General features: G+C 40.6%; 4 protein-coding genes and 5 non-coding genes across 22 annotated transcripts; 2 read left to right on the top strand and 7 right to left on the bottom strand.

Annotated features, from left to right (window-relative positions):
* Positions 1 to 841: 841 nt before the first annotated feature.
* Positions 842 to 25577, bottom strand: dennd3a (DENN/MADD domain containing 3a). Of its 4 annotated transcripts, none has more exons than XM_041053064.1 (30): positions 25419 to 25577; positions 21891 to 21989; positions 21388 to 21534; positions 21006 to 21141; positions 19813 to 19928; positions 19575 to 19705; positions 19347 to 19458; positions 19119 to 19238; positions 18453 to 18551; positions 18178 to 18297; positions 17453 to 17568; positions 16790 to 16945; positions 16552 to 16648; positions 16355 to 16458; positions 15678 to 15871; positions 15433 to 15592; positions 14778 to 14934; positions 14224 to 14446; positions 12531 to 12610; positions 11814 to 11993; positions 11437 to 11607; positions 10569 to 10698; positions 10261 to 10368; positions 8132 to 8229; positions 5783 to 5937; positions 5519 to 5585; positions 5164 to 5236; positions 4961 to 5079; positions 4690 to 4827; positions 842 to 4544 (listed from the first exon to the last, which is right to left on the bottom strand). In XM_041053064.1, exons 2-30 carry the CDS (start codon positions 21984 to 21986, stop codon positions 4350 to 4352), a joined length of 3798 nt encoding a protein of 1265 aa, XP_040908998.1. In that variant the 5' UTR covers positions 21987 to 21989; positions 25419 to 25577; the 3' UTR covers positions 842 to 4349. The 4 variants fall into 4 exon arrangements, with proteins under 4 accessions (XP_040908998.1, XP_040908996.1, XP_040908997.1 ...); XM_041053062.1 differs by having other exon boundaries at positions 21388 to 21537; XM_041053063.1 differs by having other exon boundaries at positions 21891 to 21992.
* Positions 25578 to 26456: 879 nt separating this feature from the next.
* trnah-gug lies at positions 26457 to 26528 on the top strand. Its single transcript has one exon. It is a non-coding gene; the product is annotated as a tRNA-His (tRNA).
* An 825-nt stretch (positions 26529 to 27353) lies between these two features.
* Positions 27354 to 83809, top strand: ptk2aa (protein tyrosine kinase 2aa). Of its 11 annotated transcripts, XM_041052543.1 has the most exons (36): positions 27354 to 27535; positions 42621 to 42647; positions 47458 to 47702; positions 49359 to 49528; positions 50823 to 50910; positions 51148 to 51227; positions 51720 to 51782; positions 53484 to 53538; positions 57790 to 57930; positions 58171 to 58248; positions 58461 to 58568; positions 59035 to 59152; positions 59551 to 59581; positions 61142 to 61206; positions 61584 to 61670; positions 63484 to 63501; positions 66315 to 66371; positions 67370 to 67390; positions 69134 to 69231; positions 69436 to 69520; positions 69641 to 69741; positions 70065 to 70180; positions 70680 to 70780; positions 71288 to 71377; positions 71536 to 71740; positions 72007 to 72118; positions 72252 to 72326; positions 74167 to 74274; positions 74710 to 74814; positions 78811 to 78873; positions 79552 to 79591; positions 79683 to 79786; positions 81143 to 81298; positions 81493 to 81573; positions 81763 to 81848; positions 81947 to 83809. In XM_041052543.1, exons 3-36 carry the CDS (start codon positions 47502 to 47504, stop codon positions 82071 to 82073), a joined length of 3234 nt encoding a protein of 1077 aa, XP_040908477.1. In that variant the 5' UTR covers positions 27354 to 27535; positions 42621 to 42647; positions 47458 to 47501; the 3' UTR covers positions 82074 to 83809. The 11 variants fall into 11 exon arrangements, with proteins under 11 accessions (XP_040908477.1, XP_040908478.1, XP_040908471.1 ...); XM_041052537.1 differs by lacking the exons at positions 27354 to 27535; positions 42621 to 42647 and adding an exon at positions 45866 to 46269; XM_041052538.1 differs by lacking the exons at positions 27354 to 27535; positions 42621 to 42647; positions 67370 to 67390 and adding an exon at positions 45867 to 46269.
* A 975-nt stretch (positions 83810 to 84784) lies between these two features.
* trnav-cac lies at positions 84785 to 84857 on the bottom strand. The gene has a single exon. It is a non-coding gene; the product is annotated as a tRNA-Val (tRNA).
* Positions 84858 to 86026: 1169 nt separating this feature from the next.
* Positions 86027 to 88456, bottom strand: rplp1 (ribosomal protein, large, P1). Its single transcript, XM_041052579.1, has 4 exons — positions 88242 to 88456; positions 86994 to 87068; positions 86304 to 86415; positions 86027 to 86154 (listed from the first exon to the last, which is right to left on the bottom strand). Exons 1-4 carry the CDS (start codon positions 88311 to 88313, stop codon positions 86072 to 86074), a joined length of 342 nt encoding a protein of 113 aa, XP_040908513.1. The 5' UTR covers positions 88314 to 88456; the 3' UTR covers positions 86027 to 86071.
* A 304-nt stretch (positions 88457 to 88760) lies between these two features.
* clptm1l (CLPTM1 like) lies at positions 88761 to 97024 on the bottom strand. Its single transcript, XM_041053875.1, has 18 exons — positions 96758 to 97024; positions 95391 to 95611; positions 95143 to 95237; positions 94828 to 95017; positions 94526 to 94725; positions 94207 to 94285; positions 93816 to 93933; positions 93615 to 93709; positions 93350 to 93434; positions 92583 to 92686; positions 92065 to 92130; positions 91895 to 91945; positions 91694 to 91776; positions 91515 to 91549; positions 91352 to 91407; positions 91039 to 91083; positions 90832 to 90947; positions 88761 to 90730 (listed from the first exon to the last, which is right to left on the bottom strand). The coding sequence occupies exons 2-18, from the start codon at positions 95553 to 95555 to the stop codon at positions 90649 to 90651; spliced, it is 1665 nt and encodes a 554-aa protein (XP_040909809.1). The 5' UTR covers positions 95556 to 95611; positions 96758 to 97024; the 3' UTR covers positions 88761 to 90648.
* A 423-nt stretch (positions 97025 to 97447) lies between these two features.
* Positions 97448 to 97519, bottom strand: trnah-gug. The gene has a single exon. It is a non-coding gene; the product is annotated as a tRNA-His (tRNA).
* A 305-nt stretch (positions 97520 to 97824) lies between these two features.
* trnah-gug lies at positions 97825 to 97896 on the bottom strand. Its single transcript has one exon. It is a non-coding gene; the product is annotated as a tRNA-His (tRNA).
* A 305-nt stretch (positions 97897 to 98201) lies between these two features.
* trnah-gug lies at positions 98202 to 98273 on the bottom strand. Its single transcript has one exon. It is a non-coding gene; the product is annotated as a tRNA-His (tRNA).
* Positions 98274 to 144179: the final 45906 nt, after the last annotated feature.

A 144179-nucleotide genomic window follows, 5' to 3' on the forward strand; every position in this document is an offset into this window, starting at 1 on the left:
TGTCTTGTCATTGAAGATGGTTCTTTATGACTCTGGCTGCATGTTTGTCCTCATGCTGCAGAATGAATTTAGGACCAATCAGACGCCTTGCTGATGGTGTTATGAGATGGATAAGAGTCAAAATATCTGAAGCGCTAAAAACTTTTGCACTGTGATGCAATTATGTGAATGCATATTCTCTGTAACCACCAACCAAGTGACTCCAAAAGGCATGACTTCTAATGCTGTTATTAGGAAAGTCACTTGCTGGTCCCTTCATTTTTTTCAGTAAAATGTTTAAAACTGTAGTTTCAGCTTGCCATTAATTTCAGACAATTCTGTTAATGTAGACGATGACAGCAAAAGATGTGATTGTGTACATGCCTATGTTGTATGTTGCATGACTGGTTTAGCTGGTGTTCTGAAGAAACTCGAGTCCAGTCCTGGCCTGTGCAATAAATCAGATTCAGTGCTGAAACAAACCTGTACTTAAAGCTCTGACATATGTCTGTAGGGTGCATAACTCTAAAGGTCCTGTTCCCTGCCTCTGGGAGTAAAACCACACCTGACTTGATATCTCTGAGTGAGTTTCTCTACAGGCCAGGTCTTGGAGAAGATATAGCAGCTATGGTTTGCTCATGCAATGACACGTGACCCTCAAATTTATCAAGAAAAACAGCACACATCACACAGCTCACAAATATGGCAAAGCCGCTTTTAAAGATTTAACATCTGAGGGGGTGACAGCTTCTCTCCTGCCTCTCCCTCTTCATGAACATCCAGGCCGATTACACGGTTTGGCTTTTGAGGCCTCATCTGAGGAGAAACTGATACCAAAACACAGACGGAAAAAGAGTCAGAAGAAATAGGTGAAGTGAGGAGTGACAGAGAAAGGAGTGTTTCCTGACCCATTAAAAATGACTCCTTTTGTATGTTCAACGTTAGTCAAATGCAAACACAGCTTGTTCCATGGTGCTAGGTGAAAGATGGTGACATTTCTGGGGGCCCACAGGCAGATCTTTAAAAAGCAGGGGTGACAGAGCAGTGCAGTCATCTAGGAAGGTGTGGAATCACTCACAATAACCTGGACACAGCTGTTTTTCTGAACTTAACCTTTTCTGAATGTTCATGTTGAAGCTGCAAACCTGTTGAAGAAATGGCATTTAAAAGGTAAGTCTGGTGATATTCTTCATTTTCCCAGTGGTCTAGTTTGAGTCTGAGATCCTGAGTCTGTTCTTCAGTTGTTTTTAGACACTCAAACACTGCACAGCCTTTAATAGTATTACAAAACATGATTTTACAAATCTGGAATGTTAATCAAGGGGGCAATTATTTTATGTTTTGTCGCATCAATCAAGAGGCAAACAGCAGAAATACGGCATTCACATTACACAGTGATCCACCAGTAATTCATGCTCTTGGTCAACCGTAATCCTGCATACACCATCCTACTGCTATAAATACTCACTGATGTGTTTTACTCAGTTTGTGTTTACAAACTGAGTACTGTGCCCTGCTGTTTTTTGAATCCACAAGGTGTTTTTAAAAAAAATTTAAACTATATATTTGTGAGCTGTTTACAAAGATTTATGTCTTTACGGTGTCACAGGGCAGGTAGGGAAGTCAAAAAGTATCAAGAAGAAGCAAATTGTTGGTGTTGATTGCTTCATGGGATTTGTTGACAGTTACATAAATGGGGAAAAAAGGCAGGCTTATCCTTTAATGACACAGATGTTATCTATCAATATGTAACTTATGTCATGTCGAAAGCTGCTCCCTCCTCTGAAAACCAAAAGTCACACAGTCATCTTTTGCCTTTTATTCTTTTTTCAGCCACCACAAAGAGTCAGAAATAGAACTAAAACATAAAAGCCTGCACTAGTTGCTAAAGTGCTAAGTTCAGAGGAACCTCTATGAGTTTTCCTTATTGCAGAGTAATGTGCCTTCTTTAACTAGAGCTACTGTGCTGACACTGCTGTGTTTTTCCAAGCCTGGGTTTAAGTTGCAGCACAAACAGCAATTGTGTTTTTTCCCTTAAATCTAGCACTGGCTTCCTGTAAGTAAAAGTTTGTGGATTAAACTGGAGGAGGAGGAAACTGATTAAGAGCGGTGGGGGAGACAAAAAACAACTTATCTTCCACTGCAGCCAAGGCAGGAGCGGACCTGCACAGTGTGAGATTAACAGCTGCTTATGGCTTTATGTAAAAAAACAAAACAACCAATGTCCAGCACACAGACCCATTCACACGTTTGAACGAATAAAACTGCACACAAGTTCACATCCATACACACAATATTTGAAGCACAATTTGTGTTTGGTGTAAAAGCACCTTGACTAGCTTCCCAGGGAGGTCAGAGGTCATTCACAGAGCAGCACCCCAGCAGGGATTGACTATTTTCTGAGATTATAATTAGCAGATTATTTGATAATGAAAATAATCATTAGTTGCAGTATTGATATTATGGATTGTGATTAGTGAAACTTCATCAGCTCTTGTGTCCAGCTTGCTCCCACTTTAACTTGTCTTGACATCAAACAGTGCCCTCTTTTGGTGAACTCAAAGAAGTGCAGTACAATGGAACAATGGGCACAGCAAAAAAAACCAAAAAAAAAAAAAAAACACTAGCATAAAAAGTAAACTTGAAACTTGCCTTGGTTGAAAATAAAGACAAACTCAAGACTTCCTTTAAAAAGTGTATTGAATTTGTTCACTGTAGGTTAAAAAAAATGTAGTTAACGATCTAAGAGATAATATATTTTGCAGTTTCATTTGAAATCTTACAAAAAGTGAAAAAAAGTTATATAAATACACTGGCTGAGCTGTTGCATTGACACCAGTTTAGTTTACAAAAGAAATATCATAGTCATGTTCACCAGTTATATACACTGTATAAATACATTGATAAAAGATGTGTTTAACCTTTGATTGACCCTTAGGTGACATTGTCTCCTAAATGTGGCCTAAATGTAGTTTTGTTGTTCAGATTCCACTGATAATACTTTGTTAAAAATGGGAAAAAAATAGAAAGTTGGCTTTTTGGAGACTAAATGTTGTCAAAGACTGGAAAAATAAAGGTTAAAGAAATTTAAAGTTCTCCATGTTGACGAGACAATAACATCAGTCTGTCCTGTTTCACCTCATTAATCCAAATAACACTATTGTAAACGTAGCCTTATAAAATTTACAGAACACAAATGCCTAAAGTTAATAAATAGCCTTTTAACATATGAGGGGCATTTTATGGCTCTGGGTTTTGCCTCAAAATTATAAATAACTAAATGTTTACTATGTATAAGGCTTTTTATAGCGATGAACATGAATTTGCTTGTGGGCTGATTTTCTTTACTAGGACCTTCATATCATCTGTCAGTTTGTGTTAAAAAACAAAAACCCTCCTTATTAAAACCAGCTGGTAGGTAACACAGATAAAACTGCACTTGTAGGGAAATAAATACAGAAGAATATAGAAATTTGGTCTAACAATGAGGTAAGAATCTGGCTTTTAAGCACTGTGGGGTAAGTCCTTATTTTGTGTTTTTAAAAGCTGAAAAGTTCCAGTTGTTGAAGGACTCTGTTGACTCGCTCTGAAACACACCTCACTGTACATCACATGTCAGTGGTATGTCACGAGTTTGAGTCCAGCTCCCAAAATTGTATCCTCTTTCACCATATGTCCCATCAGTCTCTGCTGTACGCTGCACATCAAAGCTTAACTTTCCATCAGTATGAACTTTCAGCAGGGCTTTCCCACAGCGATGCTGAACTCTCCAGTAACAGGAGTTTTGTTTTCAGGGTAGTTTGAGCCGTAGAGATTTGCCTTAAATGCACAGTCAGAGGCAAGGCTCAGTCACATGATGTTCCCACATAACACTAGTGCGATTAAACTTAAAATAAACAGGGTACAGCATTACATAAAGCATGGTATGACTATACTATAAATACTAAAAATGTATAGCCCTTCAGTAAAGTGAAGCACTTTGGAATTTAAAAAAATATCCAGCAGGACATACACCCAGGTTATTTTTTTCAGTCTTCCTCTTTGTCCTTCATATTCCCAAAAAATAAAGTGTGAGTACTGTCAATATTTTGAACTGCAAATCACCACAAGTGGGAGACGCTGCTCAGTTGGTGAGACTTTATGTAAACGTGTTGCTTCACATGACTGACATGTGATTCCTTCATATCTCTGTGACGCCGCAGCAGGTTGAGGTCGTGAATTTGATTCCCCTCCCTTCACTCTGCGTTCCAAACACAGATCTTCACTCTTTTTCCTGGAGATTTTAATCCGGGGGTCCTTTAACAAGTCACAGGACATCCTGAACTAGTTTCAACAGAGTTACTTTGTCCATTTCCAGTCAGTAAACACCTCTACTCCACCTTCCAAATGGCGATCTTTCCGTCGTGTTTGCCAGCGCCGCTGAGGACATATCGATCCTCAGCAGAGCAGAGGGCCGTCACCTTGTCGTTGTGGCCCTGAAGCTCCTTCAGGACCTGGTGGCGCTCTGTGTCCAGGATGTAAATCTTCCCTTTGGTAGAACTACGGCCCACACCGCCAACCCACACCTGGAGAGAAAAAAGGAGGATTCAAAAAGGCACAGATAGTGTGGTTTTATTCCTTTTCACTGTGAATATTATACTGCATTTGTTTATATGATTGCATATTTAATCATGTGTATTATGCATTTGTGCTTGAGCACTGTATATTAACCTGATTTTTGACTTTAATCATGCAGTAACATCCGGTGCAGTCCGGTAGCACCACGCGTTGGAACGGTTCAGCAGGGTCCTTAATATACCAAATACACACCTCTCCTGAGTCTACACACACACTCCACAGCTCCTCCCTCTGACACACACAACCAAAAACATACCCAAGAAAAGAAAATGGTCACACTCGCATATAAGACACAGGCTTAAATAAAAGAAAAATAAAAGAGCACACCAATAGAGAAACAGAGTGTGTAGTGTGTGTGTGGTACCTCAGGTAACAGCAGTATAGAGCTGAATGTAGATGTGGATGCTCTCTGTTGCTCTGGTAGGTTCAGACGCTGTTTCAATGAACCATTCCTCCACACCTCCATTATACTGTCCCTGGAGCCTGGAAAGAGAGAGATTATTTGATTATTCTACTCTGAACTCTCATCGTCCCAGTTTAATACTTCTGTAAATATGTGAAACTTACAGCACCACAGCATGCTGTTCGAGCTGTAGACAGACTGCAGACGATCACAGGAGAGGCGAAAGTGCCTCTTCACCTGAGTGGTTTAAAACAGAAATGACACTTTATGAGAAATAAATCTGCAAATTTTGATGTGACTGTGAGAAGAAAGGGACAAACAGGAGTCAGTAAGGAGCAGCTCTGACCGGTGTGTTCATCTGGCAAAGTCGAATTTAAAAGTTTGCGTAACTAGATCACTTCTAAAGCTGTTAACTATTAATTAATAGATTATTTTATAGCATTTCAACCTTTTATAATAGAACATAGAATGCTGCTTTGTATCATTCCCAGTCTAACAAATGTCTGGTTTAAAACTGACCTGTAGTGTTGACACGTCCCACACCATCACGCTTCCCTCTGCGCTGCAAGAGTACGCCACCCTCTGGCTGAAGAACAAAGTACACTAGTGAGATTTATTTCATGTACATTTGAACACCAGAACATCAAGAACTGATTCACACATACATCTGTTGCAGAGACCGAAGATACCTCTCAGCTCAGCTCAGTCAAATCCAATTTAATTTAATGGCATGAAAGTTCAGAAACAAAATTACTTAAGTGTTGCGTTACAGTGCAGCAATACCTGTATTTGTCCGTGTCAAGCGCCAGTCCGGTGACCTCCGCCCTGTGTTCAGTCAGCTGTCTGTTACACACCATGGCCACCATGCTGATGATGTAGATAACTGAGTCCTCAGAGCCCATCCAGACCTGGTCCTTGTCAACTCCCAGCATACAGTTCTGGAACCAGAGAAACAGAAAGACACCGTACTGATCAGGACTCATTCCCAGAGAATCTGCCGATGTGAGAAAATAAGAGGTTTCAACACCAAGTACAGAAATATTAAAGGGCAGTTTTTGGACGAATAACACATTATTTTAAAATGGAGACCACAAAGAGGACAGGAGACAACATAAGGGGTTTTCATGTGGCATTTTCAGCTGCATAAAATTTGCATTTAAAATTTAAAAAGTACAACTGAAACGTTTGCTCGAATCAATAATTAGTCCATCAAAATCTTTTTTTTTTTGCAACTATTCTGATAATCAGTTAATTGCTTGAGTTATTTTTCAGGCAAACATTGGTTGGTTCTAGCTTCTAAACTTAGGAGAGTTTCTGCTTTTCTTTGTTTTTTATGATAATGTGTTTGTTACTTTTGGGTGACCCAAGATTTTCGAGTGGGAGGAAATTTATTGCGCAATATCTAATTTCTCCACTAGGTGGTAACATTTATCCAATAAGCTGCAGGGACAAAACACACTCCTCTCAACACCATTACATCTCATATCAAAGTCTGCACTGACATTCAACTTTGTACAACAACACAAAACTATGTAAAAATGCAGATGGCAGATGTTGCTCATCCATAATTTAAAAAGAAAATCAAACAGAAAAGAAAAAAGAAATTTTTTATTAGCTTGTTTCAAAAATGTCATTGTTATTTTCTAATCAGTAGGCACTTTAATCAGCCCTCATACTTAAAGTAACTACTGTAGAAGTAAGAGCATGGTCCAGATGTTTGATATGTGACGTGGTAGCGAAGTGTGTGCAAATATTAGAGTTTAGAGAAAGCACACACTCGATCTCCCTCACACACAGATAGGTTAACGTATTTCATGTGACTGTGACCTGCATGCTCGGAGTTCAGGTCAGCGATTAGCACAGTCATAAGAAATGCCTAAAAACTTTACACTCATCCCTAATCTCATTTAACCAGACCCTTCTCCTCAAGAAGCTTTAAGGCACTCCTGCAAACCTTCACCTTGTTTATGTTTTCTTAGGAGAGTTTGCACAGAAAATGTTGTGCTCAAAAGAGAATGAAAGGTATTCAAAACACACCGTCTACTCCCAAAAACATGTGATTACAAGTCTAGATAAAACTGAGACTGTTTGAAGTGAAGCAACAGGAGCAAAAAATGAACCTGAGGAAAACTGTTTTATGTGGATCTAATGTCAGTGGTATGCGTGTGCTGTTTAACTGCTGATTCTGTCCAGTGATGTGAAGCGGTCTACGGCTGGCCGAGTGTTTTTATTTAACGATGGCGAGCTAACATGAATACACTGTGTTCCCTACAACAGTGTGAGTTAGAACAGCTTTAACTAGCATTACTTCTTCTGCCACCTTACTGTGAAGAATATAAGCGTGTTTCATTTAAACAACTGAGTCAAAGTTCTCCAATGCATCAGTGTTTGTACAGTAACTTTGTTTATATCAAATACAGTCGAAACATTGGGAACAAAAGTGATACAAATTTAAATAACTGAGGAGAAACTAATTTTACCTTAACCAATTCAACTCTTGCTGCAGGAAGTGTGGATCAGCACTGGTGAATCATGCCCACATAATTTGGTATTGAAATGCTGGCTTCTGGTAATCCCTCTGGTTTGGACCTCATAGAAACTGTCTATACTCTATGCAAATGAGATGACTTACACTCTACAGTAAAACACGACCTCTTTAATAAACACACAGTGAGTTGAGGTTGGTGTAGTAATTGTTCCACTGGTAATACAAAAATAATGATTATAGCAGCTTTAATGCTCTTTCTCAAATTCTTCTTAATTTCTCTTTTTTGTTTTCAATACTGTGATGCATCTGTTTGTTTCCCTGTGTACTTGTCTTACACTCCTGCTGGTTTTGTCTTGTTTTCTTTTAATAAAAGAGAGAAGTTAAAAAAAACAGTCAGGAAATAGTTAATGAAAAAGTAAAGAAGACAAAAAAAATCTTAAGTATTTAGCGCCAACTTTTAGTACTTGACAATTTTCGATACTTTGTGCTATGGACACATTTTATAAATTTCAATAACCAGCCCAACCTGCAAACAACTCCATGGCTGCCATCTTCTTTGTCTTTTTGTGTCTCTTGCATCTCTGTGTTTTTGCACTGTATTTGTGTGTGTGCAGCTGTATGCCTGGATGTGTGTGTTTTCTTACCAGTCTTGCATTCCCAACATGACAGGTGTGTGTGAGGGACCAGCTGGATGCATCAAACACCATCACCTTCCCTCCGCTTACGGACACCCACAACTGACCTGAAACAAACACACACGCACGCATGCACACAAACACCACACATACACCCTGTATTTATCAGTTACTTCTCAACACCTTATCGCAAACTTGTGACCTCCAGGTGCCAGTGTTTACTCTCCTAGGAAGCAAAGAAGAATATCAGCGCTAACAGAAACTTTGCTAATGAATTACTATTAAATCAGTTTCTATACAATCTACAAAGACCTGAGAATCTGAGAATATCACTGTCTACATGATAGCAGTAAGAACAACTTCATGACTTGTGCTTTTGAAATATCAGGAACTACTCAGGGGTGTTCCAAGGGCGACGATCCAGCAGTTTGAATGGAAACACTTCATGTTCAAAACTACTTTTCCACAGCCTGACCCCACCCAGGCTTCACCTAACGGTCAGATTTCCTCTAACGTATTCATTGCTATTTAAAAGCACCACTGGCGGAAACAAAGAATGATGCATCCTGTATTTCATGCAAGGAGAAACAGAGAGCGTCGGTGGGACGAAAGAGAAAAGAGAGACCTCGAGGGAACGCTTGAAGTAGAAAGTGAGAGAAATAGAGAGGGAGAAGGGAAGGGGGGGGGGGGGGGGGGGGGGGGGGGGGTGTGAGATGGCCATGTGCCAGGAATTCAATTCAGTGACCTATATTCAAACTAGGGAGAGAGAGAGAGAGAGAGAGAGAGAGAGAGAGAGAGAGAGAGAGAGAGAGAGAGAGAGAGAGAGCAAGATGGGGGGAGGATCTGAATAGTCAGATTTGTTCTTTTCACCAACAGAAATGCCAAAGAGTTGACTGCTATAGAACTGAGCACTGTCTGTATACGTGCGGATCACCAAGTAAGAGTGTGCATGAGTGTGTTAGCACTGGGGGTCAGTCTGCAGCCAGCCGGGCATCTAAGTGGCCCCAGATGGTCTGTCCACCAAAGGACATGACTTTGTAGTTCTTTTTAAGCTGTTTCTTATCAGTCTTCCTGCCACATAATGCACCAGTCTGCCTGTCCCCCCATAATAAAAATCAAAGTACTGGATACAAAGGCGGAAAAACAGAAGCAACAAGGATTCTAATGATGGTGAAGGAGCTGTCAATAGGCTGACTCAAATCTTCCATAGGTGTCCAATCCGGTAACTGTGAAAGCCAAAGCGTATGATTCACATCATTTACATACAGTACTCGTCAAACCCTTCAGTGGCCCCTCATGACGTGAATGGAGGGTTTTTCTCTAGTTCAGGCATTTTTCTCTTCTCATTTATTTGGTATTTATTAGTAGAGCTGTATGGTTTACAGTTTATATCTAACAACAAACTCACACACTTAGTGCTCTTTGACTCTCAGGGTAACATTTTTCATTTGCTTTCTCCCATATGACTTTTAACATTTTACTGCTGATCAAACTATTAAAAAAAATTAACTTGAGCACAGTTTGACAAAGACGCTCTGCTTTTATAGGCTCTGCATTAACACAATTAAGAATTGTAGAGACAACAGCAGCTAGGTTTGCCACTCCAAAAGAGGACTCCATAAAAGTGGCTTCACAGTCTTTAAGGATTTAATTTTATGAAACCATTAAATTAATTAACCTAAATTAAATGAACAAAGGAGAGGCCAAAATAAATATTTCTGACTCATCTTACAGTAACCTTGAGGAAAGGTTCCCCTCATGGTATATTTCTAAATTTCTAGCAGACTTCCTTTTGTAGTTTTCCTATAAACAAAAAGTGTTGAAAGAAACTTTATGTGTAGCTTTATGACAGTCTGTTGTTTATGTTAGACTGGAACAGAATGAGTTAGTGAGGGAGAGGCGATGGCAAAGCAAAGGTCATTTGTGCGTATTAGTCAGTCGGTGTGTATATATCAGTGACCGTGTGTTGGTGTCACAGTTTAAACTGCAAGCTGCTTCAAACAGCCAATCAGATTCAGACAGACTCTCACACTGAGCAACCAGAAAGAAAGGAGAACCTGACACTTGTCATCACAGGGAGATATTGCCTAGTTACAGGATATACTCAGGAGAAAATGTGTGTGTTTGTGTGTTCGTACCTGGTGTGTATAAAAGTACATCCACAGGCTGAGGTGCAGCAAGCTCCAGCGAAGGGTTAATTTTGTGCTTTAGCGTCTCTGCAGTTGTCTTGGGAACCATCATCGGGACTGCAGACACACGAAAGATAAGTCACGGCACTTTATCAGGTGCTGAATACACAAACGTGTGCTAAGAGCTCCAAACAGCAATAAAAATCTCTACACAACCTTTGATGAGTCATTGCGGGGCACACAAAGTTTCCAAATGATCTCAAACCAGCATTTCAGTGGGGGAATAGCATCAAATAGTGTGTGAGTAGCTCCTCTACCTTCCATCTTGATGCGGTCAAAGTGAGCCAGCTTAGAAGCAGCGTAAATGGCTTTGCTGCTTTGAAGGCTGCCCACTACTGCATCCATTAACAAGGCATTGGTCAGAGCCTGCTGCATGTACTGGGGGTCCTGGAGAGAAATGTCCATTTACAGTTACAATAAATTTGACGTTTAAAAAAAGTATACAAAAGTGCATTTCGGAAGATTAATACTGACACAGACTTTATTTTAAAACTAACAAGGCCTTAGGTGATTTATTTTAAAGAGGTACAATTAGCGCTGCCAAACTTAGCTTCAGAAAATACTGATGTTTATCTACCAAGTTGAATATAAATGTACATTCATAATATACTGGCTGTCTATACAGATTGCAAGTAAGGGAAACTGAGACACTACAGACAGTGTAATTTTTTTGTGTGTGTAAATGATAGAAACGAGACTAACAGTGAGAGAGAAAAGGGGCAGAAGTGAGAGACATTATTACAGAGATTATTACAGCTACATCATCTGGTTTCACAAAGGAAACCCCGTCTTTGTTTCAAGAGTCTTTATTTATGGTTTATTTATGCCTCATGGAATTTACTACACCCACAAAGGTTTACACACACACACACACACACACACACACACACACACACACACACACACACACACACACACACACACGCTCACATAGACTTACACAGTAACTGATACCTAGATAAAGGCATAGTTTGAGTAATAAATGCAAACTATAATGAACCAAAATATTTCCTTTCTGAAGCATTTATTCCTCTTGAAAAAAGGGTTCTCAGTTTTTCCACACACGTTTACACCCTCATCGGGGAAATACACACACTCACACACACCCTTCAGTTGCAGCTTTACCTTGTGTTGGTCTGCCAGGTTGCGTCCGGCCCACATCTCTTTGACCATCAGGTTCCAGAGTTCAGTCTCTGTTTTCAGATTGGCCTCAAACGCCTCCTTCCTGCCCCGAACGCGCAGCTTCAAGCTGGGGATTCGCAGGAGCAAGAAGGGAGCCGAGGACACCTTCACCTCCTAGAGGAAAAGAGATAAAGAGAAACTCTAGATCATTATTACAGGATCAATACACTTAAGACTCATCCTGGTTCTGATAAAAGCACTTTTCTTTCACTTACTTTAATCGTATTTGTAAATACCCAGAAGCCTACTCAAAAAGATAATCATCCCACTGAAAGGCCACTCTGCTGGCCACTCCATCTTCACAGTTCCCTCTGCCTCACCTCTAAATCTCGATACTGCGCCACCTCCACGTATCCTGGTCGTCCATCGGTCAGCAGGAAGAGCCGTCGTTGAGTCATGGCGATCTTCCCAACGCCACGGCTCGTCTTCACCGAGGAGGACAGCTTAAAGACGCACTCGCTGGGTTCAATGTGCTCCAACACAGACGCAGGCAAGCACACCTGAAAATCCCATAAATACAAGTCAGCGGTGTAAAAGCTTTACTTTCCACTGATTCCTCCTCTGCCATGGTTTGGAACCATGTGACATATTGATCAGTGCAAGAGCAGCTTTTTATTTAGGGTTATTATTGGCCTTGATGAATGTGAAAATAATAACTTTACAAAGCCAGGTTTGGAATTTTCTGCTCAGTCCACAATGCACCGAAGTCCTACGGCAGCTCCCACAGGTGGTGGGCCTATGGGAGGTGGTGCTGCCCAGAGTGGGGCTCAAACGCAAGAGCTAACTGGGCGGGCATTTAACAACATTTATTATTACATTTGTATTGATTAAAAAAAATTTTTTTCAGTTTAATTCCGTCAGTACTGGCTTTTCAATTATGACAGCTGAAAATATGGAGATATTCCATCTATGTGTGAAACACTTCTATTACATTATGAAAACATGACTTGCAATTTTTATGACTAGTACTTGTTAGATAGTATATAGTAGATTGGTGCCATTACACTCTATGTTAGAAGCAAAACATATATACAGACCTCCTGTGCCTCTGCCTCAGTCTCCTTCCAGATGGTGTAAAACACTCTGAACAGCTCTGGACCAACCTGCTTCTGATGACCTGCATCAAACACACACAAACCTTCAAAATTAGTATAATTCGTGGGTATCCTGTATTCCACTGTGCCAGCAGAGCCAGTAGATTTATAAAACAGAGATTTAAAAGTTTATTTCGATCTTCATTTAACCAGACATAGCTGTCTGAGCAGCCTTTATATAAATGCACTGCTTCACTCTCTCTTTCTCACACAAATAAACATCTGGTAGTTGAGTGGGCCAATTTTTTCTCATTCCAAGAAATCCAATCTACCAACATGCCTGCAGAGTGAGTGGTTGGGGGTTGACATCCGTACTGTATTTCAACAATGACTACATACAGTGCACTCATCTACACCCAACTAACATCCCATACACACACTGAGCAGCAGTAAAGTCATAAAAAAAACATATACAGTATTTTTACTTTGTGGAAAACAGTATATAAACTGAGTTTCTCAATATATACTATTCTCATAGACCAGAAGTAGATATACATAGAAATTCCAGGAAATATGGACATTTTTTAATTGACCAGTCCATCCTATTTTGAAGGACCCATCGTCACTGCAAACAACCTGTCTGAACAGGAAACAATAATGATGACAAACTACAGAATCAAAGGGCACTCAAAATGCTGTTTCATTATGGCTTTAAGTAAACAGAAGTTAAATGACTTCAGCAAACACTCTGTTAACCCCTGACTTAGTCTTTACCTCTCCAAACAAATACTGAATAATATTCCACAAGTCAGCTTCTCTCTGTCTCTTTCTCCAGTGTTGGTCAAAAGAGTAAAGGAACCTTGCTCATTATATCCAACAGGATGTAAAAGGCTTTTTCCAATATCAAACTGTGGAGCCTAAGATAAGCAGTCACTCAGTTTTATCCTGCTTTCCAGCACTAGCATTTTGGCTAAATTCTCAGCAGAAGCAGAGTATCTCTGCTTCCCTTTTCCTGACTTCCTTCCTCTCCTAAGTTCTTATCTTACATTTTCAAAAAAATATCCCTCATTACTCATTCCAGCTTTGACAGTTCTAATATTTTCTGTCTTTCCCTTGCTAAAATTATTAATCTGTGTTCACAGGAATTTCATCACTGCAGCTCTCACGGTAGATGACACTACTTGCAACTGACTGCTCGTGATGTTTATAACCTCTGAACGGAGGCTCATTTGACAGGGATGTTTAACACTGCTCAGAGTGAGATCATGTTTAAAATGCAAATCAAAATAATTCAAACAGTGAAAGCACAGGCACCTGACATGGAATGTCCAAAAGGGTAATGTATGTAGGTATTTTCATCAAGATATGTAACTTCCACTAGTCACCAGCTAAGTGTTAGTAAATCACCACTGGAGCCCTGGTTACACCTACAGCACCAAACAGGCCTGCATGACAAAGTCTCTTTCTTCAAGGAGCAGTCAGGTAATGATTAACCCGGGGAATAAATGTTTGCCTGGAAAAAGGAAGAAGGAGGGGTATAGCTGAATAGCTCTGCGCACGAGTGTGTGTGTGTATGCTGAGACCGTGAATGTTTGCGAGAAAAGCTCTTCAAGTGAACTTGCGTTCCATAATTTCATGGACTGTAGAATAGGTACAGTACATAAAATGACAAAGTGCGGGATACTACAGTACTTACCAACAGTTAGAGCATCAAAGAGTCTGTGTATGGTTCCTTGGTCTTTTACAATCCCAGACTCCTGAACACATTTCACAAACTCCTCCAGCTGCATGTATTTTTTCGGCAGTTGGAAGCGCTTCACTGCACCTTCCTCGTGCCCGTTGCCGTGGCTCGCACGTTCCCGCTCCTGGTCCCTTTTAACCCGACAGATGAGCCGTTTGAGCTCTGGACGTCTGTCAGCCTGTGGAGAGATTTTAACAATTATTATTACTATTATTAAAAAAGCTGTAACCAGTGATTATTTTCATAACAGAATCAATCTGAGATTAATAATTTATTTTCAGTTTACTCTACAAAACGTTATCTATAGACTGCTTGTTTTGTCTAATGAACACTTCCTTAAGACATTGCATTTAAAGTGATAGAAAACAGAACAAAACTCAGAAAATTGTCAAATTTGAGATACTGGATCCAGGGTATGCTATTTTTGTTTTATAAATAACTTGAATTCTAATAAATTATCACAACTGCTGTGCCACACAGTGTCCACATTTACGATGGCCTGGACTGACCTGTAAACGTTCACCTTCTGGCAGTGAGTCAACCAATGACTTAACCATCTGAGAGGGGAAGATATCTGAGTCTGTCTTATAGAGTGTCTGGAAGTCCTCCAATGCATCCAGACGCCTGTTGGACACAGTGTTTACCAAACCACGCAGGTAGTGGTACCTGGGAAAAAAAGAGACAGATGGATCTTTTCTTTAGGTGTCTGACAAGGTAAAAGGTTCTATTTTTGTGTGGAAGTCAGTTGGTTTACTTTATTTATTTTGAATTACATTTTTTGCTTAGCCCTACTGTCAAACTAACTTACAAAATAATTCACACATAGAAAAACGGATAAAATCATGTTAGTAAGAACGTTTTTAAACAACTCATGAGCAATAAACAGTTTTTATAGTTTCACAACAATGACAGAGCAGGACATGTGACAGAAAAGCTGAAAAAAAAAATACTATTTTCTACACTGTTGTCTCAGATTTGCAGTCATTTGCAGTAACAGATTTGTAACTCAAACAGAAACTAAAACAAACAAGAGCGCACAGCAACTAGCAAATCCTGCACTGGACTTTGTTTGCACCATTTTCTTTTACTTAGTTTTAACATTTATAGTGAAGATTCTGTTAGTGTTGAAAGATTTTAGCTTTCTTTTTCTTCTCTTCACAGTACCTGGCCAGCAGAGCAGACTCATCAGGTGGTGTGGTGTTAATGGCCTTCCCCAGTGAAACCACCATGTCAGAATAATAGTTCTGTACATAATGATAGGCCAAAGGAGGGGGGAACTCTGGGAGACGGAAAACCTTCATTGCTTTCTGAGGAGACTTCAACCCTGGAATGAGACAAATGAAATTATGAAATTAATTGACTCTTAAATTAACTCTCTGCCCATCCCCTTTTCCTCCACTGGTACTGACCAATATCAGGAGTCATCTTTCTGAGGGAGGCCGGCCTGCTGCAGCTGATGGCAGTCATTGTGTCATTGGCAGGTTGCTCCAGATTAGGCAGGCTGGCACCCAGCCTCTTGCTCAGTCTGGTGTAGCTGCTGTAGCCAGTCCTGGACAGTTCAGACATGGGAGGACGGCGAGGAGACTCTATCATTGTACGGTTCCTGCAGAAAGAGGATGTGAAGACAGATGTTGAGGTTAAGGCTGCTGCTGACAATGCAGGAGGGATCAGTTACAGTAGGTCTAAGGTTAAAATTGGTTAAATTAGGTTTTCTATCCTGATATGAAGGCAGTGCAATTTTAATCTATGAGGAGCACTACGTGCAGTAAACTCAGATGACAAATTTTTATTGCATTCATAGCTGTGAGGACATCGCCAAGGCAAACAGAACTAAAGGAAAGGAAATACTGATTCCATGTTAACTACTACCTTTACTAAATATTTAATCATGTTTTCCCGTCACGTGTGTCGAATCAGAATTCTCACATTCTCACGTGTAACCTGGGAATTCATTAACATTTATGTTACAACATATGTTTTAACTGTGCAACAAATGGCTATTATTTCATGTAACAAGCACCTTTATTCCCTCAGCGTTACCTGATTATCTGTGTCCCTCATTTATGACATAATACCAGCATCATACCTGTGTGCATTGTTACGTGTGTTCTGTTCCATGCGGCTGAAGGTGTCCCGTTTCCTGTTAAGCCTGTCTCGCAGGAATGAGTGGAAGATATGAGTTTCTAACACCTGGGGGACAGCAACAAAGAGAAAAATGCAGCACAGACAGTCAGGATTTGTTAGAATGCGTGTGTGTGTGTATGTGTAAAGGTGTTTGTGTACCTTCTTGTAAAAGGACTGGTCTGCTGGCTCCCTGGTTCTCAGAAACTCCTCACTGTTGAAAACTCTGTGCTCATGGTTTAGAAAGTCCTGGACACCTCTGACAGAGTGACGAACAAGGACAGAGAGACATTTAGACAGACAGACAGAATAATAGGCATTAAAACTATTTTATTCTGACTCACTGAATATCTTACAAATCTATTAACCTAGAGACCACAGGACAGTAGCCACACCCTACCTAAAAATGTTGACCACTAGTTCCAAGGCGATGTTTTGTATCTGTGTGTTCAGTCGTTTCTGCCAGCCTCTGCGTTGCCACCGCAGGGCATTGGCATCTGTGCCCACTCCGAGGTGACACAGCTCCAAGTCATAGTGAAGCTGTAGACACTCTGCCCTGGACACACACACACACAAGCATGTAAGAATTATGTAGTCTGATATGGCCTTAAATTACTTTCATTTGTGTTCAGTATTCTCCCCGTAATTTGACTGTGTAGGTATTTGAGGGGTAGATTCAATCTTAGTTCCAAATCTGTTTCAGGTTTGATCCAAGCTGAGGTCCCATGGCGGGTTCAAGTGCCAAAATGATTTCCATTAAACATAAATTCTGCAGATTGTTTTTACATGATTAAAAACGTAGACTGTTTCTGCGCGTTAGATTATTTAAGTGGGTTATTTGAACATATCACTCAACAAAAAAGAAACTGAAATTGGTTTGGTTTGGTTCTGTCATAAATCAACTCCCACACATACACTCATCCAAACATTCACAAGAACAAAAAAACAAAAAAAAAAAGAAACACAAAATGGAAAACACAAAACACAGCATGGCAATAACAATGGACATTACAGCCAGAAGCTTTTACAGCGAAGGGTGTGCACTTGTGTTTGTGTATACTACCTCGACATAAAGGTCTCAGCTGCACCCAGAGGGATAGCTGGTAGGTCAACGGTTTCAGACCATGATGACTGAATGAAGCCATCATCAATATTCACCAGGATTAGGTCTTCTGTCTCCTATACACAAAAACAAAACACACACATTCACAATTATTGTAGGTACAATGGGAACAATTCATTTCTACACTGTGTCCTGCTCTGTTACACTGACAGACAGCTACTGTTAAATATGTGAAATGAGTTTCTGTAAGACACTGAATAAAGATGAATGCAGTGGAGAATAAAGAGTTACTGTTAAATATGTCATGTCAGCTTGAATCTGAATTACACACTACCCATACAACAAATAATTGTTTGCTCTCTCTGAAATGGCCAAGACATTATAGGGCAGAGTAAAAGAAATATATTTTTGTCTTCTGATTCCACTGGTTCTATTGTTGTATGTGCAAAACAATAATCTGTTAAATACACAGCACAAAATCCAAATATTATCACTATATTTTCTCCTGAGTAGAGGAAGGAACACCAGTTTAGATTTAACTTGAAATCAACTTGAGCCAAAATCCCAAAATATCCAACATTGCTCCCCTTATCGTGAGCAAGAAAAATCTGATTTACCAGTATGATTTCAACCAAAGCAACAAAAGCCAATACAATGATCCCTGATGATGTTAAAAAAAACAAAGCCTGAAGTCTGAACATAGACAATGACGCTTATGTACTCACAGCAGCAACCTCCTCAAAGTGACTGATGTGACAGCCCATCAGGAAGGCAGTCGGAGCCATCAGGAAGTCCAACATTCCTCTCGCCAAGACAGGAACATAGGGCTGCTGCCAGGACAGAGGCTGAGAGAAATGTCATAGCAACAGAAGACAGATGAAAAGATGGATGAGGGAACACCAGAGTAAGTTTTATAATACTTCTTCAAAGTTAAAATCAATTTACTGCCCATTGTCAAAATGTCTGTATTTAAAAGACATGATGTTCCTCTCACACTGACCTGCAGGTACAACAGCAGACTCTCTGCAACCAGAGTGAGTCTAGCCCAGTCAGATGAGAAGAAGACCAGCCTCTGCTCTTGAAGAAGGCAGGACAGCACCTGGAAAGGGGAAATCCTCAGAATATTAACGATACCAGGGATTTTTTTTCTTCTTTAATAATTTCACTGTAATTTATGTTGTGTGCTGCATTACTTCCCATGACAGGCAGAAGGCAGACAGAAAGAAGGAAGACAGAAAGAAATCTATAGGCATAGCAATAGAACAGCCTATTGATTTACAGTACAGTCAGGAGTTTGGTTGCAACTAATGATGATCTATAACTGATCCATAATCGATAAATCTGTTGATTACTTCAGTAATTCAATGAATCATTTAGCCCATAAAATGTCAGAAAATAGTGAAAAATGCTCATCACAACTCCCAAGAGTCTAGGTTGACAAAATTAGTTGTTTTGTCCAGGCATTAGTCAATTTCCAGAGGATATTCAATTTCTTGGCAACTGACTTAAACTATTGATCCACTATCAAAATTACCGTCAATTAGGAGCCACCTTTTGATTCATGCCTTTCTTCACCTTTCACCTTTGTACCACTAACTGAATCACTTCATGACTTCTTCTTGCCATGAAAAATACATGCTGTACCAGGCTCTGTGTTTCGAATTACCTGGAGGAGAGTTGTGTGCGTGAAACAGAGGAAAGGTAGATGCAGGTCGATGTCGATAACTGGGCTGTCCTGGTCATCCCTGGATGGAAGAACCACCTGAAGAGGACGAAGGCTGAAGGACTAACACACAGAAACACACACACGCACATACATACACATTAGGAAAGACAAAGACAGAGTGAATAGGCTTGACAGAGGAAGAAGAAAAGCAAGAAGAACGCTTCTGACCACATGTAGCTGTCCAGGAGGTGGTAAAGGGACCAGTGACAGCTTGGCTGAAAACTCCTTGATTGTCTCCTCTAAGTCGGCTTGTCTTGCAGGCCGCAACTGGACCAGGAGACTGAGATGGTGGAGGTAGGACACAAAGTGGGAGACACAGAGCAGAGGTTACATTTGTCTCTATTACTGAACACTAATCCAAAGTCAGGCTATCCATCATTTAATAGAAAGAGTTACCATGACAAGCAGTCTCTCAGAGCATTGTAGTAGGGGAACTTGGAGATGATGCACACAGCAAAGGGTGCATAGATACGGGTCTTTGATGAATTCCACCTGTGGCCATTCTGGATAACACCTTCCTGACAGTACTGACAGAGCAATGAGACACAACTGCCTTCAGTCATTTGATTCAGCATGTTTTTCTTTAGTATCATAAAACTATCACATTTTAGTCACGGTGTGGGCACGTTTGTACCTGTACTGCTCTGTAGTACTGCACAACAACTCCATGGGTTCGGTTTCCAAACAAGTCAGTAAAGACCAGGAAGTGATAACTGTCTTCCCTCTGCTCAGTGGCTAACTGAAGACCACCTATGAAAATCAAGAAGAAGATATGCCACTGGACAGAGCAGAGATGTATGCCGCATTCATGTAATGTGGGAATTACCGTAATTAACAGTTTCTGAATTACAAATAGTGTTAAGATTCAAACGTAAATTAACAACTGGGATTTTGTGGAAGTTCTGATATATCTCACTTGGCAAATGCCAGACAAGACAAACAAAACATATGGATACCTCACATTAGCTAAAGCCCATCATTCAAAGTAATTAAATTCAAATGTAATGGATTTAGTGCTATGTTGTCAATACACAGTACCTTTAACCCTCATAAGACCAACTCGTCTGGTGATGAAAACCCTAACAAGTTGTTTACATGGGAATCTTTGCCATGTTTACCAACCATATGAGCTGAAAGTGGCATCGCTCAGTTCAGTGTAATTGTCAGTTCTTCAACCAGTGCGGTGAAGGACAGAGCCAACATGAAACTGTCTTAATGCTAAAATACTACTCTATTCTTAGAAAGAATGAGAGGAGAGGGAGTGGAGCTGACACTCTGTCCAGTCATGCTAGATGCACTAGAAATGTAATCAAGGCTGTGATGCTTAACTGATCCAGGCTTCCAGGTACAATGAGAGGCGTTGGTTGAAACAGAGGTTTTACAGAGTTTTTTTACATGGAAATGGAAAGGTTGCAAAACAGCTAGGATGTCATTATAACACAAGACATATGGTTACAGGGTAAGATGGCAAGGCAGGTCTGCATACCAGTGGGAGCTTTTACTACATAATTTATATTGTGGCTTTTTAGCAAGATAATGATCCATGATGGTAACCATAGCGCAAGATAGGAGTCCATTATAAAGTGGCATTATCTAGCTACATCAGCCAGGACATGCTAATGAAATGAGCAAAGGATACCAGGTCAAAGTAAAACCAGGTTACTAGAGATGCACTTACTACGTGGAACAATGTTGGTTTTCTCAATGTAACAGACTGGTGTATTTACAGAGCAAACAGATATGGGCTTTTTGCCTCAGCAGTATCACCATATTATTTAATGTAAAACACGTTAATGTTGATGCAATGTCTGATGAAACACACTATACCAGGGAAACAAAGCTGTGGCAAGGCAATGAGGTCCAGATCCTTTGGAACACTGATGTCCTCTGTCGCCGACGACACTTCAACACGACTGGCTGCGTCTCCATTAGATAATGGCTGTGCAGCATGATCTCGCCTCTTCTACAAAAACAAAGAAAAAAGACCCCAACAAATATGTATTTTTTTTCTGAATCAGACTATACACAGACACTTAATGTACCCAAACCTGTATCCACATGTAAAGTGATGGGATGACCAATCACAGAAGAGACAGAAAATTATTTTCCAATAACTAGAACTCTCCAAAAACTGCCCCAAATTCTCCATTCATGCAAGAGTTTATATTAAGAGTTTCAAATAAAACCCCCAAAAATTAGCATACTGTACCTTCTTGATGAAGCTCCTCCTCCTCTGGACACGGCTGAAAGCTGGACCAATTGCTTGGCTGGAGTTGGTCTCCTTGGAAACAAAGGGGGGTGCATGGACCTGCAGTACCTCTGCTTCCAGCACAGGGTGTTGTTCGTTTAATGTACTCTGCTGATGAAGCGACGACACAGTTTGGAAATATTCCACGTTTTTTTTGGTAGTGTAATTGTGACTGTACATATTTATACCCTACACAACATCTAATGTAATGTCTTAATAACGTCTATTTTTAACTGTACTATCAACTTATCAAATGTAGTGTATGAGAATATGAAGGATTGCATAAGTGGTAGAAAATGTAGTTTCGTATATTTGAGCCATATATGCAGACAATGTTGCTATTTAACTTAATGTGGAGATTAACGGCCCAGGATCTGATGGCAGTAGTCTCCAATGTTGTAAACATATAAAATCGCCAGTGTGCACATGATTTAGCTTCAGTCTTTGTATATATGAACACAGACCTGGCATATGTCTCGAAGCTTATCACCGGGTGCCCCAACCACTACACATGCCTCCAGCAGTCCAGACGGGAGCTCTGCCATCACATCCAAGCACATAGACTGCTATAAACACACACACAATATGTATTTAGATGACATATTATTCCAAGTTTGAGCAATACAACTACATATCATAACACAATAGAAATTTGTCAACAATCCTTGAAATTCATACCAAGGGAGCGTTTCCCTTTAGTGTCTCTGCCAGCACGGCTGCTTTATTGGATAAAGTTAGACATTAATGATTTTTGTACCAATGTGAACATGTTGATTCAGGCATTTCCCTCTGTGGATTAGCCAAAAGCACACATTTCTATCCAGTTATTTTATCTAGACCGTTTTCTCAGATTTGATGAATATCACGGTCAGTATTGCGACATAAAATTAAACATGCCGTGATCACTCACCCTTGCTATAGCTGTAAAATAACAGAAATGACAATAAATAGCAGAAGGGGCTGTGTTGAAGTTTAGAATATTGCTTATTTTAACCATGACTCACAACAGATTCCCAAACCAGATGCTGATCTCATCTGAGTTCAAATTACCGAATGACAAAACCAGCTTGAACAATCTTATTGTAAAATACAGAGCCCAACCAACGTATCGGTCAGCTGGTTTTATCAGCCGATATTGCCCTATCACAGATATATTGGTCTCAGCGGAGACCTATAGGTTGTCCAATATAGGCAAATATTTACACCTTTTTTTAAGCACCTAGACACAAATCTCACAGCTTTTTTGATAAATCTCAGCTGCTTTGTGTGGAAGAGTCATATCAGTACTCCCTTGCCATCGCAAGGTTGGATTTTCTCTCCGCAGGCACACCCCCCCTTTGCTCTTAAGTCAATTGACCGCAGGGCAGCTGACACAGATTTGAACGAGCTTCTAACTTTCTACAACAGATCATTTCATAAGTAAATATAGCTGAAAACTCAGCACAGCCATGGTCTTGTGTGTATAATGATTTTGTCAGACAACATCACGGTTATAAAATTAGGATTTTAGCAGAGCAGAACAGCAGATTGGAAATGGCTTGGAAGTGACTGCTGGTTAACATGTAGTCTTAATTGGCCACATTTCAGTCACTGTTTCATATTTGTTCCGTTGTCTGACAACACAAACAGAAAAACATGAGGAGAACAGCTCAATTGGGAATTCAGCTGTATTGAAATACTTTTCAAGACTTTTTTCCTCTAAAATTGGTATCAGCCCCAAAAATCCAGTATCGGTCAGGCTCTAGAAAAACATAGCACTGACGAAATAAAAACCGGCAGAATCTTGGTCCTTACTTACTGTAAGGCATTACACACAACGCACACACACCAACACAGACAAATGTCTCTTCCCGCAACTTCCTCCAGATGCGTGTCAACACATGTACACAAGCTATCACAGTCATGAGGGCACATTCAGAGAGACAGACACACAGCAGATGTTAGGGTTTGGTTACTGGTGCAGTGAACTAGTTTTATCAACTGTATCAACAGTGCCTGAAAGTGAACATGAAAAAATATGTTTAAGAAGCTGGAATAATTAAATGTTTGGCATTTTTGATAAATAAAAAAAACTTTAACAATGAATCACTTACAAAATTGATAAACTAATCAGTTAATTGATACAGATGTGGTCAAGTTAGCATTCGTACAATTGAGCTAAGCCACAGAAAGCCACAGTCTATGGATCTCCTGATAACTGCATCCCCTGCATTACACATACCCTGATTTAGATATCATCAACACTGATCACTGCTTTAAGTCCTTATTAACCTACCTTCCTACCCACCTATCTTCCTATGGGTCTATCTGGGCGAAGCAGATCCAAAAAGAAACATCTGACTTGCATTAGTTGCAGCTACAGGTTAAACCCAAGAAACAGCACTCTTTGGTCATCTTCTTTTGCTCAAGCTTTCTCTTAAACATCTTTTAATGTTCCTTCTATCTTCTCTCGGTCCCTCTCTCATCATATCTTCCTGCCTTTCCCCTTTTTTATACTTTTGACCTCCTTTTTTTTCCTTTTTTCTCTCTTTTTGCCCCTTTGTTTGTTTGGCCATTTTCTCTTCTTTCTTCACCTTCGACACGCTTGCTTGCTTTCTTTCTCTCAGTCTTCGGGCCATTCCGGCCTCTGACTAACTACCCTGCTGTGTCACGGAAACACACACACACACTTAAGTCATCTATTCCCTGAAAACCCCTAATTTTGAAAACCCTGTGTGTGTTGGGGTGTGTGCGTTTAAGCTGCTCATAAACATAAAAAGTCCCACGTTATAGCAATTTTAGAGCAAACCGACAGGACAGTCTCTTGCACACAGACAATTAGAATTTGTCCTTCATTCCACACCATTTTACAAAGATTTTTTTTTTTAAAAGAAAAACAGAAGGAAAACCGCACTGAGTGGAATAACTAAGCATCACTATACCTAATAAAAATAAAGTTGAGACTTGAGAAGGGAGAGTAGCTTTGAGGAGGCAACCCCATGCTGTGAAACGCATACATCCAGAGGCTGTGCAGGTACTTTAAAAAAAACAAGTTCGCCTGCATAGCTCGGAGAGGAAGGTGCTTTAATGTAGTCGACAACAATTTCACACAGCAGTTGCTGGCATGCATGTATGTCATAGAGCTGAAAATAAATATCAAAGAAGGCTACTTCCAGAATGGAAGTGGTGAGTAGAAGTAATACTCTTGATTGACACCAAAACCACAACACACAGCGACCATATTTTGCATGATGAAGCTCTAATAAATCAGGTGCATTTTTCATAATAAATAGCTTCTATTTATAATGAAAAGCCTCTCCTTGTTAAACCCCAGAGAAATCACAAACTATAGGGAAGGGCAGTTCATGTTTGGAGTTTTCACTGAGATGTTCTGGGACACAGGAAGAAGGTGAACTCTTAAAACGGGTGGCATATGCCCCTTTAATAGGCAACACAACATTTACTGGGTTCAATCACACATGATCTGTACCAGCTGACAAAATAAGGGAAGGCACGCAATCAGAAAATGGATGTGGCAGTGACAGTCTTTAAAATATTACTTTTGTCTTTCCTCAGTTTGTGAAACTGTGCATTTACATTAATGCTGACACAACCTCTAATCTCGGTGACTTTTATTATCGCTTCGTTATTCTGGAAGTGAAGCAGTAAAAATGAGCAACACGAGGTTAATGAGACAAGACACTTCCCTCAGATCCATGATGTGCACAGCCTAAACACACAGATTTTTCCATGAGTAAATACTGGAACAGTGAAAACTGAGTCAGCATCTTCTTGTTTGTTTGTTTGTTTTTTAAAGCAAATAAGTTGTCTATTTCTCGATTTGCCACAGTGGACGTCATTGTAATTCCAGATGTGAGCACAAACGGCTGACTGTCACCAAAGCAGATAAAGTTGAAATGTTTTTAAATGCAACTGACAACTGACATCAACGTAAACTTAATCAACAGTCGAGCAAGAATGTTGACACAGCGAAGTTAAAACTCAAGACTGACCTTAAATCCACTCGATCATTTCCACCAGCGGACGGTTAAGGCTCGCCGACATGAATGTGCTGAACTTTCTGAGCGATACAGTAAAGAGTTCAACGACAGCGCTAACTTTTACAGTATGCTGTGATTCAACGGTTACTGATACACACACACATACACACACACGGGGTTAACAGCTCCCCTCTGACAGACTCGGCGAGGCGCCACGTTCAGTTGGACTTCCTGTGTGCCAAATTTCAAAATAAAACAGATTTCTCTTGTCATTCAGGAAGCTGCGTCAAGAGTTCCAATGGCGCCATCTACAGTAGGTTAAGCGCTTATACAGTCTATGGTTAAGCGTAGCCCACTGCCCTGTGGAAAGACCTAAAAAATAAAAACATGACAAACACGATTTCCAGTTTGTGTTGACTTATTTGGAAGATGCACAAAGACGTAGCTGGCTGTAAACACTGTGAGACGTTAGCCAGAGAGAACCTGGGAGAAGAGAAAACGTTACTCTATTGGAAGAGATGCCAAATGTTTGACATGACAGACAAACAAACAAACAAACAAACAAAAGTCTAAAAAAACATTAAAGATTGAACTATCAAAACAAATGATTGCTGCAGCCCCTTTGATAATTGCATTCACAGTCAACAGACCCTTCGCTCGCGGTGCTGGGTCGGAGCGCTCCCACCTCTAAGCATTGGTTTTGCAAAATATTTTTTTAAAATTAATTAATTAATTTTTTTTAATGATACAGAAATCACTTTGTTACTGGCTGTCAATGAGGAAATCTGGTCAGAAGAACGAGCTCGGTCTTGTTGTTGACATGCTGTGGGGCATGCTGGGAGATGGAACGGCTCGCACATTTTCCCAACCCAGTCACCCCCCTGAGTCAGGGTGCCACTTGTTTGTTGTTACCACCCATTCAAAGTTTTCACGGTTAGAATTACGTGATGGGGAGCATCCGTTCATCCGTGTTTCATGGAACTGGATCCGTCTCATAGACAGTATATATAGTAGAAAGGCCTCAACATACTCACAGGACTTTGGTAGGCAGCCGTGATCGTATAGTGGTTAGTACTCTGCGTTGTGGCCGCAGCAACCCCGGTTCGAATCCGGGTCACGGCAGTCTGTTTTGAAGGGGAGATGAGAGCTGTTAATAATAAGGTAACGGAGGTGGCTGCGTACGTATGTCTACCAGATTTCTCGCCACTAAGAGACCCCAGGACCGACAACAAAAGACGTGAACCTTTTGGAAATATTGGTCTGATGCAAGCTTGAGGAACCAGAAAAATAAGGCAAGCCTGGAAGTTTTAGATAAATATATGAAAATCCATACCCTTGGGCTACCGAAACATACTGTGATTACTAGTAGTAACCACCAGATGTCGCCTTTCAACCTGTGTACAGATTGGAGAAGCACACACTGGCCCATGTGAACATTATTTCCTTGAAGGAGAATGCTTGGTTGTGACATTAATAAATGCAAGCTTCTAAATGCAGGCTAAAGATGAGGAACTTAATTTATAATTCATTGGCCTTTGACATGAGAATCTTTACCACTCAGAGGATGTTGCTGTACACCCACCCGCCCAGGCCCCCTGGGTCGTGGTTTCATTTAAACATTTAGACACGCCTACACACAGGTGTCTGCACACCATACACCTACCCAGCCGAGACTTTTACTCGTGATACTTAAAAATCCAACCACAAGTGTGTGTTTAATCAGAAACAAAGAATAGGATGAATGGTACAACTTCTCAAACTATAGTATAATTAGCTAATAATAACTTCTGAAGTATCTACACATCCATTCATTCATGGATTGCCTGCAGCGAGGATTTCCTCACAGTTTGGTCTCTCTCTCTCTCTCTCTCTCTCTCTCTCTCTCTCTCTCCCTCTCTCTCCCCTTTTCCCTTCAGCAGCCATATTGGAATGCTGGATGTGAAGAGGGGAAGCAGGAACAGGCGACGAGAGAGAGGGAGAGGGGGGAGATAGACGGGAGCGAAAAAACACTAACTATAAGTACTCCCAGCTCTGCGACTGAAATAACGGATTATTTACCGACTGTTCACAGCTTCTCCTGCCGCTAAAGTCAGCACAAACCTCTCGGACGTCCCCTGGAACAAGTCAACGTGAGTGATGTTGTGTTTTTTTGGGATTATTTCAAGGGCTAAAACAAATTATGGGATGCGGTTGGTTCAACGTTCGTCCTGCCTGGCGTTAGCTGTTTCCTCCCTTAAACGTTTGAACTGATTTGACATTTATTTCACTTCACGTTAATCAGGAGATGGCTGATAAGTTAGCTTAGCTTTACAGCAGCGCAACCAGGTCGCAGTTTTCCTTTTAGTAACTTGGAACAGTTGGGGAAAAAGAAGAGTGACCTACTGCCACCAAACTCGTCGCCACAGTCACATGGAGTGAATGTGGAGTAACGTTAACTGTAACCTACGGTGAACGAGTGTACCGGATTAACCTACATTGTTCTCCTAAATCTCTGTCTGAAGTGTTTTTCGTTTGTTCCCTGACACACACACACACACACACACACACACACACGCTCAAGACTGAGTGGCTACCTTGATTTGAACTTAGTCAACTCTTACTTTCCATCTTATCGGAGCAGTTATGCTCCATTGTCTCATTTAAATTTGACTTCGTAACTAATGAAACTAATTTATATGAGTTATGCAGGGTTATACATGACTGTGCTAATTAGTTTGGCGTATGATATGATGCCTGCACTTCTTCTAATAGGCTAGTATGGGTGATCAAGTGCATATTACTACTACAGAGGTGAAGATCCACACATTTAATTTTGCAAATTAGACCTGAAACAGTTCAAATAATCGATTAGCCAATCCGTGGAAAATTGATCAGCAACTTATTTGATCTATTATTTATTATTCAGGTGTTTAATCGCGCTAAAGTGAAAAATAGTTGCTTGTTCCAGCTTTTTGAATGTCAGGATTTGTTTCTGTATTAACTGAATAACAAGACCTCTGAAGACAACACACCGAGCTCCCAGAACTTTGTACTTGAGTAAACGATTTGATTCATTGAATCCATGGAAAATACTCCCTCCTCCTTATGATAACATAAACAACCAGAAATTGTTGATGAAGTTCAGACATATTTTCCTGCATGTTGGAGTGTCTCCAAGTCTTGTCAAAAAGGTTTTGCCTTAATCTCTTATTGTAAACAAAATGGACATATCAGGATAAGTAGACACTCAAAGGTTCAATGTGTTTGTCAAATACAAGTGAGTCCTCACCGAAACAGGGCGCTCTGTGTTCTGCAGTTTCCCAACTGTGTAAGGGGCTGTGGTGCTGAGCCTGGCTTGCCTCTACTTCATATTCCAGATGCAAGAAAATGCTAATGAATTGCAGTATCCTGAGGCCACAGAGGCTTCAGACCTACAGTATACTAATAGGAGAGTCTTTACACACACTTACATTTGCAATTCTGTGGATAAGCTAAACCTAAAGCCGCAGTTTGTATACTGATGCGATCTGTGATTTTAGTGTAGAAATGCAAAGTTTCTTTAAGGTCATGGTTTGAATTTTAGATGCACCTGCATATCACTGTTATAATTTGATGTATTGTAGATAAAATATAAATATTGTATGTTCGCTGACACCTATTTAGTATCTGATTGAGGTATTCTAAATTCATACAGGCTCTCATTTACTAAGGCAAGCAAATTTCAGTGGTTGTGGTGGTGTAACGAAATTCTTGTCATCTGAATAATAGCTGCAGAATAAAGTCTTTGGCAGGATGAAGCCCTGCAGGCACTACTTCCTACACTACAACAAGTCAGAGTTTTAATGCGTTGTCTTGTATGTTGCTTGTTCAAAACACATGTAAAGCTAAATCTTCTCCTCTATTAATTTAAATGTAAGTGGTTGGAGGTGACATTCACAGAGTTTGAAATTGTGTTTCTGAATGAACAAATCTACTGCTAATTAGCTTATCCACTTGATGAGCTTGTATTTAGTTCCACTCCACCTGTATTCATTCAGCTCACTTACTGTGACCAAGTGCTACACCACACGAAGAGTGGTGTTTGACCACAAATTTGTATGAGCGCTGATCACTTTTTGTGGATATTTTGCCAATTGAACTTACACAGTCATGTTCTTTTGGCTGTTGTACAGCCTCAGTCTGCTAATTTGACATCACAGGACCAGAATGAATGCAGTGCAATTCATTATCTCAAGGAGAGACATATCATTACCGTGTGTGTGTGTGTGTGTGTGTGTGTGTGTGTGTGTGTGTGTGTGTGTGTGTGTGCGTGTGTGTGTGTGTGTGTGTGTGTGTGTGAAGCAAGTGAAAAACAACGTTGTTTTGCTTCACTTTCTGGCTTGCATCATGTGGCTCTGGGAAATTCTTCTAAATAGGCTTTCTTCTTAAGTTTTAGTGTTTTTTTGTTTTGTTTTGTTTTCTTTAATTATTGCATTACTGTAGAAATGTTACTTTAGGAGGCTTTATGATAGATGTCAGTAAGTTGGTATGAAGAAATTAATACACTTAACAGAGAGCAGAGTAAACAGCTACACCTTTTTGACTCGACTCTTCCAGCGGCTGGTCGGCAGCAGGCTAATACAGGCGTGGCCATGGTGTGTGTATGTGTGTGTGTGTGTGTTTGCGTGTGTAAATTGCAGAGCAGTGCAGGAGGCCTGTATTTATAGAAACACTTGACTACTCTTGGAGATCTTGCAGGAGCAGTCCACTATATTGTAGAGAGCTCTACTGTTTGTTTTCTGGTTTCTCTTTTTTTATTTCCTGCAAGGTTATCCTCTCTTTTGGTCCATTTATCACATTTTTATATTTCTGTTCTTTGCAGCGATCCGCTATATATTATCCTTTGCTATATATTCTTTACTAGTCTACTCTAGACAGACAGGCAGAGACAAAGACGAACTGTAGTGACAAGAGGGTAACAAAGCCAGCAGTCTAGTGTCAGTAGATTGCAGTATGTGGCGCGACTCATAATGACTCTCACTAGTGACAGCAATCAATCCAAACACATACTGCGTGCGTGGAGGTATGTAGAGGTCCTGAATAAGAATATGTGTGTCCTTAATATGTGTGTGTCATGAGGATTTCATGATAGCAAATGAAGCAATTTGTCTGGAGGGAAAAGAGCGACTCTGTACTCGTTTCTTTGCAGTTTGTGCATTTTTTAAAATAAGTTGCTTGCCCTTTTCCCAGCAAACACTGTGGCAGTTTTTTCGCCCCAGTGACTGGCCACTTCGTACCTACTGTGTAAATACACGCAGCTGTGAGGAGGTCTAAGCTGTTTTTTCATGTCCTGCATGAATGTATGAATGCTATTCGCCAACTCACCTCAGGAAGGAAAATAACATGAATGAACAGTTGAACCGGACAACTGGGGTTCTTTGTTTTGCACCAGCAGCTTCATTTGGAAGTATGACTAACATTTTGTGTACATTTGTGTGTGTGTGTGTGTTCGTGTAAGTGCTGGCATGTATGTGATCATATGTGTCCTGACTCTATATATTTAGCTTCTTCTTATGTGGAACTTATTCCCTTGCATCCTCCTGCATGTGGTTTCAGCTGTGAAGGAAAAGGAGTGTGTGTGTGTGTGCGTGTGTTTGCAGACAGGAGGCAGAATAAAGGTCCATTCCCTTTGCTTCTGGATTGGTTGCATTCAGGAAGTAGCCCCCACACCCTTCCATGAACACATGTGTGCACACGCACACACACAGACAGTCAAAGAGCACTTACTGTACATCCTAAAACATGCTGCGTCCCTCAGGAGCTGAAAGGAAAACGCCTTCTTCCTCTCAGCAGCAGGAGCAGCGCTACTCAGGCCTCCCTAAGTGTTTATGTGTGTGTTGGTATGTGTGAGTGTGTTTTCGAGTGTGTTTTTGTATGTTTGTGTGTTGCTGTACTGTGATAATGACTGTGTTTACTGTAGATAACTTAAATAAACATCGTCTTAGTTTTGTAAAGTTGGAAATTTATTTGTGCTCCTTAAAAGTTGGTTTAGCAATATGTCTATGTTCATGCGGGTGCATTTGTGTGTTACTTGCCTTTTTCTCACCATTCTGATGACAATATACAGAACTACTTCTTGCAGTACAGTATTGTCCTAATAATGCCTGAGAGGGTGTAGTAACACAGTTTGTTCCAGCTCAGCCTTTGTAAAGACAGAGTGTTTATAAGTCGTCAACAAAAGTTGGGGCACCTGTAATAATTGTTTTCATTAACCTGCATTACTTCCATTGCTGTAGGAAATCCATTGCTGTAGGAAAGTTAAGCAATTTCTTCATCCCTGAAAAGTAATCATGTAAACTTTTTCTTTCACCTTGGGCAGTTTACCAATTACCTTTGTTCTGTTTAATGTTTTTCACTGGATTTGAACAACTTACATTTCAATAAACACTAGAAAATTGGGGGGATCTCTTTTGATATGGAGTGTGGACTAGTGGACTTACTAGTGGCCACAATGTGACCAATTCATATAAGCGTATTTATTGGTCTGCAATGTAGTTGTAATGTTGGTAATATTAAGTGGTAATGACATAAGACACACCTTAATGAGTCTATATGTCAGCTGTCAAACTCTCTGCTGTGGGGTTTTCCAGGTGTTCGGAAAGGAATTCACTGACTTGCTTGTACATACATGGGACACCCATTTCAGAGATGAAGCTTTTGCAGAATATTGCACACTGCTGGAATTTGTATTGGTGCGCCATACTGTTTAATTTAACGATTGTGTATGTCAGTTTATGTAGTTGGGTTTATTTCAGTCTGTATACCAGTCTTGTCTAACCAGGTGGCAATGTACTTTGCAGTATTGCATTTCTTCTGCAGTCAAAGTTATATAACGTCTGCACAAGTTTAATGGAAGACAGTACCTTAGCAGTTTATTTTTAGTGTGTATGTGTAGATGGACCAGTATGCAGCACCGTGTGCTTTCTGTGTGTAGTGAAATTTGCCACAATGGCAGGAAATGACATCATAGTTAGTGACCTGTCAGCTCATGGGGCATGCTCACACAAGGACACACACACACACACACATTTAGTGCAAACTACCTTTGGTCATGCAGGTCACTGGTGCAGCATGTCAGCTAGTGATGAATGGAACTGGAACACAGTGATTCCCTCTGGTATGTGTGTACGTGTATGTGTGTGTGTGTGTGTGCGTGCGTGTGTGCGTGCGTGTGTGCGTGCGTGCGTGCATGTGTGCGACTGACTGCTTGGTTAAGAACAGTCCAAAATGACTCTACTACCTAATGACCCCACTCTTGTCCCTTCATTTTCTTCTGAGCAAAGCAGTGACTAAACTGCAGTCTACAGCAACAACTACAGCCACAGATATTGTAAATAAGTTACCCCTCTCCTTGTGTGTGTGTGTGTGTGTGTGTGTGTGTGTGTGTGTGTGTGTGTGTGTGTGTGTGTGTGTGGCATTTGAGCGGACAGTCAGTGTAATTGCATTGCAGTGAGTCAGAGAGGGAGAGAAAGAAGTAATTGTTCAGCTTTGTCATATAGAGACAGAGAGAAAAGAGGTGGGAGGAGAAAGTGAGGTGGAGAAAAAACAGAAATATAGGGATGAGGGAAGAAGACAGAAAGAGTGAAGGAGAAAGGGTCCCGACATGTACAATATCTGTAGATTTTTCTTCTTTTAACTTCATAGCACGGACGTTTAATTTTCACGGTGTCTGCTGTATATCTCATGTCCATATTGTTTATCTTGTAAATTAGATTGGTCCTTTATCTTATTTTCTTACTCATATTTTACTTATATTTTTACTTTATCTTATTTTATTGTGTTCTATTTTTTTTATATTGCATGACTGCTATTGAAGTGACCTTTTATGTATGCACCAAGTCACCAAAGCAAATTCCCTTTAATGTGAAATCCTTTCACCTACATGGGAATAATGAGTAGGTTTTCCCTACTGTGCGTGTATGTTTGTGTAGCTGTCCACCAATCATGATATGTCTCAGACACCAAATGAATTTTGTTCAAGCAATAAAAATATATGGATTGGAATAATTGGTCTTACTGCACTTTAAGGAATAGTTAAACATTTTGGGAAATACACGTAATTGCTTTCTTGTGGAGAGTTCGATGAGAAGGTCAGTACCCCTGTCATGTCTACATGGTCGACATGAAGTTACCACAAGAAGCTGATTAGCTCAGTTTAGCATAAACTCTGGAAACAGACAAAACCAAAGTGTAGAAGTGACTCTGTAATGTAAAACATTGGGATCATATGCCTGACTAGTACTGCACTGGGCGCAATAACTTTCTGGAGACATCTAGCTGTCATTGGTTGTGTATAGTACTGGTATAGAGTGACTGGTTTCCAGAATAAAAGTGGACACAGATTGTTTTATAAATTACACAAGACAGGTACCTTACTGAGAGAGAGGGAGAGAGAATCAGACCCAGGCAGAGATCAGTGTCTGCTTGGCCAATCATATGACCTCATCTGTTCTCTAGATTCATGCACAGCTACAGGCACACAAACACTACGCACCCACACACCCGCAAAAACACACAGTCATAATAGATCACAGGGACCTCTCACACACACAACAGATCAGCAGTGAAACACCTGGATTCGACCCATAGGCATTACATCACACACACACACACACAGAGACTGGTGTGTTACCATAAACTAATGTTGCTGAGGTCAGATGTGGGTATAATGCCACAGTCTGTGTGTCAGTGTATATGTGTCTGTCTGTGTGATTAGTCACCAGCAGGCACACTCCTATAACAAAGGTTCATTGAAGAATAGTCTCGAGGCTGTCTGTCTATCTTCCTCTCTCTCTTTCTGTTTGTCTGTTAGATGGGTTTCTGTTTTCAGTAATTACAAACACTAGTAACACTTCTGTAACACAAACAACATAATTAAAGAAATTGCTGAAATCTGATGCTAGCGGGTTTTTTTTCCTGCTTGAAAAATGTCTGCATTTTAAGTTTGAACGTCACAGAGAAGTAGACCACACAAGATACAAAGGTTTGGTAAAACTGTAAATTTATTTTATTAATTTTGGTGGATTTGTGGAATCTGTTAGTCACGTTAGTTTACTTACTTTCCAAAAGTGTAATATATGGATGGAAGTGGAGGTTATTTTGCTTTTTTGTGAAATAAAGTAGACAATCATTTTAACCCAACCAGACCCAGTGGTAAATATGCTTATGAAAACCCCTTCATGACACATCCCTTCAAAATTCCTTACCACTAGAGGGGGATGTTAACATATCGTTAACAAGCAGGCACTCACAGAGGGAGAGAGAGAGAGGCAGAGCTTAGGTCCACCTTCTAAATGAGAGACAGAGTATGTGATGTGGTGCGTTGTGTGTGTGTGTGTGTGTGTGTGACATCTTGGCCTACTAATCCAGTGGCCCATTAATCTGCTTTACTCCTGAGTAACTCTTGTCTTTTCTGTCTGCCTGTTTGCTTGTGTGTCAGTGTATGTGTGCATCTGTGCTATAGACTGTATGTTTGAGTTTCATAATGAACCCATGATCATAATCATAATGAAAATATTTTTCCCATACATTGATTTGTTTGTGGCAGCCTGCCACAGTTTCAACAATGTAAAAATCTTACTTCATTGTAGAGCTGTGCACAGCACATTAATTTGCACGGTCCCACTCTTTCTGTCTCTCTCTGTTTTTCTCTTTCTCTCATGCACAAAAGCACATTAATAACATACTCGTCTGTCATAGTCGGACAGGTCATTGTGAGCACCAGGAAAAATCAGGGGCCACATCAGGGGGCCGGTGTGCCATCAAAAAATCCATAAAGTTTTTACCCTTGCTGTCAGTCTCTTTACCGGCCATCTCTGTTTGCCTGTCATTTGGAGTGTGTATAAGACCATGCTGCGTGTGTGTGCCAGGACTGGGCTTGCTGGCCAATCACGAGATCCTAGATAATGTGTCCTAATCATTTTGGTGGAGCTGGTGACTTTTCCTCTGGCACCACTGCGAGGTTGACATTTGTGGTTTGAGTGTAATGACTCGACAACTGTTGGATGGATTGTCATGAAATTTACTACACGCATTTTTTACTACACACTGTTTTTATTTATTCAGTACTTTGCAGTACTTAGCATGCCAAGATGGTGAAAATGCTAAGCATTATATTTGCTGAGCATAAGAATGTTAGCATACTGATGTTAGCATCAACTGCTGTGCTAAATTACAATCTCCCAGAGCTGCTTGTAGTAGACTGTTACATAATTTTCTTATAATTTATGTTCAGTTGCTATAAGTGTTTTTTTTTACTATCATGTCCTACTTTATTGATTTATTAAGTAAATAAAGTAACAAGTGTCTGTTTACCCCTATGTTCACCCATTTTCTATAATTTCCTTCATTTGTTCTGTAGATCAGTGATTTCTTAGGGACAGTGATGAGTTGAGAACATTGTATTATGACTAATTGAGTAGCTCCTCGGGGGTTCATTTGTGTCGGAGTCAGAATAGCCAAAGGCAGCACAGCTCACACACACACATGGTTTAAATAACCCATACTCTTCCCCCTTTTGTCATGTCAGTCTCCTTTTCATCTTTTATTTCCTCCTGACTTTAACATCTTCTTTCCGTATTGTTCCATTTCCTTCTCTCTTTTTACTCCTCTTTTCCTCCCTCTTTCTCACTTCTTTTCTTGCAGTTGTTGCATCAGTTCTTTTCATCTCTTATCATGTCTTTCCCTTCCCTCCTTGCTTGCTTTCCCTCTGTCTCTTGTACATCTGGCTCCCTCTCTCCCCCTCCATCCCTCTCCAGAGACACAAAGACACCCCTTCCCCCCCCTACCCCCACCACCTTCTTCCTCCTTTTCACTCTATCGCCTCCCTCCCCCTCTTTCACAGTCATAGGCTGCCCTAATGCCCCCCCCCCCCCCCCCCCCCCCTCTCTCTCTCTCTCTCTCTCTCTCCTCTCCCTCTTCCCTTTACTCCCACTCGTGCTGCTGTGTATCTGTAGGTCAGTGTAGTAGCAGCTAGTTGTAGTAGAGGAAGGAGGAGGAGGAGGCTGGGCTGGAAGCTTATCATCATTACTGAGTTAGCTGACTAGTACATCACACGCTAGCTCAAAGACCACGGAAGCCTGAGATTTTGGCCTTTCCCAAATTAGCTGTCTGTCAGGAGGAGATTATACTTCTCTTCTCTTTTCTCTTCTCTTCTCTTCTCTTCTCTTCTCTTCTCTCCTCTTCTTTCCTCTTCTTTCCTCTCCTCTTCTCTGTGGGACTTTAAATGGAAGGTCTATACCATGGTAAGAATCTTATCATACAGTATCATGTGAGTGTGGGTGGTGGCATGTGTGTCTTACCATGTTATGTGTGCACATATGTTTATGCATGAGTTTGTTTATTTTATGTTATTTTAAATGAGCGTCACACAAACACAAATCCTATTTATGTTTTCATTCTATAATCTCCCAAATTGAAATAATCCTGTGTGAACTTGTGTATGTGCAGTGCGTTTTGATGTTTGTCTAGCCACACTGTATGTACTGGACTATCATTACTGTAGCTGACATTGAAAAGTGTTGTTGATGAATGCAGTCTTGTGAAAACTCGACTACAAATGATGGTGATCTAAATGAAGAGGAGGAGGTGTAAAACCTATTAATTGAAATATATTGTTGATAACTGCAGTTTTGCAGTTTTTGTAGTCATGCTGTTGCCCAGGATGATGATGATGATGATGAGGTGGAAGAGTGTGGCAAAAACGTGAAATAAACTCACCTGCATGCACAGTTCTATTTGTTTTGTTGCTTTATATCATTGTAAATTAAACATGTTTGACTTTTGGACTGTTGATCTGACCTGAACATTTGAAGCTCTATTCTGTTTTATTTTGTTTACCTCTGTTATGAAGAAGGAGCCGTGTGTGTGTGTGTGTGTGTGTGTGTGTGTGTGTGGAGATGTAACTGTTGGTTGTCTGTATGTAGGAGGCTTCAACTTCAAGTGTGCATGTGCAGTGACGATGGGGGTTAGCTCTGCCTGTGTGTACTTGTGTGTGTGTGGGAGGCAGTATGTGTGAGAGGGAGATACATGTGTCAAATTAGTGGGTTGTGTTAGAATACAAGTGTGCATCTTTATGTACGGTGTTGTTGATGCGGCTTTGTGTGTAGGTGTTAATGTGTGTTTTTGTATGATTGTATATTTGCGTGTGTGCTGTTTGTAATTGTAAACATGAAGTAACAATCAGCCTGCGGTGTTTAGTTTCTAGGTTAGATCATCTATATTTCAGTGTGTTTTAATATTTTGTTCTTGGTTCATAATTGATGGAGATTTGATAAACAGGAAGAGGAACTAGCAGCCTCTCTCCTTCATACAAACACACACACACACACACACACACACACACCTGCACCTTTACCTGATTTACGTTCAAGCAATTTAACTGACACTCTTTAAGATGTAATATTGATCCTGTGATTCCCAGAAGAAGAAGGTTATAAAGCTGTACAATGGATAAAAGCACACCTATAAAAAGTGAGGTCAAGACAAGTCTATTTTATTTATATACCCTAAAGTCACAGATTTGGCTCAGAGGATTTTTACTATCTGTATAGTATAAAACCCCCTTTATCCTAAGACCCTCAATCCAGATAAGGATCAGCTCCATAAAAATAAATAAAATAAATGCACTTTACCATACAAATGGTTGGAATATTTGTGTCGTGTTTGTGTTGTTTGGTTTTTCTAGCATAGTTAAATATACATGTTTGAATGCATTAGCATAGTGTGGTACTACTCAGCTAAAATCTGCCATCAGACAGAGCACGGAGCCAAGCCAGTAAGGATTTGCTTTCATCAGCCAATCAGAATTGAGGACTCATTTTTAGCCTTGTAAACCAGTTCCCCAGTGTTTGCTCTCATACAAAATCAAAGAAGCATTCAATATTTAATGTTGTGTTTGATTTTCTTCTTACTCAAAAAACATGTTTTGAGTGGGTAAGCAAGTGTAAATGTATGCTTCAGAGGACAGCTGGGACTGCGCTTTAATTTGTTGTTAGTAATGTCAGCTGTGTTTTGATTTATTTAAAAAACAGACTGGTGTCATTTAAAAAAAACACTTCAGAGCTTAAACTATTTTAGCCATTCATTTGTCCTCAATCTGTTGTGTTGAATTATACATAGTGTATCTGGTCTGAGTTTGATACCTTAACATGCGGCACGCTCCAGTAAGCCAGTTAGCGTTATCACTGCACCTTAACTATACACACTTGAGTGAATGTGTGTGTCACAGTGTGTGCGCTTTTGCAGATAAATGTGTATGAGCAGTCATGCGTTGACTTGACCTTATTATGTTGCCTGCGTGCAGGACTTATCTGGAGTATGCATCATCAGCGTGTGTTTGTGTGTCTGTGTGTGTGTGCTTGCAATGCTTTTTATCGTCTATTAGTGTCAGGTTTTGAATAATTGCTCAATGTTTATCTGAATGTGAATAATGACATGAGAAAATGCACAGGCTTCTGTTTGAACACGTTACCTGTACAGCTCACCACTGACCTGTCCTGCATCATGTAAAGTTATCTCTGCCACCATTATGTAAGGCCTATCATGGGTCATGGTCATATTCAAAATTATGCTTAAAACCTTTAGAAGGAAATTGTCAAGGACAAAACATTGCTTGTGTGTGTGTGAGATTTTGCACATTTGTATTTGTGTGTGTGTGTGTGTGACTGGCAGGTGCGATTGGTGCCTCGGGCGTTATGTTGTTGCATCGTAAGACTACACGCTCCAGTAGCACCCCATTGTCCAGAGGGTCAGACACACATCCTACACACACACACACACACACACGTGAGCATGTGCCAGCTCAGCTTGAAGGTTAACCATTAAACACAGAGCAATGAGGCAGAACAGCTGACTGCTCTCCTCAGGTTGATTCATTTGATTCTTATAGGAGAGGTGCTTTATTTTTTGTGGGAAAAGAACAGCTGCCTCTGTTTCTCACTGTTGAGCTGCACTGTTCGTTTTTTCTAACTTTCACTTCAGTCAAACCAACATGACAGCTGCTGCAGCCATTCCATATCACATATACATGTAAATTCAAAACACCACTATCTGATTCTGGTACAGTGCCTGGACAAGGGTTCCTACACAATAAACAGATGCAAAGGAAGCTATCGTTAAAAAAAAAAAAAAAAAAAAAAACTAAAAACATTAAAGCACTGTATTTTGTTCTGATAACAGTCACTTCATTTTGATAATGGACTTTGCTCCTTGACTGAACACACCGTTTTTCTGTTGTTGTTTGATACTGTGTTAAGCCCATAACAAAAAACCCTTTCAGTTCGAGAGGGTTTTGGATTTTTATATGAAACTGTCTTAATTACTAACCTCTCAGACCTCTCTCAAAGTATGATTTCCAGTAAACTACTGATCTGAGACCAGTAGTTTAAACATCACTGCATAGCAGAGTCTCTTAATTGTTCTGTCTAATTACTGTTACCCAAAAACCTGTGGTTAACGTGCAATTATACACAGCTTGCAGACATGGAGGCAGCATTTGTGTGTGTGTCTCTCTGTGTGCTTGGTATGTATCTGTATGTAAATGTGTGTGTGATGGCAATTGACAGTTTTTGTTTGTGTTTTTGGACATTAATAATATAACAGCTGAGTAAGTGCACCCAAATACTTACTTTTAGCAGTGGTGGCTCATTAAGTCCACAAAGATGACAGAAAACATCAGTTTGTGTGTGTGAGAGAGAGAAAGAGAGAGTTGGTAAGACCACCATGCTGCAATTAGAACAAACTAGAAGTATTAGGCAGACACAAAACACAAATCTGAATCTAAAACATTCAGAGCTGTGGTAAAGACACTCATCCACATTTGTTTGCCAGTTCCTTTCTCCTTGTTTTTCTGCACTGAGAGCTGTAATTCTGAGGGCAGTTGTTTAGGTATAAGACTGATGGTTTTTGTTCTGCCTGAGCTCTTATTTTGCTATCACTCCCACACAAGAGGTTGCGTAGGTCACGAACTCCCAGTAAGAAAGCATTTTGAGTCACTAAGAAGGCTTTGTGCATAGAGTTTATCTTCAGCATTTCTTGTAATAATTCTGAAATGAATCCTTGCTGCTCCTCTCGTCTGGTCTCTCTTTCTTAACGACAGCTTGAGGAGCAGGTGTTTTGGGCTGCCTGCCAGTCTACAGGCAAGCATGTTTGTGTGTGTGCGTGTGCGCGCGCACGTGAGTGTGTGTGTGTGTGTTTTTGTGTCTGTGTGCGTGAGTGTGAGAAAGACCCATGGCCCTCTTTGATAGATGTGCAGTGGAGGCTGTTAAACAGACTGGTATGTAATTAGCACCATGCTAGCACTCCTGCTGGATATTCCATGGAGAAAAAAAAATCACATAGTGGGCTGTAGTCAACACTTTGCAAGCCAGAGTTGCTAATGGTTTAAATCAATACAGCGTATGTCATTGAAAACAAACAAACAAAAACACTTTGAAAAGAAGAATCAAAGAAAAATTGAGGTAGAAAATGTTAGTCTGTAAAATGCGTTTGAACCAATAATTTGAATAAAGATTGCAGCCTTTTTCCAGCTCCTCAGGTGCTGTTTAATCTTGTTTCTCAGACATGAAAAGGCCACAGTCTCCTATGGTTTTTAGTCTAGACTGTAGCGACACCAGCATGGCTGCAGAAAGTGTATCAGAGTGAGCATCCATGGGACAGATGGTGTCTCTAGGTTCCAGATGTATTTAGGTGTCACTTTAAGACAGACTCTGACACTATCCAGATCACTGTCCAGATTAGTTTACCATTTCTGCCACTTAGTGATGGATATAGGTTAGTCATTTATTAAAATGCCTTTGTTTGGCTTAATATTAAATGTACCATACACGTCAATTCAGGAAATGTGATATTGATCCTGTGATTCCCAGAAGAAGAAGGTTATAAAGCTGATTATGTTTTGAGATTTAAAAAGTTAACAAGACATTATGGCAAGGTCTCACATCTACAATGAAGTGTTGTTCTTTACAGTGCTACTGATGCGTTTTTATAAAGAAAATCAATCGTTGTCTTCCTGTATTAATGAATCACCACTGCCACACATACACACGCACTGCACAACTGTAGGGCCCTGGTTTTGTATTACAAAGGGTTTGTGGAAAGCAGACACACACACACACAATGAGTCACCTTGCTGGCATTTCCTTTCGGTGTGTGGGTTTTCTTCTTACCATTACATCATCTTTGTTGACACCCCTCCTGTCATTTCACCCTGTGTGTGTGTGTGTGTGTGTGTGTGTGTGTGTGTGTGTGTGTGTACACATCAGGGTGTCTAAAGTACTTAGGCACTTATCCTCCTGACCTCCTCCTACATACAGCCCTATCACTCCTCTATCTGGGTGTCAGGTTCCCGAAAGGCTTCTCCTGTACTTCCTGTGGGAGACTGGGACCTGTAGTGTCGATACAGAGTAGTGTACCTAGCCACTCAATATTCAGAGCAGGACTGCCATGTTTACTTTCAACTTACAAAGCAATGAGCATTTTGTGGAATATTTAGCATTTAAAGATGTTTTCTCTTCCTACGCCTTATGTAGGCATAGTATGCATTTTAGTTAGAGAGATATAAAGTAATAGTGACTGTGAATACTCGCTAAAATTTGCCTCTCATTAAACAGCCATGTGAGCATCTCAGAAAAACCCCCATGCACATTTATCGGAAAGTCATGTTTCAGTTTTAAAACTGTGGATTTTATTCTATTGCGCTCAAAAATCTTGAAGCATGTAAACTTTGTAACCTTTAAGAGTACAACCACATGTCATGCTGCAGTTTTTCACCAAACAAAGGCCAGAAGGTAGACCTAAAGTCCAGTCAGTGCAACATCCTCATGAATCCCTGAACAATAAATCTGTTCCTCGGCATTTCCCAATTAGCTCTTTAAACCGAAATGAATCTTCAGCTATCAGGGGTGGGGGGTAAATTATCTAAGAATGGGATATTGATTTTAGAAACAATCAATCAATATCCTGTTGAAATGTCAACAGGATATTGATTGATTTTTAAGCTATTTAATTTGGTAAGTGTCATGGAGCTGGCACTGGCCTCTGCAATTCACATTCAGTTACTGAGCCGTGAACACCTGCCGTGGGACTTTACTTAATAAACGTCAGTTACGTTTTTGTTCTGAATGGATGATTTCTTTATGCAGTGCCTCATAATTAAACAAACCAGCTCACTCTGTTATTTCTATGTTTGTCTTTCAGATATTTCCAGGATTGCCTACTACACAGGTAAGCAGCTGACCCTTAAACACCTTCTACAGTGTTCGGTAAGATTTAGCTGCTTCATTCATTCACACACAGTTTGTACCTGCAGCTCAAGTGTGGTCAGGTCACCACAAGGGGTCCCCAATAAGGAATAGATGAGGAGTATGAGTATGAAAGCTCATTCATGACCTTGGGAAGTTGATTTTAGTTTTAGTTGGCTTTGCATGTTAAATTGCATGTGTAGTGAGAATAGGTTTATATGTTTTGTTTTTATTGTCTGTGCCTTTATGTTGACAGTCTCTTGTGAGAAGTAAATTGCTGAGATATTCTCAGGACCTCAAGGCGCTAATCATCTACGTTGGTACTAACGAGAGTTCCACTAATTGCACATATTTATCTGAGTCATATTTGTTAGCGGATAAGACAATTAAAGGAGAGAAAACAGACAGTGGAACTGTCTGTGTGTGTTGGTCTCATTAGTACAGACGGGAATGAGGGAGAGAGTGAACGTCATTCTAGTAGAGAGTGAGAGTGTGCAACGAATTGTTATGGTCACACTATGGATACCACAAACAAACGATGTTCCTGTACAGACAGTTGTGAGGCTTAGTTTAGATACTGTAACCTGAGGGTAAAAACGTTGTTTTCCTTTGTGTTACTGAGATGAATAAAGCAGGGGGACATATTCATGTATCACGGCATCATGCCCTAAAAGCATGCTTTCCTGGCCAAATATATCAGAGGAATTAAGTTGCCAGTGTCCTGCCTATTGTAAAAATTGCAAGCAATTCCTGTTAATCCTTTGACCCAAAACATAATACAGCTGGACCACTGTCTGTAGCTCTGCAAATTAATTGCATATCCATTCCTCAGCATGCAGTAAATGCGTTTCAAAAAAACCTGTTTCCAGCTGTGAGGAAGCAAGACAATAGCACTGGAATTGTCAGTACAGAAGCACAACTTGACAGGATGTTTCATGGGTAATAACAGCATGTGTACCAGTGCTCTTAATTAAAAGACTGTTCTCTTGTAAGATTGTTTTGTTTCTTTGGGCTTTAGTTGTGAAACTGTGAATACCAACACCTGTCATTGGTCAATGGTATATGTAGCAGGGAAAAAATAGTTTGCATTTATAGGGTAAAATAGGTTTGTAATTTAAACAGCTGTTGGATTTTAACTTCAAGGCGTGGATGTGAACACACCGACTGTTCAATGATAAAACATATGCAAGGGTGCATCAAAGAAGCTCTTCAGCATTTCAGAGGTTTACCTGCACCTTTCAAATTTTATTTGCATTTAATAGAATCTGAGTGCTGTGTTTTCCTCCCCTGCTAAAATAATTACATGTTCGTAAACACACAGCAAAATAGAGAAGAAGACTTTGGCTCTGTCCCAAAAGAGCGCTTCCCATTCATGGCAACATCCGGCCCCCTGACAAAAGGCTTTGAATAGTCTACACACGCACATGCACACGCACACGCACACACACACACACACACACACACACACACACACACACACACACACACACACACACACACACACACACACACACACACACACACACACACACACACACACAAACACATGCATGCACACACTACCAAAACCCCCTGCTCCCACTAGATTTTCATAACAATGACCAGTGCCTGAGATGGAGCACACATTATAGGAAACTTGCACTCGCACACATACCTGAACCACTGTTCAGCAAGCTTATCTGCGACACAATGAACCATTAAGATTTCGAGTTTCTATGACTTTACCATGTGTGGTAGAGAATTTTTTTAAGTGTTCAGTAATCCGTCGAGGTCTGTGCAGTTCTTCAGTTGAGGATGTGTTCTGCCATATAAACGTTCATTTGATTAATGGCTGCTGGCATCTGGTTAGCAGTGACTCTCACAGCGATAGCTGCCCCTCGCTCGTAGGGCATTGTGGGTATGTTGCCCTGGAGACAAGCTCTCACTTCGAGAGATAGTAAAGAAAAAAGTATGACCCTCAAAGTACAAGGTGAATGACGATAAATGTACAGTATGGAGTATGACCGATTGAGACCTTGTGGCTTGGAAGTGGATTGGTTTGCATATTGCTAGCAGCTGCTAGTTTACATGCTGGGCACAGTCAGGGCAACGACTGTCTTTTCTGTGTTTTAATTTTTGAGTGAATGTTTTTTGTTTGCTTCATTTATGTTTGCTTTACAGTATTTCTATAGAAAGAAGGATGCGGATGTACAGGTAGTTTATTTTATCTGGGTTGGCCATGTAAAACGAGGTCTGCAACTGTTGACGACTTTCATTATTGAATGAAAATCATATGAAATGATGAATTGATTATATTGCTTCAGATTAATTTTCTCTCTGTCTACTTACTAGTTAACTGACTAATTGTTGCAACTCTAATTTGGAATATAAGGAAGTTCATGATGTTGTGACAACTTACCTTAGAGTTGCCCATGCCTGTTGTTATGTTATGCAGTTAAAGGGATAAAGGGTAGATAAAGGGATTTTATCTTCTCATCTCCTCAGCAATGTTAATATTAGTTGAGCAGTATAAGGCCTGTTTTGAGATCAGCTTCATGTACAGAAGTGGGAGGGGTTTCCAATGAATGGAAGAGACTGGATTAGCATATTAATGGAATCTGGCTCCTCCTGCTGCACCAGCAGCCCTCTCTTGAGCTCTTTGGTTCCCCACTCAACTTTCTTTCACTTGTGGTGCTCTGTCCTCCTTTTCCTCTCATTCAACTTGAAACAATTGCTGCATTTCTCTCTCTCTCTCTCTGTCCCACCGTTTCCTTTGTTTTTTCTGGCTCCTTCTTTTCTTTTACTTTCTGGTTCCAAGAGAAGAAGATAAATTCCTGTTTGTTTCACAATGAGCATAGTAGTTGTCTCTCCTTCTTTGCGACCACTAACTGACTGAATATCCACTTGGATCATCACTGTACAAGTTGGATATGGCATTGAACTTTTGCCGGAGGAGCAGTCCTCTCACCATCTCGGAATCCTCTCCTGAGTGACGGTCGCTTCACACTTCCACGGCAACTGTGTAACTACGGAGTGCAGGCATGGGACAGAAATCGGGGAAAAAAACAAAAAGAGCGTTGTCATCAGAGAGGGGCCGCTGAGGAGTAATTGTTTGTGGATGAGAGTAGCTTCACATCTCCGGGGATTTTTTTTTTGTCTTGTGCAACTGTGGATAACAGGAAAAGCTTAAAAAAACATAGCAAATAAGACACTCTTTGGAGGATGGGAATTTTTTACATTTTCCCTGTTTTCATTGTTTCTTTACAAAGAGTCAACAGACCAGAAAATTGGCCTTTTTGAGGATTTCTGCCTCTGGAAGAAACTGTTGGTTAACGAAGCTGTTGACAAAAGTTGGAGTCAAAGATTTTTGCCTTGGAGACAGAGTGTGTGTGTGTGTGTATTAGTGTTTGGATAATGTGAGGGTGTTCTTGCAGTTTTGTCAGGACCTTATTGTGCTTATTTATGTAACTTCTGTACACAAGTAGTTCACCGTGTGTGTGTGATGCGTGGTTGTGAAGCTGCAAGCTGTCTGTCTGTCTTTGGCGCACACAGACACAGGGAGGGTCAGACATGTGTTTCCATGGCGACGAGCGGCTGTAGCCCCTTCCCCACGTGTTGGGACAGAGGTATGAATAAAATCTCCTTTGCACACACAGAAACACACTCAAGTAGCATGAAGCCCGTCCACAGAGTGACATCTGACTCCATGGGAACTGACTTGGTGTACTGCCAAAGCTGCTGTTGCTCTGCAGAAGTTGTGTGTGTGTGTGTGTGTGTGTGTGAGAGAGAGAGAGAGAGAGAGAGAGGGGCAGGTTAAAGTGCTGAAATCCAGCAGAGGGATTTGTCAACAAAAGAAATTACCACTTGAAATTGGCCACGTAACATGGGAGCACATTTTTATCTTACTGTGATATATATCCCTCAGTCTTTCCTCTGAGTTATATGTGTGTGTGTCTGTGTGTGTGTTCACTCTTGTCTTCTCTCTCAGGTGCAATTACCTGCCAGAACATATCAATTTTCCTTTAATGGAGGAGAGAGGAGAAGCACAGGAAGATAGGGGAGCAGAAAAATAGAGACTGAAAAGAGATCTCAGTATCTTTCTCTGCACAGTATCATGATCACAGCAGCTCACATGCACAAAAACACACACACGTCTCTCACGCTCAGAGGTAGTTTTTGTTCTTGTTCCCAGATGAAGTTACCGTAAAATTCCAGGAAGTGTGTCAATGTCAGGACTTCTTATTCAGGAAAAACGTCAGCCTGAGGTGCATTGTCTTCTTTCTGTTACAGACACGAGTGCTCACATTCTGAGCCTTGACCTGGACTGCACTTCTGTCTCTTTATTACTCTCTCTGGTATCTCATTTGTTTGGTGCCTTTCATCTTGCCGAAATGTGTCACACCAGGAGCAGACATTTCTTGTGCAAGGTTTATGTGTAACGAACAACAAAAACGAGAAGAAAAAAAATTAGCTTCAGTTATTTCACTGGACAGGCCAGAGCTAAAGCAGTTAGTTGAGCGACAGAATTAATTTGCAACTATTTTGATGAGCAATGTCTCACTGTTTCTTTAACATAGACGAAATCAGTATCCAGTTTACATTCCTATCAGGTGAACTTCCTCTTTATCAAAACCACCCATCATGTTCCAAATGTCTGTCCAAATTTTCTGACATATTTTTGACCAGATATCTCATTGAAGAGAAAATAATAGAAGAAGTTTGGAAGTACAAGAATCTCCTTTACTTTCTTCTGATTCGACTCTTCATTCTTCCCCATTTCTCTTACCTCTGATTCGCTGTCCTCTCCTCCCCAGAATATGACAGACACCTAGCAGCCGCAGTGTCAGCAGGGAAGACCATGGCGACTGCCTACCTGGACCCCAACCTGAATCATGCCCTGCTGGGAGGCGCCAAGTCACGGCTGAGCACAGGGGCGTCAGACCGAACCATGGCCGGCTCCTTGGACAGGGTTCTCAAAGTTTTTCATCACTTTGAGACCAACACTGAGAACAGCTGCTGGTCGTCCAATATCAGATATGGAGATGCAACTGATGTCAGGGTAAGCAGAGAAACATACTTGTTAAGGGGGGGACAAAATATTAGAGACACCTAGTAGTAAAATTTATAAGAGCTTAAACTTTGCCATTAAAAAAATAAATCTGAAGAGTCTTGAAGACTGGTCTTATCCTGTATTTTTTTTCTTTCTGTCATCAAATCCCATGAAAGAGATCAAAACCACAAATGTGTTAGTGCATCTCTCAGTATATTTGGATTTTCCTATCCTGTCTGTGGCTCTCAGCCTCAAGCCCCATTTGTTCCAACTGAAGATGTAAATCTTAAAAATGGGTCACAAGTATATATCTTCACTTCTAAAAAGAGGCTCAGTGATTGGGGACTGTAGTATTTCCAGACATTACTCAAACAGGAATAATGTGCATTTGTTTGGGACTATTTTCAGCCACGTTTGGCTGAAGTAATGTGAGATCGACTTAAAATATATTACAGTGGTCATTTCTATGGTAACGAAGGAACATGTCACCCAGTGCATTGATGTAGTTCATTGATGTGTTTTTAATTTTTAGGCTTTTAGAGAGCGCTTGAGGTCCGTGGCACTGTTGAATAAGATATTTTAGAGTTTGGTTACACTGGCAATACATGTTAGTAAGGTCAGTTCTTTCTTCGCTTTACTACTATTTTTTTATATTTAAATTCTGTTAGAGAATCTGCATATGGTTTATTTTGTCGATTTTACAGTTCACTTGTATTCTTTTCATGGGATTTGTTGACAATAAAAAAACAAAACAAAACAGAATACTGCCTTATTCTTGTACAACTGAACATTGTAACGGTCACAGTGGTAATATTTTTTGCAAGGTAATTGCATTGGATTTCTTGTTCATGTGTTCATGATGCTGTCTCCACCTACTGTATGTTGCAGTTCACCACCGGCCGTTGTAAGGTGGATTTTTGCTGTTTGTCCTTAGCTCAAGGTCTTAACTGTCTGCTTTGATAAAGGACACTCACAGGACTCAAAATATTTTGCTTTCAAACACATATAACCTCAGGATACCATCTGTGTGTTTGTTTGTGTGTGTGTGTACCAGTGTAGTTTTACTTACGAATATGCTTTTAGATCAAGTCTCATGACGCAGAAACTACTTAGCACTGCTCAAACTTTAGTGGTCATACAGAGTACGTCAGCGCAAATATCCCTCTCCTCTCTTCTCCTCTACTCCCATCACTCTCTCCTTCAGTATCTAGGTCAGACCCCCTAGCGTTTTACATGGCAACACACATGGTCCTGTGAGCATTATTGTGCATGTGTGTATGATGTCTGTCAACTTGTTTGGGTGGGAACGTCATGTTAAATTGCTTGAAATCACCTACACATAGACATACACATGGACAGCCTGATGCCCTCATTGACCTGATACAAAATGGCAGATGTAAACATTAACACAGTTGGAACACAGACTTACTTACTGAGTAAATAAATGTACTTGTTAGGCCTCTTCAATGAGGACAGTACCACTGTAGACCAAAGGGAAAAGGCCAAACCCAATTTGGTCCAATACACCAGTGCTAAACATAATGTGTGCCGAACATACATGTAAATGACATTTTTATTGCCTTTATTATTTTTAAAACTAACTGTCCAGGAGAAGTGGGTTAAAAAAAGTATCTCACAATAAAATTATTCAATTTTTGTGTCCAGGGAATCATCCAGAAAATTCTGGACATACACAAAGTGCGCTGGACATCTTGTTTCGGCCTGCGTCTTAGCAACAGCCAGTCCAGAGACCAGGTGCACTGGCTCCACCCTGATATGGGCGTTTCCCACGTCAGAGAGAAATATGAACAGGCACGACCAAATGAGGAGTGGAGGTAAGCAAAATGTTTGTGTGTGTGTGCATCTATCAAACAATCAGTCGTCATTATGCGACACTAATGTTACATATTGAAGTTTTGCTGAAGCATAAATGCAGAACAACGACAACAACAAAGTTGCAGCAACAACGACAACAAAGACCAAAAATGTGTTGAATGACTGGTTACAGAAGCTCAGATTTACTGGTCTTGTGTTCAGGTGCATCACTTACCATTGGCCTTTTATTTATTGGTTAAAGTTATTTAATGTAACCTCAGAAGGTGAATAACCAGAGTGGTAGATGAACTTTACCTGAGATTTTAGAAAATATTTGTTTTTAAGTTCACCATAGGTCTTGAGGCAAGTGCTTGTGTGTCCTTAACAAGCACCTTGAGGTTATACTTTCTAAACAGTTTCCTGCTTTGGTTAGACGTGATTTATTTGGCCTTATAAATTCAGTCAAATCCACTGTTTTCCCAGACAGCTAGCTTCAGCAGGCTGCCCTGTTGTATACCAAACTAGCAGAAGTGATTTATTTTGAACAGCATCATGTAAAATAGCGTGACCCGTCTGTCGTGTGGTGATGGGAGGCCTTGCGTGTGGTGCTGTGTGGTTGTGTTGGTTTGGCAGTTTGGATGTTAATGCACTGGTGTATATTACCTTTACTGTGGCGGTCTTAGCACTAATGCTATTGTGAGGTGGAGACCTTTTGTACTGCTGAAATAAAAAGAGAGAGAGAGAGCCAGATGCCTGCTTTGTCCAACCAAGTCAACAACTCTCCCTGTCTCTGTTTGTCTCTAGTCTACTGATCTTGTCTTCTTATTTGCATTTTTGCATGCTGTTTTTTTTTCTTCTCCTTATGTCTGTCTCTCTCCACTCCGCCTCTGGTCCTCTTTCTTCTTCATCTTCTACCCACCATCAAAACTGTATTTATATTTTCCTTTTGTCTCTTTTCTTGTCTTGTCTTGTCTTCTCTGCCCTCGCTGGCACACAACCACCCTGGATTATGTTTTAACTCATTTACAGAATTATTTAATGGCACATTCTATGTGTTTAGCATTTAGTGTGAAACTGGTAGCTCAGGCTATCCACCAAACATATCCAAAACACATTTGCCAACTTAGACTTTCTTATAATGATTTACTCTGGTGTTTTTAACACATAAAAGACTTGTTGCAAGAGTTTTTGTAGGCAATACAGGAGCCGCAAGTCTCAGCAAGTACTTGATTTTTGCTGTTTTTAGTTGGAAAAATGGTGTCGGAGCAGCTCTGCACAACACATTCACTCTCCCCTTCTTCTTTTTCTCTGTAGGTATGAATTAAGGATCCGGTATCTTCCAAAGGGCTTTGTGCAGCAGTTTACAGAAGACAAACCTACACTCAACTACTTCTACCACCAGGTGCCCGCACAGACACACAAACATTCAAGTGACACAAACATATTTCATTTTCTGCCTGCAGCCAGCACTGAGACATATGGCATTGCTAGAGGACTGTGTGTGTGTTTGCCTTTGGGTAATCTAGGTCAGTAGGACTGTGTGTGTATTTGTGTGAGAGATAGATGGGCTTGCCATTTGTTTCTTGGAGAAATAAAGGTTTACTAAACATTTTTTATGGTGTGTCTTTTTGTCCTTCAGGTGAAAAATGACTACATGACAGAGATCGGGGATCAGGTGGAACAAGATGTAGCTCTCAAACTGGGCTGTCTAGAAATCAGGTCAGACCTGCTCACAGTACTTTTGTTTACAATGCACGTTGTCCGTTTCTTTATGTGCTGGTGCCTCTTTTCTGTTTTATATCAAAAGGTAAAAAGATTGATCCCTTCAGACATTTGTTTGTGACTCTGAAACCATCGCTAAGTTGGTATATTTAAGCAATTTTTGCCTCCACTTGCAATTAAGGGGACAGTTTGATTGGTTGTCTGCACCAATGGAGTTCTTGTCGTGTTAAACAATCTGTGTTTACCCTTCTGCTACACTGATTATTCTTGCCAACATTTGTCAGTTTTTATTAATCATTATTCCAAGTAACAGCGCTTTCTATTTCAGTTATAATTTCATCGTTGCATGTCGTCTGTGCAGTTTGCAAACAGCAAATTTTAAAACCTGAGACATTTTGCTAAACAAAAAAAAAGCAAACCTTTAATATCCCATGCAATGAATGGAGCTGAACTTGTTCTCTCCCTGTGTCCCACTGGTTTCAATTCCAGGAGGTTCTTCAAAGAGATGAGAGGAAATGCCCTGGATAAGAAATCCAACTATGAACTACTGGAGTAAGTACTGCCTTCATGAGCAAAATGTGGCTCCTCACTTTCTCTGCCACATCTTTCGCCTACCTGGGAACATTTTTATAGCCCTACAGAAATGCCCTTCAGCTCAGACTGAAAAAAACAACAATGACGATGACAGAGTCACTGCTCTCTTGAAAAAAATCATGTGATCCACTTGTCACCACAAAAAAACACTTTTTCTGTCTAACGGACAGAGCAGGCTTTTTTTTTTTGATGTTTAGAACTAAGAGGAACTACTTTATTACAGAGGTGTTCATACTGTTCATACCATTTATACTGTTTATACAGTTTAAAGCTAAAAGATGAATAATTACATAATCATTAAATGATTAAACAGTGTGGAGCAGAAATAATTAAAGAGTCAGTGTACTTTTTGTATTTAAATAAATGAAATCATTTTGCTTGTAACTGAGGAGCATGTGCTCGCAAGTTGAAAAAAGCAAGTGTCGAGCCCTGCTCATGTGTTCATCCACTAACAGTTCCCTGTTAAATGGATGTCGATGAAGAACATTAACAAACTCCGGCCCTAACGAGACTCTGCTCTAATGTGTTCTGATTCTAATGAGATGTCCTCGTCCAGTGAAGTTCTTTCTGTCCTTCAGCCTAACGAGCTCTCCAATTAACTGAGAAGAATGCACCCTGTCTTTCTATCGAGATCTCTTTGTCTCTCTTTTCCATCCTCTCAGTCCTTGTCTGTCTATCTGTCTCTCTTCTCTGTGCTCTCATCCTCTATTTTTGTCTGTTCTTCTCTCTCTGTTTTTCCTCTAATTGTTTTATGTCTCTCCCTCGCTGCGTCTCTGATCCATGGTTGATTGTAAAAAGATGTTGTGTCATGCATATTTTAAACCACCGAGAGAAGGAGAGTTAAAGTGCTGTTGAGGTTTTGATACACCAAGTTGACAGTTGGCCGTCACACATATAGTTTGTAGTAATATTGTACATTGCCTACCATTATTCTAGTGGTAGTTTGTCGTTACTTTGCCGGACTGTTGTTTGTTTTAGGAATACAAACTACTGACTATTTGTTTCCTCTTATGCAGCCAGAAAATATTCATAGATCCCTGTTGGTGACCAGCTGGTTTTAGCTGGCAGTAGTTCTTGTGGTTTATGAGCTAATGCAAAGCATTTAATAAATCAGCTTTTGTCAGTGCTCGTTTTCTGTGATGATAATGATAGTATGAGATTGATATTTGACCTATGGTGGAGCAGCAGGGCGGAGAAAGGATGATGTAAGCCCTCAGCCTTTTCCTCACTCTCTCTTTGCTGCTTCTCTCCTCCTCCCCCTGCGCTTTTCTTTTCTCCAGAGGAGTTTGAGTCATTAGCTAGCTTCCTGTTTTAGCCCTCTTCATCTTTCTTTGTCTCTGCGGTCTCCCTCTTTGTACTCTTCCCTGCCTCTCTCTATCTCTGTATTTCTGTTTTTCCTCAGCCCCGTCTCTTAGGAAAAGATGAGTAGTGCTCTGTAGTCAGCACTTAGTCATAGCTTTCTGTTTTCTGTTGCTTGTCTTCAGTTGCCTGTCTGCCTCACTGTATCTGTCTGTAGCTGTAGTTAGTAAATTTTCAGCAGAGGAAAAAAACAATCTGCTGAGATCAGATAAAGACATCAGTTCTTGCCAATTAACATTCCTCAGTGAAACTACAGTATAATAAACATGCCTCTTCATCTCTCTCTGCCTCTCTTCACAGGAAAGATGTTGGTTTGAGGCGTTTTTTCCCAAAAGACCTGCTGGATTCAGTCAAGGTGAGAATGATGAGTTTTGAACCTTATTTATGGAAGAAATAGTTCAAAAAGATTGTTTATGATCAACGCTTTGGTGTCCTGGTAGAGTGAGTAAGTTGTGCTCCCTCCATACTCAGCAGCTGCTGTCATGGTGCTCCATCTGCCCCCGCTGGAGTCGTTCAGTTACCACATGAAACCAAAGCGTGTGGTTTTATAGGCAGCTGCCTGGTATAAGTGAAGGCTCCTCTGGGCCTGTTTCTGAATGTGTTCCTTGATGTGTTGTCAGACTCAATCTGGTCTGGCTGACAAAGTGGGAAGAAGTCCAAGACTCCCCAAGACTGATATGAAATCTTGCCCACTTTGGATGAATGGATATGAGTAAGAGAACAAACAGGAAAATAACACAAACTTTACTAGAAATCCTACTGATGTACTATATATAGATAAGTGTGATTAATGTAGTTGTCAGCATCCCAGTTCTGCAAGCTTCACCCTTAAAGGAACTCTGTCACATTTTGAGAAAAACCCACATTTGATTTCTCGGTGAGAGTTTGAAAAGAAGAATGATATCTCTCTCATGTCTATCCATTAAATATGAAGCAACAGCCAGCTGCCATTTGGCTTAGCTTAGCATGAGGAATGAAAACAGGAAGGAACAGTATCCAAAGGTAACAAAAGCCGTCTTCCAGCACCTCGTAAGCGAATTAATGTTCCTAACCTATGTTCAAGAAGACTCAAAAAACTCTTCATCCATGTATCATGGTAATAATGTCTCATCAAAGCGTATTTAAGATGTGATAGTAAACTTTAACACACATTGCACACATACAGCTTGGACAGATTTGAACGCTGGTGTTTCTTCAGTTTAAGTGTATTATAAAGTATTTCGAAAGAGTTTTCTTTGCATTGATCAGGAAATTAATACGTTACATTAAGTGAGTCAGTTTGTGTTAGAACAGGAGCTCTGACAGATTTTGGTTGTATGTGATAGCTGGGTGTGCTTGCATAATGAACAGTGTCTGTGTCAGTGATAAATTTACGGCACGCGTTTAAGGGGAGGATCTTGGGGCGTGTGTATGTGTGTGTGTGTGTGTGTGTGAGAGACAGAAACACCCAGTGACCCGAAAAGGTCTTGATGTCAGCAGGCGGGCAGACAGATGCTCTGTAGCGGGAGAGAGACTGTGTGTGCGACCCTCAGGTCATATTTAAACCCACTTTCTCTTTCCAACAATGAGGAGGGAGGGGGAGGCGACATTGTGTGTCTTCTTCAGCACTCCCCCGTCTGCTCAGCCCTGTTAACTCCCCCCTCATCAGTTGCCCTTCTGCCTACTTTACCTCCTCTCCTCTCTTCTCTCCTCTCATCCTTTCTTCCATTTTCCTTTGGCAGACATGACCACATACACTCCCTCTAAAGTCTGTTTCATAAACCATGAGGATGAACACAATGACAAACTTAACACACATGCATGTCCAGTCAAACATCCAAAAATTGGAAGATCTGACAGACTGAAGCTGTAATTTTATTTTTTGTTTCATTACATATAGATGTATTTTAGTACATAAACAACACATCTAAATGAGTGTAAGTACAAAAAGAAAATGAGTAGCAGCATTAGTTGCTTTACTTTAATATCATGAATTGTAGAGCAGGTTTGAGAATGATTGATTGATTAACTGATGAGTTGATCAAATGAAAATTTCATTTTTTATTTCAATAATCTGCATTTTTCATGCAAAAACCCTCTGCTTCGTTCATCAGTTAAAATCAGTTGTGATATTAAGCAGATGACAACTTTCTGACACATCTGCTGCTCTTTCTGTGGCACACATACACGGACTGGCGTTGGAGTTAGTGTGTGTGTGTGTGTGTGTGTGTGTGTGTGTGTGTGTGTGTGTGTGTGTGTGTGTGTGTGTGTGTGTGTGTGTGTGTGTGTGTGAGAGAGAGAGAGAGAGAGAGAGAGAGAGAGAGAGAGAGAGAGAGAGCACAGCTGTCTTTTACGTTTCTGTCGTTCACTCTGGTGAAAGAGAATGGTAGTCATTTAATGGGATTATTCTCCCTCAATGGACTCAACTTCTCACAGGCACAGGCACACACACAAACCCCAGAGCAGATGGTTGTGGTAGTAAACAGTGACTGATGTTAGCTGTTATAAAGAGCAGAGTCTGTTCATTCATATTGACAGGCTGAGCACCAGGTTTAGTAAAACTGACCTTTGGTGGCTCTGGAGATCCGAGCTTGATCAGCCAGCTCCAGCTTCTGCTGTTTCTCTTGTCGGAGCAGTAACAGACTGAATTACTCTAACACTTTATTAAAACAAAGATTAATACAATACTGTTGCTGTTTCATGATTCTGCAATGAGATTGCTCTGCAGAAGAGTGTCTGAAGAATGATCTGCCTTCTGTGAGTAAATGTAATAATTTGGAAATTTTATACCAACATAGAACAATGACACAACGATGTATTGGACCATTCTCCAGTGAAGTTTTAAAGGCAACTGGTTGAGACAAAACTAGGGCCAAAAGTCCAAATTACTGCCAGCCATTACTAGTAGGAGTCACAGCTAAGGAACCATAAAGACCACCATTCTTCAGCTATAAACAGACTGACGGATTTTACCAAAATTAAAAAAACTTTCTATGTAAGTGCTGTGACTGATCAGCCGAGAGGTCAACATGTTGCCATAGCGAGGTGATAGTCACTTGCCGTACTTCCTCTCAGGAAGGGTGGACACTGGGGACTGACAATATCCCTGTGTAGTTATGTGTGTGTGTGCGGTGGAATTCTAGGAATTAAAACAATGATCCTATCAAGAGCACGAAGAACACACATGAGCTCACACACATTATGTTCTGTAATCACATGTGTGTTACGACATCTGTTGAAATGACACACAAACACTCACGGACGTGCGCACATGGGAAGATTGCAGATCTGTGTGTGTGCGTGTGTGTGCGTGTGTGTGTGTGGATTTGTGAGTTTTTTTGATTCCTTTAGACTTAATGAGTAGACAGCTGACAACAGGGCTCTGTGAGGCTGAAATAAAGTATAGATATTAAGGCTTTCACTGTATTTACAAATGAAAAAACAACAATAGCGATAAATAGTGGCTGAACACAATAGATATTAGAAAAAGATTAAGATGTAGCCATTGTTATATGAATGATTCTGGCCCCAGATATACACACAAGGGGGTTATACATACTGAACATATTATAATATGATTTTTAGTCCTCATTAGACCCAGCTGAAATCAGTCACTCACTTTTTTTTTGTAGTTAATAAATCAATACAACTGGATTCTTTTGTAGTAATCATAGTTGTAAAACTGCTCATTTATTTTGTGCAGGGTGACCTTAATGTGATGTAGCAGTCTACTGTAAATCTCCACTTTTTATTAAGCCCGTTCTGTGCTGCACTAAATCTCCTCTAATCTTTATCTTAATCTATACATGGAGAGCTATTTATAGGGTTTGTCCATACAGTGTATGCGCTTGTGTGTGCATGTGTGTTTTCACATTATGTACTGAGAGTGTACACGTGGATCATACTTTCACCTATACACTTTTTAATGCCCTTAATTGTGCATAGATATATGTAAAGGCCAGAGATCATATGAGGGGAAGGGCCAAACAGGTCACTTGTTAAATCCTCATAAAAGTCACTGTGTTTTTAGATATACATCAGATATTGAGGATTATGTACAGCATATTATGCTTGTATGTGCATCTGTGTGTGTTTTGTGTGCTTTATGTCTAAAGTGGTGATGTATAGAGAGCATTGTAAATGGCAGAATAATATTCCTAGTTGGATTTTTTTTTCCCCATCTGTCTCCTCTGTGGTGACATACCTTAAAAAAAAAGAAAAACACAACTCTCACTTTGAAAATCTCGAAGCACACTTCGTGTTTTGCGTAGTGACATCTAAGTTACTGTTTAGATGAATGGACAGACTCTTTGATGTTTAATTGAGTGTTAAGTAACAGTATCAATGTGTGGCCGTTAAGATATTGATCTGAACTGAGAGTGCCCCTAGAATGAGGTGCTGAGGTCAATTTGATTGGGACCAGAGTGGAACTACTAGTCAATCAATGTCTTCCTCTCTTAGCGTCTCTGTCACTCTGCACCCACACAGAAAAACACACACACAAATCACATCATGCTCTTCCCTCTCCCACTTGCAAAATCTGCTGCTGTATCATCTGGATAGCACTTAAATGAAATGACTTTGGTCTTAATTTCCTTCCTTGCCTGTCTGTCTTTCTTCTCTTCAGGCTAAAACTCTTCGCAAGTTGATCCAGCAGACGTTTAAGCAAGTCGCAAGTCTCAACGACGAGCAGTGCATCCTGAAGTTCTTGGAGATACTTGCGCCAGTCCACCGCTACGACAAGGAGTGCTTCAAATGTGCCCTCGGGGTAAGTCTCTTCCATTCTCGCCACTTTAGTGTGTCCTGTTGTACTCTGAAAGCTCTGGTTAGTTGTGTTAGGTTGACCCCTTTTGGTCGCATCAGGTCTTGCATGTATGTGAGGCTGTGATGCTGTCCCACAGAGAGTGTCTTATAAGCAACTAATGAGTAAATGAATCACATTTTCTTATATTTATCTCCACCTCCTTTCACCTCCTTATCCTCAACTGCTCTCTCTTACCCTCAACAGTCCAGCTGGGTGATCCAGGTGGAGCTAGCTATTGGGCCAGAGGAAGGGATCAGCTACCTCACTGACAAGGGATCCACTGTGAGTTTCCTTCAGGAACACATTGGCTTCTATTGCATCCTAATATTTTTCAAACCACATATTTTCCATGTCAGAAAAGGTGGCATGAACTTTAAGTGAAAGTACAGGCTTGACTCCTGAGATAAATATTGCTTGATCGTTTGACTGTGAATTAACAGGGTTAGGTTTACCATGATTTAATTTTCTTTCTGTGATTCTGTTTTTGTCCTCAGCCTACCCATCTAGCTAACTTCAACCAAGTTCAGTCCATCCAGTACTCAGCTATGGAGGAGAAGGACAGGAAAGGCATGCTACAGCTCAATGTAGCCGGGGCTCCTGAGGTACTGCCAGCCTGTCTGTCAGTCTATATTACAGTATATGGATTTATTATAAACATATTCTGAACATATTTTTGAAATGATAACATTACATTAGATGTGTTGCAGCCACTGTAAGTGGGGATCATTGACATTTAAGCCACTTGTTCTCCATTTGCATGGCAAAAAGCTCTATTACCTAGCCCTCTGTGTGCGTTACTGGGATGTACACAGAAATTAGCAAATGGTTTTCCATGTATAGATTTACATATAATGATTCTACTCACAGAGGAAGGGTTTCGTAACACCCACTGCTGTATAAGCAGAGTGTTTCTGTTTTATTGGCGTTTTTAGAATTGGATTCACTTAGACACACCCACCATGATGTAAGAGAGAAGAGCAGCTGGAAACCCCCTCTGGGCTGTTATGTGTGTGTCTTTTGAGATAATGGCTCTTTGTAACAAGCCTGCCACTGTGTGTGCATGTGCAGCCTCTCACAGTTACAACAGCATCACTGACCATGGCGGAAAACTTGGCTGACTTGATTGATGGTTACTGTCGGCTTGTCTCCATGGAAACTCATTCCTTCATTGTCAGAGTTCAGAAAGGTATGACGATAAAGTGTCCTCCGTTTTGTCCAGCTCCTCAGTTCCTCAGAATCATTCAAAAACATAAAAATATTACAGATAAAGATGACTTAGCTACTTGCGAACACTGTGCACCTTATAGAGACACTACAGCACCTTCTTCAGCAGGACTGCGTAAAACATGCTTCATGCTGACTGATGCTGAAATCCCCTTGTAATCTGGACATAATTAAGATTGTAAACTGTCATACTACTGTTGTTTCCGTAATTAGTTGTGCAGCACTCCTATTTAATAAATACTGTATGATTTGTTGAATTACAGTTCTGATGCTGTGTAAAACATTATAAAATCCTGCATGTACTCTTATATATTTATAATAATCATTCTGATCCGGATGATGTGTGTTTTTGTCCTCTAGAGGGAGAGAGAGCACTGCCTTCCATCCCAAAGTAAGTGACTGTCCCATTTTTAGTATTGTTACAGTGACTACAATAATCCATAAACAGTCTTTTGTCCTGTCTAGGACTAGAGTTATCACCCTGAGAACAACATTTAATCAGGCATGGACTTTTAGGACAGTGTCAGACAATCACTTTCCAGTGAATCTGATCTTGCTAGAACATTATCCTTTTCCAGTTCCTGTTTCGCAGAACAAACCACTTTGCTTGTGCCTGTTCTGCTTCTAGTGGTATTTTGACAGCTAAAGGAGCAAATTGCAGGTGATGCAAAATAAAATAAAATTCTGGACTAAATGCACCTTCTCGACTCATGCTGGTAATGATGAATTCAGAGATGTGGAAGCTCAGGGTAGAACTACAGAGGCCGTAAATATCAACTTCTGTGGGCATGCGCCTCAATACTGGTGTCCTTACTCAGCTTTGTTAAGTTGTCGAGATTTTTCGAGGTCAGTTCAAGGATAATTTAATAATTTCTATGTCACATGTTTTGTGTCCATATTTGGTAATGCTCTTTATAGATCTATAATTTCCAAGATGTTTCCTCAAAAGAAATATATAATTTGGTACTAATGATAGGGGAAACTGGCAATAATGCTCAATTGTTACTCTTCCAGTTAATTCCAGTACCATATTAAATTACCTTGTCTTTTCAATCTTGGAACTCTGTTAGGAATAAGATTTCTCACTTCAGCACATTATTCATTGGATTTTCTGTATTTTGTAGATGCACAAGTAAATCAAAATGCACCACAACTACCCAAACACTATTTAACCATAATTCAAGTCTTACTAAAACTTCATTTTAGTGTTGCATCAGAAAATCTACACAGGGAAAACCAAATACATTCAATGTTTTTTTTTCTCCAGAGTGAGCCAAATTTTTTTTTAGCTCAAAATCAGCAGGCCTTAAAAAGATTTGTAAGGAAAGCACTTTGACTTCAACACAGAGCTCAGTGTGTTTGTTTATCTGTGACCGTCTCAGCCTGGACGATGGCGTGTTCACATTTCACTGTCAGTTGTTCAGACTCAAAAACATTTTGCTTACTTTTGGTCATTTCAACTCAAATCTCTCTCTCTCTCTCTTTTTTCTTCCTTTCTCGGTTAGTCTGTGGTCAAATAAGGAGATATGTTTAGGAGCCAAATATTTTCCACTTAGGGTTTTTAAACACTCCATTAGTCTCCTCCTCTTTTTCTCTTTCTGTCACACTAACTTTCTCTCATTGCTTTCTACCTCTTTTTTTCCCTCTGCCCGTTGTGGTTTGTGATGTAAAGATAGTTGTAGAGCTCAGATGACACAGACAGAAAGAGACCACGACATAGGCAGAGAGGTAATTGAAACAGTACGGGGTAGTTTACAGATAGTGATAGAGCTCTGAATGTGAAGAACAGCTTCCACAGTTTATTCTTTATAGGAGATCTAATGCTGAAAATGGCTATGTTTTGATCCAGCATGGGTATGTTTATTTTGTTTTACGTGATTGTTAACCTTTTTTTACTGATGTGTAGTTCTTGTCTAATATACCCTGTTCTCCTTTTTTACCTCTTCTCTAGACTATCTAACAATGAGAAAAAGTTAGAAGCAGTCAGGAGTGGAGTAAGAGCGATCTCCGTCTCAGGTAAGTTAAAAAAGAAATCGCGCACACAAACTCTCAAATTGACTGGTTTAGGGGTGAGATGAACATGGTCTGTTAGCTACTTTGGCTACAGCTACTGTCTTTCTTTCTGTCTTTCCATTTCCTTCAACATCTGTTTTTTCTTTCAGTCATTTTTTTCTTCTCATTTCTTATTGTTATTCCTCTGTCGGGACTGCCTCTCCCTCCCTCTCTCTCTCTCTCTCATCCCATTCTGTCTGTTCTTGCTTTCTTTTGTTTACTTCCTCCTCTCCCCCTCCGTCTTTCTCACATCTCCCCCTCTGCACTAACTCACATCCATTCACTCTGTGTTTTTTTCCTTTCACACTCTGGTCCTCTTTCCCCCTCCTCATTGGTTGAAGACCTAGTGACATCGACACCTCCTAAGCCAACCAAGGCGCGGCGTTTCCTCCTCCCCTTTGTCTTCTGTTCAGATTCGCCGCCCAATGGTATCCTTGGCTCTCATTGGACAGTTAGTGGAGGAGCGTATCCACAGAATTGTCATGTGGCTTAATAAAAAGATTTATCACGCATCAAGGACACACTGATCCTGTTAAAAAAAACTTCAGGGAAGCAATTTGTTGTTGAAATCTAAAATAAAATGACACAACAAATCAATTTTTAAAGAAGTAAAGGTTTTAAGTATTACCTTGGCTTCCTTGATTGACTTTTTAATCAGAAATTTTGATGGTTTTGTGGTTTGTAACTATCAAATCATTTTTAAGGATGCTCTCTTCTACTAAACTGTCTTTGTCCTCACTGCTTGGGTGCTTTAACTAATTCAGTCTAACACAAAAGAACAAACCACAATAACTGGCTTGTGTTGCTGCATATAACCAAAATGACTGGGACACAAATGGAGGAGACTATGAGAGGTATAACCTGTAAAACCAGAGGTTTATGTGAGTTTCTGATGTACTACTTGTAGTTTTTCTGAGTAACCATTTGAGAGCAAATTTTCAGTTTTGAACCTACTTGCTGACAAATGCTGCTAAAGACTGACATTTGCCATTTTCCTCTTTATGAGATTCAGCAGAATGATGTGACTGGAAGTGGCCTGTACAGACACACAGAGTAAAACGTTTCTCTCAAGTCTCTGCTCAGCACATGCCTTTCTGTTGAGGCCACAGTTCGGTTACTTTTAATCATTATTTTCAGTGTTTTATGTCAGTTAATTCAAAGACGCAGAGGTTTATCTGAGGCAGGGTGGCCAAGTGGTTAAGCGTCCTTCTTCCATTAAAAGATTTTGGTTCAACCACCAAGTATCTGCCCTGTTAAAGTGTCTTTGAGCAACTATCAGCTCAGTATTGTTGTTCTCTAGCTGAGGAATATGACCACAAAAGAGTTTCTCTTTTGTAAAAAAATGAATGTTCATAATAGTGTAAATACATAAAGGTTGCGGGGCATTGTTATTCTACCACCATTCAGTCCATCTATATACGTGTCCTGCACTAAGATTGACATCCTAACTGGGTCAGAACATGTCCTTGTGTCTCCGTCTGTGGCTTTGGCAGCTGTCGTCAGTAGCTCGCGGGACTGCTCAGAGAAAAAGTTGTGGATCTGGACAGCAGCTGGTTTGTTGTTGAGAGGTTAACAAACGATCCAGACTTTTTCTCCTGGAGGCTCTGAACGTGACACGCAGGCATGGTCGACACACTATTTTTAAAATCTCAAATTTTTCTGTGAAATACGTTTTGTTTATTTAGTTTCTTAAACATTACCTCTCATTTCACATCATGTCACTTAACAGAGGGCGTCAGTGGTTAAAACATTAAAAGTACAGACTTAAAAATGAACAAAAATTATAAAAATTTTGTTATATTCGGTTCCTTCCTCGGTTTCTGCAGCTTCTTAAGACGCTTAGTCTCCTACAAGTGCTTAAGAAGCAGTTATGATATAGCAATAAATAACGGTAGTCCATATTGTCCCTAGTTTGAACACTGCTTTGCATATTGCTGCTGTTTTTCTTGTGCTCGTTCATTTTAATGCCATGTATCTGCACAACATTAATGGAAGTTGTTAACTCATGGAGATATTTTGGATCTTAACTAACTGCTCGCTGAGTGTTTGGCTTTGCAGATCCTGCAACATCTCCCATGTTGTTTCAAGGCTTTTCATGCTCTAACCTCTCCTCTCCTCTCTTCTCTCTCCTCTCTCTTCTCCGCTCTGCCTCCTGCTTTTCTCTCTCTCTCGCTCCTCCTCCTCCTCCTTCTCCTCCTCCTCTGCTGTCCCGTTTCCTGCATGCTCTCCTGGACCCTGCAGAAGATCTTAGTGGGGATGGTAAAGTTATGCTGTTGTTTATCAATCTCTCTGTTGTTCCTTCTTTCTTGTCCTGCTCCACCAACACGCTACACCCTCCTGGGAAAGGGTAGCGTGTGTGTATTGGTGTGTGTGGGTTAATGTTTATGCATGCGTTCCTCCCTGTTTAACAATAGCTCTGTGTACATGTGCTCTATTATGTAAATGTAGTGTGATTTATATGATATAAAATGATTTAGGATGCAATGATTAGTCAAATGTGTTGCTCTTCATGTTTCAGTGACTGGAAACATGAATAAATCACCAATAGCTTTAATGGGTTTGATCTGGTAGTAGCTATAATGGCTAACTATTTTAGTATTGTGTTTTAAAATGTGTTTGTGTGTGTGTGTTTGTGTCCGTGTCTATTTGAGATTGTTTTGAAAGAGAATTACCACTAAATTTGAAATATGTCTGATTTTAACTACGAGATGGACACAAAAAAAGCTGAATTTGTAAATTAAGCGGTATTTCTCTTTAAGGGAACTTCTCCAACCCTTTCTCTCTGTACACGCAAACACACGCACAGCCACACACAGCCTCACACAAGCAAAATCATGCACACGTATACTCACATGCATTCATGCACACACTTGTGCACACCCAGAGTGGAGTAGGGAGAGGTTTGCTGGATTCGAGAGCAGGCGCATTCCTGGCTATAATGGGCTAACTAGATCACACACATACACATGCAAACACACACATTTTCCCTGCGTTTCTGAGAGCAGAAAGAGACAGAGTTAGACCAAACTTAGAAACGGTCGATTCTTTAGAACAGATCCCAAACCACACTGGACTGAATATGCACCGTTGCAAACAATGGAAATCACAGCGTGAACTAACAAATCAGTGTAAATTATTTCTTATTACATGGAAGTGAAGCTGCAGATTTAAAGACAACAAACAATTTCAAAAAAAATCTGAAAATAGTTTGAAATCAGCTGGAAGCATTTCATTAATGCACATATGCAAACACTGATAAAACTGGCTGGGGGAAAAAAGACATAAAAAGATGTTGCAGAATGTTTTTTCTGTTGCAAAACGACCGATGAAAACCAGTCTTTAATAACGATATGTTGTTTATGATCAGTGTATCTAGTGAAACACGTTTTAGTAGCAGCAACAGACGAAGCAGAGCTGCTGCTTTTATTCCTGCTCATATGATCAGATTTTTAGAGGCACGTTAAAGGCTTTCCTTTCCTTTCATGTGAAACATAAATCATGCACAGCAGTGGTTTAGTAAAAGTCATGTGTGTTTGATTAAAAGTTTAAACTTTTCCCAACCTCTTCTCTTATGGGCTGTTATAGCGGTAATAATAGCTTAAAAAAAATTGTTAACAGAGCCTCATCTTACCCTTAAAGGAGTAAAGGATGTTTTGGTGGATGTTTTGTGAAATAAATAAGCTGCCTTTTTGCAGAGAGTAAAATGAGAATGTTGACACTACCCTCATGTCTGTCCTTTAAATATGAGACTACAGCCATTAGCTACTTAGCTTAGTATAGCATAAAGACTGGGAGCAGGGGGAAACAGCTGGCCTGGCTCTGCCTCAAGATTAGACTAGATATAACATTTGTTATGGAATTGTCATTTTGCTTTAGAAAGAAGCTTTAGAGATACTTTTAGGCATTTTTTTTATCATTAGACAGAGCCAGACCAGTTGTTTCTCCAAGTGTCCAGTATTTATGCTAAGCTAAGCTAACTGCTTCCTCAAAGTCCTCATCTAACTCTTGACAAGAATGCAACAAAAAAAGCATATCTTTAGGCACAAATATAATAGTAAGCACTAGTCAGGCTCCTTTGCATTGGCAAATATCCAGTGTTTTATTCAGGCTCTTTTACATGAACAGTCAAACAGCTGTCCAGTTGAGCTTTCTTCAGCTTATTCTACATGGCAGGTTGTGGGCAAATTTCTCGAGAAAATTAGTCACAGGATTTCTGATCATTGTGGGGACACGTTCCCACCGAGCCTGATAAATCTAAAGCAGAGCTGTGAGGGGAGCGTTCAGGACAGCAGATGTTTGACTCTCGTTTCCAACAGCTGAGTCTGCACACTGATTTTATTTTAAACACCACCATCTGGTTAGGATAGACTCTGTCCATCTTTCCCTCTCTGTTTCCTGCTGGCTCTCTTCTCTCCCCCCTCTCTTTCTCTGCCTATCTGTCAGATTCTGCACAGATTTTACCCTAAATGCTACCTGACAGCTAGACACACTATTTCTTTTTCTTCTTCTCTGTGTTCCTCTCCCTCTTTCTGTCTTTTATCTTGGTTTCTCTTTCGTGTTCTGTCTTTTGTTTTCTGTTTGTCTCCCTTGTCTCTCCTTTCTGTCTTTGTTTCCATCACCACCACAGCTACTCCCTGCACCCCAGCTGCTCTCACACAGACAGATATGCACAACACATGCTCAGCTGACATTCTCCGCCAAGTGTGTGTGTGTATGTGTGTGTGTGTGTGTGAGAGGGAAAGAGAGGGAGAGAGAGAGAGAGAGAGAGAGAGAGAGAGGAGCTACGTGGGTGTTGCTTTGCGCAGGAGTTGTCGAAACTGAGTTCGTTTTAAAAGTTAGCTGCTTTATTTTGAAGTTTTTTGTGCAGTTTTAATTTTTGCTGCGCACATGTTTGACTCTATCAGGGATCCTTCACACCATAGTGGACGCACGGTAAATCAAGGAACATGTGCACGATTGTTCTGTTTGTGTACTTGTGTTATTTTAGACATATGCCTGTGTGTGTTTTCTCTTATTGTTTTCATGCGTTTTTAGTTTTATTTTACACCTTTTGTTTATGTGTAATGTTACAGAGACCGATGACTATGCGGAGATAGTTGATGAAGAGGACACATACACCATGCCCTCCAGTAAGTAACTTACTCCATCTCATCTTTCAGCCTCATCTACCAACTAAAATATTTATACTAAAGAAATCGGCTTCTGTTGCACTGGCACAAGAGAACTATGAAGTAACTGTTTCACTGTTATTCTTCTGTCAAATGCTTACTCTCTCAGACAAACATTCATTTCGTCCTGCTGTCTAACAAAATGAGTGTGGTGTGAATCTTTTCCAAGAAACACACTCACTCTTGGAGTTAGAGAAGTTGCATTAAACCACATTTGGTTAGGTAGCGGCTAATCAAATTTAGCCCAGTTTCACTGTCTTATATAAACAGTGGAGACGCTGGCTGGAGGTCATAGAGGCTACAACTCATGTGGTTCATGGAGACATATTACATCTGTCAAATTCATTCACGTTAGTCAGAGCCCTGTACGTGCTGCTAAGTTTGCCTGGTTGCCCCTGTTAATAACGGTGGCTTTAGCCCTCTGTTCCAATTCTTTTTAAGTTGATGTTTTGGCCCAGTGCAGTTTACTCATGTATTTGATTACGGGGCCAACGTTGAAAATGGACTGTGTTCTTCTTTCCTCCCACAGTCTTCTTCTATCTTTCCCTGCCTTGCTATATTTGTCCGGCTTTATTTCTTTGTCTTTTTGGCTTTGCTTTTTTTGTTCTCCGAGCAGACTTCCTCTAAGTAGACTTCTGACATTTTCCTGCTCTGTGACTGAGTTTGTATGTGTGTTCATGTCATACTGTCTGTCTGCTCTATGTATAAAATGAAGCTGTATAACGGTAATAGCTATAAAGCCAACCTGTTCTTTTAATCGTTCTGTGGCGGCATCAGTTCAGTTTTTCATTCATTAACTTATTTATTCACCAAACATTTGATAGAGAACAAAATGGGTCAGTCATCTTTGTCTGTATATGTGCGTGTGTGTGTTTTCTGAGCTATTTTCAAACTTAAAGCAGCTGTCTGGCTCTCCCCCTCTTTTCTCTTTCTTCCTCTTCTTCCCATCGCCAACACAGTGAGCTATGGAATAGTTGAAGGTAAAATTGCCTGTCTTTGTCTCATCCTGTCCTACCAAAATGGCTTGGTATTTTAGATTTTATTTTTTAAATGTTTTTCTTTGCCAGGCACTTGTCTAAATTGTAGAAACAGATTTGCGCCATTATTCTGAAAGCTATCTGCAACTTATTCTGTTAATTTAACACAAGCAACACCCATTGATTTTCATGGGTAACTGTATCAGTGAGGTGGCTTTTTTTTTTAGTAGTTGGGAACCAGTGTAGGATGTTTTTTCTTTCACCATTAGTACCTGGCAAAGAAAAATGCCAAGACTCAAGGCATCTAATATCCAACTTGTTGTTGACGTGTGGTCGTTGGTGTTTTTGTGGACTGCAGTTCATCTGGGTCTGGTGTTGGAAATGAAATGGAGAGCCAATCTATAAACAATGCAAGATGTTATTTTATTAATAGTTAAATCAGAATTTGGAAACGAGCTAAACCACCTTGCAATGATTTGCATTGTGTATTGGCTTGGTTCTCATTTCACCATCATGGTGGCTGTGACATTTTTATTTCTTTATTGTGATTTAGTATTACGGTCAGATGTGTTTTTTTCTGTTTTTTTTTCTCTGTGGGTTCGTTTGTGGGTTCTTTTTGTTTGAAACTGTTATTAATTTCCTGCAAGTGAATTGCTGTATGGATTAACAGCAGTAAATCTCCTTATAAAGGAATGTGGTTTGGTTATGCTGTTGTGATTTTACTGTGTTTATCTGTGGGTTGAGTCAAGTAGCCGGACTTTGTTTAGCCCAACAGATAAGTAAACTTTTTCATGTTGGTCAGTGTCCTGCATGAACCTCGGGAAGTCAGTTTTTAGTCCATGTTTATAGCGAATGGTTGGCAGCTGACTTTAGTACACCTCGTAGAAATATGTAGAAATGCTTCATGACTTTCTCAACAAGGCGGAAATAATGCGAACACATGAATGTCAAAGTTATAATGTCAAAGCATGTGGATGTCAGTTGCAAAAACAAACAGCTCATTTAAATTCTTTTGGACGTACTCAACTGAGTATTAAAAGTTTACTGCAAAGCAAAGACCAAATTGAACACACTTGGGATCCTGTTTATAAAAGTATGTTGAACATTTGTCTAAAAATGATCTTCTCTGTTTTACATATGGGCTCTTAATGTTTACATGTATAGTGCACTGCAGGTTTTTACTTCGATTGATGATCTTATTCAAAAGTACATGTATAAGTGTTTTCTTGCATCCTATTTTTTCTACATCAGTACAGGAAGAAACAGAAATAATAATGGGAATCTGGTGCATGTGAACACAGAGTGTTTATGAGCCTTAAATTTGCCTGTTAAGTGAGTCTACTATATGTTGGTATGTTTACAGTTTTGTATTGCAGTGTGCATGTCAAGTCAAGGTTTGTGTCTTTAGAGGTGTGTTAGTAAGGGTTTTATTTTAGTACAACCCTATTGCCAGTGGATGTGGTTTACCAAAAAGGACAATAATTTGGTGGGTAGAAAGTTAGAGATCATTTCAAAATGTCTTAAAATTATCTTAATATTTTAACTTAATTTTCTGTTGTTGAAAACAATTATGTGCTACCACCCTGTCTTATCTCGGTAAGCCCCATCCATGTGGTCGAAGAGAGAAGCATGTCAAATGTGATGGGTCTTTCCAGTGTATGAAAAACAGCAGGTGAATATACCTCTCTCACTCTTTCCACTTCTGTTCTCTTTTTTTTTTATTCCCCTCCTCTCTGTCTCTCTTAGCACGGGACTATGAGATCCAGAGGGACAGGATAGAGTTAGGTCGCTGCATTGGAGAGGGTCAGTTTGGAGATGTACACCAAGGAGTATATAACAGCCCGGTATGTAGAAAGGCTCACATGTACACTGAAGCATTGGCACACCTTAACAACAAGTACAAATATAAACAAAATTAGTCAAGTACTTGTGACAGCTTGTCTATGCATTGCATTAAAACTATAAATATATATCCCAACAAAATATCTCTCAGTTCTGCATTGTGTCACTGCTTATCTTCTAACTTGTGTACTGTGTGTGTTGTGCAGGACAAACCAGCTCTACCTGTCGCCATAAAGACCTGTAAGAACTGTACCTCAGACAGTGTGAGAGAAAAGTTCTTGCAAGAAGCATGTAAGACCACACTCTATTTGTATGACTGTTTTTGTGTGTGTGAGCATGACTCATTAGAATACTATGACTCATTTCATGATCGCATACTGAGGTTCGAGCGTGGTTGTGTTTTCCCTGCAGTGACAATGCGTCAGTTTGACCACCCTCACATTGTTAAGCTGATCGGAGTGATCACGGAGAACCCGGTGTGGATCATCATGGAGCTCTGCACTCTTGGAGAGGTACACTTGAGGCTCTTTGTGCCCTTTGTGTGTAAGAGAGTGGTTCACTTCTTGTGAGTATACAAAAGAAGCTGTTTTGATAGCAGGTGCCTAAGAAGCCTAAGAAGCCAGAAACCTGAAAAGGCCTTATAATTATTCAAATACTTCAGTGAAGCAAGGTTTTGCTGGCAGACCATTGTCAGTGTGTGGGGACATGCATTAACATAGTATCTGTACTATCTATTCTCTACAAAACCTCTCAACGCGACATCTCTGTGTTTCTGTCCATCCTCTCTCTCTCTCTCTCTCTCTCTCTCTCTCTCTCTCTCATTATTTTTCTGCAGTTACGCTCATTCCTTCAGGTGAGGAAGTACAGTCTGGACCTGGCCACTCTCATTCTGTTTGCCTACCAGCTCAGTACGGCACTAGCCTACCTGGAGAGCAAACGCTTTGTACACAGGTGAACACACGCACACACACACACACAAAAGATTAGAAAGATCCTCACTGAGAAATAACTGGCCTCAGATTATGTTTGAATACACTGGATTCATATTATTTTTATTACCAGATATGATATAAAGGTTTTTACTAATCTACCAGGAGAGTCTCAAAGGTTTTCCATTCTAAAAAAAAAAAAAAAAAAAAAAGAAGAAAAGCAGAACAATGTTTTTTTGGTTTGTTAAAACTGACTTGAATCATAATCTTGACATCAGGCTTTCATATCTATCAAAGGCAAAATGTTTTTGTTTTCTTGCATGTGAATGTTTGAGGGTGGTATATGCTTTATAAGTTTCTTAAAAGTGATGTCTGCAAAGGACATGTATGCACTCTGAGCAGACACAGCTGTGGTTATTCACAGCACATATCTCCTGTTCTCTGATGAAAATTTAGCATCAAAGAAATGTCAGGTAACGTCGGTGATTCTGGCCTAACCACAGCTATTTTTTGCCTTAAAGGGACATCGCAGCCCGTAACGTGCTGGTCTCTTCAGTCGACTGTGTGATGCTCGGAGACTTTGGTCTGTCAAGATACATGGAAGACAGCTCTTACTACAAAGGTAATGAATCGGATGCACATTAAAACCCACACACATATACAGCACACAGCTTTTTGTGACAATGAACATTGATTCATTTGTATTTTAAAGTCAGTTTTTAATGTCCTAACCTTCCACACTGTTACATGTTACCACCTAAACACTACAGACTGGCATTTGTTTGTTTCATGCTGTTGCTTAATAGAAGTGAGCAGTGCTGACCTAGTCTGTACTCCTAGTCCCAGTAACATTTCTCGTTGTGTGCCACTGCCAGTCTTTTCTAGTTGCCTGTACTTTACCCTCATCTACTGGTGACATCAGGGTACTACAGTTTATCTTGACAGCAGTCGCCTGTTTGGCATTTTAATTTAACAGTTCCTTCTTCTCATCTCTAACTTTGTAATTTCTGGAAAATTGACAATAAAGCCAGTTACAGATTTATTGTAGTTGTGAAAACCACTCTGTGCTCCATAGATAATCGTCAATCTGCAGGTAATTTGTAGTCATCTGTATCTGTCGCCATTTCAGCTTCTAAAGGTAAACTTCCTATCAAGTGGATGGCACCTGAATCTATCAACTTCAGAAGATTCACCTCTGCGAGTGATGTCTGGATGTTTGGTAAGCTCATCTGTGTGTCTGTGTGTTGGTTATGGTCAAAGAAACAGTCTTTTACTACACTATTTCTTCCAGAGCCGCTAATATTTGTGTCTTTGTCTGACATTTGTGTTCTTGTCTGTCACTGTATGTCTTAAACAAAACCTTCTTTGACTTTGTAGGTGTGTGCATGTGGGAGATCTTGATGTACGGCATTAAGCCCTTCCAGGGGGTGAAGAACAATGACGTGATTGGCAGGATAGAAAACGGCGAGCGACTGGCTATGCCTCCTCAGTGCCCGCCCACCCTCTACAGCTTGATGACCAAATGTTGGTCATATGATCCCAGCAAGAGACCACGATTCACCGAACTGAAAACACAGCTCAGGTAATACTAGATTATTTTTTTGTGTGTTTGTCTGTGCATGTCCAGGATGTGATTTTGCTTATGTTAACAGATATATATATTTATATATATTTACTTCTTATTAATGTTCCTCTGTACAGCATCTAACAGCAATACTATGGTGTAATTACCACGAGCTTTGTTTTTACTGAAAAACCTGTTGGAAGATACACCTATTAAAATGAAGAAACGGACCATTTATTAAGATGAGTCCTGTCTTTTGATTGTGATGTGTATAATTTGTGTAGCACCATACTGGAGGAAGAGAAGATGCAACAAGAGGAGAGACTTCGAATGGAGATGAGGAGACAGGTCACTGTGTCCTGGGACTCTGGAGGGTCTGACGAAGCACCGCCTAAAGTAAGACTCAGTAACTTTCTTATTAACCTTTTTCTCTTACTGCTGTTTTCTAATTGTCATTTTTTTTGTATTTCTGTACATATGTTTGAAATGGGTAGTAAACAGAAACAAACTATTATTTTTCTGTCTATAGCCCAGTAGACCAGGTTACCCCAGTCCTCGCTCCAGTGAAGGCTTCTTCTCCAGCCCACAACTTAACCACTTTCCGGTAAGGCCACACACACACACACACACACACACACACACACACACACACACACACACACACACACACACACACACACACACACTCACACACACACACACACACACACAGGTGTCAGGTCATTTTACACTAATAGCAAAAGGTAAGGAAAAGTTTGGAGATAAATTGAATAAGACTGCTGTTGAGTCAAAACGTTCAGTACATACTGTTACACAGTTGTCTTGTTTTCAGAATCTGCCATTTCCATGTCTACATTTTATTTGAAGCAGAGATAAATGATCATGTTTATGCAAAGGAAATGTGTCCTGGAAGAGTGTGAGCAATGTGTCAGTCACCAAAAACACAAAACCTAACCCTGACTAAGTTCCTTAAATTCAGTGAGGAAGATTATGTCTGGAAAAAGTGCAGGAAAAGAATTAAATCAAAAATGCCATTAAAAAAAAAAAAAAATGCATTCATCTGAAAGCTTAAAAACAAATCAATAAATTTCTGTCTTATATTGCTGGAAAGTATCTTGTCAGGTTCACTAAATCAACCTTTTAACTATAAAAGTGATCTTGGTCTCTGAAATGTCCAGGTTGAATACTGTCATCACAGTAAAGGCCAACCCAGTAAACTCAGTACAGAGTCTGAGTAAAGTTAGGACAGACAGTGTTGGAGGACAGTGAGCGTGTGCTGCATGTGTCAAAGTCAGAGAGAGAAATGTGGCGAGAGAGAAAATGAGGGAGACTTTCAGTGCAGTTATTCCTCTGCTCATAAACCGAGCAGACAGCAGGCATTTCCTGTAGTGCTAAAAGCCACACACACACACACACACACACACACAAAAAAACCTTGTATTTCTATCTTTGTGAGGACACTCTTTCTAACCCCAGCCCTTAGCCTAACCCTAACCTAAACCTAATTCTAACCTGAACCCTAAAACCAAGTCTTAACCCTCAAACAGCCCTTCAAAGGTACGTCAGAAATTGAGGACAGGCCAAAATGTCTTCTAACAGTAAGGTCTATAACTCATACTGGTCCTCACAGAGATAGAAGTGCAAGTGTGCACATGAATCAAAGCCATTCTTCAGCTTTTATGGAGATAAGCTGCACTCTCTCCCCTGTCCTTTTATGGACTGTATAATTTTAACTGCTGTATAAGTCAAACTTGATCATATCACGAGTTAGAAAAACATCTGTATATTATGGTAACATGTATTACACTCTAGACTTCACTTGAAGTGGTCACAAGATTCTTTGATTTCCCATGCCAAATCATGGCTTGTGATTAAAGTTAATCCAGTATGCTTAATTTAAGTATTATTAATAACATTATAATATTATAAGTGTTGATGCAAGTATTATTATTTAATTAGTAGTTGGTGTTTACTGAAGCAGGACTAAGTGAAAGTTTGCCCAATAATCATTGCGTTTTTTTTTCATCACCCAGGCAGGGAGGGAGAGAGAATTAGATGCCATCTCAATGGAAATATCAGATAATTATAAGACGTATTCGTGATCTTAAAATACCAAACAAGTATAGTAACTTGCAAAGAAACGATAAAGTTTGAAGTCCTCTGGTCTTTTTTAAGGTAACATACTTGTTTACTACCTAAAGCTTTATATGTGTTTCACATATTTTCTCCTTCTATTTAATTCAGTGTTTCAGCAAGATAGAAGAATGGGAATCATGAATTGATCACTGAATGCATTTCCTGTTTTTCAAGTGTTGCAGAAGTGTCAAGTAGAAACAAGTCTTTACTGTAAAACATTGTTCATTTTTTATTACATTATTAACTTTGTGTTCCTGCTTTCTGTCCGCCCCTCTCGTTCTCTCTCTGTCCACCAAATCCACCTCCAGCCATCAGCTCATGGTGGTGTAGGAGGAGTAGGAGGCAGCTACCCTCCTTCCGATTCCTGGAATCAGCACAGACCTGAGCACACTGCACTATGGAACCCGAGCATGGAGGTACGCGCACACATACATTTGACAGAGAAAACTCATTGAAATTACATGTTATATTTTCCCATGAAGGGGTTAGAGCGCACAGTTTCACATTTTCATCGGCTGACATCTCAGCCACTCAAACCATACTATGTCCATTAGTGTAAAACGTGCCGCAGCGTGCCACAAATCAAAACAAGCACAATTATGTCATTAAATTTTCATTTTGATTAAACGTAGCAGGTTACTTTATGGTAATGAGGTGCTGTTACTTCAGCCTTTTGGTGAAGCTGTTTTTTCAGGCAAACCAAAGAGTGCTCTGTGCAGTGGAATAAAATAGCAGTCAGGAAAATGTTCTGCCTGAACCCTGAAATTGCAAATAATTGACTTTATGTAGTGTGACTGAATTTTAAAGAACAACAGCGAGGATGCATATTTAAGCAGCCATGTTTTCTACAGGACAGTGGATGTGTGGGCCAGGCTCTGATGGAGGAGAGGCTGATGATGCAGCAGCAACAGATGGAGGATGACCAGCGGTGGCTGGAGCAGGAGGAGAGCTTCATGGTAACACTCATACACACATGCAAACATCAGAAATATTAACCTGCAGGCAATTCTTCACAGTTGTGGACTCCTGCATATTATGAGAAAAATCTCCTCTTAAAAATAGGGCAAGGCAATTTCTCGTATTTTTTAACGTGGGTATTATTCAGTTGTGGTGAGTCTGACTATGGGTTTTGGAAATTTTGTGGCAGCACTGCTTTTTGACTGGCTACTTGCCGAGTAATGTTGTTGTCATTTACTGATAGTTAGCAGAAGTTAATATTTCTTTTACAGAGGAGAGCAACCGCGGTCACCATGATCAAAGTGGTCACACCACTGCATAAAAAGCAAACCTAAAAGTATGCACAAACACACTAAATCCCCTACGTGAGTAATACAAACTACAGAGTGTTGTAAGAGTGTCATAAGCTGTAGTTGTCAGAGCTGACAGTATGGATCAACAAGAACAACAAATATTTAAACGCAGACATGAAGATTTGGTTTTGGTTTGCACTTTTTCCAAGTAGGAAAGCATCTCTATGTGTATCACTGCTGCCAGATGAGCTGAAGAATATCTTTTTCAGATTTTTGAACTGGCCGAGCTGCGTTTGATTTATCTCATCAGACACTGAAATATCCCCCAAAAGGAGCCAAATCACTGCCTTTGCAAAACAAGTCTGTTTTTCTTCTCTCTTCAGGTCAGGTTGTTTTTCCTCTTGCCCTGATGGGCTGTTTTCATTTTTGAGCCAGGAGTAGGAGATCTGAAGGACAGAAAGAGAGGGAAAAACACAGATGAATGATGAGTGTTGGGAAGCAGTGTCCCATCTTTTTATCTATCATCCTTTTTTTACTGGTATAGCTGGTACCACTCAGCTGGTTTGAAAGGCACATTTATTGCTGTACAGGAGACAGAGAACAGGAAATTTCTCTGGACAGACCTGGCAGAGTGAATTGCTAATATCTTATGTGTGATATTTTAAAGGTCCAATGTGAAGAATTTATGGGAATCTATTGGCAGAAATTGAATGTAATATTCATGAATATGTAATTTGCATAATTATGTGTATAATCACCTGAAACTAAGAATCATTGTGTTTTCTTTAGCTTAGAATGAGCCCTTCACATCTACATAGGGAGAGGGTCCGCTTCCATGGAGCATGTGGCAGTGCAATGTTTCTACAGTAGCCCTGAATGGACAAAACAAACCCTGGCTTTAGAGAGGGCCTTTCCCATTTTTATGCTACCGGAAAGCCACTGTAGGTTCTGCTGTGTGTAGGTTCAGGTGACTCTGCAGCCTCACTGCAAGATGCAACACAGACTGGTCCTTTAAGCCAAGGGCATTGTTTCTCTGGCATGTGTTTCTTTTTTTTTTTTATGCTCCCATATCAAAAACTTGTGGTAGGACTGATTTATTTCAGCTAGAATGCAAAATGATACCCATTTCTTAGTGGCTCACCAAATTATCTGCGTCTTCAGGACCACCACAGTGTTGCTGACCCTGATCTCCCAACTGAAAGATACACGTGAGAGGGAACATCCCTCACAGGAGTTATTAAAATATCACATTATTTGATGGCTTCTTCCATTAATTGAAAGACTTATCAGCCACAGTTTTTACACTTAACAACTACTGCCCAGGCATTTCTTTCCGTTCCCCATGATGTATCACCGTTTTAAGACCGTAAGTCCCTCCATACAAACAAGAGACAGTGTGGTGAATTCAAAGTTTCTGCTAATCTTGGTCTAATCTGATAATGTCATGGTTCTAGGAGCTGAAAATAGAGCCACAGACCAAACTAAGTATCAGTGACAATCAGTTCTGACACTCAGCTGATTTAACCACAAAGACAAATAGTGAATGGATTATTTATAAGGCTGCGTGGTTTATGAACTCTATGAGTGACAGTCTGCGCAGCTGCAAATCCCACCCTCTGTCTCCAGTCAAGGAATTTGTGTCTGTTACAGTTTCAATCAGTGTGCAGACGATATTGCAAACTCCTCTGTCATGCATTTGTATTTTTGACATGCTTGGTCTAGAGTTTCTGCTTTTGTTCCTGCCTTCTGTAAATGTAACAGGTTGTTGTTAATTTCATGTCATTTGCTACGGAGGATGTAAAAGAATTCAAACACTTAACTTCAACTTAAAAATATAATCAAGTTTCAGTGTGCAGCATGAAATATCACTGAGAAAATCTAAGGATTTCTTTAAAAAAAAAAACAACTGGAAAGATGGAAGTTAAATATTTGTCTCTGAATGACTATTCCTCCTCAGAAAATACTTGTGATCAATCATATGATCAGTTGAGAGTCTCTTTTAGAGGTTACTTCTATACTTGGCTATAAGTAGGAGTAAACTGCTCAAAAAAGTGTCTTAAAAGTCACTTTTTGCGAAGAACTTGTTCACTCGTTTTATTTTTATATCATTCATAAATGTAATTCTTAGAAGTTTAATAAGTTCAGACCTTGGCCTAAAATGTCATTGACCCTCAGTGACAAAAAGCAGCTGTTTGTGTGTGTGTGCTCTGACTCTTACGCAACACATTTAGCAGGGAAATCCACATGAAAGCTTTGGTTTCGTATCAGTTTCTCCTTTAAAATGATTTATTTCAAGGTTAAAAATCCTTGAGACAAATGAGGGATGAAACTTAGCTGATAGACAGTGTGTGTTGGAATAGTAAATGGCAGAAGTAACGGAGGAGTGAATTTCTACTGTTAAAATATGAAAGTAAACTTTGTGATAAATGAAAGGAGGATCAACAGGAGAGTGAAGAGAAGTGCAAAGAGAAAGCAAAGAGGGAGAAGGAAAGTAAGGCCTGAGAAGAAAGAGATGAAAATTTGTGAGGAGGAACAAGAGTGGAGGACAGAAGGAGGGAGAAAGGAAGTGGGATTGGCAAGAGCAGTGGAGAGGGAGGAACGAGCAGAGTCAGAGACAAAGACTGAGAGGGAGATGCAGAGAGATGGAAAGAGTGGGAGGGAGAAACAGGCTGAAGGAGAGAAACAGAGAGGAGAGTGAGGCGGTTGGATCTTTCCTCTCCAGGATTTTGTCTCTGTGGCTCAGTGGAGCTTTTCCTCCTCTGGAAAAACTTTCCCTCTTTCTCCCTCCGTCTTTTCCTCCCCCTCCATTCTTCCCTGACTCACTTTTTCTGTCTTTCTCAGTTCATTTCACTCAGTCTCTGCAAGCAGTCTTCTGCGTTCTCAATTTTCTGTCTGCACCAGTTTCATCTGGTCTCTTTCCCTCTCTGATTTTTCAGTCGCTCTTTCTCTGTATGACTTAAGTTTTCCTTCGCTTCCATCTTTCTCCCCCTCTTTTTCTCTCACACTTTCCTTCCCTATCTCCGCCCTTCTTTCGATGGCCTCCACTCTCTGCGTTCCTCCTCCCATCTTCTTCAGGCACTGCTCTCCCAGGATGCATCTCTTCAAGGCGTGCTTCACCAAAACGGTACTGAAACAGAGACAGGAGAGGGAGGGAGAAATATCCGCAGCAGTCATGTTGGACAGTTTTGTGATGTTGGTTCTCTCTGTTGGAGTTAATGTGTAAACAGACTGCGGTTGTGATGTTATCTGTGACCTCGGTTGTGTTTATCTGCTGCTCTTCATCCTTACTGACTTGATGATAATGATGTTGTTCAATGATGTTTTTTTTATGTAAAGTAGATGTAAAAAATGAGCAGCTACTGCAGGTCGTTGAGATGGAGTTTGAAGTCTGCAAAATCAGTTTGCTGGTTTAATTGTGCATTTATCTGTTGAAATGTGTTTTCTGGTTACAAGTTAACTACCAGTACATTAGCTGCTTTGCACAGACTATTTATTTATCTAGGCTGCAGGTGACTTGGAAACTGTTTTTGCTTATGGAGTCTTGTATAAAATATGAATGAGTTGAAATCAAAGCTTACTTAATTTACTTTATTTAATGGCTGAACTAGAACTACCTGGAAACTGCACTGAAACACAGGCTTAAGTATGCTTTTTATATTTAATCTTTCCTTTTCATTTTGTGTCTCTGTCTCTTCCTTGCAGAAGGCAGAGTCCAGAAACAGCAGAGGAAGCATTGACAGAGAAGAAGGCACACTACAAGCACCGGTCAGTCACTGTTTGTGTGTGTGTGAACATTTTGTTTGTACTTACAATTAAAGTAGATTCGCTTGTGAACTGGTTTTGTTGAGCTGCAAGGACAATGGATTGACTTTTCAATCACAGACTCACTGTGATATTGATGGAAGAGGGAATGCCGAGGTTTAAAAGGAGGAAAAGGGAGAGAAAAAGACAAAGGAGGAAGAGAAAAGTAACAGAGAGAAAAGGAGGAGACAGTGAAAGAAAAAGTGCAAGAGGGAGGCAGAGAGAAGCTTTCAGCCCCACAGACAGACGGAGAGACAGACAGACAGACGGAGAGAAAATATTTCTGTCTGGGTGCCAGAGAGGGCACTGCCTACACACCAACCACATGACCACAGAGGGCTCATGGGAAACCCAGAAGTACTGCACAGTCCCATCTTACTGAAATTATAGTGCAGTTATAACATCCTAAAGCTAAGGCAAGTTCTGAGCTTCACACCCTACCAGCTGAACAATGTCATTGCTTCACTGAGTCCTTCTCAGGACACAACAGCAACTATAAATGCAGTTTTCTTAATGTGGCATGTGAAATTAGTGTTTTATTAACTTTTTGGTGAAATGACATAACAAGAAGAAGAAGAAGAAGAAGTTTGACATTGTGTAATAAAAGTATTAACTTGTTGAGTGTGTTCTGTCTCTGCACAGGGTGGAAGCCAACATATCTACCAGCCTGTAGGGAAACCAGGTGAGAGGACTATCATACTTTCAACATGCATCCTAATTAGCATGCTAGACTACTCCAAACCACTGATACTAGCATACCCCTTTTTTTCCAGAGCATGTGGCTCCTCCTAAGAAGCCGCCCCGCCCTGGAGCTCCTGGTCACCTAGGCAACCTGCCCAGTCTCTGCCCTGTGGACAGCTACAACGAGGGTGTCAAGGTATATAAGCACACGTACATATGCAGAAACTCAAAAAGGGGACAAACGCATCAAGGCTGTGAAGGGCAGGAGTTTAAAAATGATCAGATGTAACTAATTAAGATCATTTTTGAGAACAAAATTCCTTCTCTGTGCTTCTGTTTAGCCTCTTTGATCACAGAATTGCGTTAATCGTGCATGCTTGGTTTGGTCTCACTCTGGCGTATAGTTTTTGGTTTGACTTGAAAACTATTTGGCATTGTGCTGATGGGTTGCATGCTGTGCCATGTCATGCCTTGCCTGTGGTTGGCTTTGGCCTAATGTGCTGTCCCTCTTCTCTCCCCCCATTTACTTCTTCTCCCTCCTCTGTCGTTAACATCCCTCCATCTTCTGTGTTTCCTTTTAACACCCATCGTCTTGTTCTTATTTCATATCCTCCTTTTCTCTCTTCTTCACTCTGCGTCCATTTGTCTCCCCTCTTTTTCACACTCCCAATCTCCTTCACCCTCTTCCTTATCAAACCCCCATCCATCTGCCTCCCTTCTCTTCAACATTCCCCCCATAGCCGTGGAGGGTAAGCAGATCTGTGTGTGTCTGTTATCATTGTAGAGTTAGTCAGCTCATAGTTATCATCACTTTGCAGAGAAGCTAAATTAATTTTTATTTTTCTTCACCAGAGAGAGAGCAAAATATCATTATTAGAATTGTGACGAAACAGAAAAGATCATTATTTATATTATTCCACCAGTTCCTATTAACAGTCAGAGGAATTATACAGGACCATACATGTACCTAGCCACTGGTTATATTTGGGTGATGTCAACAATAATAAATACAATATAATTTTTCATGTGCAAGAAATATTTCTGGTGAAGAAAAAATAAAGCCAAAATGTTGGTGTAAGTGTTGTAGCACAGATTAGTAGACGTGCAGTGTTTGCCGTCATTAGAGGGAAGTTTAGTTAGCTCCTGTCATTAACCGGTCATAGGTCACTTTGTACTAACAACCTACACACTCGTCTGTAGCAGTAGAAACTTCAAGCTGTCTAGTATGTAGGTAGAAATGTATGTACATGACAATAATAAGTGGTCCCTATGAGATGTGGAGGTTGTGTGTGTGTGTTTGAGAGAGAGTGTGTAAGTAAGTGTGTTAATCTTCCTTATTGTGCCTCTAGTCTCTATGTAGTCAGATGCTGCCTCCCAGTGTTGTGTCTGTGTAACGACACTTGCTTATATTGACACTGGCAGCAGAAAACTCAGTTCTTCTCTTATTCTTCTCCCATTTAAAGATCAAATTTGTCAAAAATAATTTACAGAAAAATAGAGAAAAGACAAAATTAATGCTTTTTACTTAAATTTCTCTTCTCCTCTGGTTCAGTTGCAGCCTCAGGAGATCAGTCCGCCTCCCACCGCCAACTTGGATCGTTCTAACGACAAAGTGTATGAGAATGTGACGGGACTGGTTAAAGCTGTGATCGAGATGTCCAACAGGATTCAGCCTGCAGCACCAGAGGAGTATGTCCCCATGGTGAAGGTAGGATTCAAATTCAGTCTCTGAAAGAGAAACAGCTTTATCTTTACTGTCACATGAGCTTTGTCCAGCACTGTTTAACATCTTTTATTTTCTTAAAGTATTGAGACATGTACTTTAAAATAACTTATGTCTGTGAAAGTGCATGTTAACTGAAGACCGATGCAAAAACGTGTGTGTGTGTGTGTGTGTGGCAGGAGGTGGGTCTGGCTTTGAGGACTCTGCTCGCGACGGTAGATGAGACGATTCCTGCGCTGCCAGCCAGCACACACAGAGAGGTAAACGCACATACACTCACACACTCCATAGCAAACATATTTTATGCTCTAACTCTGAAGTCACTCATAGATGCTAGAAAGACTCTATCTGCTGAATCGTGGGAAGTGTAGTAAACAGGTGTATATGGACTGAAGGATGGACATATTATCTTTGGTTGTTCAACAATTTCTAAATTTCTGTTGTCACAGATTGAGATGGCCCAGAAGCTGTTGAATTCAGATCTGGCAGAGTTAATAGCGAAGATGAAACTGGCCCAACAGTACGTCATGACAAGGTGGGCACAGACACGCTGTTTACGTTGTGTTGATAAACGACGTCTACCGGTAGTTTTCACATCAGCGGTCTCACAGTTGTTTTCTGTTTTGTGGACAGTTTACAAAAGGACTACAAGAAACAGATGCTAATGGCAGCTCACGCCCTCGCAGTCGACGCCAAGAACCTGCTGGACGTCATCGACCAATCACGACTCAAGATGATCACCCAGACCCACCCGCATTAGCCCAGGATCCAGTCAAGCCTGGGGAGGGGGAGGGGGAGTGGGGGCCAGGAGATTATGTTGCTGTGGACACAGGTAGTACAGCGGATATCAGTGATGGATGGAAAAAAAACAAAAACTGACTGATGGACAGCAGACATGACTGACTGAAACAATCAGCTCCCTCTCCTCCTCCCTCAAACATTCATTGCTTCCTTTTCTCTTCGGCATCAGTCACATTTTGGTCAATATTGTGTTGTTCTGTACTTTTGTCGCATTATTTTTGCTTTTGTATCCAGAGAAACGCTCTTCTCTCCCATCACGTATCCTCAAAAATCAGCCATTACTACTTTTTAATCTTTGAAGAATTAAGCTGAGGTTTCTGAGGCTCGTTTGCAGGACTGCACAGATTTATTTTGGTGAATGGACGCACCATGACTTGCCACAAAAACATAAGACTAACACTCTCCACGTACACAGGATGTAACAACTGGAACTGAAGAGCCAGAATGAGGAGGATAATGAAGAGGATTTCATAATGTTGTTGTTTAAACATGCTTTTATATCACTATTAATTATTATTATTACTACTATTTTCAACCTTGACTCTTACAATATGTCAGTTTTTCAGTCTTCCTCTTGAAACTCATGAGCGAAAATGATTGATTCACAGTACAGCTGCTCATAAATGTCATGATTTCTTCACTTTCTTTCTCCATCTTCCTCACTAGATCTCTCTATCTCAGGCATCAAGACATGGCATAAAAATTAAATACGAAAGCTGAATTTTGAAGAACAAACTAAATGTCTTTTTATGAAAAAAACATGATTTAAAAAACTGCCACAGGCCACTTTTTAAGTTAACTACATAGTAAATATTCAAAGAAGCTATATTTTTAACACATTTCAGAAGCATGAGTTGTTAGTGAATAAGGGAGAGGGATAAACTTGGAGTGGGGGGGGGGGGGGGGGGGGGTGTTAGGGGGGTGGAGGGGTGAGAGGTGGAGCGAGGGTCGTTTTTAAGTTACCACGGAGGTGCTAATTACACTGTACAGTAGGTCGCCTTGTGCAAAATGAGCTGCAATTGACTGAAAAAAGGACCATTTCACTCAAAATACTCTGATACTGGTTTATTGTTTTTAGCAGCAACTCAGTGTAAAATTCTTAGTTGGTTACTTTGTTGCTTGCATCATCGTCGTGTCGTGTTTTTGGTTCCTGTTTTCCTGTTTGTCTTCACATGGATGTTCACTCAGCAACACGCGGTGCAAGATCTCATTTACACTCTCTGTTGGTTCATATTTAGAGCAGAATTCAACATTAATAATAATCTGTTAGTCTTTATTAGGGGTTGAATTAAAGCTACAGCTTTTATTTACAACTGAAAGTTAATTGGATCTCAGTTTTGACTTTTTTTTTTTTTCCTATGGATGCATCAAAATGGGGAGGGACACAGGCCTTATTCAAATGGTTTATAATTTAAAATGTTAATCTCCAACATGATTTATCCTTATTTCTTCTGTATCAGTCTTCCTGTCCTCTGTCTTTCTACCTCCTCTGCTGGAGTTATTTATACCTTTATTCCCGCTCTTCCTCTGGTCTGCCACCCTGCATTTCTCCCTCCGTTACCCATGCTCTGTCCTCCTCTCCTCCCTCTCTGATTCTCTCTCCATTCCACTGTTCCCTCTCCCCTGAGGCGAGCAGTATTCTCAGGAAGGAGCCACATGTACAGTTGCTAAACCAAGCAAATAAAAACACTGTTATCATTCAGAAAAACTCATCAGTCATCTTTTTTTGAGCTTTTTAACTTTCACTGCCTTTATTCTCTCTGTAAAATATATATAAAAGATAATGGAGAGATACATTTCTTTATTCGTAATATCTGCTGAATTACTTATGTGTTATCTTTGTGTGCTTGGATTCAGACAAATTTTGCAATCAAAAAATCAAGAACTTGTCATCTCATCAAATTAAAAATTTCATCTCATTTACAAAAGTATTCTGACCCTTTGTTTGGTCAGGTGCAACCTGTTTGCTTTGATTAGAACTTGATTGGACTCCACCTGTGGCAAAATCAGTTGATTGGAAATAGTTTAGAAAGGCATACACCTGTGTATACAAGGTCTCACAATTCACACTGCATGTCAGGACAAAAACCAAGCCATGAAATCAGAGAAAATCTGTTGACCGCCGTGATAAATTGTGGTGAGGCATGGCTCAAAGCAAAGGTAAAACTATTCCTGCTGCTTTGAGTGTTCCCAGGAGCACGGTGGCCTCAATCATTATGAAATATGATCAGAAGCCTGAAAGCAAGACAACACTGGAGTCTTCAAGAGCACCATCTCCACTCAACTCTCAACTCTACCTCCTGCTCTGGATCCAGGTAAAGCACCCAGGTGTCATTCCCACTCATTAAAAACAGCTGAATGTAATAATAGCTGTAGTCCAGAGGAGAAATGGGAAATTCTGATTGAAAACGATATAAAAATGCTTTTATTTGCAGGTAATGTGACTCAGTTTGATCTGCCTGGCCTTGGTTTGCTTTTCTAACAGCATCCCGGGTGGCTTTTGAAAACAATTGCGTTTTTCCTAGTCAGTAGGTGTTATTTTTAATGTTAACTTTTAATTTGGCACTCGTTTCTTGTTTTGATGAAAAAGTTTGTGTGAAGTTTGACAAACTTGAGGAGATACATGACTCACATATCAAGTGGAGATTGGTATAAAGCATGAAGAAAACATGTTTCCGCCCGGTTTCGAACCGGGGACCTTTCGCGTGTGAGGCGAACGTGATAACCACTACACTACGGAAACCTGTGATCATCGAATAGCATCATTGGGTATAAATCCTCATACCGTCGAGCACAATCGTGATATATAATTTGTAAATTCAGGCATCCGTTTGCTGTTCCTATAAGGTTTTATGACCCTTTTTTCCTCTTGGTGGATCGGGAGCTAATGCTAAGTAGCAGGAAGCAGGAGAGCTAGGGATGAAATGTTTAGCTATCTGGGACCGTTAGCTAAAGTTAGCTAACGTTACGAGAGTCCGCATTTGTAACGTTATTTCCTGGCTGTTTTAGGGGGCAGACCGTCGGTTGAGATTAACAGTCTATGGATTTAACACCCTAACTAACTGTTTTCTAAAAGCACTAATGTTTTACAGTCAGACCAGCTCAGCACCGTCTCAGTCCCGGACAGTTGCCATAGAAAAGCGTAGGGAAGCTGCTGTGCGCTACACTTTAACAAAGGTGGGTCGGTTAACTAGGAGCACATTTAGAGTTAGAACAACCAATGGCTGTTTATCCTTAAAGTACTGTCTAGTGTAAAATACAAAAATATGCTATCTTTCAAAAAAGGTCTCTGCCATAAATCTCATCTTTGTGTCACTTGCACATCCTCTTCCTTAAGCTTTTCTATTCTTCACAAACGCGGTTCGGCCTTATGTGATTTTTTTTTCGTTTCAGATATCAGGTGTGTTTGCTCCCGTTAGAAACCTTGGGAAATTTTGAATTAAGACAATTTTTCAAACTGTACGATACAAATCAGAGACTCAACCCTCCTAGTCTCAGATCAGTCGCGTTTTAACTGTTAGACAGAAGCACACTGTCACGTAAAAAAAAAAAAAAAAAGTGTTCCGCTGGGTCAGTATTGATAACCCAGTTATATCATTACTGTAGTTAACTACTTATTGTGCAATTTAATTTCTTACCTTGACACCTACAGTGGACAGTGTACAGTCTACCATCTGTACCGTCCATTGGTTTCTTTATGTTCCCCCTCTGTTCTTACCAATATTCCACAAGCACAGAAAAATTATGTCCAGGGACTTTAGTATAATAATTCATACAAATTCATGAGTTAAATGTGCTCCAGTTGCGGTCCAACTCTATTGCTCATGTTAAATTTCCTTTGAAGAAAAAAAGTGGTTTGTCTTTATCAGAGACAATCACGAGAAAGAACAGTAAGAGTCAGACAAGTCAGCCTTCATTTTTGTACTTTTATTGTGTTTTGTTACAAAAACAGCTGTTTTAGTCGAAGAGACCGAAGCCCATGTCGTCGTCGGACTCCTCAGACTCTTCCTTCTTCTCCTCTTTCTTCTCCTCCTCCTTGGCTGCAGGGGGGAAACCAGATAATTGATGGTTTAAGTTAAAGATGTAGATAACACATGCTAGCTCAAACACATGGACAAAGATGTGAGATGGGTTATGCCTCAATGCTCCTTGAGAAAACTAAATCTAAATCATTAACTGTCTTAGTTACCTGGGGCGTCTCCAGCAGCAGCAGCAACTCCAGCAGCTGGGGCTCCAGCGGGAGCACCACCGCCGGCTCCAACGTTGCAGATCAGGCTGCCGATGTCAATGCTGGACAGAGCCTACGACATGTAAAACAGTCACAGGTCAGTGTCATGTCATTTAAAAGCATTTATTCTTGTGAGTGAGGCAGAGGCCCGGATAACTTAAGGCTATGTTATTGCACTGATATACACTACCATCAATAAACAATATCAATGTACCTGCTTTAAAACACAGAAAACCTCTCACAGCACAGTCATATGAAACAGACACTCAGCTGAACATTTCCTGTAACTTCATACACACTGCCAGTGGCCTGGAGTATAACACCTTTTAGGAACTCAGGTTTAGATACTTAACCATTAAACAGAATTAATATTTATTCTCTTGTAACAGTCAACTGAGCCTTAAACTGGCCCAGACTGTGGGACATGTAGAGCCTTAGACATCAATTCAAGGGACACATGCTGTCCAGGGCTGTCTCTATTCTAATGTATACAGCAGCAGCTTCTGTAACATTCTGATGTGAACTGTACTCCAAAAATCCTGTCTAAACCCTGCATTTGCAGCATCCCTAAAATTTAACTAACACCAATCTTAAGATGACCATGAAATATGACTTCATATATGAATGTTGACAAGTGTGTCCATCCCTCACCTTGGCAAACAGACTTGGCCAGAAGGGCTCCACAGTGACTCCAGCAGCCTTGATCAGAGCATTCAGCTTGTCCTCCTGTTGACAAAAGACAGTAATTGTTACAAAAATCTACTTGATTCATCCTTATACAGCTAGCACTGTCTTTACAATGTCACTTCTTCAAATGTCTTGTTTTGTCTGACCGGTAAATCCACAGATATTTAGTTACAATCATGTCCTACAATGAATGCCTCAGAATGTCACATTTGAGAGACTGGAACCAACAAATTTTTGGCATTTTTGCTTAACAGAAGATCTAAACAATTATCACTTTAAATGCTGATTAATCTGCTGTTGATCAATGAATTACCTGATCATTGCAACTCTCGGGAAGCAAGAGCAACATTTTCTACTTCCAGCTCAGAAAAATGTGATGACTGGCTATTGTTTAATTTACAACGATCCCATGACATCAAGAGATTTGAAGACGGACGTTTTTCACTATTGTCTAGCAACAGACTTTAAACAAAAACGCAAAAATACATAAGTGATAATGAAAATATTAATTTATTGCTGTCTCACTAGTGATTTTGCACAGATGATTTACTGCTTTAACGCAACATTTGTGTTTAATAAAAAGTCACAAGCTGTGACTCAGTAATCTACGAAGTGGTTTTCTCTCATATTGATGCTGTGCAGCGTCCACGTGTGTCAACCTGTCAGAATAACGCCACACAACTAACTGCAGCGCTGTGATGAATGAAACGGTGCAGACACACACAAACAATCCGGTAATACACAAAAGTTAAAACACTGAAGTTTGCATGGTTATACTACTGATAATAAAAGCAAGGCGGAGTATTGGAGTTTCACTAACTTAGCATTAGCTAGCACCTGCCAGTGAGTGAATAGCTTATCGATAAATAATACCGGTTTGGATGTATTAGACATGTGACGAGTACCGACAGCTATAGCCAGATGTTGTAGATTTAAAACAGGAGTGTCAGAAAGCAGACAGGAGCTCTCCTGATACAAAAACGTGGCCTAACACTAGCAACAAGCATGGCGCCATTTTGGCCGGTAGATTGGACTGCTGAGACACCTGTACAATAACTCGTATTTACACAGATATAGGATTATCCCAGTTTGTCGGCAGAGTTATTACTATCCTAGATTTGCTATTTAGGGCTTTGACAGCTACCACAATGCTCCCCAGTGTCCACTGAAGGGATGTCGGCTGAGCTGTCGGGGATAAACCGGGACACTTACGGTGACGGTGACTTCATCGTCGTGGAGGATCAGAGCGGAGTAAATGCAGGCGAGCTCGGACACGGAGGCCATTGTAGATGTTTAGTTTTATGTTTGTGGCGTCGGATGCCTAAATCTGACGGTGCTAGTCGCCGGATTGTGGGCCTTAGCTTCGGATGAAGAACCAAGCACCTTAGGCACGTTAACTTCCTACAGCGGAAAAGGAAGGGGGAAGGGCGGGCTCTTCGAATATATACTCTGCGTCTGGGCTGCGTGACTCTGACGTTAGTACGCACACAAAGTGACGACAGACGTGGTCAATATTTAAATACTGTCGCTTTTCATACCGAACAGCCCAAACTTTGTGTCTCCAGGTATTTATAAAGTAATAGTCAAACTGATAAAAGCAAACAAATTAAATTAAATTAAACTAAATCTGAAAAATATATATATATATATATCGACCAGTTAAAGCTTTTATCACTTGAAATCAAAACTGTGAAGACTAAGTACACATGAAAAATGTCCAGAGGCTGCAAGTAACGTTCAGTCAGTCATTTTTATTTAATCTCAATCAAAAACACAAACATTACAATAAGTAAAACCATTTCAATGCAAATTTCTGGTACATCTCTCCTGGCTGCATTTATACAGGATTAAGAAACTCTGCGCTGGACCAATGTGCACAGACCTAATATATCCTGATATCTGAACATGGAGTAGGCTGTCTATTAAAAAAACGAACAAAAAACATTACATTAGAACTATGTCAGAGAAATCAAAATGTGACTGTGTAAATCCAGTTGTAGTAATACTTTCCACAAGTCTTACCATTTACTGCTTAACCCACAATGTCAGTGTCTATTTAAAAACATCAGATGGACCGTTTATGGTGAACATACGAAGCTCACAAACAGTTCAAAGAATCATTCTCACATTTGGCACTAACAGACTTTCTTGGCCCTGATATGTAAAAAATACTCGAACAGGTAAAACTACAAAACTAGAAAGGATATAAAGGACAGTGTGGCTCTCAGTGGTACCCTCGTGTGTTACGGTGTGGTAAAAGTCAGTATCATGTAACGTGCAGACAGAGCAAGAGACGCAGAAAGTGCAACTCAACAGATTCTGGAATGATCAGGCAACCTATCCCCGTCTCCACGGCAACAAATCACTTTATGTGTGCATAGGTGAAAAGTACATTAATAAAAATCTTAACATTGGAGGTGATGTATTTGAAATTTTGTCTATTTTTTGTTACTTTTTACGTGCCTGTTAACAGCCTTGTCAGTGAGCAATATTCAAACATAATTAACATAATTTCATATCATTTCTAGAAAAGCACTCAAATTCTGAATCAGGAATATTTAAATGAGCTAACAATACATCCGCCTATGTTTCAGTGCTGCCCGGTTTTGCCTATTTGAGTTACCGTAATGACTAGTTTCCAACTTGTATATGGCATTCCCTTCCAACATCCAAGCTATAATTACGACAGGGAAACTTCTGTATGTGTCTAAGTATCAGTTGCTCAAAGCAGTCTGAACCCGGCTCTTCTCAAAATGTACTCTGTCAGTTAATTGGAATTTGTAAATATAAAAATGTTTAAAATTATAATAATCCCTTCTTGACGCAGCAATTAAAATTCTGAAAATACAATATTTACAGTGGTTCTGAAGAGGCAGTTTCAGCTTAAAATGCAATGAATCATTTTTTTACTCTTTGCATAATCAAATCAGTTTTCTTTGCAGAGACCCAAAGCTGGAAACCAAGAATAAAATAGACCATCAGTGACATTAACAGGACGGAGTCATTACAACAGACAAGGAATGTGACTGGTGCTGTGGACCTATATCATGTTTGGAAAAAAGGGAAGAGTAGGCTCTAAGTTGCCCCCAGTACCTACAATAGTAAAGTTATTATAGTCATCAGTGTACTATTTCTAACTGAGCAGTATCTGACCTTTTGTAGACTCCGGTCCTGAGCAGGGTGCCGGCCATTCACACCAATCACAAACACTTTTTTTCCCTTGTTTTTGGGGCAGTTAAAAAGGCGTTCTAGATCGAGCTTATTGATCCTCCTGTTCCGTCACATATTGCAAAACAAAACAAAAAATAAAAGAAGCAAAAAAAAAAAAAAGTCTCTCTGGACTGGACTGCAAAAGCCAGATAAGCAGTAGCTGATCTTTCCTTTGAACACTTAGCACTATGGGACGGGAAAAAAAGTCACAAACCACAAGCATGTTGATGCACCTGCTCATTTTAAAACTAACTGACCAGAAACAACGCCCCCCCCCCCCCCCCCCCCCACCCCACCTAAACCATTAAACCAGTTTAGTTGATACCAGATTAGGTCTGTGGAGAACAGTGGACAGAAGAGAAAACCTGAAGATACCAGATCATGGAAGCCAATAACCCGTCTTTCCCCTCTAGTCCTTGTGAGTTTTTCCTTTGGGCTTTTCATAAGAAACCCCATATTCATTTACTCTTGTCTTGTCCACCGGGTAGAGCCTGGGGAGGGAGACAGAAGCAGAGGTTTAGATTGGAAAATTGTTGGATATATTTTGCCTGCAACTTTTGAAATGAGTAGCTGTGTGTGTGTGTCCAAGTACCATCTCTGGTAGAGGTAAATGAGAAACACGACATCATCTCTGAAACAGGCCAGTCTGTGAGACGTTGGCATGGTGATGATGAAGGCAAACACATCGTCGATGAAGGTATTGAATGCCTGGTAATGATCAATCAAAATCAATCTTCTCAACAATAAAAGAGCAAATTCCTTTAACTGAACAGGTGACAATCTCAATTTTTGTTCTCACCTTGTACATGAAGGCTTTCCAGGGCAGGTGGGCCACAGATTTCAGCTGGTCAATGGAGAACAGGGAAGAACAAGTTACCGTAGTTTAATGTAAAAAGACGAAAATAGTGATGTGACAAATTTAGTGATTTTGTATTGTTTCCAAAAACTGGAGGCACATCTTTTGCCAGCGTTAGCATTTTTTGGCAATGTCAACATTTTGCCTCTTTCAGAAGTCAGAAATCATATGTTACTAAAGATACATTTATTTCATCTTTTACCCATTTTTAAAAAAAATTGTATGAAAAATAATCCAGTATCTGTCGTAAACTGACCTTATAGTTGACAAACAGTTGAGGAAGCATGAAGAGGAAGCCAAAGGCATATACACCTGTGAAGGTCACAGAACACGTTGATTAGCTTTTTGTTTATAATCAAGTAACAAGAGAGTAATGGAAATGGTAATTAATAAATTAGGCGAAAGGTGTTTTAGCTTACCATTCACTAAACTGTTGATTAACCATGAGTACCAACTATGACAGGGAGAGAGAGAGAGAGAGACAGACAATCAAGACAAGTAATGACTGGAAGGCCTGTGGCATAATTAGCAAATAATCAGTAATTGCATAGTAGAAATTGTGCTTGTTATGTACACACATTTACGCACGCACACCCACCTCTTATATCGTAGGAATATTAGTGCATACACAGCCCCTCCAATACACAGTGGATACAGGAGGTATGACAGATACTTCATGGCCTATAGAGAAACACAAGGCACGTCATGATTAGCTTATGTGTGTGTATTATATGATTAGTCACGGTAGAAGGTATGCTTAATTCTCCACGCATGTGTGTGTGAGGCTATTGCGCCTTACCAGAGTATCGTACTCTTCTGTTCTCCTCTCGGATTCATCTAATTTCCCAAACTGTGCCACAGAAAAGAAACACAGAAATACTCTTAGCACATGTTTTCATGCATTTTTTAATCTGCACAAGTGTGAAGTTAACAGATCTGAAAAAAAGGTCACAGAGGAATGTGACCTACCAGGAATGTTGGTTTGCCTCCTTTCCAGAAAACCTGAATCTTAAAGGCCTTCTTCACTTTCCATACCTGCAAAAAAGAAAAAACAATTTAAAAATATTAAAGAATCAATTATTTTAAACTCAGTTAGGCATCTACTTCCCCTTCAGGGAGGCTTTGAGCTAACTGAGCTCTGCCCTACTTTGGCAAATGTTAAATATTATTTTAGGTGACACATACAAAAAAATACTTTAAACAAAGACGGCTCTCAGTCCATTGAACACTAGACTTCAGGTGTTTAGATTCAGGTTGAACCTGCAGCCAAAATATTTTTATCATTTCCAGCTGTATCAGTCACATGTAATGTAACACCCATGTGGTCGAATTTGTCATGATGTAAATCTAAAGCTAAGGAAAATAAATTAATTCCATCCTAAAAATAAATTATCTTTTAGAGACATTACATGTGCTTTTATTTTGAATGCTGTAGTTGAACCTATGTAAACGTCTCTGGATGTGTGCAGGTTTATGTGTGTACTTACTTCAATGATAGAGCCGATCCCGGCGGGTATGAGGACAAGCAGGCTGGTCTGCTCGTCAAACAAATAGAGGAAAATCACTATGGTGCTGAAACATCGCCACAGCACTGAAAGAAAAAACGCAAACGCTAAATTTTATACTGTGATCGCTTTGCCCAAGTTAGTGCAACACAGCCGATGAATCATTCGCTCTAGATTTTCTATGGAAAATAGTTAATCCAGCAGATGATGAAAGCAGTTCCACGCTTTAAATGCATTTACAAGGTGATACTATATCATATTCTGTCCATTCCAATATTCTTGTTCAGACTTCATGAATAAATATCCATAAATCGAGTGTCTCACAAAGTCAGACCTGTGGATTTACAGCACAGGGGAGAGGTCTGGCAAAACTGTTTGAAAACTTATCCGAATCATAAAAAACCTTACAAAGTGCTCTTACTTATACAGCTGTGAAAAAAAATATTTATTGCTTCTCAAAATTTTGCAGATGGCTAATTCTTTCCATTAGCTGTCAGCAAATGTGCAAGAACATCCCTCACTCTGTCCCTCATTTCAATGCATCTGAGATTGCCAAGGTGAGTGGAAGGATGCAGAATGCAACATCTGGCCTCCCAGCAGTCCTGATTCACTGACTCAGATTATACAGCAACACACAGATGATGCCTGGTTTCTTGTAGATTCAGTTGTTTTACACATTTTATTGTGTTGTGTTTCTTCTTGTCTGAATGTGCTGTACTGGCAGGTCAGTGAGAACAAAGTTTACCTACCTGCTTTGCTTGACATTCCCACCATGCTTTTCTTCTGCTTCCAGAAGCTGATGTCGTTCTTGAAGGCCAGGAAGTCGAAGAGAAGCTGTAGACAGGACGAACAAAAGTGAAGAGAAGGTAAGTTTGTTTTTAACAAACACATTTCCTAAAGCATACGGCATGTAAACTAATTACCTAACATCAAACTTGCATCAATAACTGATGGTACCATATTTGATGGTTATGCAGCTTTAAAATTTAAGATTGTGCCTGTAGTCAGACTTACATGGAAGGCAGCTACAAAGAAGGTCAGAGCCAGGAAGTACAGGTTAGTGTCCACAAAGATCCCTTTAATCTCATCAGCATCCTTCTCTGTGAAGCCTGCAACACATACAGAGACACAGACAGTAAAAGTAGATGGTATTTAGAGAGAAAGGTGCCTAGACAGAACTGTTTGTGTTTGTGTGAGAGAGAGAGAGCAACATACCAAACTGCTGCAGAGAGTAAACAGCATCCTGCATGTGGATCCAGAAGCGTAGTCTCCCCAGAGAGATGGAATCGTAAGAGATGGTCAGAGGGAGCTCCATGGAGGTACTGTTGATCTCCTACCCACACAAAACAAAAAAAAACTTCAGGCCATCAAGGACTTTGTATTGTTCTGAGGCAGGAAGCAATTCATGGCTCAGGGGAATGAAAACAAATCAGCAAGGGTCTGGATCATGAATCACAGGGTTAGAGTATATGTTTATGCATTTTACTCTAATAAAGTTCAGCAAAAATAATAACAGACTAAAGTAGTGAATTTAAAATTTGCCTCTGGGAAACTACCAGTCAGTTGCGGTGTATTATATAATATTTATTTAAAAGTGAAAACTTACCACAAGGTCCTTGACCCGGTTGCTGAGCTCATCAACAAACAGCAGAGGTAGATACACCATCTTCTTACCATTTTGGAATCTGAAACACAGAACAACAAAACATCCTCTGATGCCTTTTGTAGTCTGTGTAACCCATAAGTAGAATAATCAAAACCCAATAAAACTACTTCACTCAAAGTGACATGGAACTCTGTATTCTGTCCCTAAGGACCTTAACATTCCTAGTAGTTTCTAAAACATATCCAGATCAATGCTTAGAATTAGAGTTTCTTTCACTGTCTGTGTGTGTGCACGTGAGCTTGTTTGTTCGTTATCTTACGCTCTGAGATATCTGTGGACATCACTTGGCAGATATTCTCTGTCAAAAAGGAAGTGGTCGCCGACAATGTTGAGTGTCAGGCGGGATCGCCAGTGGGAAACTGGGTGATCTGAAGTGGATGTGGCTCCACTTCCAGTTCTACCCCCTGCTGCTGGGTTACCATCACCGCTTTTCTTCTGCTGGGCTTCTTTTTTCTGACCCTGCATCATGTAGAAAATACATGAGGAAGAAAGAGTTGTAATTAAACTATTTTGTTTCTTCAATACAACATCACAAAGATTATTCAGAAAGCCTGATCACACCTGTGTTTGATCCTCTCCAGATATCAAAGAGATTTCAGGTGGTTTAGGGATCATGTATGTGGTGAGCTGAGCCACCAAGTGGACCTGTCGTGGATCCTGCCAAGGAGAGATGCCAGCTTGATGGACAAATATTAGGGCATATAAAGTTCCATTGTTGCGTGTCTTCTTAGGGAGGGAGACATTGACTATCCTGGGGAAAAGAGGAAAGAAGATGAAGTGAGTGTGAGTCCAAATTAATGTTTAAAACTTTAATTAGATCATTTAGTCAATCAGATCTCAGGACTCATATGTCTCTGAAACTTGAGTCCCACCAACCTCTCAAACTTGCTGTAGACATCAAAGTTCTCCTCTTTGTGGATCAGGGTATGTCCTCCCTCTGCATTGGGCCGCAGTGCAGTGTAGATACTCAACTAGTAAACAAGAGAGAGATATTACAGATGTTATTACATTATTATTTAAACTAAGATTATTATTTAAACCAATCCGCCCACAGCTGAAGAGAAGACAAACTGGAATCGAAACTGATTAGTCAGCGAGACCAACCGTCCATCCACACTGCTCACCTGTAGTTTCGGGTTCCCCGCCAGGAAGGGTGTGATACAGTTGTCACCTTTGGGGTTGTCACAGGGTTTGGTGTACACTATGCCGTACATCACCCAGCACGTGTGGAGCACGTACACCACAAACACCCCCACGATCAGGGTGGTGAACGATGTTTTCAGAAACATGATGCTTGTGTTGTGTCGTCGTCTCCCGTGGCTAGCTGAGGAGCAGGGCCATATGTCTGTGGATCAGGAGTCATAGATGGAGGATTAGTGTATAGTATGACGTTTAAAGGTGATTTTAAATCTGTCTGTCACAAGTTCTGCAACTTCATGTAGTATGTGATATTAAATTGCTGGAGTGCTGCTTTAATCTAGGGGGGTAAGAGTCAGAGCCCAAAATCTTATGTCAGACTTTGGGGTCTTGCTGCAGGGATTTTCTAAAGGTGTTGATTGAGGAGGAAGGTTAGGCCTCTGTGCAGGCAGGTTGTGTTCTTACACACACCAAACTTGCAAAACCATTACTTAATGGACCTCGACTTGTAGACAGGGGCGATATTTTTATATTGTAACAGGAGAAGGCTGCCGCTAAACTGTAGCCACAAAGCTGGAGGCACAGTATTGTCTAAAATACCATTTAGCGGCAATGTCCCCTTCAATTCCACCCCTCTCTGTCCACCCTCTACCATATGTCTCTGCTATATCAAGTGTCCAGTAAAGGTAAAAGTACCCAAAATGTATATCATTTTAAAAAACAACAAAAAAAAATCAAAAGTAAAACTTTCAGCCATACAGCACATCTATTAAAATGTCTTTCCTTTCTTGTCCGTGTCAAAGAAACCAGTTATCTGCTGATTCTTTCAATAAGCAGAGGATACGACTGGTCACATTTGCCAGAACTTGCTCTTCTGGTTTTGTCCTTGTTCTACTATACAGGCAAAAAAACAAAAGGTGAAATGGCAGAAAGGCCTCACATCTCATCATAACAGCCCTGGCTTGACAGAAACATTATATTTACATAGATGTTTGCATCTGTTATTTCAAAGGGACACAGACGTATTCGTTTTTGCAGAGCTTACAGTAATAAACAGCCACCTGTTATTTGCTGCTGATAGTGACAGGCCACCATTTGACTGATTATAGGAAGGCTAGAGACAATCTGAAGACATTTAAGTTATTTAAACTCAGGGACACTTGCTGTCAAGTTGTCCATATGGTTGCTTCTCTAAGGTTTTCCATCAAAATATCTGTTTTCTGATGTTCCTTGAAATCTGCTGTCTCCCACTCATGTAACAGAGTGCCAGTACTTTTATACGTATTATTCTCTCATATGTTGTGGCTTTTGATTAAAAAAAAAAGTCAAATTGAGACTTTAACGTTAAACATACCGGTGTTTAATCCTGCAGGCTGTCAGTCACAGGACCTCGGCTGGTGCCTATTCGTCCATTCACTTTACAGTTTCTGCCAGGCACTTAAACGCGACGACATTGTTTCTTCAAAACCGTCCACCGCTTTTAAGCCGAAGACATCTGCTGCCTACAACTCTGGCTTCTCCATTCAGGAGAGAAAAAAAAGCCAAAAATGGCGAAAAATTGTGAAATGAAAGTGTGAGGTGGATCTATATTTCCGCCATTGGCTTCCTGGTTTGTGCGCTCCTTCTTCTTCTTCTTCTGTGTTTCTGGCAGACTAGGCGCGGCTCGGTGTATTGCTGCCTCCAATCGGTGTAATAATGTCACTGCTACCCGTACCCTCTGGATTCAGTCTCACTCCCTCTCTCTGGGTGCATGGCTTGTTGTTTGGGTTAGGTTTTGTCTTATGCTCACTTCCTTTGTTCTTTACCTTTCACTTTCCACTTAGCCACGAAACTCCATACACCACTGATGTTACTGATTTACGTCGTTTCCATTACCTTCTGTTATACAATATTTTTTTGTTGTTTGTTTGTTTTAAATCTCTTGTTAAATAGTGTCCTCCTCGTCCATCCTCTGAGCCCGACGATGTCTATTCGTTCGGTTAATGTTTTGTACCGCTGTCATTCAAAAATGTTGGACTTTGTGCATTTACCCTCGAAAACAGACTGCCGTGACCCGGATTCGAACCGGGGTTGCTGCGGCCACAACGCAGAGTACTAACCACTATACGATCACGGCGCGCCACCTAGTCTGATGATATTAGGGGCAAAATCACCGTTGACCAGACGGAGATATTGAGCTTAAATTTACGTCTAAGTTGATCTTTCGGATACTTGAATAACTAACTTAAGTTATAGTAGTTATAATGATTATAATAAATATTAGAAATGCATAAAAGTGCTGTACTCGCACCACGTTTTTCTACAATAAACGTCGGATTATTACGTCGTCTTTGAAGGAGGAACAAGTTGGAGGTGAAGCAAGGTCAACATTTTCGTAGCCGTTTCTCTATATATGCGCTCGTCTCCTCAGTCAAAACAGACTGCCGTGACCCGGATTCGAACCGGGGTTGCTGCGGCCACAACGCAGAGTACTAACCACTATACGATCACGGCGCGCCACCTAGTCTGATGATATTAGGGGCAAAATCACCGTTGACCAGACGGAGATATTGAGCTTAAATTTACGTCTAAGTTGATCTTTCGGATACTTGAATAACTAACTTAAGTTATAGTAGTTATAATGATTATAATAAATATTAGAAATGCATAAAAGTGCTGTACTCGCACCACGTTTTTCTACAATAAACGTCGGATTATTACGTCGTCTTTGAAGGAGGAACAAGTTGGAGGTGAAGCAAGGTCAACATTTTCGTCGCCGTTTCTCTATATATGCGCTCGTCTCCTCAGTCAAAACAGACTGCCGTGACCCGGATTCGAACCGGGGTTGCTGCGGCCACAACGCAGAGTACTAACCACTATACGATCACGGCGCGCCACCGAATTTGATAGCCCCGTTGTTGAACATAAGCAAAGCCAACCGAATTAGGTCGATCTCTCTCTCTCACACACACACACCCAAAAGCTTGGACTACCAATGTAACTAAAGTGTTTTATTCAATAAAATACTACACCAAAAAAGGTTTTGGTGTTTGATGTCGGTTGTCCTGAAAAGCTAAGCTTATTTTAAGAAATGTGTGTGAGCAAATGTGATTTTTATGGAAAGCAGGCTCATATTAGATTAACATCTATGAGAATAATCTTAAATAACCATGCACAGAAATCATGTGGTGGCTGTCATTACTGCATTATGACTCATTCACAATACTTTAGAGATGATTGTACTGTTAATCCAAGCATAGCCGGCTTGGGTTGCATAAGACCCTTTCTGTCTTGACTTTACCTCCTACACCAAGACGAGGAGATGTGCTGCACATTTTCCAGCTTCCCACACTGTTATTGTCCACCTGGACATTTCCCCGCAAACAACAAACATCCCTTCAGCCCACTCTAAACCCAACCGGCCCAATCAAACAGATAGAAACTGAGCCATGGCCTGTTTATTATGGGGCCGTGGGATCAGATTTTTTTATTTTTTATACAGAAATAACTGATTTCCCTCATAAAAATGCAGGGAATCGTTTCCTGAGTTTATATTCATTAAACGCAGGTTATAAAAGCACCACATGAAGCATTACATATTCCACATGTAAGAATTCTGGAGAGGTTGTGAGTGAAACAGAGAGAGCGAGAATGATAACCTTGTCAATTCAGGCTGTTGCCTGGGGGTAAAATGATTTAACAGCTAATACCAATTTCTCTCACATAACCCCAGGGCAGCAAAACTATACCAGATATAAAAATGCTTAAGTGATTTCTCTGTGCCTTTGCTCTACTTGTGAAATATTCTTAGTCCAATGAAACAGCCATTCATCTTTGTTTGCCCAGAGATACGACAGTCACAGTGACATTTAACCAGTTACTTTTTGTCCCTAAATGACACCTAGCCTACTTTCACCATGAATCATTCCCGTGCTGAAGAAGGTCACCTGCCTCTGTGAGCTCAGGCCAGTGGCACTGACCTCTGTATTAATGAAGTCCTTTCAGCTCTCAGTGTTTTCTTATCTTGCATGTATCAGAGCCTCACTCTGTGACTCGCTGCGGTCTGTGCTCAGGGTGAAGTGTCTGTTGTGTTAACATGGACCTTTAATTTGTCTGAGGACTCCCGTGACCCCGATAACTCTGCCGTCAGGATACTGTATATGGATATACAGTAGCTGTGAACTGAGCACCATCATTTCGGAAGTGCTCTGTGGGCAAATTTCCCAGCTGAACATCTTCATAAATCTGCTGGTGGATATTATTAGACTTCCTGTATCAGCCGTGACCCTACCTTTCTTTGCTGTGTCACTGGCAGAGATGCGTGCCCCCTCTCCTCCACTCCCCTCATACAAATGACTGCATCTCATGCTTCCTGTCTGTCAGACGGTCTAAATTTGTGGATGACATGACCCTTGTGGGCCTCATCAGCAAACACATGGGGGTCCTCATGTCTCATGCTTTGATTGGCAGCTGAAAACAGGCCAACTACAAAAACAATAGGCTTTTATTATATTGGCAGCTGAATTTGATATAATGTATATCTTAGTTAAAAGCTAACTAAGTGCATATACTTAAGTACAACTCTCACTTCATGAAGGATTTACTTACGTTTTACTCCAATACATGTACTTAACAGATATAATTACTAGCTACTGGATGAATCTCACATTAAAAACATGCATTGAGCTTATATACAGTACTCCACATTCACTCGTATTTGGCTTTTCTTTATTTGTAGTTTGATCTCATTTATAGAATTGCTTAAGGCCCAAAAAGATGAAATTATCCAACATTTCACACCAAAACAAAGATTCAGTCCAAAGTCTAAAAACAAATATGATGAATACAGATTTGTGTAGCAGAGCTTTGTTTTTCCTTCGTCCGTGCTTCATGTATGGGGGTCTGAACCTTGGTTTGGGAACCACTGGATCAAACTGTATATAAAGAAATCAAACTAGCTCCATATCGACCAGCCGCAACAGTAAAATGCTAAGTTCTAAGTTGGTCAGGAACTTTGGATTTCTTCATATATTATATAGTTTAACACATTTGGTGTTTTGAGAGTTTTGAGTTTTATTTTGAGGATTTAATCCATTATTAGAACGACTGAAACTCTAACCAAAAAGACTGCGTGAAGAAAAAGGGTCTACATTACAACCAAGCTCCCCAAAGTAATGAAATACTCAATCTGTGTTTCTGAACCTTTGGGCAGAACAGTGTGTCCAGAACAGAATAGAAGAGAGAAATGTAAGGGGGAAAAAATGGCACCATTTTAAATACATGACCAACAGAAGGGCAGAACTTTCTCCTGATGCATTCCTCGCCCATTTACTTGTCAGGAGTGATTAAAAGGCTTCAGCCTATCCCATACCAGTGATGTGCTTGTTCCCTCCCCTCAGGAAACCTGAATCACATACATTAGCTAAATTGCAGAATTTCTGGTCCCCTGCGATCTAGAGAGCAGGCAGAGATCCTCAGGCAGGTTCGTCGAACTGTTCCTCAGTCCCCAGTTTGATACTAAAGGTGACCTGGACTTTTTCCTCTCAGGGCATCCCAGTTATGAAACACCTGGACGAGGGAATTTTAAGCCAGCAGATTCAGGGTATTTTAAATCAATTATCCTCTTTTATTCATAAAGAGTCTATACAACATGTGGTCACTTTACACAATATATCACATCTGTGACAACTCAATATTATACAAAGTAGTTCAAGCTAGTATTATATCATTCAGCTGCACCATGAAAATATTTCTTACACATTCATTCTTTAATGCAGTGACATCATATGTAATAATATAATTCTGACAGGGGCCATTCCACTGCATAATGTGTGTTGTTGCATTTGATCCTTAAAGTATATTTTGCTGATAATACCTTTACTTGAGTATTTCTGGAGTATTTGTACAGTGTAGCACTACTTTTACTTAATTACATGATCTATATATTTCTCCCACTAGATTTTTGATGACATCGTCAAGTTTATCCAATTTACATTAGATTTTTCATTTGCGTGAGTCTTTAGTTTCGATATTGCGTCTGAACATTGTCATCCATTTTTACAATAACCTTGGTTGCAGCAGTTAAACATTTCACCACTCAGTGGCGCAACAGCTCCATCTTCAAAAATCCGATGGATTCAGGTCTGTCATTAACCATTCTGAGCCCGCAATCGTCTCCCTCTTTCTCACTTTCCGTCTGTCTGTCTCTGTCCTTCCTCGATACTCCGTGATGATCCATAATCACCACTCCATGTGTCTCCATCAACATCCATCACTCTTTATGGAGTTTCACAGTCAGGGGCGCTGAGCAGAGAAATCGAGAGAGAGGAAAAGACAGCCTTCCAGTCAGGGGCAGAGAGAAGGCTACTCAGCACTCTATTTCCAAATGACCTCCCACATAGAAAGAATGTGTCCCTGTCCACACATTTTCAATTGTTGGTCTCGGGGTATCAACTAGACCCCTTTTGCACTCCAACTGGGAATGCCTGGCTGACTTGCTCACTTTATTTGAATAAATGGCTGTTTCACAGATACAGTATATTGTTCCAAAAACACATCACCGATTCTTTTTTCTTTCCTGAATCAAACCTTTGCAGTCAGATGCAAATAACATTCAGTTACTTCATCCAGATAAAGAGACTTGACGATGGTAGTGCTTACAATTAGACTTAGAGCTGGAATATGTAACATTTAAAATGAACAAAACCAAAATGAAATCATCATAAGTCATAAATATATATCACATTTTCAGTCTGTTATAGATTATAAAACATTTTCTATGCCTGTGAAGCACAGTAACAGCAACTGAAAGAAACGCCAAGAAATGAAATAACAGCAAGTTGAAATTGTTACAAACATGACAAGAAACACAGCCATTTTTTTTTTTAAAACTCCAGCCAACAGCTGTGAGGTTATAAGTTGGTACACATATGTGGTACACAACAGCAAAGGTTCTGTGTGTGCCAGACTTCTGCAGAACCTTGAAGCTTAGGTGGTGGAGCAAAGGTTAGCCACACAAGCAAGAAGGAGCACTGACCCTGTGGTTGTGATGAATGATTTCAGGTGTAGTGACACTGAAAGCCAAAAAAAACAAAAACAAAACAAAACCCAACACCAAGTTTTTGCTGCATTTAAATGCACGTTGGAAATGTCAGAATTGAGTTGTTTAAGAGATGATCAATATAAAATGAGGCCAAACATGACAGGGCCAGTCTGGATTTTCTGTAATCTCGAAATTGCAGAGATGTGATGGGTCTTTATTACATAGCCATTTTCAGACATGTAATACCCAGCACCGCGTGCTTCATCTGTCTGTTACAGCAACAACTCTCTGTCAGTCAGACACAGGTGTTAGTTACATAAATGTTTGTCATGGCATTCATACATGGCAGGGCTGTCACAGGAAATGCATGAGAGGGAGTGGTGTCACAGCTAGAGAGCAGTTAGTGGTGAGTTAAACGAGTAAGGATATCAAGAAAGAAGAGTGTTCTCTAGTCTCTCACAGGCTGCTCTCAGTTATGGGCTAAATCTTTAATAATATCTTGTTCCAAATGTATCCATATTATAAAATGTTAAACATTCAGGAAAATGCTTTTTTTGCTGCTTATTAGCCAAGGACTGCACCATCCTGTGCACGGAGGTGAACAGAGCGTTCCTACAAGATACAGAGAGTCCTGCCAAGCGTACAGGTGCATTAAAGACTCTCTGTGACACGTACACTGTAGAGATAAGGTTGAAAATCATTGGAGTGGTCCTTAAGGCAAGACAGCTTGCATCAGTCAAGCTGTTCGGTGCCAAACATTGGGAGTTGTGGTTGTAGGCTACTGAGCAGCAGCAGCTCTCAGCTGTGAGTGAGTGTAACTTTGCGAGTTTGATGCAGGGGTGTTGCTGAAAAAGAGCGAGCGTGTTCACTCAACCTTTTCTGGGTCAATAACACTAAAAAAGCCACCAGTCTCCCTCCACTCATCTCAGTCAAAAGCTATTGCGTTAGTAATTTAGAGCGGGAGTAACGGGAAAATAACTTGCCTCATTTAAATGCTAATTTGTCTTCAGCTGAAGATTCAGTACAATGGCAACAGGTTGGCAGAATATGGAATATATTGTGTGAGAGCTCATAGATCAGACACAAAGACAGTTTTTCCAACCACGTTTCCCCATAAAAATCTTTTATTTCTTCATGCATCTTTTGTGGCCCGGCAGTGCTGCATAAATACACAAGAACCAGTGGTCTGCACTGCTGCCGTGACTGAAAATCATTACAGATTGCTTCTTTCTTCGATCACACCTTCTCTGTCAGTGGTGACAGTGTTCCTGTTAAGGTGAACCGCTGCTGCTGAAGGTGGGCTGTGCTCTGGCAAACCACATGTGTTTCTTTAGCCATGAAGCCAAACAGCCATATTATCTCTGGGACTGATATAAGAGGTGCAATTTCAGTGTACGCACATCATATATAGGCGCAAGACTAATGGAAAACAATACTGATGAACAGAATGAGGCCTGGGATTTAAAAATGGCCACCACACACATTTATATACCAATAGGTTTGTGTAATAGTCTCAAACATGTACCTTTTAATTAAGTTAAGTACAATATTTTAATGTTACTTTTAATTTAGCTTAAACTGTTGGGGGATAGTTCTCTCATTTATTTAACATATATTTGATGTCGCTTGTCTCTGTACTCAAACTATTTATGGTTACTGTACTTTTGATTGTGTTTTCATTCTGTTTGATTTGTTCATTCTCTTGAGTTTATCAGCTTGAGCTGACCTTGATTCCAATAATCAAACCAGGAGTCAGTCTAAGTCCTTCTTTTGTTCTGTCCATCCATCAGTCTTTTCTGCTTCCTTCCTTCCTTTTCATTGATCCTTGCTCCTTTTATTCTTTCCCACCTGCCTGTTTTTCTCTTTTCTTTCTCCCCTCTGCCTGCTTTCTTGACGCCATCATATGCCAATCTGAGATATTTCAGTTGATTTTTTTTCTCTAAAAGTTCTTATACAAACTTTCCTTGTTTCTCCCTTTTTGCTCCTTATGGTCTGCCTATTTTTCTTTTTTCATTTCCCGTATTGTTTCTGTCTTTTCATCCTTCATTGCTTCCTTTTTGGTTCTTTGCTTCCTCCCTTCCTCCTTTAGCTCCCTTTCCCTCTTTTTTCCTCCCACCTGCCTGCTTTTCTTGATGCCATCGACCTCCAGTAAACTTCCACAGATTTTTGCTCAACATACCTTTACATATTTTCCTTTTCCCTTTTATTTTTTGTTCTTTGCTTTCTTCCTCCCTGCCATCATTCCTTCCTCTTCTCCTTCTTTCATATCATCCACTCTCCTGATCTTCCCACTTCCCTTTATTTTCTGTTATTTCTTTCTTTTCCTTCGTTTCATCCTTCACCATTTGTTCTTTGCTTCCTCCCTTCTTAGTCTCCTTCTTTCCTCCCCTGCCTGCCTTCCTTTCCTTAATCTCCTCTGTTCTGCCATCCTTCCTTTCTTCCCACCTGCTTCCTTGTCTTGATATCACCATTCTCCAATATTCCAATATTTGTTCAGTTTATTTTCATTATACAATCCTTTCTCTTGTAGGTTGTCCTTTCGCTGCCCCTTGTTTCTTTCCATCTGTTACTTCCTTCCTATCCTCCACTCTCATGGACTGCCTTCTTCCTTCCTTTCTTCCTCCTTTCTTCCCTTCTCAGCTTCTTTCATGTATTGTTTCCCAGTGATTAAGCGATGCCTCACTGAGGTTTCCTCTCTGACTCTCTCACACCTCCACCACCCTCCCACAATCTGCCACACTCTTCTTTTTAATTTCTCCCATCTCTCCCTCTTTGCCCCGCTTTCTCACCGTCTATCTGAATCTTTAACCTCTTCAATCTGTCTCTCTGTGTCATCCTCCGTCTCTGTCACTGTTTCTCTCTCTCTGTCACTCTCCGTCTGTTTCGCTCCATCTTTCTCATTCTCTCTGTCGGTCTGCAGCCACCCTCGCTCTGTCTCTTTGTGATAGAGTGAGTTGAGAAGTTACTTGGATACCCTTCTACTGTCCTCCAAGGTTAACCACACACATGCACACACACACACACACATGCACTGACCTCTCAGTGTACATCGTTTCATTGGCTCTTATCGGCCTTTTTGCTCTTGCTTCTATTTGACATGCTTGGCTTAATGTATGGCGAACATCTATTTTCACACAATTACCTTTTGTGTGTGGTTGTGCAGGTGTGTGTTTGCATGTTTGGATGCATATATGTGTGTGTGTGTGGAAGTGTGTGGAAGTGTGTCTGTATGTGTGGCTTGCTCATTTAGATTGTGGACCATATGAATTTCCATTACGCAGGGTTGACAAGGAAATGGCCCAATTTTTAATTGGTGGGGATTCGCCTGCGACACAAGGTCATTGGCTGATAATATGTCAATTATCTGTCACACAGCAGAGAGAGCGGGCAGAGAGAGCGCGAGGGGATGGGGTGGGGGGCAACAGAAAAAGGGAAGAGAGCAGAGGATGGACATAGCCTCATTTGACTTGTCAGTTATCTATCCCAGTAGTGATCCAAAAAAGACTATGACCCCCCCGACACACAAACACAAGGCAAAGTCACCTCCAACCACAATAGCAGGAACCCATCAAAGTACCAAAGTACTCTCTTTCTTACGGTGTCTCTTGATTTTGTCCACATGCACTCCTCATCATTTTCAATATACCCTCGAAACTTCCAAGTGTTTTATCCCCTTTTTCAACATTTGTCACAAATTTTGTCCAGAAGAATATCCACATAGTATCTGTTAGGAATGAGGTAATTGTAGTTGAATACCTCCACAAAAACCTTGATTTTCAATTGATTTCTTTCCTTCTTCTTTTTTTATGTTTGTACCTGTGCTGGTGCTTCCCTCAAGGTTGATCCTTACTATGACAGCATTGCTGTAAGGGCGGTCAGTCATGTCATTTCTGGTAGTCTTGATAATGACAGCTCTGTGTAGAATTCAGCCAGTGCCATCACCTGTCCAGGCTTCACAAATGTTCCAATTCCAATTTTGGAAGCTGTGTGGTTTACACAGAAACAAACTTCCATGTTAACAGCTCTTACACAAAATTGAATCCTTGTAATGTCAATCAGTGGTTGTTCTCATTAAAAACATAACATTGAACATGGACTTTGAATGCACCACTAATTTTGTCTTATTTCTATTTACTCCATTTGTTTCATATCATATATTATTTATTCTAAATATAAATATACATACACAGAGTCCTTGTGAAACTATTGAAATAATTGTGAAACAATACTGCAGAGACTGAAAGAGCAAAACAGCTAATTCTGATCTAGAGTGATCAGCTGTCATCCTTGGTGTTTTTTTTGCCAGTGCAGTCACATCAAGCCTGGGAATGGACACTTTTCTTTATTCCCTCTCTTTCTGTCTGTATCTCTCCTCCTCCTCAACAGTAAATGTCTTGTCCACAGGCCAGTTGAGTCAGTGTGACAGAGAGGTAATGCATCAACTGTCCACGAGAGGTGAGAGGAAATGGAGATGTGATGATAGTTACATCCAGGTCACCAGCACCACTGCGCCTGACACCCTGTCTCTTGTCCTCATCAGAAAATGTTGACGTATAAGCACTTGTAGGCTAGCTGACTGTCTAGGTTTGATAGAAATTAAAAACGTCTCGCTTATTTTCTGAGCTTTAAATAGGAGTGTCATTGCATGTAACAGTAGGTGGCAGCAAAACATCAATGCTGCAGCTGTCAGTTAAAAAAAAAAGGAAATAAAAGCTGATCCTGCCAAAAAAATTGCTTTCTATCACACTCCTGTACATCTCATCTATGTTTTTCCACAACTGTGGTATTTTTTTAGCAGTTCTGTGTGAGATTTATGTGCAAATTTAAAACATGCATTAAAACACAGAGGTGGCTGGAAATTCTCCTTCTTTGCCCCCTGTCCATCATTCTTTCTCTTTTTTTGCAATGATGCCGCTCTTTTGCTCTGCTGCGCCGTCACTCAGATGCGACTTCAACACTTTCACAGACTGCTGGCCTCCACTTTGTTGTCTGTGTGTGTGAGTAAAGTTTTGATTGTTTCTTCTCTTCTCCTATTCTCCCCTTCTCTTCTCTCATCCTCAGCCTGGTTTCTCTTCTGTGTCCTTTTACTCCTCACCTTATCTCTCTGTCTCACCCCACTTTTTCCCTTCCTTCTTCCCTCCCCTCCTCCCTCCCTCCCCTCCTCCCTCCCTCCTCTCCCTCATCTCCCAATCTGTTCATCTCGACATGTGTCAATTTGGATGAAGAGGCTCTCGTCGCCGTGGTGATGCAGAGACGGGCGGATCACGGAGGGAAGGCACGATGGAGGGCCGAAGGGACAGATGCACCGAGCGAGAGATGGCGGAGGAGAGATGGAGAGACATCTGATGTTCTCTCGCTGGGGCAGCCATGAGTGTAGTTACAATCTGTAAACACACACACACACACACACACACACACACACACAGTTGGGACATGAACACAGGGGAAATCTGTACCCTCTCAAACAGAGAAAATTAACACAACAGGAAATTGATTTCTGCTTTCTGTGCAAATGTGACAGTATATCCCTTGATAAATGATATATAAATGATATGTGTAATTTATTTAGCTACAATGGAAGATGGAGGGATAATGGTTAGGACAGAGAATCAGCGACAGAGAAAGCAGTAAACAAACTCTGCTTTAGCTCTTAAAGCAATACTTGCAAAAGCAATAGTTTTGGGAAATGACAATAAACAACATGGAAATGACAATGAACAATTTTGAATCTTTAAACTGCAACAGTTTTCTATTGCTGTATTGAGAATATGATATTAATTTACATATTAGGCAAGTTGCAAAAATGTTGATTGTGAACATATCAGTAAAATGTATTTGTTTTCCACCAGAACTTGTAGAACAATGTGCACCTTGTACGCCTCTCACTGACCCAAAACACATCCACATTGTTAATAAATATACTACTTCATTAAAAGAAAATGTTGCCTCTGAATGTGAGACAGCCAGTGCTTAAATTTCATATAAAACATATTTGCTGGTGCAGTCTAGTTGTATATAAATGTGATTTCTAGGAGACAGGGTTGGGCTAAGAGAAGTAACTTCCTCTATTCCCCTGCTGTTTGGCTGCATGGATTAAACAAATGAAATATAAAGTCTTCTAAGTAAGCTTTAGTGGTGGGTGGATTTTGTTACCATTGGACAGAGCCAGGCCAGCTGTTCACCCCCATTTCCAGTCTTTGCGCTAAGCTAAGCTAACTGGCTGCTGGCTGTAGCTTCATATTTAGAACACAGACATGAATGTGGGATTTGTCTTTTTATCTAACGCTTCACCACAAAACGAATTAACATTTTTTCTCAAAATGTCTTACTGTTCCTTTAAACTCTAACAAACTGACTACCTAACTCACATCACACATACACACTTTTTTTTTCTTTTTCCACTCTTGTACAATGCTGACAGACTGTTCAGGCAACCATGCCAACTAAGAGATCAAACGCCGTGGCAACGAGTGGCTTCTGTGATCACCACGGATACGGTGAGACAGCCGGCTACTTTGTTGTGCCCGTTTCCATGTAGTGTATGTATGTGTGTGTGTGTGTGTGTGTGTGTGTGTCTGTGATGGTGTGAGCTTAGTTACCAGGTTTGTTTAGCTGTACAGGAATCTGATGAAGTGTGTGTGTGTGTGTGTATGTGTGTGTAGAGACCAATAGAAAAAGGATTCACGCCTGTGTGTCTTTATTCAATTGTCTGTTAGTGTGTGTGTGTGTGTGTGTTTTTCGTGTGTCCACATGTGTGACTGTCTGCAGCTCAGTGTCTCCCCAGGCTCTTTTCTGATAGACCACTACTGGGTGTTGTGGAGATGAAAGGGATGCTGGGAACTCATCTCACGCTATGAATCCTGGGTAAGTAGCGTGTGATGTGAGTACATCCTCATCACTCAGTGAAAGAAGGCTTTCATCCCTTATCCGTTCCCTCTATCAATACCCCCTCTTTCTGTCTACTCTCCTTGTCCTCGCCCCCATTTCTTTCTTCTCTCCCTCGTCTTCAGTTTCTTCTTTTTTCTTTTGTTGTATTTTCTTTTCTTGTCTTTTCTTCTCACGGCTTATTTCTTCTCCTCATTTTTATACCTATTTCCTTCTCTCCTTTGTGCTCAGCTCACTCCTCCTCTTACCTTTTCTTTGCCCTGCTCTGCTTTCCTTTACAATCTTCTAAATTCTTCATCCTTCCTTTCCTCTTTTCCTTTCCTTCTTTTCCTTGTCTTGTTTTCTCTTCTCCTCTCCTTCTTCCTATTCCCATTTCCCTTCTCTCTTCTCTCATTTCCTAATTTCTTTCCCCTTTCCTTTCCCTCTTTACTCTCCACTTCTTTTCTCAATTCAAACTCAGTAGCTCCCCTCCTCTCTTCTCTTTTCCTTTGTGTCCTTACCTTTTTGCTTTTATTTCACTTCCTTTCCTGTTTTCTGTTCTCCATCCTTCTTCCTACCTCCTTCTTCTTTTCCTTTTCTCACCTGTCCTCCTTGTTCCTTTCTTCCTTCTTTTGGCATCTCCTCCTCTTGTCTCCTCTCCTCTGCTCTCTTCTTTCCTTTCCTTTTATTTCCTCTCAACTCTTCTACATTCTTCTCTCCTCCTGTGAACATAAAATGATCAAAGTGCCCATTCTGGCCATGACAGTTCAATTTTACCAGAGCACACACACACACACACACACACACACACACACACACACACACACACACACACACACACACACACACACACACACACACACACACACACACACACTACACACTCACAGTCCTGCATGCACTTTTCAAAGGGTGTACATGCAGTCAGCGAGCCTAGACGTGTCGAGATGGCAGACTTGCCGTTTTCGTATACTTCTGCTTGAACAAGTTGGATAAGTCAAGTTTCAAATCTTCCTGTTATGGTTATTCTTATAAAGGTAAATTTGACTTTGACCTTTTCTAATCTCAAACTTTAGGATTTTATGGACAAAACCTAGATGAAAACTTACTGTACAAAATGGCTGCAAAGTTAACTGCTTTAATTCCCTCTTTCAGTCCCTGTTGTAGTTCAGTTGGCCAGAGGAGCTGGCCATAGATGTATGGTGACGGACAAAACTCGATATATAAAAGTTCCACTGGAAAAATAACTGTTAATTGGTGAAACAGTTTGACAGGTAACAACCAGCCTTTCAAGGATTTTCCTCCAACTTTCATGTGTCAGGACTTTTCATGGCCTGAGGTTGCCAGGAATCATGTAAAAATCACATCATCCAGTCATGATTTTCCGGTGAATAATTGGAGTTAAAGATAACAGCACTGTTCAGTGTGGCACAGGAGCCTGGCTAACCCCACTGGGAATCAACATGAATAAGGGCTGCAACCAATAATTATTTTGATTATTTTATCAACACAATCAACAGTTGCAGCTGTAGCAACAAATAAAAAAACTGAGTCATAAGTCAGTCAAATCAACATAATTATAAATACACTTTCTGAGCATAAAACAGGAACGGTTAATTAGTGAAAACTTAATTTTCTAAATTGTACATAAATATAGACTAAAAATGGGGCTCAGGTTGTAGCCTACAGAATCGATGGCATTAGTTATAGTAGCCGCATCTGTTCATTTAAGTGACGACCTTTAACGTTTAATGTATCATTATTCAAAAGACATTAAACGGGGAAAAAAAACTCATATGACGGACTAAATAAATAAATAAATACGGGATTTTAGCGAACAACGACTGGGCGGGTGCTAGGATCTGACTGGGCAACTTTTTTTTTTTTTACCAGTCAAATCTGGCAACACTGATTGGTCTGTGAAGCCAGGTGAAGACGACATACCTTGATTAGTATTTAGACTCACGTTTACGAAGTAGTGGCACAACAGGACTCTGGAAGAGCAGGTGAACATAATGACACCTAAAAAAGTCAGTAAGGGAAACAACCTGGAGCGTTAGCAGGTGGACGGCGGATTTCTGCACTTTTCTAACTTCACAAAGCGGCTGTCTGTGATTATAAACTCTAATGCGACTCTGAAACTGGACCTGAACCCAAGCAGGAGCAGAGGACTTGAAATGGACATGACAGAAGTGGACGAAATATCAAAGGAGTCCTGTGTGGCGGACGACCGCAAACTATTGGACGTGATTATTGAACACTCTCCACCATGAAGGAAGGATGGCCTTCTTCAGATATCGGTAGGTGAAGCAAACTCAACCCCTTCCCCTTCTTCATCCTTTCTTTGCTCAGTCTGTGGCTTCCCTGTTGGCAAAATGGCCCGTGTAAACTCTACTGTGCAGCTGTTAATGAGGTTATATGGCTTGTAATACGTACAGATAAAATATTACACACATTTTTCTTTGTTTGTCATCCTTGTGTTGTACACAGCACCATGGACAGGCCCAGCTGGAGCTTTGCCATGTGTGGTCTGTGATTGTTTGTAGCCTGCACAGGTCTGATAGTTGCTTGTTGGACTGCTTTGTTGGTTGGGTTTGTTTTTACGGTGAGCAGTAAGTTTAAATACTAACAAAGGAGTGTTGTGTGTCGGCAGTTTTTGCATCTTTTCTAATATGTGAATTGATGAGGTTTTGATGTGAATGTCAGCTTTGTTTGTAACCTGTTGTTGAGTGCTGTGTGGCAACGTGGATAAGGCTGTAAAACAGCTTTTAGTCCTTCATCTTGGGTGAAATAAAACTATAACTGGACAGTTAAAAGTTAATGAAATATTAAACATTTTAGACGTATTTTAATTTTTTTTTTTTTTTTTTTTTTTAAGTCAAAACGAGGATTTGGGTTTATGACCTCAGTATTCCTGAAGTCCTGGCTCTGGCCGTGTAGGTGTGTGTGTGACAGACGGATGGATGGATGGATGGATGGATGGATGGATGGATGGATGGACGGATGGACGGATGGATGGATGGATGTACTGTATTTATTCTTGGAAATTCTTGTTGTAGAGGCTGTGTACAACAAAATAAAACAAAAATAGCTCAATAAATGGAATAGAAAAAACAACAGATAATGAAAATAAATAAAATTAACTAATAAAAATAGCTCAATATGCATAATAGACAAATAAACACAACAAATAGCACTGTAAGGTAAAAAAAATATATACCTCAGTATACATACATAGTGTGCAAGGTTGTGGAGTTTGGTTGAACCAGAAAGTAAAAGCAGAGAGTTCTGAGAGTTCTCTGTCAGACAGAAGTGCAGAGTTGTAAAGAGTTATCGCCGTGGGCAGGAAAGATTTCCTGTATCGCTCCTTGTGACAGCAGAGCTGAACCAGTCTGTTCCCCGCTGCCTGTCCATAAGGTGGTGGAGAGGGTGTTCAGGATTATCCATAATGAACTGAACAGTTTGTTCAGTGTCCTCCTCTCCACCACAACTTCAAAGGTGTCTGGTTTGCAGCCAATTACCGAGCTGGCCTTCTTGATCAATTTTTTCAGTCTGTTGGCGTCGCCGGCTCCGATGCTGCTCCCCCAGCACACTGGCCCCAACAGACTGGTAGATTTCCAACACCCAGCTGCACATGTTGAAGGATCTCAGCTTCCTCAGGAAACAGTCTTCTCATCCCCTTCTTATGTACAACCTTGCTGTTGGTCTTCCAATTCAGTTCCAATCCAATGTGAAAGAGAACTTCAAAACTAAAAAGGAGAACTTTATTTGTAAAGCAGTACCAGCAGGGATACATGGCACACTTGGGTGCGTCTGGATCACAGAGATGTGGACAAGTACTTTTTTTTTAAATTTCTTTGTGGTAATGTTTGTCTTGGCTTATTCACATTTTTTCCCCACACTATACCAAAGCTAATCAGTGGTCTAAATAATACGTGGTAATTCTACTCAACAGTGCCTGTTCCCATCAGGTACTTTCCTTTTGCATACATTTTTATGGTCACAATAACTTAAACGGTACGTGTGTGTTCAGTTTATGTGGATCCGAAGTCATAGTTGCGCTTGTTGCATTTTTTATGATTTTAATGTTATGAACCTGATTTGCAAGACTGTGTGTTAAATGCATAAATTGTGAGGTAAAATTCATGTGCCAACTGTGTTTGAGCTGTCCCTTCTCCAAATGCGAAACACTTGCACATCCACGTGTCTGCTCCTCACCGGTTGGTACACCTTATGTGTCTTGCAGGCTTTGTATACTTATTCACTGTCCTTCCACTATACATCTAACACAATCTGTTCCTATTAATATGCAAGGCCAACTTCACTCCAGCCCTTTAAGCACTGCAAGCACACTAAAACGCATATTTTCTTACGAAAATGTGGCTTCTCCAGGTTATGTTATTTCTTTCCTCATCTGTCTCCTCCTCTCTGTCTGCACTCACTTGTCTCTCTCTCTCCATATTTCTCTCAACCTGCCATCCTCGTCTTCCTGCTCTGTTTCTCAGCGTCACTCTTTCAATACTGATATATGATGCAATAAAGCAAAACGTGACAGTCAACTTTTTCCCCTTACTCGATTCCCCTCAGACCTGCCTCTCGTCTCCTTTGTTTCTTCTCTCTTCTTTATATTCTTTTCCTTCCTCTCCTTCCCTTTTTTCTTTCTCTGTTGTCTGTCTCCCCCCTCCTTCTTCTTTCCCCTTCTACCCTCATCTCTTTTCTTCTTGCTGCCTCTCTTCTTGCTCCTCCCTTCATTCTCCAGAGTCCTCTTCTTTCCGTCTGTTTCATTAACAAGATTTATCTTCTCTAGTAATTACAGCACACACATACACACACTCTTGTCTTACGTTAGTTGTGAGGACACTCTTTGACATAATGCATTACCTAGCCCATTACCCTAACCTTAACCATCACAGATATTCACAAATACCTAAATACAAGATGTCTGGATTTGGTTTGCCAACATTTAGTAAATGGGGCTGAGGCAGGAATCTAGGACCTAGGATCTAGGAATCTACACCTAACCCCAGCCCTTACCCTAACCCTAACCTAAACCCAACTCCAACCTGAATGTTAAAATCAAGTCTTAACCCTCAAACAGCCCTTTGAAGGTGTGTCTGAAAGTGAGGACTGGCCAAAATGTCCTCACAGTGATGCTTTTGAACCAAAATTTGTCCGCATAACCATAGACAGACGTGGGTGTATACATACACACACACACACACAGAGTCATGCCTCCTGGTGCTGCAGTACCATTTCTCTACCAGTCAGGGTCACTGTGGCACCATGACCAACGGATGGAGGGGGGAGAATGAGTGAGAGAGGACAGGAGGAGGAGTGTGTGCGTGCGCGTGTGTGTATATGTGGAGGTAGGTAATCACATGCATGTAGGCTATATGTGTATTTTTGTACCGGTATATGCGTGTGTGTGAGTGTGTGTATCCATGTCTTTGTCAGACTGCAAACCAGCATCAGGACGGCACCTTGATGCGATCACACTGACATAATTTGAAATAAACACCATCCACACTGAATAAATGGCATTCTGCTGGTAAACTCCTTCCGTTATTTTACAATTCATTTATGTTTGAATCCATAATGCACACTCATATCGCCTTAATGCTTTCCTGAACTCTGTGTGTGTGTTTGTATATGTGTGTGTAGATAAAAACCCATCAAGGTCCCCGATATTCTCATTGCGTGCATGTACTTTAGATTCAGAAACAACAGGCTTTATGACTGCAAATATTTGCACAGTTAGATGAGCTGGATGAGGCGGTAATGGAGACACTTTTTAAAAAGTTCAACATTTATTTGTCTCTCGGTCTGTTAGCCCACAGGCCTATGATCTCCGATATCATAATCCCTCTAAAGTAATGGGCCTCACTGCTGACAGAGCCTGATTGATGCTGGTTTTCCCTCCCTGCGGAGCTAGCTAGCTAGTTGACATTGACAGAGTGACTGACAGAAAGGTTGACAGAGTGACAAAAGCAGGGCGAATGGCGTTCATCACCGTAATGTTTCTGACTGACACAAAGACTTGGTGCGAATCAGTGGATGTTGTTTTTTTAAAAATATACATATATCCAATTAAAACAAAAATGTATTATTTTACTTTTTGCAAAGTTTGAACCATTTAAAAGTCTGTGCTTTGATTAGGTTCAAATCGGCAACTGCAGTGAATGTGCTGTTAGTATGTTTACACGGACAGATAAGCTCTGTAGATTAAGCAAAATAAGAAAAAAACCATCTCACATGTGCTCCTGCGTCTTTGCAGGAGCACATTTGCTTGTTCATTGCTTACATACTCTTAGATGAAAGTGTTTTTTTTGTTTGCTTTAAAAAAAAAAAAAACAAAAAAACAAGCTATTTTCAAACCAGCATGTTAACACTTCCTCCTGCTTGCATCACACAGCGGTGGATTGACAGATGGATCATCCACACACTCACAGCAGAGTTGAGCAGCTTTTTGGTCATGGAAAAACAGACAGCATGTCATATATAAATACTGTGTATGTGTATATGTGTGTGTATGTGTGTGTGTGCATGTGTGTGTGTGTGTGTGTATGTATGTATGTATATAATCTCATTTCACTGTGGTTTTACACTGACTCAGTCTGTGGCAATGAGCTGCACTGTTTGAGTTTTTATGTGACAAAGATTCATTTGTACCTGTTTGTTTAAAACAGTAGTCAGTGCACACTGTTTCACCATTGCAGTCTCTCATCTCTCTCTCTCTCTATACACACACACACACACACACACACACAGATTGGTGGATATTGTTTGAAATTTTTTAATATTGATGTCAAAATCAAGTTGCTTTTTGATTTCTTAGTTTGGGCATATCAACCTGCCATAACCCTTTAGTGCTCAATGTATCAGTGCTACACACACACGCACACACAGTCACACATATTCAGATTTGCCCAAGGGTAAATGAATGATAATAACAAGCTCTAAAGAGGTGTGTAAATGTTATTCTGGTTTGTGCCGTGTATGTTTTTACTTCATTGCTTGTGTGTGTTTTTTTGTGTTTCTTAAGTGTTTCTGATTGTGTGTTTGTGAGAGTGCAATGATGTGTGCCATGTACTCAAGCCAAGAGTGTATTGTTGTCACCTCAGGCCCCTGAACATCATTTATACAGTTTCCACACTAACGCGCACACACACACACACACTCGCACACATGCATATACACATGCACGCATATACTCACAAACACAGTAGCAGGTGTCCACCTTGTCAAGAGAGCAAAGCAAGAAGCGTGCCTATGTGGATGTGCGTGCATGTGTGAGCAAGTGAGTGTGTGTGTGGTTGTGCACAAGCACAGGTGTGTGTCGGTTGATAAAGTTTATCAGCTCAGGGCACGTTGCTGTCGGCAACCAGTGTTGTGAAGGGAAAAGGCCACGCAGACAAAGCGGGTTTGTGTGTGTGTGTGTGTATGTGTGTGTGAGTGTGTGTGTGAGAGAGAGAGAGAGAGAGAGAACCAGCCTGTGTGTGTGTCTTTGGGGAGGAGGATGGCAAACATAAGCACTGCTGATGACCCTCTCCTCATCTCAGAAACACACACACATAAACACATGCACGCACACACATTGTAGATGATGTAAATCCATTTTGAAGAGGCAAAGCTATAAAGCTATCAGCATATTAATAAGCTGATATTTCAGAAACACCAATGACTGCGGTGCCCAAAACATTACTTTTTTGTAAGTGAAGGCACTGAAATGGATCTACATGAAGTGGCTGAGCCCAGCAACTTCGACACGCAACAATAATATGATAATGATATTTAATGATCTGCCCTGTGACATGACTGTAAAAATGGCTTTACTCAGTCCACTGTTGAGACACAGCTGACAGTCAGGTGACAGAAAGGAGACAGGTGAATATTTGCTTACTTCAAACTTCAATCCTAATCTTTACCTCACTTTTAATCCTAACCTCTGCCCTAAGATTAACCTCAGGCACTGAAAACATACAGACTGCTTTTCCTGTAACTAGGAACTCAGTAAATATTACTCAGGTACATAACACATCTGGACTGTCCAAATAAAGCGTGACCCTAGCATTTGACTTGTTAGTCTGGCTTCAGTAGCCTGATGGGCAAGGCAAGCTCGAGTGTCTAACACCTTTGTCCTTGCTTGTTGAATTTGTGGAGAATGTGAGTAACACTCTTTTCCCTCCCAGCTGCTACTGAAGTGCCCCTGGGCCGGGCACTTGACCCTCAAGTGCTCCAGTTGCTCAGTGACTGAAAAAGCACAACTAGACTGGGCAGCTCCCAACTGAGAGTCACAAAAACTGCTCTGAAACTGCTCACTCACTGAAACATGATGCTCTTGGACAACTAGTTTGGCTTGTGTAGATATACTGTTAACAAGCCTAGTTATATATTCATACTAATTATCTGTACGATCAAACTAATGCCATCTATAAGTAGTAATGGACAATGGTATGTAAGTGGACAAGGATAATTTATTTGAGGAGCAGCAGGTAAAAGTGATGTTTTGAGACTCCACAGTTCACTAGGTTTCAAAACAAAAGGAGTCTACTCATTGGCCAAGTTTTTGTACATAGCCATACATACTCCCTTTTCATTCACTCAGCCTGTCCTATATCTAGTCATCTGCAGCTGAAATGATTAGCCGGGAGAGAGATGGAGAGAAAATTAAGAAGCAACAATTATGATAAGTGTTTAATCGTTCAGGTAATTTTTCAAGTAAAAATTCCAGACATACTCTGGTTTCAGCTTCTCAAATATGAATATTTTTTGGTTTCTTTAACAGTTAATGGTGATTCTCCAGTCCGTTGTTGTCAGTACTGACCCGATTAAATGGGTAGGTTTACTGATCCACATTATATACCGTTTCTTCAAATTCTGTGTTTATACTATGAGTCAAATACATTCAGTCATGGTGGGCTGCTGAGGTTTTAGGGCCACAGCAATTTTGTAAAATTATGTAAAAACTATATAGATGGCTTTCATGCAGTGATGTTTACAGATTTTAAGTCTGGGTAAAACAGAGCACAGGTATCAGATTGTTAGCCGGCATCAGCAAATACCAAATAGTTAAGGTATAAGCCATAGCATTAGGGGAGAAGACGTACTGGTGATTCTCTGATAGTAAACCAGACAAAATAAGCATTGTGAAAATACACCAACTTGTGCCCTGGAATGTGCATTGTAACGACCATTTTAAACTAATGTTCCATATTTTTATAGAACAAACTTTCAGTCAATTTTTAAAAAATCTGTAAATTAATTAATAAAAAGAAAACAGCCAGTGGAGACAGACAGCCTACATCAGTCATTGTCTCATACCTCTTATTTACTTATTCCCTTCTTTTCATTTAGCATGTTTCTCATCTCCTACCTCACCTCTGTTCAAGTAACATAGGGGCACCAAGTAGGCCTGGTGGACAGTTGAATCCCTTAAGTCTTGTCATGAGTGATGTTACCCAAGAGCACCTTTTTCTGACAAAGCAATAGATAGAACACAAAAGAACACGCACTGATGTCCCAAGAGACCAAATTAAAGGTAAATAAATCAAAGTATGTAAGTACAATGTTTATATGAAGCTATATGATCCCTTGGAAATTATCAGTTTTGAAAATCCAATAGAGAAGAGATTGATCAGCCTTGTGCTGAAAAGCATTAGATTCAGGAGCTGTATAAGAAAATCACACAAAATATGAATTTCCTTGCATTAAAAAGGAAGCTGTTCGGCAGCCAGCTGTTTAGTGTGAAATATCTGAGCTTCCTTGAACGCACCAAGAAAGACAGTTGATAAACAGCCTCTGCTCACAGCTGCAGTACCTTCCAATGATAATGTAACTTTGATAAAAATAAATAAATAAATAAAAAATAAATAAGGCTGATTAAATGTCGTTGTGATGGATTACCCATCTTAAGCAAGTTTCAAGTATCTGCAGGTTCATCTGCATAGCACCACACAGTGTTGTTTCTTTCAGTTAGTCAGGTTGACAAAATCAGTAAAATGAAACATGCACACTGTCCTCAGAAAGTTGAGGGTTTGAATGTAGCTCATGATGTTTATCCCATGTGATCCAGTCTGCGTGTCTCCTCTGACACAGTGGACACAACTTCAAAATTAAAGCTGCAAGCAGCGATGACGGGCCCTCGCACCCCTTGCGACCCGCGGGAGTCGCAGCCGGTGCAGCCAAGAGTACCAGAGTCCTCCTATGTCCTCTCCTCTTCTCCCCAGTACACGTCATAGTACAAACAGGTTATTTCCTGTTACCAGCAGGGGGCGCCACGAGTAAGGCGGGGGTTTGACATATGGAGCCGTTCAGGGCAGAGCCCTCATCATGCTCATAAAGTTTGAAGATGTTTGGATAAAGTATGTGGATGTGAGAGCCATTCAAAATGTCATGGCAAATTCACCAAACGCCACCGAACTTTGGCGAGCCACAGAGGCCACGCCCTTTAACTTAGAGAAAAGTCTGTTATAACTTTTGATCATCATGGTCTTGAGGTGAGGTCCACCAGATATGAAGTTGATCGGGTGAAATCCCTAGCACGAGTTCATCCGCATACCAATGGTGGAAAGCACTCAAATTTGGCCGCCAAAAATAAAATGGCTGACTTCCTGCTGGGTTGAGGTCATGGTGTCAAGAGACTTTTTTGTGCGTCCCGAAGTGTTCTTTATGTGTACTGATTTTCATCTTTGTATTCCAAAAAAACCCATATGGAGAGGGGTATTTTAAATCTTCAAGGGGGCGCCGTTGAGCCATTTTGCCCCGCCCAATTACAAAAACCCCATCAGAGTCTAGGACCAGCCCCCAAGAACGTGTGTATGAATTTTTATGATCATAGGAGGTGGTTAAGGTCATTACAAATCCAAACGTAATTTCACGGCGAGGGATCGTCAGTTGCCGCGCCGCCACACAGATGCCATTGCACCCAGCTTCACGGCCTTTATAATGTAGCTTCACCAAGTAGTTGGGAAGGTTGTAGAGCAGAAACCAAGCCGATGGTGTCAACTATTAAGGAGCAGTACACTTCAGAGTAAAAATAGGTCATTTCCTGTTACCAGCAGGGGACGCCACGAGTAAGGCGGGAGTTTGACATATGGAGGCGTTCAGGGCAGAGCCCTGATCATGCTCATAAAGTTTGAAGATGTTTGGATAAAGTATGTGGACGTGAGAGCCATTCAAAATGTCATGGCAAATTCACCAAACGCCACCAAACTTTGGCGGGCCACAGAGGCCACGCCCTTTAACTTAGAGAAAACTCTGTGATAACTTTTGATCATCATGGTCTTGAGGTGAGGTCCACCAAATATGAAGTGGATCGGGTGAAATCCCTAGCACGAGTTCGTCCGCATACCAATGGTGTAATTCGCCAAAATGGCCAACTTCCGACCACAATGGCGGACTTCCTGTTGGGTTGAGGTCATGGTGTCAAGAGACTTTTTGGTGTGTCTCGGTATGATCAACATGTGTACCAATTTTCATGCACCTATGACAAACTAAGCCCAATGGGAGGGGGGTTTTGAAAATTTCAAGGGGGCGCTGCGGAGCCATTTTGCCCCCCCCATTTACAACGACCACAAAATATCAAATTTTTCACCAGACCTGATGACTGTGCAAAATTTCAGGCGTTTTAGAGCATGGGAAGGGGTTGAAAAATGCAGTTGTTTGGGAGGAATAATAATAATAATAATAATAATAATAATAATTAAAGCTGCAAGCAGCGATGACGGGCCCTCGCACCCCTTGCGACCCGCGGGAGTCGCAGCCAGCGCAGCCAAGTACCAGAGTCATCCTATGTCCTCTCCTCTTCTCCCCAGTACACGTCATAGTACAAACAGGTTATTTCCTGTTACCAGCAGGGGGCGCCACGAGTAAGGCGGGAGTTTGACATATGGAGCCGTTCAGGGCAGAGCCCTCATCATGCTCATAAAGTTTGAAGATGTTTGGATAAAGTATGTGGACGTGAGAGCCATTCAAAATGTCATGGCAAATTCACCAAACGCCACCGAACTTTGGCGAGCCACAGAGGCCACGCCCTTTAACTTAGAGAAAAGTCTCTTATAACTTTTGATCATCATGGTCTTGAGGTGAGGTCCACCAGATATGAAGTTGATCGGGTGAAATCCCTAGCACGAGTTCATCCGCATACCAATGGTGGAAAGCACTCAAATTTGGCCGCCAAAAACAAAATGGCCGACTTCCTGCTAGGTTGAAGTCATGGTGTCAAGAGACTTTTTTGTGCGTCTGGAAGTGTTCTTTATGTGTACCGATTTTCATCTTCGTACTCCAAAAAAACCCATATGGAGAGGGGTATTTTAAATTTTCAAGGGGGCGCAGTTGAGCCACTTTGCCCCGCCCAATTACAAAAACCCCATCAGAGTCTAGGACCAGCCCCCAAGAACGTGTGTATGAATTTTTATGATCATAGGAGGTGGTTAAGGTCATTACAAATCCAAACGTAATTTCACGGCGAGGGATCGTCAGTTGCCGCGCCGCCACACAGATGCCATTGCACCCAGCTTCACGGCCTTTATAATGTAGCTTCACCAAGTAGTTGGGAAGGTTGTAGAGCAGAAACCAAGCCGATGGTGTCAACTATTAAGGAGCAGTACACTTCAGAGTAAAAATAGGTCATTTCCTGTTACCAGCAGGGGACGCCACGAGTAAGGCGGGAGTTTGACATATGGAGGCGTTCAGGGCAGAGCCCTGATCATGCTCATGAAGTTTGAAGATGTTTGGATAAAGTATGTGGACGTGAGAGCCATTCAAAATGTCATGGCAAATTCACCAAACGCCACCAAACTTTGGCGGGCCACAGAGGCCACGCCCTTTAACTTAGAGAAAACCCTTTAATAACTTTTGATCATCATGGTCTTGAGGTGAGGTCCACCAGATATGAAGTTGATCGGGTGAAATCCCTAGCACGAGTTCATCCACATACCAATGGTGGAAAGCACTCAAATTTGGCCGCCAAAAACAAAATGGCCGACTTCCTGCTGGGTTGAGGTCATGGTGGCAAGAGACTTTTTTGTGCGTCTGGAAGTGTTCTTTATGTGTACCGATTTTCATCTTCGTACTCCAAAAAAACCCATATGGAGAGGGGTATTTTAAATTTTCAAGGGGGCGCCGTTGAGCCATTTTGTCCCGCCCAATTATAAAAGCTCCATCAGAGTCTAGGACCAGCCCCCAAGAACGTGTGTATGAATTTTTAGGATCATAGGAGGTGGTTAAGGTCATTACAAATCCAAACGTAATTTCACGGCGAGGGATCGTCAGTTGCCGCGCCGCCACACAGATGCCATTGCACCCAGCTTCACGGCCTTTATAATGTAGCTTCACCAAGTAGTTGGGAAGGTTGTAGAGCAGAAACCAAGCCGATGGTGTCAACTATTAAGGAGCAGTACACTTCAGAGTAAAAATAGGTCATTTCCTGTTACCAGCAGGGGACGCCACGAGTAAGGCGGGAGTTTGACATATGGAGGCGTTCAGGGCAGAGCCCTCATCACGCTCATAAAGTTTTAAGATGTTTGGATAAAGTATGTGGACGTGAGAGCCATTCAAAATGTCATGGAAAATTCACCAAACGCCATCAAACTTTGGCGGGCCACAGAGGCCACGCCCTTTAACTTAGAGAAAACTCTGTGATAACTTTTGATCATCATGGTCTTGAGCTGAGGTCCACCAAATATGAAGTGGATCAGGTGAAATCCCTAGCACGAGTTCGTCCGCATACCAATGGTGTAATTCGCCAAAATCGCCAACTTCCGACCACAATGGCGGACTTCCTGTTGGGTTGAGGTCATGGTGTCAAGAGACTTTTTGGTGTGTCTCGGTATGATCAACATGTGTACCAATTTTCATGCACCTATGACAAACTAAGCCCAATGGGAGGGGGGTTTTGAAAATTTCAAGGGGGCGCTGCAGAGCCATTTGGCCCCCCCCATTTAAAACGACCACAAAATATCAAATTTTTCACCAGACCTGATGAGTGTGCAAAATTTCAGGCGTTTTAGAGCATGGGAAGGGGTTGAAAAATGCAGTTGTTTGGGAGGAATAATAATAATAATAATAATAATAAACATTAGAATTACAATAGGGCCTTCGCACCACTCGGTGCTCGGGCCCTAATAATAATAAACATTACAAAAACAATAGGGCCTTCGCACCACTCGGTGCTCGGGCCCTAATAATCCCCAAAATTAGTATGTACAGTAGATGGCACTGTTGCCATATCTCACTTCACACGCGCAGACACACACACACATACACACACACACAAACAAGCAGAGATTGGCAAACACAACGCTACCTAAGGCTCAAGAGATGGAGAGGCGCATTCTGTCTGTCTCTCGCTCTTCTACAGTCTCTGTCTCTCTCTCTTTGACACACATACATAGGCTGTCTTTCTCCACTGGCCATTTTCTTTCTCCCTCTTCCACACACACACACACACACACACACACACACACTTGCATTACCTCTGTCTAGTCATCCTTTGTAATGTATCTTTATTACTAAAACAGACACCCCATAATACTAAAATGCACAGTTAAAGCAGCCAAGCATTGGAAAATCAAAGAGATTTACAGTCGGCATACACAGTATTGTGATTCATGAAATTACAAAACGGTGTAGCATGTAATCATAAGCTGTTGCAGCAGAGACAGACAGGCTGCAAAACCCTGCCTCACATTCATGCATTGCATCAGTTACATTGGCTTATACCTACAAGCTGCATGAAACTGCAGTAGTTGACTGTGAGCGTTTTTTTTTTGTGAAGTGCTTTGCTGAAGAGCACTTCAGGAGAGTGGATTACCTCTCAGTCACAACTCCCACAGTTTATTCTGCCTGTGGGGATTTAAAGTGTCGTTTGCTTGGTCACCAAATCACTTCTGTTCTTTTGAGGAGGCCACTGCCTGAAAGAGGCCAAACTCAGATATGAACAGTTTGTGTGAATTTGGAGTCATCTTCACTGTGCCATAGAAAGCACTTCATCCAATCTCAGTGAAGTGTGTGTGTGTGTCAGAGAGGGAGATGAGAGAGACGAGAGTTTGACCCGAATTCATTTAACACCAAGAAAACATGATCATCTCTACTTGATTATCAAAACAGACACACACACACACACACACACACACACACACACACATGCAGATACATATAGGAAAGTGCCTTCAGTGGAAAAATGGCATCATTGGCCATTTTTTCAAACTCTTTAAACAATATACATGCCGCTAATGACAGTTCCCTCTCAGAAGCAAAGGTGTGTATTGTGATTTTTGTCATGTCCCCTCAAAACCTCAAGAGAGGTGGCTGGGGAGTACAGAGTATCTGACACTGAAGACTGTGATTTGCATCCCGTCTCCTTCCAGCCATCAGTGTGTGGAGTCAGACGGGAAAACAATCACATGGATTGTTTTGGAAGGCAGTGACAACCGCCAATTTTGTGGCAATATGCTGATTTGTTGCACACAGAGTAAGACCCAACAAAACTTAGTGTAATTTATTTATTTGTTAATCGTTTGAGCCGTTGAACTGAAAAAAATAATTGCTGCTTTCAGTTTCTAAATTTTGAGGAATGGCTCCTTTTTTCCTAATTTATGTCACTGTAAATGTAAAATTCTTTGAAGCAACTTAATGACTTCATGTTCACATCTCTGGAGCTTGGGATGGGCAGTTTTCACTGTTTTCTGACACTTTTTAGGCTAAACAATTACACCATTGAGAAAAAAATATTGACAGACTTGCTGTTTCATTTCGTTCTGCAGCAAGATGTTATTAGTGAAATACTTAACACAAATTACTCACTTTCCAGTTTATTAGGGTACAGTAAGTAAGTTAAAATGAATACCCATTTATCCATCTATAAGAGTAAACTAAAGGCTCTTTTCATTTTCATACAGCACTACAAACTGCATCCTCCAAAATTACCATAAAGTTGAATTAATGCCTCTCTATAATAATTTAGCAGAAACTAAATGGTAAAATCCTCATCGAGGCAGGATTTCTTTCAGGTCTGTATTGTATTGGATTACATTAGTTTTAGCTAGGTGCACCTAATAAACTGGCAAATGAGTGTATATAACTTGAGAGGACACAGCAATGACAGTCATTTTTGAGTTAGTAAAACATTTAATCAAGATTTGCAGACAGGCCACTATTTGTCATCAAAATTCGAGGTTTGACCTCCGTTCATCATCAGTGAGCCAGTGAGGAGTGCCAGGCACACACCTCTGAAACACAACGGCAAAACAAATTTGCTCTTTTGTGGAGCTGACAGTTAAAACACTTAGATGCTTGCCAAGAAACTTAATATTGCACAGGGTCAATAAAAGCAAACGAGTAAATCACAAGCTCATGAACACACTCAACTAAACTTTCCAAACCGCCCAGAAAACAGTTTGCTCTGCAAGAGGGTGTTAAAGTGAAGTAGGAAGTGAGGACGCTCTGACTGACTGCTCGCTTAGCAGGACACAAAATGGCTGCGAAGTTTGGCCACAGACACCGAGCTGTGACAGTTCACCCATCACATCTGATTTAACAAAGGTTGCTGCTCGACTCCCACACCGACAATAGCCAATACTGCTGCTGCTGACTGTGCTCCCTCAGGAAGTGTACCTAAGTGCTACAGTGCAATCTGAAAGTATTCAGACCTCCTACCTTTCTTCACATTTTGTTATGTTGCAGCTTGTCTTTTCTAAAATTGTTTAAAATCATTTTTTCTCTCTTATCAGTCTACACTCAGTACCTCATAGTGACAAAACGAGAACAGAATTTTAGATTTTTTTGCAGTATTGAAAAGGAAATAATGTCACTCTGATATAAGTATTCTTCCATTCATTTCTGCAGATCCTCTCAAGCTCTGTCAGGTTGGGTGGGGACTGTTGGTGGAGAACCATTTCATGTCTCTCATAGATGTTCAAGTGGGTTCAAGTGTTGTCTTGGTTGTGTGCTTAGGATCATTGTCCTGTGGGGTGGTTGTCCAGTCTGAGGTCCCGTGCACTCTGGACCAGGTTTTCATTAAGCATGGCAATGACCAGTCTTCCTGGTAATTGTGTTGTGCTTTTACATTGTGTGTTGCTATGTTTACTTAAGTAAAGCATCAGAATTCTGCCAAACCCCCCAAAAAACTTTTTCCTTTTTTCTTCAGTTTTCAATATGTCAACAATAACAGTTGCAGAACCTGCTGTTTGGCCATCTGCAATACTGCAAGTCAGGGATTCTTCAGCTTTTCAAGCTGAGATCCAAATCAGTAGTTTCTCCTCCTCCCCTCTTCAGGAGCCAGGCTTCTTTCTTCCCAGCACCTTGAGCTGTAGCCCAGTACAGTACCTTTCTAACTATATAGCCAAGGCCTGAAAACAGGACATTTGTCATGCTCTCAGTGTTTCAATGTCAGCACCCGCACAAAGATCAGTTATCCTGGAGATTAAATGACCTTGAATTACATCAGGAAAATATGAAATAAAAGGTGTGTTACTGCCCACAGAGCCTTGTAGAGGAGTCAGTCTTGGCTGGTTGCCAGGATTTCACATTTCATTGCCATGAGAAACCCTATGTAAGATCAGTCTATCTTAATTTTATAAATTAAACATTCAGCTACTGTATTTCAGGTCAGTCAGATTTGAATTCAGACAAGCTATTTGAAGGTTTTTCGCTCAGTGAGCAGTATAGCAAAAAGGTGGAGCAGTTGGTCGAGAGATGGAGAGAGACTGAGGAGACGAAGGAGAAAAGGGAGGAACACAGTGTGTGTTTCACCGTGTCAACACTTAGATATTTCCTCTGCAGCACTCTGTCTCTCTTCATATCTCACCCAAGTGTCAGGGGAGTGGGCGGCAGGCCCTGTCTGGAGAGACCACACACACGTTTAGCCTTCAGAAAACTAGCCTTGGCAGTGCTGGTTGTTATCATGAACAGGGAAGTAACACATACTGCAGTTGTGTACAGTGTGTGCTGTGTGAAGCAATTTAAATTCATATTTGACAACAATAGAGGTTGCATTCTTTCTAGTTAAGTTCTAGTAGTATCATAGTTACAGACCGAAGAGAGGCAGTTCTGCATATATAATTGTTTTTAGGCAGTGTCAGTGTCAGTCAGTCGGTCCACCATTTTGATCCAGGCTGAAATATCTTGATACTTATTCATCTATTATGAAATTGTTTTCCCTATTTCGTTACGGTGGCAATATAATCGCTGGCTGGATTATGTTCAGAGGAAATTATTTCTTTTTTATAAATGAACATTTGTGCACTGACGTTCATGGTCCCCAGAGAGAACGAACCATACAGACTTTAGTGATCCCCCTACTTTAGTGCTACCACGAGGCTGACAGTTGTGCTTTTGAGCGAGACATCTCAATAACTTTTATGGGCTGCCATGAAATCTGATACTGATATTCATGTTCCCCAAAGGATGAATTGTAATAACTTTGGTGATCCAACTGACTGACGAGCCTTTGTCAGTCAGTTAATGCACAAACCTCTCCCAGATAATGTCAATATGCCCAAATTACTTTAACAAACAACTGTTTACAAAAATACCAATCCATGATACAACACAATTTTATTAATCTCTGAAGTGGCCCTCTTTTATATAACAGAAGTGGACAAAGTGATAAAAAACTGAATTTCTGAAGGTGAAAATAATTTGAATGAGGAGGCTAGAAGGCTGTTAAGGCCACATGACTTCAGATTGGGTGCACAGAACTGAATGCAAACTGCAATATTGGAGTGGAAACCCATAAACCCCCTCCACTAGTAATTTGATTCATACTTCCTTACATCTCCCAAATGGACTGAGTTATAGAGTCAGTTATATCTTGCATTTGCACAGTATGGTCCTGCCCTTCAGAGAGACAACCTATTTGTCACGCTTGGACAGACTTCAGCCATTGTGGCAAGATATAAAACAAGATTGTTGAGAGTTGTAACAAAGATTCTGAAGGAGACTCATTAATTGGCAGTACAACAGAAGTTTAAGCAGCGTCCACATAGAGTTCAAGGGGGGCAAATGAAGACTTTTTCTAATAGGTTTTTACTTTATTTAACTTTTGTAAGTTCCTGGAAAAAGTGTGAAATGCAATGCAAGTAAAAGTCATTCCTACAGAATAATCTCCCAAAAGGTAATCCTGATATCACTGCGTGATTAGGCTCATAATTGTTGATTTTATGTTCCTGAACATGCATCAAAATGCTAACAGCCAGTAAGTATGATGCTTTAGTGTTTAGTGTTGATTAGAGTTTATTGAAAATTATTTTGCTGAATGACTGAGAGGCTTTATTGAAATTCTTTTAATCTTCACATAATTTGACATTGCCTCAGTAGGTCTTAGAAACACAGATGCTGATGATTCCTCTATTTCGTAGTCACTGGTTTATTGGTGTTAATTGTGACAATAGATTCAGATGACGTGCATAATTTGTAGAAATCCCTTAGAAAGAAATAAGCAAGGAAAACAAACCAGGATATGACTGACAGCAATACTAAATAGAGGAGAAATTTTTTTTTTGTATGACCTGTAATTTAGTATTTTATGACATGGCATTCAACCTACAAATATCCCACTGTACATCACCTACATTAAAGGAAAAATAAATTAGGCTAAAGTGGAAAGGGATTAGGTGACTGAAGGCCACACAGCAGACCCAACATACAAGCTCTGTAGTAAGAATACGGTAGGTTTTGACATGCAGCTCTTTCACAAAGTATTCAACCTAATTGTTTTCACAGCCTTAAGACCTAAATCTCAACAGAAGAAACTGTTTTTAATCAGCTCATGATGTCAAATTGAATTTGAACACAGTTAATGTGTACTGCATATAAAACTATTTTGAATAAGTCAGATGTTTCCTGCAGTCAGTGCAGCTTTTTTGCACATCTGGCATGTGCTGTGTGGAATAAGGGCCAAAAGGTAAACACTCTTGCAAAAAAATAAAAGACACATAACAATAGCGTTGATATGGCCAAAAAACACTGAAGGCTGAGAGCATGAGCTAAAAGAATCTGAGCTCTGATAAAGCCAAGACTGAACTCACGCTGTCCTGAGCCGTGTTATATCTGGCAGGTACCAGACACAGGTTATCACCCATGTAACAACATCTCTACCTTGAAGCACGTTTGTGGTAATATCATGCTCATGGGGCCTTTTCAGTGGCAGTAAATGGAGGACTTGTAAGAAAAGATGAAAAAACATGAATGGAGCCAAACGCAGGCAAATCCCTCAGCAGAACCTGCCTAAGATTGCCAAACATCTTGCTTTGGGATGAGGATGTATTTTCCAAGATAACAGCGATCAAGCATAAAACCAAATTGAAAATGGAATGATTTCAGAGCAAAATTATCAAAGTCCTTGAGTGGCCCAGCCAAGTATAGACCTGAAACTGATTTCAAAATTTGTGGAATAACTTGAAGATAACTGTTCAGGTTCTTCCCATCCTATTAAAGACATGAGCAAATCTGCGCCAAGGGAAGTGGGAAAATACCCCACATCCAGATGTGCCAAGATGATTGGTACACTGAAAATCTTTAATCTGTGTGCGAGGTGCCTGTGCAATGTCCTGGCTGTGGAAGTTGAACCCTGATTTAAATTACATATTCCCATTGTTCATTTTCATTGCTTTTGAAATACACAGGCACACAGTTGTTTGCAATTACAATCATTTTGTGGTGATAGGTTAAAAAAAAAACAAAAAAAAAACAAACATCTCAGTCCGTTTTGAATGTAGCCTGCAAAACATGCATATTTTTTGCCTCCATGGCATATTTTGTCAACCAGAGAGCACTGACAAGTTTATTTTTCAACTATAAACTGTTCTCTCCATTGCATATTTTGGTCACAATTTGTTATATAGTATATAGTTTGTTATAAATACATTGTTAATATGTAGATGCCAGGTGAAAGGTGACAAGCAGAGGTCAGAGAGGGAGAGAGAGGCGAGCCAGGCTGATATGGACCTCACACTTTAAACCATCTGCTTTCCTCCTGTTGGATTGGGATTTTTTTTTTTGGGGGGGGGGGGGGGGGGGGGTTCTTGAGCCATGTTTTAATAGATTGTCTGGTGTTCTGTGGTGACATTTAAATGGATTTCCATAAACCTAACACATCAAAATATGAGAGAGGCTACATTTATCAATAAGCTATCCATCTGCAACCGCTCGTCTCTGGAGACACAGTCTCACTGAGCTGCTGTGTGCGATGAATAAGCAGTGTGTGAGAGAGAGTGTGTGTGTGTGTGTGTGTGTATGTGTGTGTGTCAGTCTGTCATTTAGCAACAACACTCAACAATGGAAAATATTCATCACAGATGACTTACACATACAGGTTCTTTCAATCTCTGTTGCTACAGTTGAACTGTGTTAAATGATGGTGGCTTAATTGCAGCTAGTAGTCAGTAACCATGGGGATTGAATATTTGGAGGAATATGTGGGATGTTGTATAATAAGCCCACTGACTGTAAATAATGATTGTAATAAAGGACTGTATAGATAGTATAGCAATCAAGGCAACTGGAGCAGATTTGAAGCCTTGAGCTTGTTCTTTGATACTCTGACGTACTACTTTGATACTGTTTGTACTGCAGTAAAATGTATTTTACACACACTATCTAATCTGTTTCTAAAACAAATGGACAGCACACAGCTGTACACTTAACCAGTGGCATCCCAGGAGGCGGTAAACAATAAACACCAGTACCAGGGAGAAGGTGGTAGAAAGTGCAGCAGGTCAGCTCCAAGGACACTGTTCGGTGAAACTTGTTGAAGTGTCAGAGGAAGTCTATTTTCCACTTCAGGTACTGAGGTGATTAGACTTTGGAGTTGGACTTACCTGTGACCAATTAACAATCAGTGCACAGCCTGTTTGACCTGCCACTCTCCTGTAGACCTGGACCACCCTGAGAAAGATGGATTGGCTGCTACCTACACCTCTGTATCCTACAGTGATAGTTCATAGGTCAGGGACAGCTGATTTTAGTGACACTGAGAATGCAACCTTGATGTACCATCTCACCTCAAGAGAAAAAAAAAAAGCTCACTCTTCTTGACCTGACCCTGATAAGACTTTGGGTCAACTCTCTCTTTGCTGTGTCTTTATTTTTGAAAAGGTTGAAGTCTTTTGAGTCTTCGGTTGACAGGGGAATTTCATTTGTTATACTTTCTTCCTCCCACTGCCCTGGAGATTTATCAGCAAATCCTACTTTTTGTTCAAATGTCAAACCGATTACTTTGGCCTCTTATTACACAGAGTGATAACGGACTTGTTCATTCTTAGGTTGTCACATTTTGAGGAGAATGTCGGCAAAGTCTTTTTTTTTCCTACATAATCTTTATTAGGAGAGAGATAGATATCATTGCATTTGCTTAGATATTAAAGTGCTTTCATTGCTGAATCTTGGCTTCCTGAAGTAACAGAATAATTAGAGAATGGAGCACTGAGTAACCAAATAGTCCTGAATGCAGGAGAAATCACAGGACACGTCATAATTGCTCAGCTCGTTCTGTTTTCAGCCGTCTCCTTTTTATTATCTACCCACAGTACTTTTCCATATCATCATTGTCCTGCAGAAACTTTGGTTTTCTTGACCATAAAATTTACAAAAACCTGAGGTGTCCCATTGAAACTAACACCCTCTGACCATTTCTCCCACCTCTGCTTATGTCTCTTCCTGGCCCCTTCTTTTCCTCCTATCTCTGTTCCACTCTTTTTTTTTCCATCCCCTCCTCCTCCTCCTTTCTCCCTCCCCCCCACCAGGTTCTTGGCAGTGCTTGGCAGTCGCCCACCTTGTCTAACTAGCAGGTTGGTGTGTGTCTGTGAATGTGTGTATTTTCCGTGTCTCTGCTCAGTGTGTGTGTATGTGTGCACAGGATTGCGTGTGTGTGTGTGTCTAGCAGTAGTCTAGACGTGGTTTCCTCTCCTGTGTTTGTCTTTCTCCTCAGGCCAGCTGATCTGTTCAGCCAGGAATGTTACTGCTACTGCTGCCATACTGTTAACACACACTCTCTGTTTCTCTGCAGCTCCCCCTTTTTCGCTCCCCTTTATCTCTCCACGCAATTTATTTTTTCTTTCTTTATCTATACACATCTGCCATTTATCTATCTGTCTGATCCTTTCCCTATTCTTAGTCTGCATCTTCTTCCATCTCTCCTTCTTTGTTGCTTTCTGAATAACACAGATTCACAATTTGTCTTTCTTCTGAAGGGCCTGTGATGCTCCTCTTTGAACACCATCATTTCCCCTTTTACTCCCCCTCTTTATTGTCTTTGTCTAGCCCCTCTCTTTCTTTTCCCCTCCTTCCGCTCTCCTTTCTCTCTCCTCTCTCCGCTCTCCCTCCCTCGCTCCACCTTTACTTCTCTTCCTGCAGACAAAGTTGTCTTTCACTAGATGTCTGCTGGCAAAAGACCAGCACGCTCCAGTGTGTATGTGTATGTAGTTTTATATGAATGTGCATTTATACAAATACAAGTATTTCTTAAGGTTCTTGTATGTCTGTTTTTGTGTTTACAGTATTTGATCACTAGTATAAAAACAACTACTGTTGAATTGTGTGCGTGTGGGTTTGTGTGCCAGTGGCACTGCCAGCCAGACTGGCATCAGGGTGGCACCCCTCAAAGACTGGAGACAGGCAGAATTAGAAACATACACACACCGGATAAATTGTAGTGACCTGTTTTTTTTCTGTTTATTCTCTTTATTTATTCATCTTTTAAACTCATAATACATATTCATACTTCCCAACCACCTTTGAGGAAACTATGACCATGTTTGTGTCTGTGTGCATATGTATGAAACATACGTTTGTATAGTTTGTACAAACTTCCGTCTTTATACAAACACAACTTCTAAGGACATAAAAGCATAAGAGGATGGTAGAACACAGATTAAAGTTTTTTGTAATGTTAATTTACACGTGTTTAATGAACAACCGTCAAACATTTGTAAATGTTTGTTGATACACTTGTTGATACACATTTGTTGTAAGGTGAACTAGTGGTTTATTTCTTTTTTTTTTAAGATGCATTAAAATAAGTGTGCACTAAAAATGTTTAATCCACACAAAAATCTTAAAATAGAGTCGGTTCAACGATTTTATCAGCCGACATTGGTCTATCGCAGATATATCGGTATCGGAAAATATGTTGTCTGATAGCTGCCGACATGAAAACCTTTATTCTTTTCTTTTTTTTTTTTTTTTTAGATACAGAACATAATGCAGCAAGAGATGCTTGGGGTAATTGAGGAATGTTATTATCACATAGTTTGTCCAGCAGAGTGCACTCCACCTCCACTGCTTACAATACTTTCTACATCGTCTGCATTACATGTAGCAGAGTTCACATCACAGCTGAGCAGACGTTGGTGCGGAGTTGAGCAGTGTCTTCTCAGTAAGTTGCTAACTAGTTTGTGAAATATATTGCTGGAAAGTTAATAAACAACGAATCGATCAGTGTCCCTTTTCAATTTAAATTTAACATATGTGGGTAAATTTTTATAATGAGTACTTACCGATGAACCTATCGCAATTTTTTACTTACTAAAATCGGTATCGGCACTGGCCCTAAAAATCAAGTATTATTTTTGCTCTAGTGTAAAATCATCACTTTGCGTTTTTACTGGGAGTTATGTGCGAAACAATTATAAGAGTAATTTCAGTCCTCTTACAACGACTCCAAACTGCAACCATGCGGCCATTTTTTGAGAGTGTGCGTGCTAAAGGTTCATGTGGTCACATTCGTGTGAGTACATAATGATCATTAGGCTGTTTTGGTGCCCATCTGGCATGGATACTGCGTTAGCCATTGTGGTCAAAAGTACTGTAGTATTTTTTCTTCTTCACTGGCTCAGCCGGTCTCTGCGTGCCAGCACTTTCATCATCAGTGATGAAACGTGTGAAACAATCCATTGAGTTGTTACCGTGTTCTAAGGATGAAGCGGTGTGTAGCTGATTATTTCAAAGAACAAATGAGGATAGAGAGGACGAGGCTGGTGGAGAGGGAGAGCCAATGAGAGGTCCCGACTCGGAGACAAATGATGATGAGAGTACAGGCTGCAGGGAGAGTGCAGGTGCAGGCTGGGAGAGACTGACTGAGCCAGTGCTACTTTCAACCACAATGGCTAACGCAGTACCCGTGGTTGCGGTGCCAGGGGAATGCTATGCTGTGTGTGTATTGTAGGCAATGTGGCCCATCCATTGCAGGCAACTCTAAACTTGTTACTGGGTCAGCGCAGTTTAAGCTTGAAACTTTGAAGTTGCACAAGGACGTAGCAAGAAACACAAAACCTGCAGGGATAGATTAATCACTGAGCCCACCACTCACTTATTTTCAACAGTCAGATGAGAACAATCGCTCAACCGAGGAGAATGAAATGGTCATCAAGTTCAACACTGTCTATGACAAGGTGAAAGAGGAAGTCCTGTCCACAAAAACGGGTGCAGCCAAACCATATGCTGGTACGAGGAGCTCAGAAAGTTGGGAAAGTTACGCTTCGTTTTTCTTTGTGTATCCTTTCTTTACTCTCTCCTTTGCCCCTTACTTCCTTCATCCCTCCTTTTCACCCTGAGTGTCCCTGTTCTTCCCTTTTTCTTTGCTTTAGGCCTTCAGGTTGTAAAAATTAATCTTCATAAAAGGAAAAAAAAATTTCTTCTTTCATCTCCTTTGGTCTTCCTTCACAGAGACACACACACACACACACACACACACACACACACACACACACACACACACACACACACACACACACACACACACACACTTCCTCTCACTTTTAAATTAAACTGATAAAATTCTCTTTCTAGTTGGCCTTGACAACGACCTGCACTCTGAAACACACACATCCAAACACACACACACCTTGGCACTGGCCACACATCTCACATAAATAAGCAGTGGGGAAAGGGAATAAAAAAAAAAAGATACAAAGGGGGTGGGGCAGAGGAACAAAAAAGTCATGGGGAGGATGAAAAACAGAGGGGAAAAAATAAAAAGATGAATAAAAAAAATAAAGGTCAAAAGAGGTTTTGTGTCCCAGAGTTCCTCACCCGTTCTCCGGCCTTGCTGGTACAATATGAAGAAATGAATTTATAACAGTACTGTATATATGGTGCTCCTCTGCAAATATTTTAATTACCAAGTACTTTGTTACAAATAATCAAGTATACACAGCTCCATCTCTGTGTTTGCTGTCAATCTTACCTGTTGCTCCTGCCCTGGCTGGCTCTCCCACAGTAGCATGCTGGCTGCTGTCCTCCTCCTCCTCCTCTCCTACATCTCCCTCTTCATTAGCTACAGCTGTCCCTTCCTGACCCCTCTCTTGCTGCTTTGGCTGCCACAGCAGCACCGTGTGAAGCCTGGAAATATTCGAAACAGATTAATTGGATGGCTAATCACGCCTTTCAGTTTTCCCACGTGTGTTTTCTTAAGTTTTTACGGCTTTTGGGGCCTTTGCGCCCCCTCAGCATGAGCCCTTTTAAATCTTTGAAAATATAATCTGGATTTCGAAAGCAAACATTCAGCGTCAGAATGTTAAAGAATTAACTTGCACGAGCAGTCCATATTGACCAGCAGCTATGCTAGCAATCTTCTCTGCGCGGGGACCAGCCAACAACAATCCTTTCTCCCACGCATGATGGTGTTTTGATTCAGAGCGTGCACAGAGAGGAGGGAGGGGCTATTAACAGACGGACCCGATGTGAATGTGTTTGAGACGGAGCGAGGGGTGCAAGGAGGGGTTAAGCCAATCAGTGCACTGAGCTCGGCTCTACAATAAAATAAGATTTTACCCATTTGAAATAGTAAAAAATAAAAAAAAAATAGAAAATCGATATGTTGGCGGACAGTGTTGATATTGTTGCGGGCCTCCACAAATAAATCAACGTATGGGAAACAGTGAAGAAGTTCAAACACCCGTCACCCATCATTGCCAGAGATTCATCACCTAGATGACACTGAGCTCTGCATGGACAAACACACACTCACACACAGACACACACACACGCACTGCTACTTCTCTCAGTCTCTAACCATCTGGTTAACTTATCAGTCGTCTCTCTTGTGGTTGCTGTAGCAACCAAAGCAAACAGCGACTGGGGGCTGCCACACAGTACAATGCCTCTCTGTCTTTCTCTCCTTCTTCCTTCGCTCTCTTTATACTCCCTTAGTCCCTTAATCCCTCCATCCCTTGCTCCCTCAGCCCGTCAATCCTCTGCATCATTTCTTCTCTCTCTCCCTTGCTCCTTTCCCTCATCCCTTCATCATTTTCCTTGCTTCCCTCTCTAGTCTTTTCCTCCCTACTTTTCCAGTCTAGATTCCTCCTCCTCTCTCTTGCTTTGCTAACTTCATCTCTCTTTACCTCTTCTCAGTTCTTTTTCTTCCCTTCTCTCTCTCTCTCTCTCTCTCTGTCTTGCGTTTTCTCTTTCTTTTCCTCCCCGTCTGTCTTTCTCCCAAAGGCAACTCAGCCAATCAGGCTATTAAATTGAATTTCTGTTTCTGCTTTCTACATGAAATAGAAAAAGTGTTATGGTTTTCACAAAGAGAGGGAAACAGAAGGAATGTGCAGTATGTGTGTGTCTGTATGAGTCTTTGGGGGAAAGGGAGAGTGACAAAAGAAGAGAGAAAGTGTGGGTGTAACTGTACTTTTCCTCTTAAATAAACTTGAAGTGCGATTGTTTTTGTTCTTTGTGAGCATTTTTGCTTTGTTTTCAAGAATTTCCCGATTTCTTTGTATGCTGATTCCTGTTCAGTATGCAGTTCACTATATATTTGGGTGATATGAATCCCTATAAAGGTATATTTATTTGTTTCCAAAGCTAGTGCCTGGGTTTTTACATCTCCACAACTCCATTAATATAGCTGGGATACTGTAACTATTAGTCGACTGATAGTGGATTTTTAAAGGCCGATATTTGGAGCAGGAAAAATCTAATAGCTGAGTAATTGTCCGAAAGAAGAATCCTTGCCTGAAAGAAAATTGAGACAGTCAAACATGAACAATCTTAGACCATATTACAAGCTGGAAAACTGTTGAACTAAATATCTAAGTCAAAGTAATAAATACCGAAATATAAAAATCTGTAAATGAACATCAGACTCAACTTTCAGCTCAACTTTTTGAGGCATTACTTTCCCTCAAAATCAGTGATTCCAGTTGAGAAGCCTGATATTATAATGGAGGAAGCAGAGCTTGTCGGCTTTCTCTCCAGAAAGCTGGCTTCTCTGCTTGTCATATAGGATCCTGACCTCGCTGAACTTTCGCTCTCTTGGGGTGGTGGTGGACAGAGATATTTTCTGGGCAGTGTAGCCCAAGTCTTTGAAGTCTCTCCTCATTTCTCTTCCACCACTCCAAAGGCCAGGTGTTCCTCTCAGCCACCGGCTCTTTCGGGTAACGTTCCAGCTCAGTTTTGATGCTGGACTGGGCTTCAACTGTTTGGTGAGAAGCACCAAGTACTTTTGCCTACAGTCGGCCCACAAGAATTTGAGGGGGATCAGTCTGGACTTTGTCTTTTTTGCTGGATCCTCCTCTTCACCAGTCTCTTTCACTGATTTTTGCCACATCATGTGCACCTCCTTCTTTTGCTTTCTCCACTGTCTCTGCTCAAGTGAAGGCCTTGTCCTTGTAAAGGGGATCAAGGACAGTTGCCAGCACCAAACACTTTGCTTCCTCCTCCTTGGAGAATCGCATTGTCAGGCTGTCAAGCCTGGTCTTCCGCAAGGTTTTGATGCCTGCTGGAGATGGACCCTCCTGTTGCAGCATCAGTTTCAGAACAGATACACAGGGGAATACGCGTGCGGCGGAAGACTCTGAGCGGCTCATTTCCAGTATCACTTCGTCAAGTGGTTCCAATATCTCAATCAGGTTTGATACGATATCCCACTGTGCAGCGGTCTGACAGCTGATGTGGCTCACTGGCATACACATTCAGTGCACGCCGCTGCTCATACATCCGTGTTTAGTGTTGTGTTCCAGCGAGTCTGAACAGCTTGGATGATGCCATGTGTGGGGAGGCCAGGCTTCTCTTGAATTGCTCTCAGCCTTTGTTTGGCCACTATGGAGTGTCCAAAATGACCTGCACAGCTCTTCAATGAAGCCATAATGTCCAGCACAGCTTTCATTCTACAAACTGTAAAATGCGAGCGGAGCAGCTTCAGCCTGGATGCCCAGTTAGGCTCATGCCTTTCACCATGTTGGCTCCACCATCCCTCAGAACAAGAACCACATGCTCTGTGTTGATTTTCCAGGAGTCCAGCATTTCCAAAAATGTCTCTTGAATGTACTGTGCTGTACGTGATCCAGTCATAGTCTTGACATTAAACAAAGCCTGCTGTCTGTTCCAATCCTTTTGGCTAAAACATCTTGTGAGGCTCATCAGTGATTCAGTGGTGCCTCTTCTGGTGTGATCTGAGTCTCCACATTTGTCACAACCTCAGCATATGTGCAAATTCGTACGGTAGAATTTCTCATCATCCTTCCTTTTCTAACAGGGCTCAGCAAGTCTCATAAGCTGCTGAAAGCCAGTGTCTGAGACCACTGTGAGTGGCTGGTTATCTGTAGTAATCATCTCTGTAAGCGCCTTGTCCATCCACTTGGTTCCTGGGTCTGAAGCGATCCATTTTCCCTGTTTGTCAAATAGTTGAGGGACTGTGACTGATGAATTGGTTGACATCTAGTAACCACGTCTAAGTAAGGCAGACTTGTATCCTCTTCTTTGTAACTAAAGTTTTTTTTTATCTGTCATCTGTTTTTACAAGATAATTTTACATTTCTGATTTATTGGTATGTAAAAACTGTTTTTTTGTTAAGGATAGCTGCTCTTTGAGTCACTTTTATTTAATGTATTATTTATTCTGTTTTTTCAGAGGGCCAAATATTTGCTTAGGTAATTTCTGAAACTGTGTGTAACAAGTGTGTGTGTCTTTTTTTTTTTTGTTTTGTTTTGTTTAATGAAATACAAAATCAGAGCAGTTCTCCAAAATGATGCATTTTCTATTTAAATCAGAAGAATAAATGAGGATGTAATGGGTCACTGATCATTGCTTTGCTCCGTGACAAACAAAAGAGGGAGCTTTCTGAAGTTCTTCTAAACTCAAACACCTAAACCTCTAGTCCTTTGTAGTACTAGTAGAAACTTTTGCAGCTATGCTGAGCAAACAGCTGGGGTTTCCTCATACTGCACATTTAATGCAGCTGTAAAATGTTATTAGTATGGTGACATTATAGGAACACATGATTTGCAGCAGCAGAGGCTTGGCATGTGCTTCAGTTTGAATCAGCATGCTTATGAAAGCTATAGTGGTTTTATTACTTGAAAACAAACAAATGATTCAACAGTTTGGGACATGTTTTTGTTTCAACAATGGACTGGACACAATTTAAATGTATAACTTAAAGTAATTTAAAATATATATATTTTTTTGGCCATTTAATGCCTTTATCAGACAGTAGATAACTGACAAGAAATGAGGAGAGAGAAATGAGGATGAAAAGCAACAAAGGTTCCAAACAGAACTCAAACCTGTGATGTTGCATGTTCATTCAGCACCTGAAAACCACTAATCCGCTATATCTCACCAGTGTTTGGCAGTTGGCTACAGTGAGGCCTTCAGAAAAACAGTGAAGATTGAACTGTATGGATTGGACTGAATGGTCAGGGTTGTGCTTGTGTATATTGCTGCTGTCTAATGGCTCATAAAGCAGATTTATGCCTTTCAACAATTAAAAGCAAACAAAATTGGCCTCTAGTCCCCTAAGGATCATTATAATGATTATTGGTGGAATATTATTCATCAAACTGACCTGAGAGATCAGCCTGCTGGCCTTGTATGCTAGACAGATTAAATGCTCTGTGTAGCATAAATTTGAATTTTTTATTTTTTTTGAGGATTCACATCTGAGTGATTTTGATCCAGTCTTGCTGGTGGTTTTACATGGTTCGTCTACCTCTCTATGGCAAAAAATGGGGAAAATTTCCTCTGATGCCACATATAAGAAAGTTCACTGACTTAGAAAGCTGATGGGATGAATGTGTCACATTTGGTACTAATGTGTGTGTTTGGTGGAAGGTGTCAAAGTCTTTAGATAGACCATATTTTAAATAGTTCTTTCACCGTGCATGGTTCTAGCTGCCCTGCACTGCTGTGTTTTGCATACATGTGGGTGTGTTTGTCCACTGCCCTTGCCTTAGGCAGTGTACAAGCGTGCGTGTGTGTATGTGTGTGTGATGGATGTGTTAGGTGAGCAGGTTAATCTCTTGCTAATGTAGATGAATTGTACACAGCCCATGTTACACAAAAAATGCAAACGTAAAGCCCCCCCCATATACGGATGAATTATTCCAGCAGCAAAGAGCATTAGACACACAGCCACACACTCTTAAGGTAGAGGAATCGTCACTGTACCATGCAAAGAGCTCGGAGCAACACAGGGTGAAGGGTACTGGACAGCAAGCAAGGGAATGCTGCACTTAGTTATGTGTTTGTGAATTAAAAAGAATGTGAAGCTCTCTCATGCAAAACAGCTCTGTTTTATTTAAAATTTTCTCTGTTATACTCTCATTTTTCTTTTTTTTTGCATTTAGCTGTCATTCTTTCTTTTCATTACTCTCTGATATAAAATACCAAAGTGCACACACACAAACGCAGTGACTCATTGTCGCCAGTTTCGTCTGTCAAAGTGCAGCCACTCCAGGGTCTGGAGACCGTCATTGGTCAGCTGTGTGAGTGTGTGCCAGTGTGTCATGGGCCACAGAAGTAAGGCTTGATTTGGACGCTGAGCTGAAGCCTCCAGCTCCTCTGGGTTTGACAGACAGACAACAGTCGCACTTTGAAGTTGTTCTGCTTGGCTGCACGGAACTGCTACCAAACAGGCGTCCTGCCACCTGTTGGTATCTCCCACAGAAAACCTAATCAACACTGCTGTGAACTGTGCTGATGCCAGGAGCTGCAGGCCCCGAGCCAATCACTGCAGGCAAACCCACGACCCTCACGTTTCTCATCTCTGTGTTTACTGAGCAACAGTTAGTCATCTTTACAGGCCGACTGAAATTCAGTCTGTCAGAGTGAATAGTGTGAAACTGATCGAAATTAGATTTGGTGAGGGTGTTTTTAATATAGGGAACAAATCCTGGATGTGTACTGCTTCTCTTAAAATTGTGTTGTCCATGAGTGATAAGATTTACACTGGTGACAGAAGGAAGCATATTCCATGAGGTTTTCCATTTACGTGATTTTCAGTTTATATTGTGATTTCACCCTAAAATAATCATTTTTAGTCCTGTTTCAGTTTGAAAGTGCTTACTTATTTATTCATTCTCAGTATACGAATTCAGGTTTTTAATTAATTTAGCTGGAAGTTTTTTTTTTTAGACTCATTCCAAAATTTAACCAAATGTCTTGTGTACATAATAAAAAGTAATTTATCTATACAGTATAAAGTATGTGCGTTGTACAGTATGTGCTCATTAATCTGCGGGAGGGAAGGCAAAAGGCTCCACCAAAAAAGTAATTTCAATTTTAATTGAACGTGGGATTACAGATTAATGTTCTTTAGCTCTCCTTTTTTTCTTCAGTTTATTAAAAAAATTAGTTTCATGCCAAATTTTACTCTGTGTCTTTGTGCACAGTGTTGTCAGCAAGTACATAATCCCATTTCACACATCCTGCAGTGCACCTAAATCACAGCAGGGCCAAATGGGGGCTGTGAATGCTGGCTCCGGTTTCGCTCAGAAAGTCAGTGCAGGAACTTTGGGAATAAATCTGACTGAATGTTCACCCTCTTTACTTTGGTGATGATTTGTATTTGCTTGACAATCTCAACACTTTGGCTCATTAATGATCCAAATACTTTTTGCATTTTTTGATTCACTTCTATAATTTACTTCTCATTTGAATAGCAAATAATTCTTTGTATAAAAGTCAGAAAAGTAAAATTAATCCATTTTCAAAGAACACTGCAGAACATCAAAATGCAAGAGCTGAGGTGAACATGTTTTTGAACTAATGTAAATGAGCTTATGAAATATTGAAGGCAATGCTTGAAATTCAAGGCGTCCTGATAGATTTGAGGTTGACAAATACAAGACAACTATCTGCGCTTCATCACACACATGTGAACCCATGTGTATACACACTGTTGAAATAAGAACATGAACTAACCAACAGATACTGGAGAGAGAGAGAGAGAGAAAGACTGGAGTCATGCGGGGAAAGAAAGAGACAATGACAACTTCAAAGCTTCCGCTGGGTCCTACTTATTTATCCTTTCTTCATTTTTTGTTCTTCCATCTTTTTCATTTCAATTTTAACTTTTTATTCCGAATTTTTCCCCTCCTGTTTCTCCTTTCCTTTTTGCTCTTCCATTATATCACCCACTCCATCTTTCTCTCCTTTTAATGCTTGCCCTTTCGTTTGAGTGTCCATTAGTCTCCAGCTTTAACAATTCAAAATCAAAATGTTGAATAATAGTGATCCAAAATGGTTGGATGAAATGTGGATTGTGGGAAATGGAGATGAAATAGAAAAACACAGCTGTTAGTAACAGTATTAAATCAAAAGTGGAAAAAAATGCTTGAAAAGGGTGATCTGTTTCAACTGACATGTAGTATCTTTACTACTATTGCTATCTTTTTATATTTAAGTACACAGCATTTTTCACCAAGGCATCAGAGGAAGCAAATAAGATGCTGGTCCATCACCTCCACCTCAGGCTACACCGTTGCACAGTACTCACTTCTTTGGGATTCTGTCAGGAGTCAGTAGAAGCTCCAATATATTCAGAGCAGCAGTCGGGTCCTGTGAAAGTGCATCAGCACCATCATTTTAGTGCCATCCTCCACTGTTTCCTCTAGGACAGAGTTTAAAATTCCTCTCTGACTCATCAGACTATCTATAGAAATGCACAACCTGCCTGAAAGAATTGCTCAACCCAAAGCTCCCGAACTCCGCAACCTCAGATCAGATGATTTCTAAACCATTTATATTCGACTTTATTATAAAGCAAATTTCTTTTGCTTCACATGTTGCCCTGCTGTGCTGTTTACAGGCTTTTGAATAGCAGCGCTTTAAGATTTTTCTTTCACTGAAAAGTGCATTATAAATATTTTAAATTCTGTATTGTTCAGTGCTCTGCTGGTTTTATTTAAACATTAATCCGCTTTTTGTTGCTTCAAAGCCTTTGGTGTAAGAGCAGTGAAATTGATGATTTGTCGCACAGCCCCAAGTGACTCCCAACCTTTTTGTCTTGTGACCCCTTACAAAAAAGTGGTGTCTAGATGGGAGCAAAAGCTTGTCATGTTTCAGATGTCTGTAAGTTTCACAATTTCAAATATTTCACAAAAGTGGAAAAAAAAAAAAAAACTGTACAAATTTGTATAGCTGAACTATTTTTGTCTTCTGAACCACATTAATCCTCTCAAGACCCCTCAGATTTTTCTTGTGACATTAGTATTAACAATTTTTCATTAGTATTAACAATTTAATATCATGCATATTGATAATGAAGTGCATTTAACTGGTAATAATTCTGTACTTTTACCAAAGTGGGATTTGAGTTCTTCTTCCACCCCTTTGTAGGGCTCCCTGACTTCAAGGCAGTCTATTGTATATCTATTATACTAACAATCTGTTTACATAATCTACGTGTATATATTTACATTAGTGTTTATTTGCTTGGTGTAATTATTGCTCAAGTGTAGTTGTGCACCTGACTTGTAGCATTAGTCACTTAACACTACCAACCAGAAGGAGCTTTGTGATTTTCCATATGTGGTAGGGCCAAAAAATGAGGGGCCTAAAAAAAGAAAAAGTTTCTAACCCTGCTTTAATCTCACTGCAAGTGTTCAGAGGAGTTAGAGAGCAAAAATCCACCTGCTGGTTGTTAACAAATGAATTTCAGGCACACAGACAACGGTG

This window comes from Toxotes jaculatrix, chromosome 13 (assembly GCF_017976425.1).
Source record: "Toxotes jaculatrix isolate fToxJac2 chromosome 13, fToxJac2.pri, whole genome shotgun sequence".
Classification (NCBI taxonomy): domain Eukaryota; kingdom Metazoa; phylum Chordata; class Actinopteri; family Toxotidae; genus Toxotes; species Toxotes jaculatrix.

Excerpts from the sequence above, each read along its gene's own strand:
- dennd3a (XM_041053062.1), bottom strand. The coding sequence starts at position 21,986 with ATGTGCTTGGATGTGATGGCAGAGCTCCCGTCTGGACTGCTGGAGGCA. Across the intron at positions 21,538-21,890 it reads AGCTTCGAGACATATGCCAG|CAGAGTACATTAAACGAACA; the intron begins GTCTGTGTTCAT and ends TCGCTTCATCAG. Across the intron at positions 15,872-16,354 it reads ACACGTAACAATGCACACAG|GAACCGTACAATGATAGAGT; the intron begins GTATGATGCTGG and ends CTCTTTCTGCAG.
- ptk2aa (XM_041052537.1), top strand. The coding sequence starts at position 46,146 with ATGCGTGGTTGTGAAGCTGCAAGCTGTCTGTCTGTCTTTGGCGCACAC. Across the intron at positions 59,153-59,550 it reads CATTGTCAGAGTTCAGAAAG|AGGGAGAGAGAGCACTGCCT; the intron begins GTATGACGATAA and ends TTTGTCCTCTAG. Across the intron at positions 74,815-78,810 it reads AGCAGGAGGAGAGCTTCATG|AAGGCAGAGTCCAGAAACAG; the intron begins GTAACACTCATA and ends TCTTCCTTGCAG.
- rplp1 (XM_041052579.1), bottom strand. The coding sequence starts at position 88,313 with ATGGCCTCCGTGTCCGAGCTCGCCTGCATTTACTCCGCTCTGATCCTC. Across the intron at positions 87,069-88,241 it reads ACGATGAAGTCACCGTCACC|GAGGACAAGCTGAATGCTCT; the intron begins GTAAGTGTCCCG and ends TTTTGTCAACAG. Across the intron at positions 86,416-86,993 it reads GGCCAAGTCTGTTTGCCAAG|GCTCTGTCCAGCATTGACAT; the intron begins GTGAGGGATGGA and ends TACATGTCGTAG.
- clptm1l (XM_041053875.1), bottom strand. The coding sequence starts at position 95,555 with ATGTTTCTGAAAACATCGTTCACCACCCTGATCGTGGGGGTGTTTGTG. Across the intron at positions 93,934-94,206 it reads ACCGGGTCAAGGACCTTGTG|GAGATCAACAGTACCTCCAT; the intron begins GTAAGTTTTCAC and ends TTGTGTGGGTAG. Across the intron at positions 90,948-91,038 it reads GGAAAGCCTTCATGTACAAG|GCATTCAATACCTTCATCGA; the intron begins GTGAGAACAAAA and ends GATCATTACCAG.